Here is a 144,179-nt window from a genome sequence, read left to right on the forward strand (position 1 = left end):
ATCCTTGCAGTAGCTTCAAATCTGTGAGGGCATCTCTTTTATACTGTCCTTTTAGGCGTCAATTCACATATTTTCAATATGATTCAGGTCTAGGTTCTGGATGATCCATTCCAAAACTTTGATTTTATGGCAAAGCCATTCTTTTGTTGAATTGGAGGAATGCTAATATTCATTGTTATTGTGAAATTCCTCATTTTTTTAGCAGAGGCCTGAAGGTTTTGATTCAAAATAGATTTAAGGGTGCTTTACACGCTGCGATATCGCTAAGGAGATATCGTCGGGGGTCTTGGTGTTTGTGACGCACATCCGGCCTCATTAGCGAGATCAGAGTGTGACTCCTCTGAGCGACCGTAAATGATCGCAAAAAAAAGGAAAAATCGGTGGTCATGGAGAGGTCGTCCTAAAACAAAATATAGTTTTCTCCTCAGTAGCGATATGGTTCGTCGCTTCTGCGGCAGCACACATCGCTGTGTGTGACACCGCAGGAGCGACAACCATCACCTTACCTCCGTCCACCGGAAAAGGAGGAAGGAAGGAGGGGCGGCATGTTCCGGCCGCTCATCTCCTCCCCTCCTTTTCTATTGGGCGGCGGTTCAGTGACGCTGCTGTTACGCTGAACGAACCACCCCCTTAGAAAGGAGGGGGTTCGCCGGTCACAACGACGTCGCAGGGCAGGTATACGCGTGTGACACTGCCGTAGCGATAATGTTCGCTACGGCAGCAATCACCACATATCGGCCGTACAACGGGGGCGGGTGCTATCGCGCTCGACATCACATAAAAAAAGAATATCATTACTTACAGCAAACCCCCACTAAGTGGAGGCATCACAGGTGCAGGAGGAGCAAATCACACACACTTCCAAATATGGAGGAGCTGATTGCTGGATGGTAAAACTGCACACTAGTGGCTTGCATAAAGCACTGTTCACACTAGCAGACGCACAGTCACAAACCCGCAGCCTATTAGGTGACGCCCATACTATTAGATCAGGCGGGCTGCCAAGCCGTACCCTCACTGTGATGCCTCCACTTAGTGGGGGTTTAGCTGTATCCTGCTGGAGTAGTATTAGTAGTCTTTTTGGCCTGAGCAATATACAGCTGCAATTCCATCTTAATGTAAGTAATATTTTTTTGCTTTTTTATTATATATAGTGTAGGGACCTACAAGCATGAGGGTCCCGTGACGGGGGTTGTAGGCTTACGTCTTATGGCCATAACGCTAACAAAAAACCTCATATTTTTTTGTACAGGATACAGCCAGGCCCCTTTTTGTTAGGCCTTGCTATTAGAGTTTCTGTCCCTGTGTAGCGCACAGTGGGGGTACGGCTTGGCAGCCCACCTGATCCAATAGTATGGGCATCACCTAATAGGCTGCGGGTTTGAGACTGTGCGTCTGCTAGTGTAAACAGTGCTCTATGCAAGCCACTAGTGTGCAGTTTTACCATCCAGCAATCAGCTCCTGCATATTTGAAAGTGTGTGTGATTTGCTCCTCCTGCACCTGTGATGCCTCCACTTAGTGGGGGTTTAGCTGTATCTTGCTGGAGTAGTAGTCTTTTTGGCCTGAGCAATATACAGCTGCAATTCCATCTTGCTGTAAGTCGCGCTCGACATCACCAGCAACTGCTAGCTATGTCGCAGCGTGTAAAGCCCGCTTTACGTTGTACGAATTATGAGCAATTTCAAACATGACTACAGACCATGCCAGCTGCCGAAAAACGACCCCAAAAGCATAATTCTGCCACTACCATGCTCATCTGTCGGGTATGGTGTACTTTTGGCAATATGTTTGGTGCAAAGCCAAAACCACTCACCTTCTGGCTTTATGGTCAAAGTTCAACCACGGTGTCTTTCTCATCATATTTTCCCATATGCTTTTGGCAGATTTGATGCAGGCAAAAATCAAATAGGCTTGGATGTTATTCTTTGTAAGAAAAGGCTTAGAACTTCAACAATCATCCATATACTTCATAGGTCAGGCCTGTGGGGTAGCGTGGCCTACCCCACAGGCCTGACATATGAAGTATATGGATGATTATTGTAAAATGCAGTACACAACCAGAACTTAATGAGAAATTCCTGCAGCTCCTTTAATGTTGCTGTATGCCATTCGGAAGTCTTCTAGATCAATTGTTATGCCTTTTTTTTATTTTTTTTTTTTAGGAGATGTCCAGTTCTAGGTGAGGTCACTGTGGTAGCAAATTTAAATTACTTCTTAATGAGCATTCAGACAGTGTTCCATAGGATATTTAATGCCATAGTTTTTTTTTGTACCTTTCTCCTGAGTGATAACTTTCAAACAGTGACATCCCTTTGCTGTGTTGTAATCTCATGGGTTTTGTTGTAAAATGTAAATAAGAAAATGTCAGTAAAACCCTACTAGAACAGGTGAGCTTTACATGGGGGTTAATTATTCACTGTAAATGAAAAGAATTGTATATGGGCTACTCTATCGAGTGCAAATGTGCTTCGCTAATTCTGAACACAGCCATGTGCCTAATTATAGGAGGGTAGTCTCACTTGACAAAACTAAAATAATGTAGTTGCATATTTTTATTTCCCCTTCAAAATTATTTCAATTTCTCATTGGATTAATAAAGATTATAGGCAACATGAAAGGTGGAAAAAGTTCAGAACTGTTTCTTCTTGGTATTTCTTTATCATAAAAACTTGGCATTTTAATAGGTGTGTGTAGACTTTATCCATTGTACCTCTTTAATAGATTATTTTCCAGAATATTTACTAACAAGCCCCACTTGATGAATGGTACAGTAATGGAAATTGGTGCAACACTATTAAGTCTATAAAACAAAAAATATATATACATTCCCTATGGAAATGTACGAAAGTGCTGGCTGCTATTTTCCAAGACGCCTGACAGTTCAGTATATAATAGTACAAATCATCAAAACTGCTTTGTGGCAAAAAAAAAAAAAAAAGTATGTCTTCTTGCAACAAAACAAAAAAAAAAGAAGCATTTTATTTTTTCAATTCTCAGTGATGTTAGTGGAGTTTACGTTGTATGGAGTGTTTAAAAACAATGTAATAATTAACACTTCTAAAGGGGTTGAGAAAAAAAAAATTGACTACCGCACAGATGGAGTTTTTCAGAAATGCAGCTATGAAAAATTGAAGGACGCCAATTTATACTTTATAAAAAAAAAAACAAAAACACTCATGAAATTTCTTTTGTTGCTGGCCATGTTTATTTGTCTTAAATAGGGGACCCAATAGTACACAAATAGTATGCAAAATTCAGAGGCAAAACAAGTTTCCAAGGAATTTAGATACTACATGCTATTCTCATGCAGGTTTGAAAACAAAATAAGAGGGAATTTCAGTAAAAACATACAATAAGGAAAAAAAAAAAAATCTTACATAGACAAAATCTTAACTTACAGTAATGTTGTACCATAATTAACTCCATGCACGCCATTCTTAGCATTACAATAAAAAAAAAAAAAATGAAAAAAAGTTTCTAGGAGTATTTAATATTTAAGCAATTCCTATAGTCTTGTAGAGATTTGTTAAGCACTTTGAAAATACAAACTCCTACACACAGTGAGAACTTTCCTTGAAATGAAAACAATTTGGTAAAAAGAAAAGTGAAGACACAGCTTGTTAATATGCAGGTTAGATATACAAAAATGTAAACCGTAAATAAAAAAAAGAATTCAAGAATTGGACAACCTAAGGCTTTCTAGATGTCGACGCCGCAGGATAGCGTTTAATAGGGGGCCATGTCGAGTTGTTTCACAACCAGAGAGATGGAAGGTGCCCAGAGTGCTTCCAAACCATTCAAGACATTGATTCTCAAATAACCGTGTGATATAATAAATAAAATACTGCATATTAAACACTTCACTACATAGGATGCAATCCAGAACAATTTATAAATATCTCTGCAATTTCTCATTTAGGAATAGCTACTACAATAATGCTGGCTTAACAGAGGTGCCTGATGGATAGCACTACTGGAGGCCTAGGAGAGGCCACCTACTGTTACCTTGAGGTAGATAACACATGCGTACCAAAATCTGCATTCTTCAGTTGCTGCTGGTATCATGTGTTTCAAGAAATAGATATGAAAAAAATATATAATCTAAAAAACACAATGAACGAGCTCGAAAATAAAATCTGAAACTGACATTTCCATGAACATACCTCTCACTGTGTTACATCAAGGCAATATCATTTTATGCTGAGAACGTTAGCAACTGATTTGATTTAGACTTGATTTAGTGCATTTTTCCTGTCTCCACCTATGTTGCATTATTTTGTTGTTGTTTTTTTCCTTGTGTGCAAATGCCATGCCAGTTTAAAATTAAAATGTAGAAAGTAATTCTAGATCATAAAAACAATGGATAACAAAACTAAATGTTAAATACATACTAAAAAATACAATTCAAGTAAGAAAAAATGTTATGTAGAAAGAAAAAAAATAAAAAAAATAACACGGGACAATTGATAAAGAACATGTAAAGAAATTTGAGTGTTTTAGTTTAGATGTTTCAGAATGCTGCTGTAAGTTTTACGGGGAATTTGTGGGGACGATTTCATGACAGATGGGGTCAGGGTGGCTTGTATCGATTTAAGGGGTGAGCCGAGGGGATTCTGAAATTGTGGGATGCCAATACAATCCAGCTGCTTGCTAAAAAAGATGTCTCCACGAAAGCTCAGGAGGCCCTCATCATTCTCTTTACTTCCAAACTTGTCATCATCTGTTGGCTCAGGATCTAACACTTCTGCCTCTTCCTTCATACTAAATAAATTATCTAAGTAACCTGTATAGGCATTTTCCTTTTCAACATGATCATCTTTTCTTACTTCACAACAAAACTGGTCTATAAGGAAACAGTCTTCACCACTTTTAACGGGACTGTCCCAAGAATTTTGGTTTAGGGTACCCAATTGTGCCAAGTTGGCCATTCCTTTCTCCTGCTTTTCTAAACTTACAGACTTTGATATTAAGGATTTGTATTCAAGTTGTGTGACCGAGCTATTTAGATCGTTGAGTTTGTCAACGCTGGAAGAATCATGCTGCAAGCTGAGCTCAATGGTACCTGCAATAAAGGAATCAAAGTCAAACTCTTTACGTTTCTCCCTTTCCTTGTCAACTAGCTGCTGTGACGCTTCCTTAAGAGCTATCTGCGCTTTTACCAGACCATTCCTTTCACATTTTGATTTGCCTCTCTTATCAGACCTTTCCTTACTTTGCTCTTTCCAGTTAGACAGATCTATAATAAGTTTTGGCTCATAATAATGATTCACTTCAGTCTCCCTCCACACTAGATTATCTAGATAAGAGGTGGACCTCATTTTGAAGTTACATGAGTTGTTACACTCCAGGTCACAATATTTATTCTCGTGGTGATCTGAATATTGCCAAGAAGGCTCGGCAGAAAAGTACGGGTCAAAGGCTGGATCTTCCAAATACTTTTCTCGATCTCCATCAAGATATTTGCGAGGGTCGACCTGCACCTCTTCTTCATCACTTCCATCAGAGAGAGCCCTTGGATCTCGCTGGACTTCATCAACGTCAAAATTATAGTGTATAGGCCAATCATGGTCTGAATACTGACTATCCTGATATCTGGAGGAAAAAAACAAAACAAAACAGTTTACTGTGATTGCATTGAATGGAGAGGAAGAAGAAAAAAGTAAAGCTGCACGGTGCTGATTAAGTCAGCAGCAATAATGATATTAATAGCCTACATTAAATGACTGTATATAGACAAAGTATCAATAAAAAGTACCTTTCCCAGTTATAAACATGGCTGTGGTTGTCCTCCATCAGTAAGATATCATCCACCTCATCTTCAATATGGAAAGGATGGCTGGAAATTGGCTCATCCAGTGGAAATGAATAGATGCTCATGTATGGGTGAGACAAAGCTTCTTCTGCTGTTAGTCTATCCATAGGGCTGAATGTCAGAATTTGCTCCAAGAAATCCATTGCTGTTATGAAGGGGAAAAAAAAATAAATATCTTGTGCTTTCCATCAAACATAAAAACATTTACAAATTCATATGCAAAGCATTTTTTCCTGTTTCCAGTATTTCAGATGCTCACCTTCTGGGCTGATGCCTGGGAGCAGCTGTGTCAAAGGAGTATGTGGCATGCTCATATCCTTTTTTATATAGACTGGGATTACGTTGAGAAGTTCTTGTCTGTCTTCTTCATGTACAACAGGGATCGATTCTAAGATCAGCTGCATCTGCTCAAGTTCATGAGCACCTATAAAAAAGTAAAAAAACATTATCATGCACTAAATGACAAAAGAGACAAAAAAGGAGTTTGATAAACAATTTGAAAGCAAATCTACCAACCTGCAAACAGGGTCTTTCCAGTCAGCATCTCAGCAAAAATGCAACCAGCTGCCCACATGTCAATCGCTTTAGTGTAATTGTTGGGTGAAAGTAAAAGACGAGGAGATCTGTACCATTTTGTGACAAGACCTTCAGAAAGATGTCCCTAGGTAGAAAAGAGAAAAGTGATGAAATAACAGGACAATCCGTACTTTATTATCTGAGATAACCAATCTTTAGCTGCAATGAACTTGATAGAAATGTTTGTAGCAAGCTTGCAGAAAAATTAGGTTTCTTCTTAACAGTAGACGTTTCCCACTGGTTAATGCCAACTTGACACTAAAATCATGGCATCAATATATGACAAGTTATAGTCTTAGGGTACTTTCACACTTCCGTTTTTTTTGGCGCAATCCGCTGTCTTGGGAATCAGCGGAATCAGTTAACGGATTCCGCTGTTTCCCATAGACTTGCATTGATGACTGTGCGAAAAGTACCTGCGTTGCTTCTGTTGGCCGACGCTCCGTTGCTTCCGCCAAGCGGAAGCAATGTAGAATGTAACGTTATTTGCTTGCGTCAAAATGACGCCGACCAGCGGATTAAGTTGCTTCCGTTAAAATTTATAATGGCTCCGTATGGTAGCGGATTCCGTTGCAAAGTGCTTTACAACGGAATCCGCTGCTGGATTCCGCTAATTTTTACTGAGCATGCCCAGAATGAAAAAAATGAACAAAAAGAAGAGCCGACGCATTCCGTTAAACGGACGCCTAACGGATCCGTTATTTCACAGGAATCAGCTAAAGGATTCCTGTGAAATAACGGATCCGTTGCATCCGTTGACATCACACAAAAAAACGGATGCGTCAAAACGACGCAGCAACGGACCCAGCGGATTTCGCCCAACGCAAGTGTGAAACTAGCCTTAGTGAGGAGAAAAGAAAAAAGCTAGCTTATAAATAGATACTAAGGCCGCGATTCATGAAGAATGGTGATCTTCACACCAGTCTTGAAGGGACAGGGTGGCGTGCGAGGCTCTCTATTCATAAAGGGGCACAGGCCTCCAAACCTGTGTGCGCCTCGTCACAAGTCTTTTCCCAGTCCTTGGTGGAATAAGATTTGAGGCGTAGCGAATCACTAATGTGACAAGTGGCAGTCACCACGTCCCCAACCGAGCCCTGACTACTTTTGGTGGACAAAAATGATATTAGAAAGCAAAAGTTACAAAATTTTAGCATGGCTTCAATTCTACAATATAAGCCTTGATTTATCAAGCTTTTTGTTGCTCCGAACGTATCCGTCACCATTTTCTATGACAGTATATTTCAATAGATCTTATTAATATCCTGCAGCTTTTCCAGGTAAATTATAAAAAAAAATGTAGAAGAATGTAAAGAACCCCCCACTCCCGTTTTGATGGGATTGGTAGACATGTGTGGTCCAGATGATATTTGGCATGTTCAGTATAAGCAATCATAACAGATGTCTAGCAATGGCTTACATAACCATTGTTGAATAAATGTATTGTGAATTTTACAGAACGAGGTCAGTATCATTTATTCTTCAGATATTGGTCTTCATATGATATAATCAGGCTGGGAAGGTCCGAGGTTATTGGGCCCTTCCCAGCCTAAAAATACCAGCCCTGAGCGACGCAGAAGTGGCACATGACATGAGATGTGCCAATTCTAGTGCTTCACCTCAGCTCTTCCCAATCACCCTGGTGCATTAGCAGTCAGGGTTGATGTCAGCTGACGTCACCACTCATCATAGTTGCGGCGTCTCGTAGAGCGCAGCAACGTGAGCTGGGAGTGGCTACTGCTCAAAGTCTATGGAGTTTCGTTCTGAGGCTCCATAACCTTTGCTCTAGGTCATCGAGAAACATTGTGGGAACTGCTGGACGATTACTGACCTGGGAACTTTACTTTCTAAACCTGGTGAATGAATGACAGTATCTTGTTTTTGCTTCTCTCAACGTATTTCAGGTTTCCATTTGTGAACTACATTAGAATCAATGGACTAAATTGGACCTGCATGGAATTTTATTTATTTATTTTTTTAAATAAATTGATGAATCAGGGAAAAGGTCATGGAGTGTTTTATTTTTCAAGTAAACAATTTCTAGATGTTTGTTTCTGATAGACACCTCTCCATTATTAACACCAGGACTTGATGCCAGCTGACATCTACTCACAGCAAAAAAGGGCAACCAGTCCAGTTAGCCCAGGCCAACACATTTAATGCACAAACAGGATGCAGACAAGCCTCTCAACATGATGGACACTTCACAGGTGCAAGGTAAATTGCACACTAGTGGCGCGCATAGGGCACTGTTCACACTTGTATGCGCATGTGTCCAGCCAGCAACCTATTACCATGCCCTTACTATTAGATTAGGCGGGTTACTCTAACACTACCGGCCGTGCATAGTGGAATTTCTGTCCCTTACGTGCTGCAGTGAGTAGTGTCCGAGTAACCCGCCTAATCTAATAGTAAGGGCGTGGTAATAGGTTGCTGGCTGGATACCATGCGCATACAAGTGTGAACAGTGCGCTATGCGCGCCACTAGTGTGCAATTTACCTTGCACCTGTGAAGTGTCCATCATGTTGAGAGGCTTGTCTGCATCCTGTTTGTGCATTAGATGTGTTGGCCTGGGCTAACTGGACTGGTTGCCCTTTTTTGCTGTGAGTACATTTTATAATACATTTTTGGGGGAGTTTTTATCTCCTCTTTTTGTTGCTACAGCTGACATCTACCCCAACTATCATTACCCTGATTGCCACCGCACCAGGGCAATCGGGAAGAACAGAAACGAAGTGCCAGAACTGACACATCTAATGTAATGCGAGCTGCTATTTTTAGGCTAGGAAGGGCCTAATAACCATGGACCTTCCCAGCCAGATATCAGCTCACAGCTGTCTGCTTTACCTTTGCTGGTTCTCAAAAATAGGTGGGACCCCATGTAGGTTTTTTAAAATTATTTATTTAAACTTCCTTTCGCACCACATGAAAGGCACTACTGGGTGCAAATGTATAAATGTAGGGGATAGTAAAATTAGATATTTGCGGGATATCCATCTCTTGATCTATTCTATCCATTATCCAATACATTTCTAATATCTACATCTTTAGATTCTTTTTTGTGTCTATATTTGTGTTTTGGGACGCGGTGGCTATAGTGTTTATGACATTGGTGAAGGTATTATAATTATGCATGATTTTATATCACTATAAAATATACTAAAGTTGTTTTACTTTAAACAGTTGAACGCTTTGCTTTCGGCAATCTCCTGTTTGCTACCTGTGTTTCAACCAACTTGATTAATATGTTGAGAGATAAAAACACGTGTCAAAAGCGCATGTATCAAAATTAAAAAAACAAAGCACAAATCATCATGGGAACGTACCCTTATTGCCCCCCCCAAATTTTTCAGATTCAAAATGAAAAAAAAAAAAAAAAAAAAAAAAAGTCAACATTAGTGATGTAGCATGTAATTAAGTAGGAAATGTAGGGGGTTTTATGCTGCAGGAACAAGTAGCATTAGCCTTGTTTCTAAACAACAGTGTGTTACAGCACAAATCCCTATTGAGGTTATCCAGTAATTATGGTGCATAACAGGATGTACACGGCGCTCATAATAAATCTCAGAAGTCTCATTTGTTTGGAGCTTGTTCGTACTCTGTTTCATTCAATGAAACGTGCATAAGTTAGTTAGGCTTGGCGTGCGATTCCAGTCACTGGGGACAACCCTTTAGGAAAGTTACAGTCTTGAAGGAAGCAAAACTTTAAAAACTTTTCCTTTAGTGTTCATAACAAATGTAATGTAAACCTTTGTACTAACGCAGATATACTATAGCAGTACAGCATAGCAGTAACAAGTCTGAAGAAAGCGCAAACAAACTAGCCAAACAGTACTGTATCTTACGTCACGTGCCATGTGGGCACGGTGTGACAAATGCTGCAAGTGGCTTCCTGACTTTTTGCCCAGTGAGTAAAAATCATTAAACTTTGAAAATCACTTTAGTAGGGAATATTTCTTCATTCCAGTGAAAATAAAAATACATGAAAGTGATTTCCAAAAGGCCAGCTTTTCACTAGTCTATTTCAAGTACAGCTGATGAGTACATACTCATTTGGAGTACAACTGATGGCAGTAAAAGGATCAGTAGCTGGTTCCTGGAGTGTTGTGTTTATCAGATCAAGCTCCTGCAGCTGCTTATCCGCACAGTTAGTAAGCCATGTGCTGAGTTGACCCTTTCACCGCCTCCACCCATACTCCAAAGAAGTACATTTATCCTTGTAAAGACAGGCAAATACACAGGTAGAAAGCAGGGGGTTTGGAAGCCACTTACATGCATTTTACTCCTACTTTAGTTTTCCGCTGCTCTTTTGAGTACACCTTTTTTGGCTCCCTTTGCACTACATATTAAGACCCATATTCCTAGAACTGTATGGTGGATTATATCATAAATTGAACTACAGAGAGCAGTGGGAAAAAAAGAAATGCAGAAACTTGTCACCTCGCATCTGATGTCATCCTCTCTAAGCACTGAAAAGTGAGGCCTCCATATATTGGTCATTACACAGATGTTTGATTTGAATGAGATTTGGGGAATTTGGATTAAATGTCTAGGACAAGGCTACTTTCTTCCAAGACCTAGTTGGTTACTCATGTGGCCATTTTGGTGTATTCGGCAGAGTACAGGAATCCTGTTTGGTCACATACCCTTGTCATCTAGCTATAACAATCTCACCCATGTCAAATTTACCGGCCAACATTCCTGCTTGTAACACAACTTCAGACTGTTAATTTGCTGAATTACATATTCCACAGGTAAAGTAAGGTCGAAGTCACACTTGCGCATGACTCGGGTCACATCAACCGGCACAGCCTGCAATCTCCGGCCAGGAAAGTGTAGCTGCATGCATTTCTATGTATCTGCACGCTCCTGTCCGGAGAGCGGCAGGCCGTGCCGGGTGAGGTGACTCTATTCTCGCGCGAATGTGACGCTGGCTTAATCAATGTTATTCACTTTACCTGTCAGTGGTTTTAACGCTAAATTCTGTTCAGATGTAATATATTGCTTTTCATTAAAATGGGACTATCATGGTTCTCAGCAGCACATGTCCTGTTTATATAGGCCAATATGCTGTGGAGAATAAATGATATTTAGGCCTTTTGTTAATTTGTCGAATGATTAGCAGCCTGTTTACACTGGACAATTATTGAGAACACTCGCTCACAATAAACAGCCAGTGCAAAAGAACCCTTAGCAAAATCATCTATTTAGACTTCTGAACAATGATAATCCTTGAAATTTATTTTTTTTTTTACACTAAAAAGACCTCAGTATTACAGCTTCATATTGGGTCAAAGCTAGCTAATAATTCCATTTACTAGTTATTGGTTCCCTGAGAGAATTCAAACCAATGGACAGCACCAACATATTCTGTAGCACTGTACAGGGATTGTCATCACTCACCTTATGAGAGTAATGGGGATCCATGATACGTGCAAGACCAAAATCTCCAATCCTTACGACCAGGTCTTCGGTGTTTATGAACAGGTTTGCTGGCTTGAGATCTCTGTGTAGCACATTAGCAGAGTGGATGTACTTAAGCCCACGTAACAGCTGGTACATGAAAAGCCGGGCATGCTCTTCACGTAGAGGGCCTTGCTCAAGGAGCTTGGCTAGATCGGTCTCCATGTACTCCTGAACAATGTAAACAGAGTTCAGCTCGGTTAGGGAGCTCACATCATCGATTAATTGGTTTCCATTGGGGCCGAGAATTTCGTATACTTTAACAATGTTTTCATGATCGAGTCTCCGGATAATTTTGATCTCCCGCAGAGCATGTTTGACGCTCTGAGGGTCGGTCAGGACAATTTTCTTCACAGCCACTCGCTTATCACAGTCATTGTCGACAGCAGAAAAAACTAAGCCGTTGCCACCGTAGCCAAGCGGTTTTAAGTCCATATAACGAGAGCCCAAATCAAACCCATGAATGTTCATGAGGCTTTCAAACTTTTCAGCCATTTTGGCTCCTTAACCTTCTTTCTCCTGAAATTTTCACTTTTCCTAAATATTTGACAATAAACCGCTGCTAGCTTCTAAAGAAAAGGTTTCATACACTTTACAAAATACTCTTCTTTAGAATGGTTCTCTCCAATTTTCAAAGCACATCAGCCTGCCAGGCCTGGTGTATCCCGCAAGCAGTAATGCTAAAGCTCAGTTTTGACTGTATAAAAATGACAGTATTCATAGTTCACAAAAGATGCAGCATTCCAGCAAACATCGACCAAAACACTCGCTAGAAGTGAAACGGAATGAAATGACATACTATGCACACGCTTCTACTGTGCAAAACAAGGTAACATGAAACAAAAACGTGAATAAATATGCAAGAAATAGGCTTCAATGAACATCCTCCTCACAGTGCAGATACATTCAGTGTTGAACTGGTCCTGAGCAGCGTCATTCTACTGTGCTGGTAAGCACTAGAAATTTATTTGATATTTTCTATACAGTGCATCCGAAGAGGAAAACGTGGCAGACTTGATATTATACAAGAATTTTTCTGTTAATGATCAGGTGGCTCCAGCTCACCACAGTCACAATCGAAGCTGCCATCCATCTTATTCTCTCAAACCCTGAAAGAAAAGAGAAGCAGATTAGCAGGAATGCCTGGCACTGGAGACAAAGGACACATTTCCACTTTCCTGAAACAGACAGCGATAGAGACTGAAGACGCAAGGAAACAAATAGTTAAATCTACACGAATTTTACTACATCTAGGTAGCAAAAAACAAACACTGAAAGTGAGTTCATGAAAATGTTTTATTTCCTCTATGTAGAGAATCCCATTATTTCCAGATTATTATGAGCACATTACAGCTTTTAAACATAATATATCCTAGGACTTTTCCACAATCTATGGGAAATCTCCAATTCCTCCCTGACATTAAAGAGGTTGTACAGGACTATCCTTAGGGGCACTTTGCACACTACGATATCGCAGGTGCGATGTCGGTGGGGTCAAATCGAAAGTGACGCACATCCGGCGTCGCAGTCAATATCGTAGTGTGTAAAGCGTTTTTTGATACGATTAACGAGCGCAAAAGCGTCGCAATCGTATCATCGGTGTAGGGTCCACATTTTCATAATTGCGCGGCAGCGACGGTATGATGTTGTTCCTCGTTCCTGTGGCAGCACACATTGCTGTATGTGAAGCCGCAGGAGCGAGGAACATCAGCTTACCTGCGTCACCGCGGCTCACGCCGGCTATGCAGAAGGACAGAGGTGGGCGGGATGACGTCCCGCTCATCTCCGCCCCTCGGCTTCTATTGGCCGCCTGCCGTGTGAGGTCGCTGTGACGCCGCACGACCCGCTCCCTTAGGAAGGAGGCGGGTCGCCGGCCAGAGCGACGTCGCAGGACAGGTATGTGCATGTGAAGCTGCCGTAGCGATAATGTTCGCTACGGCAGCGATCACAAGATATCGCTGCTGCGACGGGGGCGGGGACTATCACGCTCGGCATCGCTGCCATTGGCTTGCGATGTCGTAGTGTGCAAAGTACCTCTTAGGGTAGGCCATCAATGTCTGTTCGGTGGGGGTGCTACACCCTACACCCCCACCGATCAACTGTTCCTGATTTCGCCGCCAGCCGGAACTACTGAGTTGCACTGTTCTGCCCACTATTTAGTATTGATGTAAATAGGGGTCTGATTATAAGTACGCAGCCGAGGCCACTATACGGTTGTCAGAGCCATGCAAAAACGGAGTTCCAGCTGGCGGTGGTGGCACCGGGAACAGCTGATTGGCGAGGAATAGGCCTTCAATGTTAAGGTCCCAGATAATACTTTAAAGGGAATCTGTCACCAGGTTTTTGCTCCCCCATCTGAAAACAGCATAATGTAGACAGAAACCCTGATTCCAGCGATGTCACTTACTGAGCTGTTTGATGTCATTGTGATAAAATTAAATGTTTTCTTTGCTGAACATCTAGCAGTTATGCAGAGCTCATGAATATGCTGGACTACCTGGCATCGGGCCAAGTAGTCCTATAATGATAATCTACTGCTGATTAATCAGTGATTTTATCAAAACTACACTAAGTAGCCAAGTAAGTGACATCGCTGGAATCAGGATCTCTGCCCCTATGTTATGCTGCCCTAAGATTAGGTGGCAAAAATCTGGTGACAGATTCCCTTTAAGGGTTTATATTAGTATAAAACCTTACCATAATCTTTGGGGGAAGGATGAAGACAGTGTAAGATTTGATTGACTCTGCACAGTAGATTCACACACAATGAGAATATCTGACTTAGGAATTTTGGCCAGCCTCTTAAGGGAAAAAAAATAGTTTCACTTTGCAGAATTTCACACTTTTTTTAATCATCCATGTTTGCTTTCAGTTCACTTGCTAGTCACGTCACCATCAGTGCCCTATATTACGTTCTATCACTAGTACTGAGGGTGATGCTGTACATCATTACTACTGTTTTAACATCAGGTACCGTCATTAGAGGATCACTAGGTAGTACCAAACATCACGTCTAGGCCCTATATTACATTACTACTAAAATAACATCGCCATCAGGCCCCCATATATTTGTTACATTACTAGTAATATTCCATGGAAAAGTTGGCTCTGTCTTCATACAATGGTTATTTTCCAGTAAGAACTTGAATCAGATCCCATGAGGTTTTATTATTTCACAAGTCCCATAAGACATAAAATGTCTCTAGTACCTAATGTGCTCTACGACTGGAGCAATTGTGAGAATTTTCACCAGTTCCATAATCACCTTAACTTTCCACAATATTAGGGAATTCTTCTATACAAAGGGATAACAAATTGCTGGGATAATCAACAGGGGTGGACCTCTGAGACAGTCACAGTTCACCATGTGGCTATGGCTCTGCATACCCTTTACCTACATAAAGAGCCTGCTGCAGGTCCCTGCACAGGGGGGGCTGGTGCTACAGTGCAGGTAAAAGGGGGGGTGCAGAAGTAAAGCAACCGCAGGAATTTTTAAGATGTGGATCCTGGTGGTCAAATCATCTTATCATAAAGCAAAACCTTATCCTGGCGACCACTGCAGGCAATCACTGCCCTTAGCCATCATGTTAGGATGTAAGGCATGTGACAGCTGCAGTGATCATATACATGATCACCGTGACGTCATCGCTGCCAATATGTGAGATCACTTTCTGCTTTTACTGGAGAACTACCATAATTATTTTGAGCCGCCAGCTTCTATTTATAAGGAGATGTGTTTGTGATATTTATGGCATACAGCCCGACTTATTGTTCCCCCCTAGTGCTTTGTGCCAGGGTTATCCAAATCCTTGTCCGTCTGCCCCGCTGCATCACGAGCACAGTCATTGCTATAAAGCTTAATGAGGACGTGTCACTCCAGACTCCGTACAAACACTAGGGTTTTGTTGGGACCGTTTCCTGTCTGGGCACAACAGGCAGACGTAAAGCAGTACAAAGCTGGCAGTGATAGCGTACTACAGGGTATAAGGCAATGTCACGGGTCTGTACAAAAGCCCAATTCATGTACCATCCTCCTAAACTCAGACTACAGATCAATGGCTAAGTATTCAAGACACCTGAGAAACCATCCTGCAATCCACAACGCTTCAGTATTTATAGTATGGATGATACAAGACATGATGGCAGTGGGCATGACATGCATACACATGAAAGCCGGCATAGCCTACCATTTCAGCAGGATCGGTGGGCCACCCACTGTGAATAAGGCCACTTGACTATCTTTAGGTAGTCAGGATTTACAAGTGGGGCTTGCTGATGTCAGATAAGTCATTTTAAACATTTATTTCCGGGTTAAGAGCTAGTTCAAAGAGAACCAGCCAGTACGGTTGTGTAATGTAAAGGTAAAGACATGGCTGTAATACTGGATTACATTGATACTTTTGATAGAAAAACAAAGCGGACTTCTTCACCCGTCACCTGACGTTTTCTTCTGATGACATTTGGGTGCTATGGTGTGGACTGTACAGCGGGTCTCCTCCTCCGTCTGCCCCTGATACCTGAACCACAGGTTAGGCTACTTTCACACTTGTGTTGGACGGCTTCTGTTGCTATCCGCAGCCTTGAGGAATTACGGTAACTGTTGCAGGAAACCGTTATATTCCTCATAGACTTCTATTAGCTACGGATAGCAACGGATGGTCTTGCGTTGCATCTGCTGCACGACGCAGCGTTGTTATTTTGACGCTGCGTCGGGCGGAGGGAACGCTGCATGTGGCGTTTTTTTGAGCAGCGCATGCTCTCTCTGGCTCACTGCATACGTAAGCAGGGTAAACATCGGGTTACTAAGCAATGCGCTTTGCCTAGTTATCCGATATTTACCTTGCTACGGGTGCAAGGAGCCAGCGCTAAGCGGTGTACGCTGGTAACCAAGGTAAATATTGGGTAACCTAGCAAAGTGCTTTGCCTAGTTACCTGATATTTACCCTGGCTACGTGTGCAGGGAGCCCGATACTTCCCCGCTCGGCTCCGCCCCCTCCCGCACTCCACTTCACATGTACACACGCACGCACACACTCACCTGTCCCCAGCCTTGCATTCCTCGCTGCACTGATGTCCTCAGCGCCATGATCCCACTCGGCTCCACCCACCCCGCACTTCGCCCCCCTCACACATTCTCGGCGGCCGAACGATCAACTGGCGACCCGCTGCTGTGAGCGATCAGCTGATCACCCGGCTGATCGTTCACAACAGTCTACCGCTGGTAAAACGAAAAAAAAAAAAAAGAAGATTCCGTTTTGTACGATAATTTATTCATTTATATAGCACTATTAATTCCACAGCGCTTTACATACATTGGCAACACTGTCCCCATTGGGGCTCACAATCTAGAGTCCCTATCTGTATGTCTTTGGCGTGTGGGAGGAAACCAGAGTACCCGGAGGAAACCCACGCAAACACGGGGAGAACATACAAACTCCTTGCAGATGGTGTCCTTGGTGGGAATTGAACCCAGGACCTCAGCGCTGCAAGACTGCAGTGCTAACCACTGAGCCACCGTGCCGCCCACTTGTGCCGTTGTGCCACTAAATGCAACACATCCGTTCCACAATGCAATGAAACGGATGCCGTCCAACGCAAGTGTTAAAGTAGCCTTACTGACGCTTCATTAATTTGTCTCCTGTTTGAAGTCTGAAGCCTTCGCCGTCATTGTCGTGGAGATTTATTTTCCGGCAGTCAACAATAAATGTTTGTGGCAGCACATGCGCAGTCGTCTCTAAAATGCCATTGAGACGGGATCTCAGTCCGCGCCACTTTGTAAACCGTTTCTTTCACAGAGAGCAATCAATCATTTTTCAACTGGTTAACAGGGTACTAAAACTTTTTTCTTTTAACTTCGTAAACCAGCACGCGCTGCCCACAGCAATAGCTTCCAAGCAGAAGGTAAAATCATCATGCGGAGGAATCGGCAGAGGAGGAGCAGACACTGCAGTCCGGCCCCTGGGCACCCAATATTATCACATTAGCAAAAAACTTCAACTGATGATTAAGGAACTACTAAGCAATTTTCTCCACCAAAGGTATCAATGTGACCAGTATTACTGCGCCATTACCACATGGTGCGGACAGGGGCGCTGATTGATTCAGACATGACACTGCCAGCAGACAGCCCACACACCATCCCTGATGAGACGGCCGCCGGCCACGACAGACGGCAGAAGCGCCGCACACGGCTGACGTCACTGATGACGCTCCCAGCTGTCTGCAGGGAATTCCCAGCGACTCATTACTCTCTATGGCAGGAGAGAGCGAGAAGCGCACTGCCTGCTGGGAGCTGTAGTCCCCGGGACAGCCCGGGCAAGAGATAGGAGCACACTGCCTGCTGGGAGCATCAGTCCACGAGACACGCCGGCCAGGACATAAGGGCACACTGCCTGCTGGGATTAGTGGTCCCCGGGGCACGCCGGCCAGGAGATAGGAGCACACTGCCTGCTGGGAGCAGTAGTCCCCGGGACACGCCGGGCTGTGTAGTCCCTGGGCTCCAGTAACCGACACGTTGCAGCCGGAGCATGAGTCACAGCAGGTCCTCTCCTCCCCCTGCCGGATGTGGCGGCCGGTACAGCAGACTACGGGCTCCGAGGGCTGCAGAGGGCGCTGCCATTGGCCACACAGCCGGAGCGCGGCCTCCTCCCCCCCACAGCTGCCAGCGGCCACACGTCAATCACCGCCGGCACGTACGGCGGCCAGTATTCACAACGGCTAGTACGCAGCCCCTCACACGGCCGGTCCGTGGTCCCCCCGGAGCCCCTCACACGGCCGGTCCGTACTCCCCCCGGAGCCCTTCACACGGCCGGTCCGTACTCCCCCCGGAGCCCCTCACACGGCCGGTCCGTACTCCCCCCGGAGCCCCTCACACGGCCGGTCCGTACTCCCCCCGGAGCCCCTCACACGGCCGGTCCGTACTCCCCCCGGAGCCCCTCACACGGCCGGTCCGTACTCCCCCCGGAGCCCCTCACACGGCCGGTCCGTACTCCCCCCGGAGCCCCTCACACGGCCGGTCCGTACTCCCCCCGGAGCCCCTCACACGGCCGGTCCGTACTCCCCCCGGAGCCCCTCACACGGCCGGTCCGTACTCCCCCCGGAGCCCCTCACACGGCCGGTCCGTACTCCCCCCGGAGCCCCTCACACGGCCGGTCCGTACTCCCCCCGGAGCCCCTCACACGGCCGGTCCGTACTCCCCCCGGAGCCCCTCACACGGCCGGTCCGTACTCCCCCCGGAGCCCCTCACACGGCCGGTCCGTACTCCCCCCGGAGCCCCTCACACGGCCGGTCCGTACTCCCCCCGGAGCCCCTCACACGGCCGGTCCGTACTCCCCCCGGAGCCCCTCACACGGCCGGTCCGTACTCCCCCCGGAGCCCCTCACACGGCCGGTCCGTACTCCCCCCGGAGCCCCTCACACGGCCGGTCCGTAGTCCGGTACATGGGGTGACTGGAGCACATATGTCCCATACACTGACATGTGGGGACGTCCATGGGAGCCGGAGGGTCCCGTATAATGTGGCGGCTGAGCTCCCATTGTTCCGTTCCGGAGACTCCTCACACAATGGAGGCGCCGGCTGCCGCAGTGAGGACCGGAGCCGCACTCACCGCTCTCGTATGTGTCATATGAAGGAAGCACCGGGGACGAGGCTGCTCCGCTCCGCTCAGCTGCTCCTCTTGCCCTGCGTCTTGTCTCTGCTTCTTTGCCGCAGTCGCCATGTACTCGCACTGACTGCTGAGGGCGGAGACTCCCAGACACCCGATCTGTGGCGTCACCCGGAACGCCCCCTGCAGGCGGCCGCGTCACCCGGCGGGAGGATTCAAAAGTGTCCGTGCTGGGAGGAGTGACTCCCCGGCCTCCTGCAGTGCAGTGCGCACACGAGCTGCGAGCGGAATGGCGGGGCTGCTGTGTATAGGAAAAAATAAAAATCATTCTCCAAGAACGCAGGGCAGAGGTCGGCTTTCACAGTGCCGTCATGCAGTCAGGGACTTACTGGTAGGAGAGGTTGTGACCTGGGTGGAGGAGGGTCGCCGAAGACCACCAAATCCCACCTCAGCAGGAAGGCTAAACGAGGACCCACGACCAGCTGAAAGAAATTGCAGCGCAGAGACCCTTTGGGTCCTGAACCGCAGTACAAGTCTGAAGCCGGCAGTTGGCATATGGGCCCCTCAGTCCCAGGCATTGGCATCACATGGCGGTGACGTCATGAGTCGCCACAGCAGGCTCTCCGATGACAGTTGCCAACCACTGCATTTACTACCTAGGAAATAAATTCCAGGATGGACCCTGGAAGGAAACATGTAAGGATGGGGACATATATACCAGGATGCACCTAGAATAGGTGTGTATAATATATATGTATGTATGTATGTATCTATATATATAATTGCCTTATTCTGTCTGTCTGTCTGTCATGCTCCAAAATTGTGTCCTTACGGTGACATTGTGTCCTTACGGTGACACAAAGCTGATTGGCCGCTGGGCTCGCCATGGCCCCGCCCCCCCACACGGATTGGCCGCTCGCCCAGGCTGCGCCCCCACACGGATTGGCCAGCCGCTCGCCCAGGCTCCCCCCCCCCACAGATTGGCCTCTCGCCCCGGCACCCTGCAGGCATTGGCAACTCGGCCACGCCCCCCTCACGCAATGCACGCTAGCTCTGGCCCCGCCCCGCCCCCCCGCGCATTCCCCGAACTGACACGGTCACGGAGCCACGAATCCCAGGTGAGTACTGTACTCCCCCCCCCCCCCCCCCTAACGGGAGCCCACATCAGCGTACGCCGCCGCCATATGCTGGTGTGGGCTCCCGTGCGAGCGGGGGACGGGATACGTTGGTAACCATGCTAGCATTGTTACCAGCACATCAAGGTCCTGCAGCGGCGGGAGATCCACACGCACACACATAACAGCACACATAACAACATGCTGGGAGGAGAGAGGCTGATGCTGGGAGGAGAGAGGCTGATGCTGGGGGAGGCTGATGCTGGGGGAGGCTGGGAGGAGAGAGGCTGATGCTGGGGGAGGCTGATGCTGGGAGGAGAGAGGCTGATGCTGGGGGAGGCTGATGCTGGGGGAGGCTGGGAGGAGAGAGGCTGATGCTGGGGGAGGCTGATGCTGGAAGGAGAGAGGCTGATGCTGGTGGAGGCTGATGCTTGGGGAGGCTGATGCTGGGGGAGACTGGGAGGGGAAGGCTGATGCTGAGGGAGGCTGGGAGAAGAGAGAGGCTGATCCTGGGGAAGGCTGGGAAGGGGAGGCTGATGCTGAGGGAGGCTGGAAGGAGAGAGGCTGATGCTGGGGGAGGCTGGAAGGAGAGAGGCTGAGGCTGGGAGGAGAGAGGCTGATGCTGGGGAAGGCTGATGCTGAGGGAGGCTGGGAGGGGAAAGCTGATGCTGGGGAAGGCTGGGAGGACGGAGGCTGGGAGGAGAGAGGCTGATCCTGGGGAAGGCTGGGAGAGGGAGGCTGATGCTGAGGGAGGCTGGAAGGAGAGAGGCTGATGATGGGGGAGGCTGGAAGGAGAGAGGCTGATGCTGGGGGAGTCTGATGCTGGGGGAGGCTGGGAGGAGATAGGCTGGGAGGAGAGAGGCTGATGCTGGGGAAGGCTGGGAGGAGAGAGGCTGATGTTGAAGACAGAGAGGAGAGGCTGATGCTGGGAGGAGAGAGGCTGATGCTGGGAGGAGAGAGGCTGATGCTGGGATGAGAGAGGCTGATGCTGGGAGGAGAGAGGCTGATGCTGGGGGAGGCTGGGAGGGGGAGGCTGATGCTGGGGGAGGCTGGGACGAAGGAGTCTGTCTGTCTTGCTCCAAAATTGTGTCCTTACGGTGACACAAAGCTGATTGGCCGCTGGGCTCGCCATGGCCCCGCCCCCCCGCACGGATTGGCTGCTCGCCTCACCTCGGCTCCGCCCCCCACGGATTGGTCGCTTGCCTCGGCCTGGCCCCGCCCTCCGCATGGATTGGCTGCTCGCCCCGGCCCTCCGCACGCCTCGCCAGACATAAACTTGCGATGCTGGGATCGTGACGGAGCCGGTGAACGCTGGTAACATTATACACATCGGGTAACTAAGGTCCCTTAGTTACCCGATGTGTATCATAGTTACCAGCGTACACCGGCTCCCGGTACACATGTGCAGGTAGCCGGCATTATACTCCTCTCCCCCCAGGACTACTCCTCCTATTACAGTCCTCCTATTATACTCCTCTCTGAGTATAATAGGAGAACTATTATAGCATGGGGGATGTAGCACGATGGGGGATGCGCAGCATGGGGGATGTAGCACGATGGGGAGTGCGCAGCATGGGGGATGTAGCACGATGGGGAGTGCGCAGCATGGGGCTTGTAGCACGATGGGGAGTGCGCAGCATGGGGGATGTAGCACGATGGGGAGTGCGCAGCATGGGGGATGTAGCACGATGGAGAGTGCGCAGCATGGGGGATGTAGCACGATGGGGAGTGCGCAGCATGGCGGATGGAGCACGATGGGGGGTGCACAGCATGGGGGATGTAGCACGATGGGGAGTGCGCAGCATGGGGGATGTAGCACGATGGGGAGTGCGCAGCATGGCGGATGGAGCACGATGGGGAGTGCGCAGCATGGGGGATGTAGCACGATGGGGGGATGTAGCACGATGGGGGGATGTAGCACGATGGGGGATGTAGCACGATGGGGGGTGTGCAGCATGGGGGATGTAGCACGATGGGGGGTGCGCAGCATGGGGGATGTAGCACGATGGGGAGTGCGCAGCATGGGGGATGTAGCATGATGGGGAGTGCGCAGCATGGGGGATGGGGCACAATGGGGGGTGCGCAGCATGGGGGATGGGGCATGATGGGGGGTGCGCAGCATGGGGGATGGAGCACGATGGGAGGTGCACACCTTCCCCCAACACACACACACTGGGAACCACAAACACCGCCATACACAGACACCCACACACACAGACAACGCTACACACACACAACACCCAACACACGAACACCGCGGCATACATAAATATACGCACATACCGCACAACACACACATTGCACAAAACATACCTCCCCCCAAAACACACCACACCCACACAAACCGCGCAACACACACACAACGCTCCACAAACACGCAACACACATACAACACCGCTCTCACCCCCCGTCACACCCAGACAACACCCAGAACATGTACAGCGCCCTACACAAACACTTGGTAACTACACACAACAACATCTATATATATATATATATATATATATATTTATATATATATATAATATATATATATATATATAAACAAAAATCATACATTAACTACACAATACGTAAATTCTAGAATACCCGATGCGTAGAATCGGGCCACCTTCTAGTGTGTGTATATATATATATATATATATATATATATATATATAAAATTATAATGTGTGTGTGTGTGCCGCCCCCACGCCTGTAGCAGCCGAGCTGCTCGGATCCGGACCTGCTGTGTGGCTCGAGGGAACCTCCAGACCCGGGGGTCACGCGGACACACCAAATGAATTAGGGAACGTAGTTGTACGGGCTTGGCCGTATTCAGTTCATGACGCCACCCACGATGTGTGGTGAAAGGTGGCACCACCGCTGCTGTTGTGGGACACCCCGGGGGAGATGTAATGGCAGCTGAATGTTACCCCTCTGTGGGTAGGGAAGGTTGCCCCGGGGCCCAGTGGCTTTGTGCAGGGAATGGCGATGGCAGGGGCCTGCGCGCCCGGACGTACCAGGGGATGTTTGGTTACTCACAGTTAAATAAATCATACGAGTCTTAAAACCAAGGTAAACCAAGGTGCTGGTGGCCGGCCACCGCGGCCGGTTGTACTCTGGTCCCTCACCCGGGCTGGTGGTCGCCGTCTTTTCCCTCTGCACTGTGTTTGCTTGTGTTGGACTTCCCGGTCTGGAACACGGGAGTCCGCTCCCGGCTTGTTGTGTACCTGATGAGCCGTGCTCGCTGACACTGACCCGTGGGATCTATCGGGCCCTGGCGGTTGCCCTATCCCTCTCTGTGGATGGTTGTCTGCTTTTGGGACTTTGGTTGGGACATGACCTAAAATCCTGCCCTCAATTGGTTAATTAGCTAGGCCGTTGGTTCCAGTCCTGGCTTCAGGGTCCAAGTACCCCCTCTGTGCACAGTTTCCGGGTCGGTGCTCTGGTGTCGGTACCGGCGGGCTCCAACTCTGTCCCGGTCCACCTCGGATCTCCGGCTGCCGTCTTCCCGTCGCCTGCTGATGGGGACCATCGTCTGCCACTTAGCCAAGGCACCAAGGCTCCAACCCTGGCGCCAGTCAACTCGAGCTTCACCTCCGCTGGAGCTACACCTAGCCCCAGCCTCCACTCCTCTCAACTTGAAATCTACACCCTTTCTCCACTGTTTTCCCGCCCTGGGCTGTCTAGACCCCTAGGTGGGCATTTCCTAACCGCCTGGTCCCGCCCACTGGTGTGCCTGTCTTGCCCTGAGGGGGGTGGCTAGCGTTTCAGGTCGGCTGTATGTAACCTAGGTGAGGGATGGTGTTATGCGGGGGCCTCTTGTGTGACTACCTGGTTTTGCCAGGGCATCACATACATATATATATATATATATATATATATATATATATAAAAACACCAGGGTGGAAGACATATATACCAGAATGGGCCCAGGATGAGGACATATATACCATGATGGGGGGCATATATACCAGGATGGGCACATGTATACCAGGATGGGGAGATTAATATCAAAATGGGAGACATATATACCAAGATGGGCCTAGGATGAGGACATACACATCAGGATGGGGACATATACAGTATACCAGAATGGACAGCATATATTCCAGGATAATTATACCAGGATGGGGGACATATATAGCAGGGTGGGGATGTATTTGCCAGCATAGGCAACATATGCACCTGGAAGGGCCAAGGATGGGAGACATTACTACAGAATGAAAGGGGGGGTGTGCAATACATGTCTTTATAGGATTTAGAATGCTACAAGGGCCCATGCATCTGACCAACATGAAGTCTAGTTATGCCACTGTTAGTAGCAAACATCTGGTTGTTATAGCAACCCACCAGCAACCATGTTACGTTAGTGCCAGGTGGTAGAACAGTGCGCCCCCTCTGCTGACTAACCTGAAATGCCGCTATAACAGATTGACAGCTTCATTTAACAGGTTGACAGCTGCAGGCAAAGCTCTGCTTCACACATGGCTATTAGACGAGAATGATGGCTGAATAACACAGCAATCTTCTGTTGGTAGAGATGCGGGCTCTGATTTTGAGTCAAAACCAGGGGACCAACATATGACCTACCAGTACATCATATGTAGGTAAGGGGTTAAATTTCTCAAGAACTCCTTCAAAAAAACAATTAGAAATTAAAGGAGTTGTCCGACATAAACTCAAAATTTTTTGTTAAGCTAATCTGTGCTGTATTGTCATATAGAACACCCCTACATTGTTATTTAAATAGTTATTTATTATTATTATTATATATACGGTAACTATATATAACTTAACTTATATATAATAACTATTATATAGTTATTATTGTTATTTAAATAGTTTTCTATGTGAAACCCACTCTGTTTATGTTCACACTGAGGCCTTAATTCACTAATGCCTTTTCTCATTGGTCTTGATGAGGAGCGCATTGGAGTCAAAGGTGCCTAATTCACTAAAAAGAGCCCCCCCCCCCAATAAATCAGGGGTGGACGACAATTGGTGTGTTCCTCTCCACAAATCTTACTCAAGTCAGTCTAGTTAAATTTGTGATATCGGAAACACCATCGCTTGTCATGAACGCTATCCTCTTGTCCCAGTTCTGCTCACTTTTTCGGGGCTGAGCGAAAATGACTTCAGAACACCAAAATTTTAGAGCAGCCTCGTATTGTGCCAAAATCTAGCGACTTTTCAAAGCTTTTTACTTCAGGGTCCTGCCGTAAAAACTTTGAAGAATCGAGCCCAGAGGTCCTACTTTACGTAATGCAATAACATGAACTATTTTATAATATACTTGCATTAAAAAATTCCTACTGATCCCTAACTACACTAACTGGTTTTCTATTTTTTTTTTCACTTCCTATTTGATGACACTTCATTTGAGAATACTAGTGCATGCTGGGATATTCAAACAACGCTTCATCAGGGGGTAGAGGGTGCGGTCACTGATGCAGCCTGTGCTCCCTCCCCATAGCGCAGCGTCATCAGTGACACTTATTTCAGGGGCTGGGCTAGTCCTTGAGCACGGTGCACTGTGTGATGTGCACCATGGCAGCACACTCTGTTTCCAGCTTAGATTAGCAGTAATGAGCCAGCAGGAGAGCATGTTGTCAGAATACCTGGTGTGCAGAGACCAGCGCCACCCCTGCAAGTGACGTTACTGGTCTCTGCATGCCGGGTATTTTGACAACGTGCTCTGGTGCCAGCTCTTGTTACTGATCTGAGCCAGCACAGAGTGCACTGTCATTGTGCACAGTGCCCAGGGACTATCCCATTGGGAACATTGCACAGAGCGCAGGAGCTTTCTCAGCCCCTGAAATGAGCATCACAGATGATACTTCATTTCAGGGAGGGGGGAGAGGCTTTGGTAGTGACCGCACCCTTTGCCCACTGATGATGCTTTGTTTGAGAATTGCAGCATGCATTGGGACTCTCAAATGAAGTGTTATCAAAAGGAAGTGAACAAAATAATACAAAAGCAGATAGTGTAGATAGGGAAGGATAGGGAACTTTCATGTATATATGTATATGTACATACTGTATGTATGTATATATTCATGTATATATGAGCAAATAGTTTAGATTATGGCACTAAATAGGGATTTAGGAGGAAAATCCCTGGACCACCCCCTTTAGACTGTGTACACACACTTTCCTGTTTATATGAGGGTTTTTTTCCCTTGTATTTGTTCCTAAATAGATTTTTGACAAGTATCTGTTGTAAACAGAAATCTAAGTCAAATGAAAAGTCTGCAGGAAAAAAAGCTCCACAAAAAAATGAACATTGAAAAGAAATTTCTTCATGGAAAAAATGTTTGCATTTGTTCCTTATAAACCTGTGTGAAAATATTCTTAAAGTCAGGAGGGAGAAAAGATAATTGACGCTTTCTCAGGGTCCACATCTTCCACAGTGGCACAGATCAGCAGTGTCTATGGTATTGTATGTATGGTTTGCTTTTACAATGGCCCAGGAAAGACTGTTGTGATTGTCTGCTAAAAATATTATACCTTGAGGAGTGCTGTAATGTGTGGGCTTCTGACAGACCATGTTAGCTGTCTATACACTGGAGCTCAAAATTAGAGAACAATGTATGATCACTTGCATTTTTTCAGAAATAATGTAATCTACATTTATCAACACTTAAAAGGTTTTTTTTTTTTGTAAGGGGTACACCATGCCACTAGAACAGTGTTTTACAAAAGATCCAAAGTTTATCAACATAAAGCCTTTATTTTGCCCAAAATGTGTTGATCATAATTGGAGAACAACAATGACTGTAGCACAAAGAAAGATTATAACTAAATTTTCTAAAGGTAACAACAGTCACCAATCAGTAGGAAGTGTACAGGCCTTGGCTTTGAATGACTTCAGCATATCTGCTGCCACAGTACATCACTAGTCTCTCACACTGCTCTGGTATGATTTTGGTCCACTCTTCCTCCAGTCTCTTCCTCAGTTCTTTGACTATTGTGGGTTTCTTGTGCATAACTTTGTCACCAAGGATTTTACAGAGGTTTTCTATTAGGTTTAGATCAGGACTCTGGGTGGCCATTTCAGTGTTTCAATGTTTTCTGTTTCAAGGAACTGGTTTACTCCTTTTGCTGCATGACAGGGGCATTGTCCTGCATGAAACTTTCTGGCTGATTGAGAGATGAATGCAAGCAAGGAACCACGTGTTGTTGAAGAAGGTTCTGATACACACTTGCATTCACTCTGCCTTGTAGCTGTATGAACTGTCCAACTCCTGCTGCAGAAAACATTCCCCAAACCATGACACTTCCCCCACCACCTTTCACTGACTTCTTAACACACTTTGGGTTCAGTCTTTCCCCAGGTTGTCAACGAACATAATCTTTCCCATCAGACCCAAATAAATTAAACTTGCTTTCATCACTAAAATGAACTGTGACCCACTTCTCCTCTGTCCACACATGTTCCTCACGAAAGGTGAGTCTAACCTTTTCATTCTTTCTGCTGAGAGGTTTGGTCACTGCAGAGTGGACTTTCAGTCCAAACACGTTTAAACATCGTTACATGAGACAGATCCTTACCCTGTTCAGTGCTGAACTGGTGAGCAATTCCATCTGCAATGTTAAAACTATTACCCATGGAGATTCTCCACATTATTCTGTCCCCTCTTGCATTTGTCTTTCGAGGGTGACCAGCCTTCTTTGGGGACTTGAAAGAGTTTGTGATGTTGTAAAAATGCAATATTCTCGAAATCACAGACTTGGAACTACCAACTTCTCTGGTCTCTATGGCTGATAGGGTCACCCCTTTGGCCTTCATCTGGCAACCTGCGGAGTGTTTCAGTCACTTTGGAATGACACACCATTTTTGCAAAGTCAGTATGTGCGCACAGTGCGTTTTTTGCGGCGTTTTTGCGTGTTTTTCGGGTGCGTTTTTAGTCTAAAAACGGCATGACTTTGCTTCCCCAGCAAAGTCTATGAGTTTTCATTTTTGCTGTCCACACAGTGCAGTTTTTTTTTAGGTGCGTTTTTGCGGTGACCACAAAGATGCAACATGTCATTTATTTGAGCGATTTGCCTGTGACGCACAAACGACTGAGGCGGGTGCTTTCACCAGCGATATCGCTAGCGATATCGCTGAGTGTAAAGCCCCCTTTAGGCTTTAGTTAAATAGGGTTTGTCAGGTAATTAAGGAAATTAGCACCATGTGCCAGATTAACACCAATAACTTGTAGGTACCTGAAAATTTTTATCCGTGTTCTTTTACATTTATCTTATTTACATTTTTCTTATGTGCTTAAGAATAATTTCAATTTATGAAATAAGCTTAAATTACTGCTAGATTACTCATGTTAGGATATAATCACATAGGACTACACAATGACCTTAACATTTAGGAAATTGTGTGTTGTTCTGTAATTTTGATCTCCACGGTATATGTCGGCAGAAAAGCACAGCCGTGTGTGGTGGCCATTCCCGGTACTGCACTTCAGTTCCTATTCACTTTAGTACGTGCTAAGGTGTAGTAACCGAGTACAGCCACTTCACTGTATGACGCTGTGCAGTTACAGCTTGGTATTAGGGCTGAGCGGATCCGAACTGTAAAAGTCCGGATCCGCGCGGTTTCAAAGATTTCCGGCTGCCGGACCCGGATCTGATATTCCGGGTGCACAATCCGGATCTGGCTCTGGGGAAACTAATTGAAAAATAAAGAAAAACAGGAATAAAACAGCCTTTCATACTTACCGAGACTTGGAACAGCAGAAAAAAAAGTCTTTAAATTTGCCTTATATTACATCATATCCCATGGCCCAAGAACCACCAACACCGAAAGTTGCACATAGAAAAACTTTAATTGGTTGGGTCAAGCATATAAATATTACATGGGATATAAAAAATTGTGACAAGTAGAAAGGTTAAATGACACATAAGAGCGAATAAAGAACCCCATGTGGGGCTGCATGGATTAACTTAGGTGCACACAAAGGGGTGTACTCCCAGCAGGGCCAGTGTAAGTGCCTTTTACAAAAAACATGTTCACCTAATCAAGAACTCTAAGCACATTCCAGATAAATGCACAGGAATATATTCCCAGCAGAGCCAGTGTTAGGGTATGTGCGCACGTTGCTTTTTACCTGCTTTTTTGCTGCTTTTTCTTCTGCGCTGTTTAATGCCAAAATGGATGTGTTCTTCTATTCAAGCAAAGTCTATGGGAATTTGGGTTTCTTGTTCACATTATGTTGTTCAAAATGCTGCCTTTTTGTGGCAGAACTTTGGTCAAAAACTCAGCTTTGCAGTGCAAAACCCAAATGGCAAAAACAATTGACATGTTGCTTCTTTGAAAAGCTGAGTTTTTGACCAAAGTTCTGCCACAAAAAGGCAGCATTTTGAACAACATAGTGTGAACAAGAAACCCAAATTCCCATAGACTTTGCTTGAATAGAAGAACACATCCATTTTGGCATTAAACAGCGCAGAAGAAAAAGCAGCAAAAAAGCAGGTAAAAAGCAGGTAAAAAGCAACGTGCGCACATACCCTAAGTGCCTATACAAAAGATAAATTCACAGTAAGTGACAGAATAACACTTAAGTAAATGACAATAGGCATGTTACCCACACACATCGTCCGGTGAACAGGGGTATGTTCCCAGCAAGGCCAGTGTAAATGCCATTGCAAAAAAAAAAAAAAAAGTCCCAATTTTTCCCCCTTGTGTGACTGCATGTGAGTGCTATAATTGGTGGAATATCCACCGGGCTATGTGCTTGGGTAATGTGCCTATGATCATTTACTAAGTGTTATCTTGTCATTACTGTGAACCTGGAAAGGCACTTATATTGATCTTGCTGGGAATATTTCCCTGTCCTTTGGACTATGTGTTTGTGGTATGTGCCTATTGTTATTTACTAAAGGGTTACCCTGTCATTTGCTGTGAACCTTTTTATGGTATAGGCACTTACACTGGCCCTGCTGGGAATATACCCCTGTCCATCGGACTAGATGTCTGGGTAATGTGCCTATGCTCATTTACTAAAGTGTTACATTGTCACTTACTGTGAACTTGTTTTTTTTTTTTTTTTTTGCAATGGCATTTACACTGGACTTGCTGGGAACATACCCCTGTTCACCGGATGATGTGTGTGGGTAACATGCCTATTGTCATTTACTTAAGTGTTATTCTGTCACTTACTGTGAATTTATCTTTTGTATAGGCACTTACACTGGCTCTGCTGGGAATATATTCCTGTGCATTTATCTGGAATGTGTTTAGAGTTCTTGATTAGGTGAACATGTTTTTTGTAAAAGGCACTTACACTGGCCCTGCTGGGAGTACACCCCTTTGTGTGCACCTAAGTTAATCCATGCAGCCCCACATGGGGTTCTTTATTCGCTCTTATGTGTCATTTAACCTTTCTACTTGTCACAATTTTTTATATCCCATGTAATATTTATATGCTTGACCCAACCAAATAAAGTTTTTCTATGTGCAACTTTCGGTGTTGGTTGTTCTTGGGCCATGGGATATGATGGAATATAAGGCAAATTTAAAGACTTTTTTTTCTGCTGTTTCAATATGTTCCTGAAGTTGTTGCCTTTTACCTTATATAAAGGGAACCTGTCATCAGAAATTTCGCCCAAAAGCTAAAAGATTCCCCCTCTGCAGCTCCTGGGCTGCATTCTAGGAAGGTCCCTGTTATTATTGTGCCCCATGTGAGACCAAAATAAAGCCTTTATAAAGTTCTACCTTTTTGTATGCAGCTTCTGTAAATCCGTCACGGGGGCGGGCTCTCTGCCGTCCGTTATTCTGCCCCCTGGTCCTGTATGCCGCCCCCATCGCTCCTTTCCATATCTGATGCACCGCCCACTGCTCCAGCCATCCCCGCGCATGCCCAGTGCCAGTCTCACAGGATTGAGCAGTGTGACCGCTGGTGACGTGTGCGCAGGCAAGTGATTATGGGCGGGACTGTGACTGTTATCAGCAAGTACCCGGCCATAATCTCTTGAGCGCGCAAACCTCTCCAGCGGTCACACTGAGCTCAGTGTAGATGCTAGACTGTATGGGCTGCTTCCAGGGATGACGTCCCTTTGTCATGTGATAGGGGCGTGTTCGAAATACTATCACGTGACAAAGGGACGTCATTCCTGGAAGCAGCCCATACAGTCTAGCATCTTCACTGAGCTCAGTGTGAATGCTGGAGAGATTTGCGCGCTCAAGAGATTATGGGCGGGTACTTGCTGATAACAGTCACAGTCCCGTCCATAATCACTTGCCTGCGCACACGTCACCAGCGGTCACACTGCTCAGTCCTGTGAGACTGGCACTGGGCATGCGCGGGGATGGCTGGAGCAGTGGGCGGTGCATCAGATATGGAAAGGAGCGATGGGGGCGGCATACAGGACCAGGGGGCAGAATAACGGACGGCAGAGAGCCCGCCCCCGTGACGGATTTACAGAAGCTGCATACAAAAAGGTAGAACTTTATAAAGGCTTTATTTTGGTCTCACATGGGGCACAATAATAACAGGGACCTTCCTAGAATGCAGCCCAGGAGCTGCAGAGGGGGAATCTTTTAGCTTTTGGGCGAAATTTCTGATGACAGGTTCCCTATAAGTCTGTTTTAACTGTCCTGGTTGTTGCTAATTACCGAGACTTGGAGTCATGGCGGCACACTGCTTCCAGGTCGCGCATTCACTTCCTCTACTGTGCATTGTAAACAAACAGCTTTTCATCACCCACTGGCCGTCGTCTCATCTGTGATTGGTTGCAGGCACATGCGCCCCCAGCCTGTGACAGTATCTGCCGTGCAGTCATCACGGCTATCATTGTCTGCACAGCCAGCGGTCGTGCTCTACGGCTGCTGGCTGTATGTAGCAGAGCTAAAGCGGCGTGGGAACTCGTATGGATTTCGCCGGATCTGCAGGGTGTTGGGGGTTAATAAAGAGGTGAATGAGGTTGTGTATTTTGTACTTTATTCCAAATAAAGGATTTTTCTCTGTGTTTGTTTTTATTTACATTCACTTATAGGTTAGTGTGATGCACTTATCTCATAAGCCTAAGCCATCACTAACCTAGGGATTAATAGCAGCTGTTTGCTGCTATTAACCCCATATTACCCCGATTGCCACCGCTCCAGGGCAATCGAGAAGAGCCGGTATTGCACCAGGAATGTCACATCTAATAAATGAAACAATACCAGGCGGCTGCGGGCTGAGACTACCAGCCCCCAGCCAGCATTATCATGGCTGGGGATGAAAATTAAAAAGGACCGCACGTCGTTGTTTTTTTTAATTATTTATTTAGATAATTAAAAAAAGCCGCATTACCGACACAGCCACGAACACTTCTGACAGGAACGTGCATGTGTTCTGTGCACATGCACGCTAATGCTCAGAGAGCGCAGGCTGTGCCGGATGATGTCATGTCAGACTTGTACAAGTCTGACAGCACATCACCGGCAGAGCCGCACACTTCTGACAGGAACGTGCATGTGTTTCTCTCTACATGCACGTTCACCATACTGACCCGCAGACACTTGCACTGATTTCCCCACCCACTGGCCGTCCTGCCGCCTGTGATTGGTTGCAGTCAGCTGACACGCTGCCTGTCAGGGTGGGGGCGCATCTACCTGCAACCAATTACACGCGCCGGTGGGCGGGCAAAACAATGAATATTGAATTTTTGGCTCCGGAAGGGAAAAGCGTGACCCAGAAGGAGTTTGCTGCTACTATGACACAGCCTCGGGTGAGTATACCGCGCATGCTCCTACGCTCCTACCACACACCCCCACCCCCCCGTATCCCTTCCACAAACACTTTTGTTCTCCGGATTCTTGTCCCCATAGACTTATATGGGTACCAGAATCTGGAACGGATGCAGATTTTTTTTTTTATCCGGCAGTGTTCCGCCGGTCTCGAATTTTGGCGGATTCGATCAACTCTACTTGGCATATGTTGTTTGCCTCTACCAGCGCTGCATGGGTGGGCTGTCAGTCACCCACAATCTCTCCTATAGATAAGTCATGAATATCAGTTCTGGACAGCTCCTGGAAATTCAGCTACTATGAGATAAGTGAGTGTTTGGGAATCTTGCACATGCTACTTTAAAAAGTTACTCTACTTGGTGTGGGGAAGCCTTAGTGCCAATGTGCAGCATCTACATCTTCCACCCAATGTAACATGGTGAGTGGGATAATAGTCAAATGCCCAGTAACTACGATATCAGGCACAATTCCTATGAATTAGTATAGAACAAGAGCACGATACTTGTCCGTCCTTCCAGAGTACTGCAGTGACTCCACAACAATGTTGTATCGGGTGTAAGGCCCCCTTCACACATACGTGCCTCCGGTACGTGTTTGGCAGTTTTCTCACGTACCGGAAACACGTACACACGTAGACCTATGTATTCCTTTGGTTTTGGACACACGTAAGTATTTTCGCTCGCACCGTGTGTCCGTTCCGTACTTGCGTGTGTTCATGTGTTTCTCACGCCGACATGTCCGTTTTATCTCCGGCATCACGGGTGTCACACGGAACGCAATCGGGTCACACGTAACACACACGGACCACACGGATGTGTTCCGTGTGACAGGCACCGGAGAAAAGACATGTCTGTGAGAAAAAAACCCCAAAACATTACTCACCTTCTCCAGCCCTGCAGTCTCTGCCGCTGCTGTCACTTGCTGCTGACCGCCGCTCATTATGCTCATTTAATATTCACTTCACTGAAGCCGGAAGCTGTAGCAGCGGGGAGTCGGCAGGACCGGAGACCGAAGATCAGCACCACGGACAGCAACGCCAGGGACAGGTGAGCAGAAAGTTCCCGTTCTCCGTGTGGTATCACGGAGAACACACGTGTGCCATACACACAGCACACCGAGTGCAAAACGCAACTCTGACACGTCAACCATGTCCCCATTAAAGTCCATGAGTTATAATAAATACTGGCTGAATGGATGTCATGCAGACACTATCAGTATGGCATCTATTTTTTCTAAAATCTATTGCACTTATTAACTTAGGAAAATATTTAGTTCTCTAATTTTTTTTAACAGTTGATTTATACATAATAATATAACAAAGTTCCGGCACACTCCGAGAAACATAGAAAAAATCGTGATGCTTCAATGTATTTTATTTAATTTGTGCATAGGCAAAAGTCCAACGTTTCAACCATAAATGTGGGCTTTGTCAAGGACAAGTTTTTCTATTATAACAAAAACATAACAAAAGATTCTTTTAGACAATATACAATGAGTATTATACATTACAGAAACGTTTTTTTAGTTACAATCACTTTTTCCGTGCACCTACGTTTACATAGTGAGCCAGGTCTACCTCATTAATTGTTGATTCATACAAACAGATATCAAACTGATGAAAAAAGCGGACATAAGGATGAACAATTGTTTATGCGCTAGTCTGAACACAGCCTAAGGGGGCTTTACACGCTGCGACATCGCTAATGCGGAGTCGTTGGGGTCACGGAATTTGTGACGCACATCCGGCCGCATTAGCGATGTTGCAGCGTGTGACACCGATGAGTGATTTTGCATCGTTGCAAAAACGTGCAAAATCGCTCATCGGTGACATGGGGGTCCATTCTCGATTATCGTTACTGCAGCAGTAACGATGTAGTTCGTCGCTCCTGCGGCAGCACACATCGCTATGTGTGACGCCGCAGGAACGAGGAACCTCTCCTTACCTGCCTCCCGGCCGCTATGAGGAAGGAAGGAGGTGGGCGGGATGTTCTGGCCACTCATCTCCGCCCCTCCGCTTCTATTGGGCGGCCGCTCAGTCACGTCGCTGTGACGCCGCACGGACCGCCCCCTTAGAAAGGAGGCGGTTCGCCGGTCACAGCGACGTCGCCGGGCAGGTAAGTATGTGTGACGGGTCTGCGCGATGTTGTGCGGCACGGGCAGCGATTTGCCCGTGTCGCATATCAGATGGGGGTGAGTACCCACACTAGCGATATCGGGACCGATATTGCAGCGTGTAAAGTAGCCTTAATACAGTAGAGCAGTACAATGAATGGATATATTGGGGGCAGCCTTTATATGTATGTGTAACATTGATTTACTTATGGGGCTTCATTTACATGCTGATATCATGAACCTCTTATATCTTTCCCACAGGTGCAGTTTGATGGTCCTAACACTTCATATTTTGTGTTTTCTATTACTAAACAAGGTCAAAAAAGCCATTTTTCAGGTGAGAACTGTGTAAGTATTAGGTTTAAAAATACTAACGATTCCTTCTCCAGCAAATGATCCCATTAGGCCAGGATAGAACAATTTCTTCCCGGCAGGCACATCGATCCTATATGAAAGCTTCTACTTCAGCTACAGATACTTTGTATGTTCTGTACAATTGTCTTCATGCAAATATAGATTGCTAATGTCAGACTCTTCTAACCTTCACCTCACCATTTCAGACACCTGAAGGTTGTCATTCATCCCTGAGACAGAGTCAATAAGCCTGGCAAAAGTCCAAAAGTCTGAGAGAGCTTGAATATGAGTAGCTGTGGTGTCACAGGAGCAGCCCTCGTATGAGTCAACAAGTCTACAAACCTGCCACTGTAGACGAGCACTCAGTGTATCAGATGTATCATGGCAACCTCTTATGGAGAGGTTAAATAAAGCAGGATGGCTCTACCTAGATAAATATATGTTTGTGCTAATGAATGTAATTAAAGAGAAACCCGCACTGTGTAAACTAATAAGCTATATTAAAAGCCTTCTACCTACCATTGTATACGTCTTCCTTGTGCCACCAAAAGAGCTGTGATTCAATGATGCTTCGACTCCTCAACACCTCTGAAGGTGTTGGTATCTGACACCAAGACACTGGCAAACAGGTCTTTAATGTACTTTAAATCCAACACTAGATGGTTGTCGGTTGAATGGTGATGCAGCTGGCCGCTACCTCACCTGACTCTCCCATATAAACAGGACAGTGTGGCACAGGAGTGGACAAAGACAGAAGAGGGTCCTTGTGTATGAACAATACCATACCTCCCAACTTTTCAAGAAAGGAAACAGGGACAAAGTATGCGGCGCGCGCATTTTGACCACGCCCCTAGCCACACCCCTAGCCACACCCATTTGGCAGTAAGGGTCATTCAGCAGATGCCCCGGACTGTTCATTCATATTTATAGCAGTCAGAATTTTTTTATATTTCTGTGTCACTATATGACATGTTGCTTATTTGTGCCTATCAATCCGTGTTCACACGTTGCAAAAATTCTGTTTCTTTTTGTTTCTGTCTGCACCAAACTACACAATAACAATCTTCTCTGTTTTTTCCATTTTTGCTGCATTTTTTCTGCCTTTTCTCCATTATTTAATGCGTTTTTGGTTCAGATGTGAATCCCCCCCGAAAACCGCAGAATTCAGCGGCGTCTTTTCATGGAATCACATCTACTTTACTTGGACAATTAAACACAGCAGAATAAATGTGCAAAAAAACAGCAGAAAAAAATGCAGCATTTACACTACATGGGAATATGGACTAATTGTCCAAGCAAAGTGGATGAGACGTCCTGAAATCTCCACTCCTGATGCGTGTAAAGACGCCGCTGAACTGTGCGGATTTGGTGTTTCTTTCTTTATAAGCTTCAGGATTCACATCAGCAACAAACATGTATCAAATAAGGGGGACAATGTATAAAAAATACCGCAAACACGCAATAATCAGAGAACATTGTTATTGCACTCGTGGCGCGGACACCTGCAGAAAAAATGCAGCATTTACGCTATGTGTGAACACGGCCTCAGTGATCCATTTTTATTACATTTTTTATGGGTTTTAATAAAGAAAAATAATAAATTGCGCCTTTTTTTCCCCGCCATTTACCGATCCCCATAAATAATCTGATCGCTGCGTTGTTCAGGTCATTACGATTACAGGGACACCAAATATGTCCATGTTATTTGCTGATTTGTGATGTTTATTATTTTATAAAAAAAGTGTAATAAAATTACATTATTCTATTTTTTTTTATTATTTTTAGTAACTTTATTAGAAGAAAAAAAAATCCTCTTTTCCTCTCCCTCTAGAATACAGGACATAGAGATGCTGCTCTGTACAATGTAGCGGTGTCTTGTGTAATCTGCTGTGTAAGAGGCTGCATTGTAGGTTCATTTATGTGACTCTTTCACCTACATTGAGATACAGTATTTGTCTATCTATCTACAGTTAGGTCCAGAAATATTTGGACAGTGACACAAGTTTTGTTATTTTAGCTGTTTACAAAAACATGTTCAGAAATACAATTATATATATAATATGGGCTGAAAGTGCACACTCCCAGCTGCAATATGAGAGTTTTCACATCCAAATCGGAAAAAGGGTTTAGGAATCATAGCTCTGTAATGCATAGCCTCCTCTTTTTCAAGGGACCAAAAGTAATTGGACAAGGGACTCTAAGGGCTGCAATTAACTCTGAAGGCGTCTCCCTCGTTAACCTGTAATCAATGAAGTAGTTAAAAGGTCTGGGGTTGATTACAGGTGTGTGGTTTTGCATTTGGAAGCTGTTGCTGTGACCAGACAACATGCGGTCTAAGGAACTCTCAATTGAGGTGACGCAGAACATGCTGAGGCTGGAAAAAAAAGAAAAAATCCATCAGAGAGATAGTAGACATGCTTGGAGTAGCAAAATCAACAGTCGGGTACATTCTGAGAAAAAAGGAATTGACTGGTGAGCTTGGGAACTCAAAAAGGCCTGGGCGTCCACGGATGACAACAGTGGTGGATGATCGCTGCATACTTTCTTTGGTGAAGAAGAACCCGTTCACAACATCAACTGAAGTCCAGAACACTGTCAGAGAAGTAGGTGTATCTGTCTCTAAGTCAACAGTAAAGAGAAGACTCCATGAAAGTAAATACAAAGGGTTCACATCTAGATGCAAACCATTCATCAATTCCAAAAATAGACAGGCCAGAGTTAAATTTGCTGAAAAACACCTCATGAAGCCAGCTCAGTTCTGGAAAAGTATTCTATGGACAGATGAGACAAAGATCAACCTGTACCAGAATGATGGGAAGAAAAAAGTTTGGAGAAGAAAGGGAACGGCACATGATCCAAGGCACACCACATCCTCTGTAAAACATGGTGGAGGCAACGTGATGGCATGGGCATGCATGGCTTTCAATGGCACTGGGTCACTTTTGTTTATTGATGACATAACAGCAGACAAGAGTAGCCGGATGAATTCTAAAGTGTACCGGGATATACATTCAGCCCAGATTCAGCCAAATGCCGCAAAGTTGATCGGACGGCGCTTCATAGTACAGATGGACAATGACCCCAAGCATACAGCCAAAGCTACCCAGGAGTTCATGAGTGCAAAAAAGTGGAACATTCTGCAATGGCCAAGTCAATCACCAGATCTTAACCCAATTGAGCATGCATTTCACTTGCTCAAATCCAGACTTAAGACGGAAAGACCCACAAACAAGGAAGACCTGAAGGCTGCGGCTGTAAAGGCCTGGCAAAGCATTAAGAAGGAGGAAACCCAGCGTTTGGTGATGTCCATGGGTTCCAGACTTAAGGCAGTGATTGCCTCCAAAGGATTCGCAACAAAATATTGAAAATAAAAATATTTTGTTTGGGTTTGGTTTATTTGTCCAATTACTTTTGACCTCCTAAAATGTGGAGTGTTTGTAAAGAAATGTGTACAATTCCTACAATTTCTATCAGATATTTTTGTTCAAACCTTCAAATTAAACGTTACAATCTGCACTTGAATTCTGTTGTAGAGGTTTCATTTCAAATCCAATGTGGTGGCATGCAGAGCCCAACTCGCGAAAATTGTGTCACTGTCCAAATATTTCTGGACCTAACTGTATCTATCTATCTCTATCCCTCTATCTATCTATGATTCTATCTATCTATCTATCTATCTATGATTCTATCTATCTATCTATCTAGCTATGATTCTATCTATGATTCTATCCATCTATGATTCTATTTATGATTCTATCCATCTATGATTCTATCTATCTATCTATGATTCTATCTCTATCTATTATCTGTCGTGTATCTATTTATCCCTCTATCATCCATCCCTCTATCATCCATCCGTCCCACTATCATCCATCCATCCCTCCCTCTATCCCTCCCTCTATCTCTCCATTCATCCCTCCATTCATCCCTCCATTCCTCCCTCTATCCCTCCCTCTATCCCTCCCTCTATCCCTCCATTCATCCCTCCATTCATCCATCCCTCCCTCTATCCCTCCATTCATCCCTCCATTCATCCCTCCATTCATCCCTCTATCATCCATCCATCCCTCCCTCTATCCCTCCATTCATCCCTCCATTCATCCCTCTATCCCTCCATTCATCCCTCTATCATCCATCCATCCATCCCTCTATCCCTCCATTCATCCCTCTATTATCCATCCATCCATCCCTGCCTCTATCCCTCCATTCATCCCTCTATCCCTCCATTCATACCTCCCTCTATCCCTCCATTCATCCCTCCATTCATCCCTCTATCATCCATCCATCCCTCTATCCCTCCATTCATCCCTCCATTCATCCCTCTATCATCCATCCATCCCTCCCTCTATCCCTCCATTCATCCCTCTATCATCCATGCATCCATCCCTCCATTCAACCCTCCATTCATCCCTCCATTCATCCCTCCATTCATCCCTCCATTCATCCATCCATTCATCCCTCCATTCATCCCTCCATTCATCCCTCTATCCCTCCATTCATCCCTCCATTCATCCCTCCATTCATCCCTCCATTCATCCCTCCATTCATCCATCCATTCATCCCTCTATCCCTCCATTCATCCCTCTATCATCCATCCATCCCTCCCTCTATCCCTCCATTCATCCCTCTATCATCCATCCATCCCTCCCTCTATCCCTCCATTCATCCCTCCATTCATCCCTCTATCATCCATCCATCCCTCCCTCTATCCCTCCATTCATCCCTCTATCCCTCCATTCATCCCTCCTTCTATCCCTCCATTCATCCCTCTATCATCCATCCATCCATCCCTCCCTCTATCCCTCCATTCATCCCTCTATTATCCATCCATCCATCCCTGCCTCTATCCCTCCATTCATCCCTCTATCCCTACATTCATCCCTCCCTCTATCCCTCCATTCATCCCTCCATTCATCCCTCCATTCATCCCTCTATCATCCATCCATCCCTCTATCCCTCCATTCATCCCTCCCTCTATCCCTCTATTCATCCCTCTATCATCCCTCCATCCCTCTATCCCTCCATTCATCCCTCTATCATCCATCCATCCCTCCCTCTATTCATCCCTCTATCATCCATCCATCCCTCCCTCTATCCCTCCATTCATCCCTCTATCATCCATGCATCCATCCCTCCATTCATCCCTCCATTCATCCCTCCATTCATCCCTCTATCATCCATCCATCCATTCCTCCCTCTATCCCTCCATTCATCCCTCCATTCATCCCTCTATTATCCATCCATCCCTCCCTCTATCCCTCCATTCATCCCTCTATCCCTCCATTCATCCCTCCTTCTATCCCTCCATTCATCCCTCTATCATCCATCCCTCCCTCTATCCCTCCATTCATCTTTCCATTCATCCCTCTATTATCCATCCATCCCTGCCTCTATCCCTCCATTCATCCCTCTATCCCTCCATTCATCTCTCCCTCTATCCCTCCATTCATCCCTCCCTCTATCCCTCCATTCATCCCTCTATCATCCATCCATCCCTGCCTCTATCCCTCCATTCATCCCTCCCTCTATCCCTCCATTCATCCCTCTATCATCCATCCATCCCTCCCTCTATCCCTCCATCCATCTTTGCAGCTGAATAACCTGCTTCTGGTGTCTCACCTGCAGTATAGAGGTCAAGATAACAAAATCTTCCTATTAGTTTCAATACAGGCAGTAGCTCAGTGGTAAAGCTGCTGCCTTTGAAACAATGAATTCACAGTTCCATGGGTTCGAGTCCCGGCTGTCCCGAAAATCCTGAGCCGATGATAATTTAATTTAATTTATTCACTGCACTAAGGGGAGGAGCCGGGACATCAGCTGTGAGCCGCGGGAGTGCGGGACAGCCCTCTAAAATCGTGGCAGTCCCGCAAAATCCGGGATGGTTGGGAGGTATGCAATACACCGTGTGCAGAATTATTAGGCAAGTTGTATTTTAGAGGATTTTTTTTATTATTGATCAACAACTATGTTCTCAATCAACCCAAAAGACTCATAAATAGCAAAGCTTAATATTTTTGGAAGTTGGAGTGGGTTTTTTTTTTAGATTTGGCTATCTTAGAAGGATATCTGTTTTTGCAGGTAACTATTACTGTGCAGAATTATTAGGCAACTTAATAAAAAACAAATATATTTCCATCTCACTTGTTTATTTTCACCAGGTAAACCAATATAACTGCACAAAATTTAGAAATAAACATTTCTGACATGCAAAAACAAAACCCAAAAAAATGAGTGACCAATATAGCCACCTTTCTTTATGATGACACTCAACAGCCTACCATCCATAGATTCTGTCAGTTGCTTGATCTGTTTACGATCAACATTGCGTGCAGGAGCCACCACAGCCACCCAGACACTGTTCCGAAAGGTGTACTGTTTTCCCTCCCTGTAGATCTGACATTTTATGAGGGACCACAGGTTCTCTATGGGGTTCAGATCAGGTGAACAAGGGGGCCATGTCATTATTTTTTCATCTTTTAGACCTTTACTGGACAGCCATGCTGTGGAGTAGTTGGATGCATGTGATGGAGCATTGTCCTGCATGATAATCATGTTTTTCTTGAACGATACCGACTTCTTCCTGTACCACTGCTTGAAGAAGTTGTCTTCCAGAAGCTGGCAGTAGGTCTGGGAGTTGAGCTTCACTCCATCCTCAACCCGAAAAGATCCCACAAGTTCATCTTTGATGATACCAGCCCATACCAGTACCCCACCTCCACCTTGCTGGCGTCTGAGTTGGAGTGGAGCTCTCTGCCCTTTACTGATCCAGCCTCTGGCCCATCCATCTGGCCCATCAAGAGTGACTCTCATTTCATCAGTCCATAAAACCTTTGAAAAATCAGTTTTAAGATATTTCTTGGCCCAGTCTTGACGTTTTATCTTATGTTTCTTGTTCAAAGATGATCGTTTTTCAGCCTTCCTTATCTTGGCCATGTCCCTGAGTATGGCACACCTTGTGCTTTTTGATACTCCATTAATGTTGCAGCTCCGAAACATGGCCAAACTGGTGGCAAATGGCATCTTGGCAGCTTTACGCTTGATTTTCCTCAATTCATGGGCAATTATTTTGCGCCTTTATTGCCCAACACTCTTCTTGCGACCCTGTTGGCTATTTGCCATGAAACGCTTGATTGTTTGGTGTTCACATTTCAAAAGTTTGGCAATTTCAAGACTGCTGCATCCCTCTGCAAGACATCTCCCAATTTTGGACTTTTCAGAGGCCGTCAAATCTCTCTTATGACCCATTTTGCCGAAAGAAAGGAAGTTGCCTAATAATTAAGCACACCTTTATATAGGGTGTTGATGTCATTACACCACAACCCTCCTCATTACAGAGATGCACATCACCTGATTTACTTAATTGGTAGTTGGCTCTCAAGCCTATAAAGCTTGGAGTAGGACAACATGTATAAAAAGTGTCCTGTGATCAAAATACTCATTTGCCTAATAATTCTGCACACAGTGTATATGAACCCTTTACAGTCCAATTGCTCATCACAAAGCACAATTCCAATAGCTTTAGAGGTTGAAATAGACCACTTTATCTCTTGGTCCAAGTGTACCCAGTGTATAGAGTCTTTAGCTTATGGTTAAACAACATGTGGTGCTATATAACAGTGGACCAAAATCACACCAGAGCAGTTTGAGAGACTAGTGAGATCCTGTGGCTGCAGATGTGCTGAAGTCATTCAAAGCAAAGGCTTGTATACTTCCTACTGATTGGTGATTGTTGTTACCTTCAGAAAATTTAGTTATAATATTTCTGTGTGCTGCAGTCATTGCTGTTCTTATGATCATCATGATTTGGGCAAAATAAAGGGTTTATGGTGATAAACTTTGGATCTTTGGTAAAACACCGTTCTAGTGGCATGGTGTACCCTTTACAAAAAAACTTCAAATGTTGATCAATGTAGATTACATTATTTCTAAAAAAAGCAAGTGATCATACATAGTTCTCTAAGTTTGATCTCCAGTGTATATTGAGAATCTAAATAAGTCTGTGTCTCTAAAAATAACGTGTCACTTAATTCATGCTGTCCAAACCACGTAGCATCGATCAGAGCTTGAATGCATGTGTGGCACCCCAGTGGTTCAGGGGGCAACAGTGGCGTTGTTCTCATCACTAGGGGCAATGCCATGCTTGGAAACAGTGGGGAAATCTCTGCCAGGTACACTAACATGCAACACCACTTCCTGCTGTGGGCCAATAGGGTGAGCTCATAACCTGTGTTGAAGGGAGCCTCTCTGGATATACTGACTTGGAGGAGGGATTAGGGAGCAACAGGAAGCCAGACCTCAGAACAGTAGTACAAAGCAAAGAGAACGGTCGCTCTCTGAGAGCTGGAGCTGCTGCCCAGCTCTCCAGGACCGAGCGCATATAGTGGGACACCGGCGTCCCAGAATACTGGGTGCTAACGGTCCAGTAGTAACGCTGGAGGGCAGAAGAGTTCACCTCCTGTGGCCTACCTAAAATCCAGAGGCGAAGTGGCAAGAAAGAGCTCGGGGTCACTGCTACAGAGTGGGCCCCAGTCCCGGCTCATGCTACCTGTCAGACGGAAGACTTAACACACTTAGAAAGAGGGACGCTGTGCAGCTTCAGGCCACAGCGACCTACAACTGCGCATAGAAGGAGGCTTATAATCACCGGACAGAGAGAAACTCCCCTGCTGCTTCTAGGCTGACTGGGCCACCAACTCCTGGACTTCACTGGATTCCAGTAAAAGGTAAAAGGAGATTCCAACCTGTGTCGTCCAGTTCTTGTCGTTGCCCTCAGCCCTGCACCCCCAACGTATTACTCCGTTCCATTGTCATCCTATCCCTGGAGCCTAGCTTCACCTGCGGGAAGCAAATCTACCCCAGCTGCAGAGACATCCGCCCCAGAAGACAGCGACAGCAGCGGCGGCTATTACCTGGCTGCATACCGCAGGTGGCATCACGATCACCTAAAGACTTTCCTTCCTACCACCCTCCACCATCCTTTCTGTACTCCTAAGGGTCACGAAACCGGGTCAGGCCACCCCGTGATGACGCAGAGGATCTGCACCACCGGCCCGGCGACGGGACGGGTTAACCCCCTTGACCCCGGGATGCTAAACATGATTGCAGTGAAGTATGTTTGATTCTGAATGGCTCTGGCCGACTTCTCACCGCATGACACTTCAGTTGACTGACAGGTCTTTCGCAATATAAACACGTGTGATAGACCTGTCAATCAACTAGAAAGGTGAGGGGAGAAGCCGGCCAGAAGCAGTGCTGAAGGAGTTTTGTCACAAAGCCAGGCTCTGATTCATGCTGCCTGTGGTGTGGGCAGCATGAATTGGATTCAAGTTCCCCTTAAAGGGAACCTGTCACCTACTCATGAGAGGGAATGGGCATCAGATGATGTCAGGGGCATGCTGGAGCTTATAGTCCTATCATGTCTGATGTTAAGGGCATGCTGGACCTCACTATAAGGGGACAGTGGTTGTGAAGCAGCTAGCAGGAGAAATAAAGCATCAGTCATCTGGCACCATGATTTAAAGGGTGTATTCGGAGTTTTTAAAAATGTGCCCAAGCACTAACAGGCAGGTCGTTGCTACATACCTGCCTGTTGTGTCCAGCGCCGTTCTTTGGTAGCACAGAGCAGTCACAGATGGCTTTGTCAGCAGAGCTGAGGCTTCTTTTCCACTCTGCTCTGTAGACTGGGTGGGATAGCTGACCTTATGCTGATTGACACCCAGCTCTCTGCTGCCTAACTGGAAAGCCGGCTGGCAATCAGCAGGACATCGGCTGTCCTACCCCATCTGCAGAGCGGACGAGAAGCCACCGCTCTGTTGTCGCGATGTCAGCAGAAGTAGATGAGTCAACGGCAGCAGTGGTCTGTAACTACTACCTGCCTGTTAATGCTTAGGCTGCTTTCACACATCCGGCTTGAGCTGTGCGGCTCAATCCGGCTGTGCAAGCTATGCAACGGATGCGGTGAATACACCGCATCCTTTGCATAAGTTTTTCCTTTGCGGCCAGTCCGGTTTTTGCCACTTGCGGCATGCTACTGAGCATGCGCAGTGGCAAAAACCGCATGCGGCGGCCGGATGCGGTTATTGCCGCATCCGGCCGCCATAGGCATGCATTGAAAAATGCGCCGCATCGGCCGAATGCGGCGCAATGCGATTTTTTTTGCCGCACGAAAAAACGTGCCAGGCAACGTTCCATCCGGCCGCCACATCGGCTAAATCTGCCGCATGCGGCAAAAACCGGTCGGAACGCAAGGCCATGTGGCACAATGCGGCACTAATAAAAGTCTATGCAGAAAAAACGCAACCGGCAGCAAAAAAAAACGGTTGCGATTTTCCTGCAAAGTGCCGGAGTGTGCCGCATTGCAGAAACCGGAGGTGTGAAAGCAGCCTTGGCCCTTTTTTTTATCCTTTCATGACCGAGGATGTATCGGTACGTCCTAAATCTTGAAAGGGTAATCACCGCCAGCTGCTGCGGTGAGCCGGTGGTGATCCCTGCACATGTCTGCCTATTTTGAACAGCAGACATTTGCGGCTAACAGCCGCAGGTAGATCCACTATACACCCACGCCTGTTAACCCCTTACATTACGCTGTCAAAATGTGACAGTATGATTTAAATGACCGCAGCGGGGAAATTGCCTTTCCCCGCTGCCATTGGAGGCTCCCTCACGTGATCATCGGGAGCCGATGGTAACGACAGGTCATGTGCTGACTCCTGTCACTATTATGACATAGTTATTATTATTAATATTTATTTATAAAGCACCATTTATTCCATGGTGTTGTACATGAGAAGGGGTTACATACAGAAAACAGTTACAAGTTACAATAGACAGACTGGAACAGAGGGAAGAGGACCCTGCCCTTTTGGGCTTACATTCTATAGGATATTGGGGAAGAGACAGTAGGTGGGGTGTTGGTCAGGCGGCAGTTCTGGCACAGTGGTGAGACTGCAGCTCGGGTGGTGGTGGTGAGGCAGCGAGGTCATTAGAGATTATAGACATTTCTGAACAGATGGGTTTTCAAGTTCCGTTTGAAGCTTCCAAGTGTAGCAGATAATCTAACATGTTGAGGCACTGAATTCCAGAGGACAGGGGATGCTCGGGAGAAGTCGTGGAGGCGGTTGCATGAGGAGCAAATGAGTGAGGAGGAGAGAAGGAGGTCTTGGGAGGACCGGAGATTACGTGTTGGAGTGTAGTGGGAAATTAGTTCGGAGATATATGGAGGAGACAGATTATGGATAGCTTTGTAGGTCAGTGTTAGTAGTTTGAATTGGATACGGTGGAGGATAGCGAGCCAATGGAGCGATTTGCAGAGGGGAGAAGTGGGGTGGTATTGAGGAGAGAGGTGGATCAGTCGGGCAGCAGAGTTAAGGATGGACTGGAGAGGTATGAGAGTGTTAGCAGGGAGGCCACAAAGGAGGATGTTGCAGTAATCAAGGTGGGAGATTATGAGGGCATACACTAGCATTTTTGTAGAATGAGAATTGAGGAAAGGACGGACTCTGGAAATATTTTTGAGTTGAAGGCGGCAGGAGGTGGTGAGGGATTGGATGTGTGGTATTAAGGACAAGGCAGAGTCAAAGGTCACTCCGAAGCACCGAACTTTGGGTACTGCGGAGAGCATGATGTTATTTATTGATAGATCGATATTAATAGATAGATCAGGTAGAGAGAGTAGGTGAGATGGAGTAAATATGATTAGTTTGTTTTTGGCCACATTGAGCTTTAGGAAGCGAGAGGAGAAGAAGGAAGATATAGCCGATAGACACTCTGGGATTCTGGACAGCAGAGATGTGACATCTGGACCAGAGAGGTAGATCTGAGTATCATCAGCATATAGGTGGTACTGAAAGCCATGGGACTTTATGAGTTGTCCCAGGCTAAATGTATAAATGGAAAAGAGTAAGGTTCCCAGTACAGAGCCTTGAGGGTTGCCAACAGAGAGAGGGCGAGATGAAGAGGTTGTGTGAGAGTAGGAGAGTGGGCAAGGTCTCTGACACCAAGTGAAGAGAGGATCTATAGTAGGAGGGAGTGGTCGACAGTGTCAAAGGATGAGGACAGGTCTAAAAGGAGGCATATAGAGAAGTGATTGTTATCTTTGGCAGTGAGTAAGTCATTTGTGTCAGGGCAGTGACATTTTAGTCAGGGCACTTTCAGTAGAATGATGTGGATGGAAGCCGGACTGTAGGTTGTCAAAGAGAGAGTTAGATGAGAGGTGGGAGGAAAGTTGAGCATGGACATGCTGTTCAAGGAGTTTTGAAACGAACTGTAGCAGTGATATGGGGCGATAGTTGGTAGTAGAGGTTGGATCGAGGGAAGGTTTCATTAGGATAGATGTGACTGTTGCGTGTTTGAAAGCAGAAGGGAAGGTACCAGAAGTTAAAGATAGGTTGAAAAGATGGGTTAAGGCTGGAATAAGTATAGGGGTTAGGTTGGGGAGGAAGTGGGATGGAATAAGGTCAAGTGTGCAGGTGGTGAGGTGTGATTTTGAGATAGGATGTGCAAGCTCTCCTTCGGTGATGGTGGGGAGGAAGTTTATGGGAGAGGGGCAGTGGTTTGTTATATGAAGGGGTTGTGGTGATTGAGCAGAAAAGACTTGCTTTGTGTGGTAGATCTTATCTTTGAAGTGTGTGGCAAAGTCTTCTGCAGAGATGAGAGAGGTTGGAGGGGGCAGTGGTGGGCGAAGGAGAGAGTTAAAAGTATTGCATAACTGTTTGGGATATGGGATAGAGAAGATACGAGGGTTCTGAAGTAATTCTGTTTAGCAGAGTTGAGGGCTGAGCGAAATGTGTGGATTACATTTTTGAATGTGGTGAAATCTTCCTGGGAATGCGTTTTCTTCCACCGCTGCTCAGCAACCCTGGACACTTGCCGAAGTTTTTTTAGTGAGGCTGTTGTGCCAGGGTTGCCTATTGATTTGTCTCACTCTACCATGCACGAGAGGGGCGACTGAATCAATAGTTGATGTGAGAGTGGCGTTGTAGAAAATGGTGGCACTTTCTGTGTCGTGGAGTGAAGATATGGAGGACAGTGGACGGATAGAGTCAGAGAGGGTGTGCATGTTGAGATGTGCAAGGTTTCTGCGGGGGTGTGCTAGATGTTGGACAGGGGGGATGGTGAGGAGGACAAGGCTGAAAAGGTCAGTAGATGGTGATCAAATAGGGGGAGAGGGGAGGTTGTGAGGTCAGATAGAGAGCATCGATGGGTGAAGATAAGGTCTAGTTCCAGCGGCTGTAACTGGAATGCAGCATTTCTGCTGATCAGAGCTGTGCAGCTCTGATCAACAGAAATGAATCAGCGATCAGACTGCTGATTCTTATAGTCCCCTAGAGCGACTAGTAAAATAAAAAAAGTTTTAAAAAATAAAAAAAAAATTAAAAAGCTAAAGTTCAAATCACCATTCGCCACATTAAAAATTAAACGGTTAAAAAAAAATAAAAAACATACACATATTTGGTATAGTTGAGTTCAGAAATGCCTGATGTATCAAAATATAAAATCAATTAATCTGATCAGTAAAAGGTGTAGTGGCAAACAAAATTCTGTTTTTTTTTTTTAACCTTTTAGATGAAAGTAAACCTATATATGTTTGGTATCTACGAACTTGCACTGACCTGAGGCATCACACCGGTATATCAGTCTTATCATATAGTGAACACGGTGAATAAAATACCCCCAAAACTATAGTGCAATTGCACTTTTCTTGCAATTATGCCACACTTGGAATTTTTTACCTGTTTTCCAGTATACCATATGGTAAAACGCATGGTTTCATTTAAAAGTACAGCTTGTCCTGCAAAAAACAAGCCGTCATATGGCAAGATTTATGGGAAAATTAAAAAACTTACAGCTCTCAGAAGAAGGGCAGCAAAAAGCAAAAACAAAAAAATCGCCCGGGGGTGAAGAGGTTAAGTCCCGTATATACCCTTTAATGCATTAATCTGTGTATTAAAAGATGTCCACCTACTCCTCCACCCTCTCCAGGGACAGGTGCTGTCCCAACCCTCCACACAACAGTAGCTTTAAACAGTGTGAGCGCAACTCCTGAGCTACATACACATCTGTCATTCTGCTGCAAGCAGGAGTTGACTGGAGGCCGCAAACCTTCTTCCTTCCTCAGCGCAGCTTTCACTGTGTACTCTGCTTTCTGATTGGTAGAAGCAGCAGACAGAAACTACTGTTGGACCAATCATCGTTGTGCTACCCTTTGTCATGTTCTCACTCTCTACTTTGCAGCCTATCAGACTTTAGGTCCCTCGGAGTTCCCACCCCCTGTAAGAACCATGCCGGATTTCATAGACAAAAAGAGATAATAATAAGTAAAATAAAAAGCATTGCACCCTTAACTGGAGTCTGCGATGGCATAGGAGGCACATAGCTAAGGCCGGCCAGGACCATATATCACAGTGCATTACCATTCACATATCAGAATATTTACAAAAGACGCAAGACATTATTCACATTACACTACACAAGACGATTGGTGTCTTCAGGGGCAGGAATGCATCAACTACAGTTCACTACTCTTGCACTGACACTTTGGCAGTTGACAGGGGTGAGCACTTTGAAGCAATGGCCAATGCATGATGTGTTCTGACTTCTTCTATCACAACAAACATAAACCTTTATGGGAATTTTTGTGTTACAGTAGCTCTTCTATAGGATCGGACCAGACGGCTTAGTCATCGTTGCCACATGTATAATGCGCTGCAGTGGGACACTATGGGGACTTTTCTGTAGGAACCCTTCTGGCAACAGGTATGTCACGTTCACTTTCATGAGAGTCGTGACGCCACTCTCGGTTTTGCGGTCAGGGTGATAGGGGACCGCCACTGCAGTTTAGCGAGCGTCTGGGGCTGATGGTACTTGCAGTTAGATGGGGTGGCCTCCCGAGAGTGAGGCTGGCCCCAGGGGCTCGGGTGTATGTGTGTGGAACAACAGGTCGTAGAAGAACTCAGTCTCAGTCATAAATGTCTTTCAACTGTTTACTCACTTTCTGCTGGTAGTGTGAGGCAATCCGGGCGATGCTGAGATGAACCAGAGAGAACCAGGTATCCTTCACGCTGATATAGGGGTGACTGCTGACTCGCCTTCCTAGCACTTCTTGTTTCAGACAACCCCTGACTTAAAGTACCGTGGGATTCACCAGGGAAGTCGCAGCTGCCTTTTCTCCCCTTTCTGACACGTGTGCTGACAGCGTGGACCAAGGAAAAGATGGCTCCAGGCTCGATCCTTTTTATGGGCCCCCTCGTTGCTGTTGATGCTTGGGCTCTGTGTTGGTTGGTGTGGAACCTCTAGTCCCACCACCTGCAGTATTTAGCAGACCACTAAATGGATGTCTGGCTCTAGGGACCTGTTCCCCGTGCGTCCTTTCATTACCAGGAGTCCTAGTACTCGACTCCTTACTGCTCTCTCTTCAGGTGTCTTTCAGACTGACTGGGTGGCAATGTACTGCCCCCATCAGCAGCCACTACACGTGCAGGGTCTGACTAGTGTTCTCGCTCTTCTGCATCTACACTTCAGACTCGGCTGCTCCACTCCTACTCCTTTGACTGCCACTACACACTCTAAAAAACTAAAGAAAAAACTCCTAAAAATACACAATTTATTTAATCAGTATTAAACCGGGAAAAGGAATCCCAACATCTATCAAATTTACAAAGGAATAAATATCCAAGGAGTACAGGGGAGGGGCCTATCCCTAATATCACCCTGAACTCACACCTTCCTTGCCACGGAGGTTGGCACCCTAAAGCCTACGCCTTTGGCGCCCCCGCTCAACGGAGACTGTCCATCCAGGCCCTAAAAAGACCCTAGCAGGTATGAAGGTGACAGAACTAGCAAGGAAAAATTCAAATGAACCAACACTCAAATCTATTATAGATGATATCAATGCACTATGGCCAATATAATTGAATTGGAAACACAGTAGGGTACAATGACCCAAATAAACCACTCAGTTATAGTGGCTCCTACCGGAAACCACCCGATGCGTTTCCCCTCATCTATCTGAGGTTCCTCAGGAGTGGACAAAAGTTAGTTCAAAAAACAATAGACAAACAGTGATAAATAGTAATAATCCCGTATGCCACTGAGAATCCAATAGTCCCTGAATCTATCAAATCCCAACAATTTGAGGCAAACTCCAACAGTTAGACGGCCTCAAAGTGAAATCATACCAGGTCTCTGGCACCCATCCAGATAATCAGGGGTAAGCCAGGGTATCTACACACTCTAGCCTCCAACCTCCCCACCGCACCACTAGCTGAGATGTGGAGGCCACGCCCCCTCTTGGGTCTGCCCAGGGGTCCCCTCTAAGATGTGTGTGTGAGACCTGGTTGCTATGTGTCTGTGTGTACACACCCTACTCAGCCTTTGGGATTACCTGTTTGTACTCACCCAGCATGGGTGCAGTACTCAGTGGTGCCTGACCAGGTCAGGGGTGCCACATGGACATCCATGACTGTTGCTGGTTCCCGGTTGCATGCCAGGAGCACCCCGTGTGTTGGGAACTGTTCTGACCCAGTTCTGTACCCATTGCAATTCAACCCTTGGCAAAGTCTCTCAGATCCTCACACCATTTTTCCTGCTTTTAATCAATTAATTCCAATAACTGTTATCTATCTGCCTAATATATCGCACATTATGACAGTACCATTGTAATAATGAGATAATCAATGGTACTTCAACCTTCATCACCCATCAGTTGTTTTAATGTTATGGCTGATTCATGTGAGTACTAAAGGAGTATACACAATGGAGTTTATATTTTACCAATGTAAAAAGTTGTCATGTGACCGGTGATCTATTATTACCAGCACCCATAAAGATAGCACACTGTTTTACCATTGTATCTGTGCTTGTCACCAAAGAATTGTATTTTGATGTTTTAGTAGAGGGTTTAGTCTTCATGTTGATTGCTGTTTACATTAACAATGAAAAGGTGAAATGTGATATACCTTGTGTTCTGTCTTTGTTTTCAGCTCTCTGTCACATTGATGCATGGTCATTGAAACTGCTCCTAAGTATCTGTAAATGTTTGTGTTTTTACTAGAAAATATATGAAATCAAAGAATTTAGGTCTCAAAGTGGTAAAGCAACTAAAAATCAATAATGTTGATTTTGTGTAAAGAATAAAGATGTATGAGATAAATAAAAGTGCAGAAGAAAGTTCAGTTTGCCCTCTGATGGTTTTCCTGGGTTTAGTCCCTGATTCATCATAGTTTTTGCACCAGAATTTTGGCATAAAACATCTTCAAATGTCGCTGAATTTTTGCACAAAACAATGGTACGAAAATTTTTGGCTGACTTTTGGTTTACATTATCAGTTTTGGGAAGCTCTGTCAAAATAGGCGAAGCTGGGGAGGAGCCATGTTGGGAAGGGCAATGCCCACTCAACTAACTGCTTAAAACTGGCAGCATTTCTAACTCCAGAAATGCTGCTAATTCATTAAGTGGCATGAACCGCTTAAAGGGCTTATCCAGGTCTATTTTCATTATTATTATTACTATGGGCCTAAAAACTAACAGACAGGTAGTTGATAACTAGCACCTGTGCCAACCCAGAGCGGTGACCGACTGCTCCTGCCGGTGATACAGCTGCTCCACATCAATAGAGCTGCTACGGAGATGTGCCGTCACTGTGGGTCTGGATCCTGACACCCTCAATCATACGTTGTGTATGTATATGTCATCCGAGTGTAGTCCGATGTTTTGCACAACTTATTGACTTGCATGGCTGAGTGTGATCCAACCGGATCCAACTCGGACATGCTGTGATTGCTATCTCGGAGCACCTCGGTCTGAGGAAAAAAATTAGGCATCTGCTCGGCCCCATAGAATAACATTGGTCCAACTGCAAACCGATGTTTTTTCAGATCGCACTAGGGCTGAAAATCCAGTGGTGTGAGAGAGCCCTAATAGTAGCAATCACCCAGTCCATGAAGTGGTAGGTTGTGAGTAGTTGTCTCATCAGTATTTTGCCCCACTTTTATCATGGGGGCCTTCTGCACCCTGTTAGTGCATTCGTTTCTGTGACCTGGGCAGGTGAATACTGTTGCGCTGTATTTTAGCTGTGTAAGTGGCAGTCTACTACGTTTGGGTGCCTGCCTACATAATGCTCAAAAATGGTGCAAGACAGGGCACACAGTGACTCCGTATGCACCATTACAATCAATAGCCCGTTGGTTCATGCGTCCAAAACCCGTTTTGTGGGTGGTTCGGACGGAAGCTCGAATGGGACCAGTGAACGTAGGTAATAATGCAGTGTGAAAGCGGCCTTAGGCTGTGTGCCCACAATGAGTTTTTGACATTGCATCAACACAGTGTCTTACAGTTCCAGCAAAGTGTATGGGATTTAGAGAAATTTCCTGTCTATTGTGCTTTTTTTTACTTAGCGTAAACTAACCTGCGGTGCGTGTTTCAAATCCGCAACATGTCAATTTTACTTGTGGGTACATTGAGTTTTATGTGCACATTTTCCCCATAGACTTGCATTAGAGCCAAAAAATAATACAGATAAAAAACGAACATGCATTTTTAGTGCATCTCCACTGCGGAAACACATCATAATACATGTAATCTGCACATGAGTATATCTATAAGGTTTCACAAAAGACAAATGCCAGTATCAATAACAAAGCAGCTTTGTGTACAATATTACAAAAAAAACACAGGGTGAAAAACAGCATAAAAATGTAAAAAAGAACAACACAGAGATGCATGTAGAAAGTGACCTAATTTAAATAATAGGTGCAGATATTCTGAAACATGAAAAACTCACAAACAGCTCATGGGGTAGCTTTAGTGCATGGTTTATATGGTACAAAACTGGTGACAGGTCCCCTTTAAGCGCTAACGACAGAACTGACTGTGGAAAACTCCAGCAACCTTTTGTTTGGGAAACAGACTTATATGTGACACATTTATCAAATCGGGGTCCTGCTGAGCTTGTTTATGTCTCCATTATGAAATAAGCTACATAAGAGGCTTTGTTTTATGTAATGTATGGTATGTTTGTGAAATCAAGGACATGACATCTAGAGAATGGAATATATACAACCAACAATCTCATTTACCATACATTTCTGTTGTATTTTTGGTTTTACTCAAATATTTTTCTGATTAAGCACAGATTAAAGATCCCTTTAGCTCAGGCTGTCTGTAACATTACTCTGCTAATTGTGCACTAGTGGATTGCATTTGGTGACTATTTTATGGAGCGGTAAAATTGGAACGATACATGCACCCTCCCTCCCTCTAAAATTAATTCAGCTATTCAAATTATAGCAGAATTATGTGTAAAAATTATTATATGTATCTGATATCTATCAAAGTTACTTATCATACATATATCACCATATATAATGCAAATAATGCAAGTTCAATCAGAGGAATTGTAAAAAATGAGGAAAGTCGGACTACAAAAATGTAAAACTGTAATGATTATTCATATATATGCTGGCGTCAAGCCTCATTAATCTATCTTTCTGCATTACCAACCTATCACCACACTGATTGATATTCTCAGTTCTCCCTTGCAAACCTTTCTCCAGAAACTGGTCCTTTCTATCATCCATTCTCACACCATCCATGCACACATACACACGTAGTTGTGCTTGTACAAATACTGGCTGGTGAACGATTTGTGTAGCTTTATTTGAATGCCCCCATTTATTATATTTATGGAGAGACCATATACCATCAGTGTAATATCTGTGCCCACTCCTGACCCTCTTGCCATTACTTCGACCTTTAGGTGGCACCACACCTTTGTTGCGGGTGATGTGCGACATATACCAGGATGGGTCCATATATACCAGGCTATATCCATGATTGGGGTCATACACCAGTATGGAGCCATGATAGGGCCATAGAAACCAGGATGCAGTTATGATGAGGTTCATACACCAGAATGGGGCCATGATGGGGACATATACCAGGATGGGGTCATAAATGAGATATACAGCTCTTGGAAAAATTAAGAGACCGCTGCAAAATTTTCAGTTTTTCTGATTTTTCTCTTTATAGGTATATTTTTGACTAAAATGTAAATTGTTCTTTTATTCTATAAACTATTGACAACGTCTCCGAATTTCCAAGCAATAAATTTTGTATTTATTTTCTGAAAATGAGAAATGGTCAAAATAACCAAAAAAGCATTTCTTCCAGACACCTTAAATAAAGCAAAGAAAATAAGTTCATAATCATTTAGAAACAACAATACTAATGTGTTAACTCAGGAAGAGTTCCGGATTCAATATTTTGTGGAATAACCATGATTTTTATTCCCAGCTTTCATGCCTCTTGGCATGCTTTCATGCATCTTTCACATTACTTTTTGGTGACCTTATGCCACTCCTGGTGCAAACATTTAAGCAGTTCTTCTTTGTTTGATGGCTTGTGACTAGGGCTGGGCAGATCCGAACTGTAAAAGTCTGGATCCGCGCGGTTTCAAAGATTGCCGGGTGCTGGACCAGGATCCAGAATTCCAGGTGCACGATCCAGATCCGACACTGGCGAAAATAATTGAAAGATAAAGAAAAACAGGAATAAAACAGCGTTTCATACTTACCGAGACTCGGTGTTATGTCGGCACACTGCTTCTGGGTCACGCATTCATTTCCTGTACTGTGCATCGTATACACACAGCTTTCTGTGTTTTCCCCGCCGACCGGCCGTCCTTTCGTCTGTGATTGGTTGCAGGCGGACGTGCCCCCAGCCTGTGACAGTATCTGCCTGCCGTGCAGTCATTGCAGCTCAGTCATTGTCTGCACAGCCAGCGGTCGTGCTCTATGGCCGCTGGCTGTGTTATGTAGCAGAGCTGAAGTGGCATGGGACCTCATGTGGATTACGCCGGACCTGCAGGATGTTGGGGGTTAATAAAGAGGTGAAGGAGGGTGCGTGTTTTGTATTTTATTCCAAATAAAGGATTTTTCTCTGTGTCTGTGTTAATTTACTTTCATTTACAGGTTAGTTTAATGCAGGTATCTCATAGACGACTGTGCCATCACTAACCTAGGATTTAGTAGCAGCTGTGTGCTGCTATTAACCCCTTATTACCCCGATTGCCACCACTTCAGGGCAATCGAGAAGAGCTGGTATTGCATCGGGATTGTCACATCTAATAGATGCAGCAATACCAGGCAGCTGCGGGCTAAGAATACCAGCCCGCAGCCGGCTTTATCTTGGCTGGGGATGAAAATTAAGGGGGACCGCACGTTGTTTTTTATTATTATTTATTTAGATTAAAAAAAAAAAAAAGCCACATCACCGGCACAGCCGCGCACACATCTGACAGGAGCGTGCATGTGTTTCTGTCTACATGCATGCTCATGTTCAGAGAGTGGCAGGCTGTGCCGTGTGATGTCATGTCAGACTTGTAGGAGTCAGACAGCGCATCACACACAGCCGCGCACACTTCTGACAGGAGCGTGCATGTGTTTCTGTGTGCATGCACACTCATGTTCAGAGAGCGCAGGCTGTGTCGAATACTGTCATGCCACACTCGCACGAATCTGACATCGCAGCACAGCAGCGCACAATTCTGACAGGAACATGCATGTGTTTCTGAAACACATGCACGTTCACCATACTGACTCGCAGACACTTGCGCTGCTTTCCCCGCCCAACGGCCATCCTGCCACCTGTGATTGGTTGCAGTCAGCTGACACGCTGACACTCAGGTTGGGGGTGCGTCTAACTGCAACCAATTACACGCGCCGGTGGGCAAAACAATGAATATTGAATTGTTGGCTCCGAATGCGAAAAGCGTGACCCGGAAGGAGTTTGCTGCCATGACACAGAATTGGGTGAGTATACCACGCCCACTCCTACCCCCCATCCATTCCTCCACCGTTTTTAATCTCCGGATTCTGGTTCCCATAGACTTATATGGGCACCGGAATCCGGAGCGGATCCAGGGTTTTTTTTCATTCTGGCATTGATCCGCTGGTCCCAGATTTTGGCAGATTCAATCAACTCTACTTATGACTATCTATCTTCCTCTTGATTACATTCCAGAGGTTTTCAATGGGGTTCAGATCTGGAGATTGGGCTGGCCATGACAGGGTTTTGATGTGGTGGTCCTTCATCCACACATTGATTGACCTAGCTGTATGGCATGGCGCATTGTTCAGCTGGAACAAACAGTCCTCATAGTTAGGGAACATTGCCTGAGCAGAAGGAAGCAACTGTTTTTCCAGGATAACCTTGTATGCGGCTTGATTCATACGTCCTTCGCAAAGTTTAATCTGCCCAATTCTATTATTGCTGAAGCATCCCCAGATCATCACTGATCCTCCACCAAATTTCACAGTGGGTGCAAGACACTGTGGCTTGTACGCCTCTCCAGGTCTCTGTCTAACCATTAAACGACCAGGTGTTGGGCAAAGCTGAAAATTATACTCATTAGAGAAGATTACCTTACTCCAGTCCTCTATGGTCAAATCCTTATGGTCTTTGGCAAACTTCAGCCTGACTCTCCTTTGCTTCTCATAGATGAAAGGCTTTTTTCTAGCTTTACATGACTTGAGTCCTGCCTCTAAGAGCCTGTTACGAACTGTTCTTGCCGTGCACTTCACCCCGACTGCCATTTGCCATTCCTTTTGTAGGTCACTAGATGTAATCCTATAGTTGCTGAGTGACATTCGAATAAGATGACGGTCATCCCGGTCAGTGGAGAGTCGCTTTCGCCCTCTGCCGGTCTGTACTCTGGTTGGAATTCAACTGACACTGGAATGGAATGGCTGTCAGACATGTAGAGAAGCTGATGTTTATAAAAATGCAGTGTCTCTTAATTTTGCCAGAACTGTATATACCAGGATGGGGCCATGATAAGGGACAGATATAGCCATGATGGGTTTATACACCAGGATGGGGCTATGATGTGGACATATATCAGAATAGGGGACATATTTACCAGGAAGTAGTCCAGGATGGGGGACATTAGTACAGGATGGGGAGATTTTGTAGACTGTGAGCCCTCACGTGCAGGGTCCTCTCTCCTCCTGTACCTGTCTGTGCCTTGTTTTATTTATAATTATTGTACTTGCCCATGCTATGTATACCCCTTTTCACATGTAAAGCGCCATGGTATAAATGACGCTATAATAATAAATAAATTAATTAATACACAATGAAGGGGGAGGGGGGAAACTTGTATATCTTTATAGGATTTAGAATTCTACAATGGCCCATACATCTAACGAATATGTAGGGGGCCAAGGCTCAAACTCTGCACCCCGGCCCATCAGACTCTAGTTACGCCACTGCTGGAGGCTACAACAAAATGGTGCCGGGCTCCCTTCCACCCCACAGGTGTGACCTGGACAGCCTAGGTGGCATGCCCACAGCTGGTGGCAGCCACAGTGTAGGAGATGTACAGGGGCTGTCGTATTTAAGGTGCGTAAGTGTTGTGTTCAGACACACACCAGCAAATAAAATGGCAGCCCCCAGTGGCTGCAGAAAAAAAATAATAAATTAAAAACTATTAAAACACCACATTTCATTTTACATGAAAAATTATTGATTATATTACCAATTATTAATTCAAAAATAAAAATTGTGACACTTTCCTGTTAAATCCCACTGGGTCTCTGACTTCAAGTGCCAGTTAAGTGGTTGTGCTACCTGGCTTGTGCTCTAGTGCTCTAATCTCGGCTTGAGTTTTGACCATCCATTTGCGTTATGATTTTGTCCCTGATGTAACCTCTTGGCATTGATTCGGCGTGGTGACCCTTCTTCGGTGCCGCGCGTACCTGTATTCGCTGTGATCGTGCTTCTGAATGCCAGTCACTTCCGGTCATACGCAGTATGAAGCCGGGTGTACGGGTCCCGGTTTCAAAGAGTGCCGGGCATTCAGAAGCGCGGTCACAGCGAATACAGGTATGCGTGGCACCGCTGGTGACGCTGCATTGAATAGCCCCTGTGGGTGTACTAATGCAGCACTCCTGTGCCTCAGGGCTCACCCGTCACTGGGCCAGTGTTATTTTGGGGTCGCTGTGACTGACCTGACCCGGCTCCGTGGCCCCGTCGGTGTTATTAAAGAAGGGTGCAGGGTGTCCTGGTACTGGGGGATTGGGGTTTGCTTTGCAACGCCACCCGTGGTGCATGGCCAGGGATTCAGTCACCGCTGCGAGATGTGGCCCTCCCCCGGGGCTGATGTTGACGCAGCTCAGGTAGTCCAGCTCCCCACAGGTGGAGTGAGCCCCAAGGGGAAACGGTGGGGATAAGAAGAAGAGAAGAAGGGCCGTTGGCACCAAAGCGCAGGGCGCTGGTAATAAGGGACTGAGGCAACGGTTGCGGGTCTAAGTCTTTTACTCACAGTTCTTATGATTCTGCCCTCAGGGTACCAGTCACTGCCGTTTTGGGCCCCAGCCAATCTCGGATGAATCAGAGGTCACCACTGGTGTTGTGGAGCATGTGAGACCTTCCTCCTCTGCGCTGACACGCGGTTCCCCAGGGCCTGAAGCAATTTGGGAACCCCATCATCGGTGTTAAGTGTCCCGTCTCGTATGCAGGTGACGTGGGTCCGATGTGGGGTCCAGCTGCGGCCCTGACCCCGGATCCTATATATGTCACTTTGCTCCAGGAAAATGGGTAGTGGGCGATGGGACTTGGAATCCCCATCCCCTGTAGATTTGTTAGAGTCCGTGAAGGTTTCCCTAACCGAGGGCTCTGCACCCCGACTGCACTGGCACTGTGGGAACAGTTAAGCTCAACCTTAGCTACCATGTCTCCTCTATCTCACCAACTCTACTCCGTCATCTCCTGCTTCTCTCTGTCCTTTCGGTCTCTTACAGTCTGCCCAGTCATAGGTACAGAAGTTCTTAAAGGGGTGGTTCACCCATTTTTTTTATTTTCTGTCGAAGTTCTACTTACAATTCTAGGTATTTTCTCCATTGGCTTGTATTTCCATTTCTGGCACTGAGCGGCGCTATGCTGCACGCTCAGTGCCTGTCACATGACCCCTTGGAGCTGTGGCCGCCAGCATCCTCTGACGTCCCGGCATTTCCGGGCTCTCAAACAAGACGGGTACGTCACAGGATGCCGGCACCACTCAGATTGAGTGACAGGGCTGTGGGCGGTGACTACCGCACGTCACAGCTCAGCATCGAGGGGAGGATCCGGAGGACGTCAGTGTGGAGCCGGCGTCCTGCAGATGATGAGGCACAGGGCGCCAGTGTGCAGTGCAGGGGGGGGGGGTCTTCAGCTGAATCCCCCCCTGCACGTAAGTATGTGATCACACTGTCCACCCGCCCGCTCTGCTGCGATGTCAGGAGAGCGGCCGGTGTCGGGCAGTGTGATCATCTGCTCCTCCCAGCAGCAAGACACTGACAGGCATGTCACCGCTGTGCTCTGCCATCTGTCCTGCTGCATGGGACCAACTGTCTGCACTCTGTCACCTGCACCACAAGTCACAGAGTGGAGACAGTTGGTGACAGAGCACCTCTGCCCCCCCCTCTTCTTTCCCCACTCTCTTCTCCCCCCCTCTCTCTCTTCTCCCCCCCTCCCTCTCTCTCCCCCCCTCCCTCTCTTCTCCCCCCCCCCTCTCTCCCCCCCTCCCTCTCTCCCCCCTCCCTCTCTCTCCCCCCTCCCTCTCTCTCCCCCCTCTTTCTCCCCCCCCTCCCTCTCTCTCCCCCCTCCCTCTCTTCTCCCCCCTCTCTCTCTTCTCCCCCCCTCTCTCTTCTCCCCCCTCTCTCTCTTCCCCCCCCCCTCTCTCTCTTCTCCCCCCCTCTCTCTCTTCTCCCCCCCTCTCTCTCTTCTCCCCCCTCTCTCTCTTCTCCCCCCTCTCTCTCTTCTCCCCCCCTCTCTCTCTTCTCCCCCCCTCTCTCTCTTCTCCCCGCCTCTCTCTCTCCCCCCCCTCGCTCTCTTCTCCCCCCCTCGCTCTCTTCTCCCCCCCTCGCTCTCTTATCCCCCCCTCGCTCTCTTCTCCCCCCCCCTCACTCTCTTATCCCCCCCTCGCTCTCTTCTCCCCCCCCCCCCCGCTCGCTCTCTTCTCCCCCCCGCTCGCTCTCTTCTCCCCCCCCCGCTCACTCTCTTCTCCCCCCCTCTCTCTCTCTTCTCCCCCCCTCTCTCTCGTCTCCCCCCCTCTCTCTCTTCTCCCCCCCTCTCTCTCTTCTCCCCCCCTCGCTCTCTTCTCTCCCCCCCTCGCTCTCTTCTCCCCCCCTCTCTCTCTTCTCCCCCCTCTCTCTCTTCTCCCCCCCCTCTCTCTCTCTCCCCCCCCCTCTCTCTCTTCTCTCCCCCCCTCTCTCTCTTCTCTCCCCCCCTCTCTCTCTTCTCTCCCCCGCTCGCTCTCCTCTCCATCGTGGAGGGGTGAGAGGGAGCAATAAACATGGAGTCCCTACTGTGTCTGTGTATTTATTTCTAATAAAGTATTTTTCTCTGTGTGATGTCTTTTTTTTTTTTTAAACCCTTTGTTGGAGATTCTTAATGGCCAGGTTAAACTTGGCCTGACATTAAGAATCTCGGGCTTTATACCAGCTGGTAAAACATAGCTGGTATTAACCCCTTATTACCCAGCGTGCCACCTGCCACCAGGGCCACTGGAAGAGTTGGATACAGCGCCTGAAGATGGCGCTTCTATGAAAGCGCCATTTTCTGGAGCAGCTGTGGACTGCAATTCGCAGTGGGGGGCCCAGAAAGTTTGGGCATCCTGCACTGTGGATTCCAATCCCCAGCTGCCTAGTTGTACCTGGCTGGACTCAAAAATTTGGTGAAGCCCACATCATTTTTTTTTTTTTAATTATTTCATGAAATTCATGAAAAAAAGGGCTTCTCTATATTTTTGGTTCCCAGCCGAGTACAACTAGGCAGCTGGGGGTTGGGGGCAGCCCGTAGCTGCCTGCTGTACCTGGCTAGCATACAAAAATATGGTGAAGCCCACGTCATTTTCTTAAAAACGTTTTCAGGGAAAAACCTTTATAAAAAAAAAAATGCTTCCCTGCATTTCTATTGCCAGTGAAAGTAACACCAAGCAGCGGGGGCTAGCAGCCAGTAGCTGCTTTGGTTACCCTTAGCAATAGAAAATGCAGCGGGAGCTTTGTTTTTTTATTTTAATGAATTTTTTTACAAAAAAATCGGCATGGGCTTCGCCCATCGAGCACCAGAGCATTTTACTGCTCAATTCATCCCAAGTAATCAGATGACTCCAGTGTCGGCCGATTACTTGTTCTGTGTCCCCCTGCATCCATCGCAGCGTGTACGGGCTGTGAGGTCAGCGGAGTGGAGACAGTGACATGCTCTGCTCTGACACATAGTGTGCTGCATGTCACTATCTTTCTCCACTCTGGCACTTGTTGTGCAGGTGACCGGATGCTACATGTCACTTAGGCTACTTTCACACATCCGGATTTTTGCTCTGCGGCACAATACGGCGTTCTGCAGAAAAACCGCAACCGGCTTTTGTAACGCCGGTTGCGGGTTTTTTTGCATAGACTTACATTAGTGCCGTATTGTGCTGCAGGGGCTTGCGTTCGGTCCGGTTTTGGCCGCATGCGGCAGATTTAGCCGATGCCGCGGCCGGATCGAACGTTCCCTGCAACGTTTTTTGCTCCGGCAAAAAACACCGCATCGCGCCGCATCCGGCCGCTGCGGCGCATTTTTCAATGCATACCTATGGAGGCCGGATGCGGTGCGATGCAGAAAAAACCGCAGCCGCTCGCCGCATGCGGTTTTTTCCACTGCGCATGCTCAGTAGCATGCCGCAACCGGAAAAAAAACGGACGGGCCGCATGTAAAAACTTATGCAAAGGATGCGGTGTTTTCGCCGCATCCGTTGCATAGTTTTCACAGCCGGATTGAGCCGCAGTGCTCAAACCGGATGTGTGAAAGTAGCCTAACTGTCTCCACTATGGGACTTGTTGTGCAGGTGAGAGTGTATACAGTTGGTACTATGCAGCAGAAATCACAGAGTGGGGCAGTTAGTGACATGTATCATCCGGTCACCTGCACAACAAGTCCCAGAGTGTAGACAGTGACATGCTCTGCTCTGACACATAGTGTGCTGCATGTCACTATCTTTCACCACTCTGGGACTTGTTGTGCAGGTGACCGGATGATACATGTCACTAACTGCCCCACTCTGAGACTTGTTCAGGTGAGAGTGTATACAGTTGGAACAATGCAGCAGAAGTCACAGAGTGGAGCAAGTTAGTGACATGTATCATCCGGTCACCTGCACAACAAGTCCCAGAGTGGATACAGTGACATGCAGCACACTATGTGTCAGAGCAGAACATGTCACCAACTTGCTCTGCTCTGTCACCTGCGGTGCTGCATGTCACGTTTTTGCCGCGATTTGGTGCCTTTTTTGCTGCGTTTTTGCTCACTGCGTTTTTAATCAGTGCACAATGCCATTAAAGATTGTTGATGAAAAAAAAAAAGGTCTGATGTCATTTCCTTATTCAAAATGTTCATTGTATGCAGGAGAGCAGACAGCAGCTGCAGAACTACAAGGCTCAGCATCCTCCATTCACTAGTGTATGCAGGAGAGCAGACAGCAGCTGCAGAACTACAAGGCTCAGCATCCTCCATCCAGGACTGTATGCAGTTTTTTACCCAAAAAGAAAAAAAAAAATGACATGGGCTTCGCCATATTTTTGTATGCTAGCCGGGTACTGCAGGCAGGTACGGGCTGCCCCCAAACCCCAGCTGCCTATTTGTACCCGACTGGGAACCAAAAATATAGAGAAGCCCTTTTTTTTTTTAATTATTTCATGAATTTCATGAAATAATTTAAAAAAAAAATGACGTAAGCTTCGCCTAATTTTAGTGTCCAGCCGGGTACAACTAGGCAGCTGGGGATTGGAATCCACAGTGAAGGGTGCCCAAGCTTTCTGGGCACCCCCACTGCGAATTGCAGTCCGCAGCCACCCCAGAAAATGGCGCTTTCATAGAAGCGCCATCTTCTGGCGCTGTATCCAACTCTTCTAGCTGCCCTGATGCCGGGTGGCTAGCTGGGTAATAATGGAGTTAGGGCTAGCTGTATATTATCAGCTAGCCCTAAGCCCAAAATTCATGGTGTCACGCCAATATTAGACATGGCCACCATGAATTTCTAGTAATGATAAAAAAAAAAACACAACACACAGAAAAATATTTTTATTAGAAATAAAACACAACACAATTAGTGACTCCATCTTTATTGAAATAAACCCCCCTCCGCAGTAATCCTGGGTTAGGGTCCCGCGCCATCCAATCAGGATCCAATATCATCTGATCGGTTTGCTGGAAGGCAAAGCGATCAGATGATGTGTCAGGTTAAACTACGTGAATCACATGACACATCAGCTGATTGTATAAAAGCCGATTATACAATCAGCTGAAGCATAAGTGCAAAAAAAAAAAATAAATAAATAAATACTCACGTCTGTGCTGATTACCGGTAGCTCCTGCAGCGGAGTCTGATCCTGGCCCATCACTGCAGGAGCTGCCGGTAATCAGCTGATGAAGTCCCCTGACGGCAGGATCAGCTGATAGCCGGCCGGGCGCGAAAAAGCCGGCGACACCACGAGAATCAATCAGCTGATGCGTCAGGTGACTGCATCAGGTGATCCACCGCCAGGTCCTACAAGCTTCGTACGTGCCCCGGGGAGACTGCACACAGCCAGAGTGGCGGTACCGAGACAGGGGCTGGAAGCAGGCATGGCACCGGGACCCTGCAGACAGGTGAGTATGACATACACACACACACATACACACTCACACACACACTGTATATACACACACACACTGTATATACGCGCACACACACACACACACTGTATATACGCGCACACACACTTTCTTCCCCTGGCTGTGTAGAGCTGCTGCTGTCTCTGTATGATTGATCTCAGTGCATCCACTGGGAAGAGGCAGGGAGGAGGGTTAGGGTGGGAGCAGAGTGGGTGTATTAAACACAATGGGTGTGTTAGATAAGCTAGACACCGCCCTAGAGCCACAAAGAATTCTGGGACTTGTAGGAACTGAACACAGGAAGTCAGAGGAGAGATTAACCCCATCAGAGCTGGAGCCAGCAATGACCGTGTGCTGCTAGTGCACAATAAAAGGTAATTTTGCTGAAAAAACATAATAGATGTGTTGAGGGGCACATATTAGCAAGATTTATCAGAAAAAAAAAATCAGTTTTGGTAACTGGACAACTTCTTTAAGCTATCTCTATAGCAGCCGTGGTACTACAAATCCCATGATGTTCTTGCACTTTCTCCTTTCCCGAGATAGCTCTGAAGCACTCATCCCGGGCGGTTTCCCTGAGCAAAGCTGGGTCGCACACCCCCTAGGGACCTGTTGTTGCTTCTCTGTCCCAGACTGATCTGACTAGAAACTGTTTGTGTGTGCTCACTTACCCAGGTTCCCCCACCCTTGGGATGACTCTTAGTGGATGTTGCCCTGGTAACCTGGAATTCCCCAAGCTGTCTAGCTTCCTGTGTTGTATAACTGGCTGACTCATGGGCTGGGTATTGTGCAAGTTATGAGCTCAGGATGTGTGTAAGCTCTGAACACCAGTGGCTAACCTCTTCTTACCTAAATCAGTACTGCACCTTAAGACAGATGCAATACCCTGTGGCGGCTGAGGCCTCAGGGGTACCACACTAACATGCTAAGAGGGTGGCTAGTCATGCAATATAACACCCTTGGGACTAGTCCCCACGCTCATTAGCATTCTAAAGATCTCTTTGTCTATTCTAGTGTCTAGAGGGACACTTAGGCAGGGATTAGCAATATGCACCCAGAAGTGCTCGTGGTTCTGAATTCATATGGCACCTGACAGGTTCCCTTTAAGTGTAATGTTGTGACATTAAGGTCTCACGAGCATAGCTTTGTATAACCCCCAGGATAAGGCACCCAAATATGTTTATAAGCTCTTGTACTTTTGCATGTTTACTATTTTATATGGAGAGGTTTTATATAAAAATTTGCTATTGGAGTGAATTGATCAATATGGTACCCAAAAGAGTATGGTTGGTGGGTCAAGGAGGCTGTATGGCTTTATATTCCTGCCTGTGATGATAATAAAAAATGAAAACTGATCACTACAGAACAAGAAGCATTAAAGGGAATCTGTCAGCAGGTTTTTTCTATGTAAGCTGAAGACTGCATGCTTCAATAGTTAAAACATAGAATTCAGGGATGCCTGAATTGTCACTGTTTAATCTGTTGTTTATTTGCAATGTTTGTTTAAATAGCAGGACTTCTTATTGCTCAGACTACAATGTCCCTAGCAGGGCAGTCTGGCACGTCCCCTCCTGTGATTGACATCTCACTATCAATGTACAATCTCTATAGAGAGCCTGGGGTGGGTGGAACAGCTTTCTCTTCTCTGCTACACTGCTAAAACTAAAATCTATGATTGTGTCAAAATCGCTTAACCCAGTAATCTATGTGAAACTTTACTGGATTCAGGATCTCTTTACCTATGTCATGCTGCTCTCAGATGAGGTAGAAAAAAACCTGCTGACAGATTCCCTTTAACCCCATAGCAAGATCAGTGGCCACAATTAAAATTGCAAGTTTTCAGATATTTTTTTTCTGTATTGGACATCCCTTTGTTACATGGTTTCCATGACAGAAAGGTTATGGCACAGTGTTCCTCTACTGGAACTGATTGATCCTGACATGACTACTCAACTACAACTCTTTCATTGTAACTGACAACCATTTAACAAGTTATTTTTTCTGCCTCATCTCCACCAAAGACACTAAGAAAATCAATTACTAGATAACCAACACATAGGAAAAGTATGACCTAGGGAAGGAGGATATAGCACCTAGATTCAAGTTTACTAACTTAAATCAGACATTGAAAAACATTGCTTTTCCTAATCTATCTTTTTTTTCATAAATGATTATGAGGGTAAGCCTTCATGCTTGAAATGTTCTTCTTCTTTGTAAACTGTATTTAGATGCTGTTAGCACTGAAACTTGTAGCTTAAGGCTGCTTTCACACTACGTTTCTTTAACATGCGTCATGAACGTTTTTTTGCTGTAAAAGTGGATCCTGTTTTTACAAAGAAAAACGCATGCAAACGCATGTGTTATTTTGCAGGATCCTGTCACTTGAAGTTTATGGGCGGGCATTGAAGTCATGTGATCGGGAGTGAAGGGAACTGAACGTGATAGACTGGGAGCCGGCATCTGACAGCTGCGGACGCTGGTAACCAAGGTAAACATCGGGTAACTAAGCAAAGTGCTTTGCTTGGATACCCGATATTTACCTTGGTTACGAGCGTCCGCAGCTGCTAGAAGCCGGGCTGCCTGCTCCCTGCACACGTAACCAAGGTAAACATCGGGTAACTAAGCGAAGCGCTTTTCTTGGTTACCCGATATTTACCTTGGTTACGAGCGTCCGCCGCTCTCAGGCGAGGGAGAGAGAGAGGAGAGGGAGGGGGGAAGAGAGAGGGAGGGGAAGAGAGAGACTGATCACGCCAGGCTGGTTTCTGGGCATAACTACCACAACTTGGCATCAGAGTACCTGGCCAAGAAAGAAGTGATTCAATACGAATTATTAATAATTCATAGAAAATATTTTATTCATAATAATTGCATAACAGAATGGTATAAGCAAAAGAGCCACCTGGGGGGCACATGGTTCAAAAAATATACTGAAATATCAATTACAATCCAACAATCTATATATGAAAAAAGGGGATTTCAATATTAAGCCATGACAAAATTGTACATCAGATGGGGACATAATATTACACTGTGATAATTAAGCCCAAGTCAACATATCCATTAATCGACCATGAAAATAGACTGTAACTTTTAGCCATCACAGTATATGTCACCTACCTAGTATATAAGTGATATAAGCAAATAATTTTTGCCACCAGGCATCACCATGCATATATATATATATCACCTGGCCATATGCCTTATTAGCTTGAATATCCAGAGACGTGACACAATACCGTGATGGTTCCAAATCCAAATTATCATCTCATATCGATCAACCATCAAGATTAATTCTAGATACAGACTGTAACACAGGCCATTATAGTGTATACAAAAAGGCCCCATAAACATGCATATAATGCAGGCATATAATTTGAATCTTCTCCCTGTGCATATATATCACTATAGACACCTGTCACTCGGGCTATGTGCGAGTTATAATGATATTATAAATGGGCACGGAGTAATGGATGTTTGATGCATACTGCATTGGTTAATATGCCGTTTTCCTATTACGATATGTCCACCATGCTGTATCGAGCTTAATGTTGGCTGGAAATCCTGGAATGCCATATATTGATGATAGTTGATACATAGGTGGACATATGGAATGGGAGGAGTGTGGGCCCTTTAACCCCTTCACGACCGCGGGCCGTAAAATTACGTCCTATTTTAACGTGACTTAACGACCAGGGACGTAATTTTACGGCCTAAACTTCATTTGATTGCCGTGGCCATAGCAACGGCTTTCAAATGATGTCCCCTGCTGTTTCTTACAGCAGGGGACCTTTGCTTGACCCCAGGGGGGGCGGCATCGCCACCCCCTATCGACGATCGATGTGATTGGCTGTTCAAATCTGAACCGCCAACCACATCGATCGCACTAATTTCGGCAAAAATAATGCCCGAATTAGTGCAATCCTGTGAGATCCAGCTATGAGATGCCGCAGCTGCAGCAGCATATCATAGGTGGACCTCAAACATGCCGCCCCCAGCCCCTGCAGCACTGATTGGAGCGATCGTGCTATGACGCGCAATCGCTCCAATCAGTGTGCAGTGGGGGCGGTCTGATCTGCCGGTGGCCGCCCTCCCCAGGCCTGTGCTGGCCTGTGAGCCCTCCCCCAACATGTCTGCAGCGTGGAGTGGCTGGTACTTTTGGTACCACGCCACCGCTGCTGCCGCCGCCGCCGCCTCTGATGTCTCCGCCGCTGCAGCTCTAATGGTAAGTATTCCGCTCCCTGCGCGCTCCCGTGAAGGCCCCTGCGCGCTCCCGTGAAGGCCCCTGCCCGTGCCCCCCCCGATCTGCCCCCCTACGCCCCGATCTGCCCCCCTACGCCCCGATCTGCCCCCCTACGCCCCGATCTGCCCCCCCGGCATCCCGATCTGCTACCACCGCTGCTGCTGAGGTCACCGCTGCTGCTGCAAAGTGAGTACTGTGCTCACTTTGCAGCCCGTGCGCGCTCCCGTGGTGCTGAAATGAAAATGCATTTGCACTGGATACGTTTTTGCGTTAAAAAAACGTTCATGACGCATGTTAGAAAAACGTAGTGTTGAAAGCAGCCTTAGAGATAACTTGTATTGGAGACTGTTCTGAGCATGCTCTGTGACCAGCATTATCAGCCTCCAGCACTGTGATATAGGTAGATCATGGTAATCCCGTCTGTGAAGATAATGACATGGCTCCTGAAGAAGTGATCTCTCCAGAACACAAAGAGCCAGTCCATTACTAATGCTAGCATCGATGAAAGGAAAAGATTATAATCCCACTAACTGACCCTGCAACTGGGACTGCGATATCTCTAATCTCTGGTGCCAGATCCTGAACCACCCAAGTCACCTGATCACAGAGTGTATGAATAGGATCCATACAGGTGGAGAGGAAAAAATGTTGGCTAGTCATAATGCAATGATAGTGACTAGGGCTGAGCGGACCTGGACTGTAACAGTCCGGATCCACGCGGTTTCAGCGCTATATCTGTGTCGTACCCCGGCGCTGGCTTCCGGGTGCACGGGATTCCGGAATCGGCAATTATTAAAAATACACAAAATCCGAAATAAATGAGCGTTTCATACTTACCGAGACTTGGTGTCATGGCGGCACACGGCTTCCGGGTTGCGCATTCACTTCCTGTACTGTGCACGCAATCACACAGCTTTCCGTGCTTTCCCTGCCCACCGGCCGTCCTCTCATCTGTGATTGGTTCCTAGCTGACGCGCCCCCAGCCTGTGACAGTCTCTGCCGCGGTCATCGCTTATCGCGGCTCAGTAATAGGCTGCACTCAGAGCGGGCAGCCGTGCTCTATGGCTGCTCGCTCTGACATGTAGCAGAGCTGGATGTGTCGCCGTGGGACATCGTGTGGATTACGCCGGAGCTGGAGGGCTGTGTTGGGGATAATAAAGAGGTAAAGGAGGGAGAGTTTTGTACTTTATTTCAAATAAAGGATTTTTCTCTGTGTCTGTTTTATTTACATTCATGTACAGGTTTGTGTGATGCTGGTATCTGACAAACGCCTGTGCCATCACAACCTAGGGTTTAGTAGCAGTTGTGTGCTGTCATTAACCCCTGCTATTACCTCGATTGCCAGCGCACCGGGGCAATCGAGATGAGCCGATATCGCATCGGAATTGTCACATCTAATAGATGCGGCAATACCGGGCGGCTGCGGGCTGAGAATATACCAGCCCCCAGCCGGCGTTATCTTGGCTGGGGATGAAAACTGGGGGGGACTGCATGTCGGATTTGTTTTTTTAATTATTTAAATTAAAAAAAAAGCCGCATGCGAGGGACTCCGGCGAGTCTGACATCGCAGCACAGCCGCACACTTCTGACAGGAGCGTGTTTGTGTTTCTAGGTACATGCACGCTCATACTCAGAGAATGGCAGGCTGTGGAGGTTGATGTCATGCTTGGCAGACCCGCACGAGTCTGACATCACCGGCACAGCAGTACTCTTCTGACAGGGGCATGCATGTGTTTCTAGGTACATGCACGCTCATGTTCAGAGAACGGCAGGCTGTAAAAACAAAAAAAAAATCCTGCCAGCAGTTGGAAATTTGGTGCTGAAATCTGGTGCAGATAACTTCAGCACCAAATGTGCACCTCCTAGCAAAAAAACACGGCAAAAATAGTGAAAAAATAACCGTGGCAAAAACTGCGGCAAAAACTGCGGCAAAGAAAATGCATCAAAACACCGCGTTTTTTGCCAGGATGTGTAGATTGGATGCAGGAATATGGTGTAAAAATTTCAGCACCAAATCTGCATCTCCTGGATAAAAAAAACTGCGATTTTTTTGCTAGGAGATGCAGGTCTGTGAAGTCAGTGACCTCCACCTGAGGTCAGGTTACCTGCGATCACAGATGAAGGACCGTGGGAACCTCCAGCTGTGACCGCAAATGACCTGAGTGACGTCACCGCTCAATGCGCAGCTCATTCATTCTCTGGAGATCACAGAGAGTGGTCGTTCTCTATGGCCTCTCTCTGTGATATTCAGATGTAGCAGAGCTGAAGCGGCGTGGGACCTCCTGTGGATTATATCGGAGCTGCAGGGTGTTGGGGGGTTAATAAAGAGGTGAAGGAGGGGGTGTTTGTATTTTATTCCAAATAAAGGATTTTTCTCTGTCTGTGTTTATTTACATTCATGTACAGGTTTGTGATGCAGGTATCTGATAGACGCCTGTGCCATCACAAACCTAGGGTTTAGTAGCAGCTGTATGCCGCTATTAACCCCTGGAATTACCCCGATTGGCACCGCATGATGCCACCGGGAAGAGCCGGTATTGCACCGGGATTGTCACATCTAATAGATGCGGCAATACCGGGCGGCTGCGGGCTGAGAATACCATCCCCCAGCCGGCGTTATCTTGGCTGGGGATGAAGATTAGGGGGAACCGCACAACGTTTTTTTTTCTTTAATTATTTATTTAAATAAAAAGAAAGCCGTATGCGGTTTCACCGCAGTCACACATGCAAGAGACTCGCGCGAGTCTGCCATGGCATCACCCGGCAAAGCCTCACACGTGTGACTGGATACACTGCACAGATACAGCCCGACAGCTGGCGCTGCAGCCGTGAGCTATATCTGTGCTGCCGATTGTTTATTTTTTACCACCATGCTGACCGGCAGACACTTGCACTGCTTTCCCCGCCCACCGGCCATCCTGGCGCCTGTGATTGGTTGCAGTTAGCTGACACACTGCCACTCAGTGTGGGGGCGCGTCTAGCTGCAACCAATTACATGCGCCGGTGGGCGGGGAAAACAATGAGTATTGAATGGTCGGCTTCGGAAGGTAACAGCATGACCCGGAAGGAGTGTGCCGCCATGACAGTGCCTCGGTGAGTATGCCACACTCGCTCCTACCCCCTATCCCCTCCACAAACATTTTTAACCTCCGGATTCCGGTCCCCATTGACTTATATGGGCACCGGATTCCGGAGCGGATCGGACTTTTCTGGCAGTGATCCGCCGGTACCGGATTATTGGCCATTCGATCAACTCTACTTGTGACTACTCACAGACTAGCCGGGAGGCTGGGTTGTCAAGAGGTCTGGGGTCAGAAACCAGGAGAGCTAGCAATATACAAAGGGTAGCGACACAGGCGTAGTCAGGTTCAAGGTCAAAATTCCAGGAAGGTAGTGGCTAAAGACAATTGGACTAGCCAAATGGATCATCAGAAGCAAGGTCCAAGGTACGGCAAACAATAGATCAGGCTGAGCACAGGAACAACCGGCATAGAGTCACCACCGAGCTAAAGCTACAACTGGCAGTAATTGAAGTCAGAGAAACAGCTAAATAGCAAGATAATCACTCCAAACAGGAGACACATGGAGGAAACCTAACACATGCCAGCCCTGATTGGATGGCTGAGCTATTTATCACCATACTGATAGCTGAACATGCCATAGCTTTCGAATGGACAGGTGAACTGCTCATCAACATGCTGACAGTGCAACATGCCCTTGCCTGAGATTGGGTGGCTGAACTGTCACTCACTTTTACAGATACAAAAGTAAGAGCAGTGAGGACACCAGCACCATTGAAAGTCAAAAATCCAATTGAAATAAAAAAAAAATCATATAAAATATGTCATATTAAAAAGGGGGATGAAAGAGAGTATATATATATACAATTAGGTCCAGAAATATTTGGACAGTGACACAATTTTCGCGAGTTGGGCTCTGCATGCCACCACATTGGATTTGAAATGAAACCTCTACAACAGAATTCAAGTGCAGATTGTAACGTTTAATTTGAAGGTTTGAACAAAAATATCTGATAGAAATTGTAGGAATTGTACACATTTCTTTACAAACACTCCACATTTTAGGAGGTCAAAAGTAATTGGACAAATAAACCAAACCCAAACAAAATATTTTTATTTTCAATATTTTGTTGCGAATCCTTTGGAGGCAATCACTGCCTTAAGTCTGGAACCCATGGACATCACCAAACGCTGGGTTTCCTCCTTCTTAATGCTTTGCCAGGCCTTTACAGCCGCAGCCTTCAGGTCTTGCTTGTTTGTGGGTCTTTCCGTCTTAAGTCTGGATTTGAGCAAGTGAAATGCATGCTCAATTGGGTTAAGATCTGGTGATTGACTTGGCCATTGCAGAATGTTCCACTTTTTTGCACTCATGAACTCCTGAGTAGCTTTGGCTGTATGCTTGGGGTCATTGTCCATCTGTACTATGAAGCGCCGTCCGATCAACTTTGCGGCATTTGGCTGAATCTGGGCTGAAAGTATATCCCGGTACACTTTAGAATTCATCCGGCTACTCTTGTCTGCTGTTATGTCATCAATAAACACAAGTGACCCAGTGCCATTGAAAGCCATGCATGCCCATGCCATCACGTTGCCTCCACCATGTTTTACAGAGGATGTGGTGTGCCTTGGATCATGTGCCGTTCCCTTTCTTCTCCAAACTTTTTTCTTCCCATCATTCTGGTACAGGTTGATCTTTGTCTCATCTGTCCATAGAATACTTTCCAGAACTGAGCTGGCTTCATGAGGTGTTTTTCAGCAAATTTAACTCTGGCCTGTCTATTTTTGGAATTGATGAATGGTTTGCATCTAGATGTGAACCCTTTGTATTTACTTTCATGGAGTCTTCTCTTTACTGTTGACTTAGAGACAGATACACCTACTTCACTGAGAGTGTTCTGGACTTCAGTTGATGTTGTGAACGGGTTCTTCTTCACCAAAGAAAGAATGCGGCGATCATCCACCACTGTTGTCATCCGTGGACGCCCAGGCCATTTTGAGTTCCCAAGCTCACCAGTCAATTCCTTTTTTCTCAGAATGTACCCGACTGTTGATTTTGCTACTCCAAACATGTCTGCTATCTTTCTGATAGATTTTTTCTTTTTTTTCATCCTCAGGATGTTCTGCTTCACCTCAATTGAGAGTTCCTTAGACCGCATGTTGTCTGGTCACAGCAACAGCTTCAAAATGCAAAACCACACACCTGTAATCAACCCCAGACCTTTTAACTACTTCATTGATTACAGGTTAACAAGGGAGACACCTTCAGAGTTAATTGCAGCCCTTAAAGTCCCTTGTCCAATTACTTTTGGTCCCTTGAAAAAGAGGAGGCTATGCATTACAGAGCTATGATTCCTAAACCCTTTCTCCGATTTGGATGTGAAAACTCTCATATTGCAGCTGGGAGTGTGCACTTTCAGCCCATATTATATATATATAATTGTATTTCTGAACATGTTTTTGTAAACAGCTAAAATAACAAAACTTGTGTCACTGTCCAAATATTTCTGGACCTAACTGTATACTAATACATTTCAGACTATACTAAGTCCTCATTCATAGCTATACTACCAATAAATATACTCTTTCATTTTCCGGAAATCAATGACTGTCATCAAAATCCGCACCTTAAAGGGATTGTAATGGACTCTAAGGGGCACTTTGCACGCTGCCACATCGCAGGCCGATGCTGCGATGCCGAGCGCTATAGTCCCCGCCCCCATCGCAGCTGCGATATCCTTGTGATGCCGGAGCTGGAGGGCTGTGTTGGGGATAATAGGTAAAGGAGGGAGAGTTTTGTACTTTATTTCAAATAAAGGATTTTTCTCTGTGTCTATTTTATTTACATTCATGTACAGGTTTGTGTGATGCTGGTATCTGACAAACGCCTGTGCCATCACAACCTAGGGTTTAGTAGCAGTTGTGTGCTGTCATTAACCCCTGCTATTACCTCGATTGCCAGCGCACCGGGGCAATCGAGATGAGCCGATATCGCACCGGAATTGTCACATCTAATAGATGCGGCAATACCGGGCGGCTGCGGGCTGAGAATACCATCCCCCAGCCGGCGTTATCTTGGCTGGGGATGAAAACTGGGGGGGACTGCATGTCGGATTTGTTTTTGTAATTATTTAAATGGACTCTAAGGGGCACTTTGCACGCTGTGACATCGCAGGCCGATGCTGCGATGCCGAGCGCGATAGTACCCGCCCCCGTCGCAGCTGCGATATCCTTGTGATAGCTGCCGTAGCGAACATTATCGCTACGGCAGCTTCACATGGACTCACCTGTCCTGCGACCGTCGCTCTGGCCGGCGACCTGCCTCCTTATTAAGGGGGCGGGTCGTATGGCGTCACTGCGACGTCACATGGCAGGCGGCCAATAAGAGCGGAGGGGCGGAGATGAGTGGGATGTAAACATCGCGCCCACCTCCTTCCTTCCGCATATCCTACAGAAGCCGCAGTGATGCCGGTAGGAGATGTTCCTCGCTCCTGCGGCTTCACACACAGCGATGTGTGCTGCTGCAGGAACGAGGAACAACATCGGACCGTCGCGTCAGCGTAATCATGGATTACGCTGACGCTGCACCGATGATACGATTACGACGCTTTTGCGCTCGTTAATCGTATCATCGAGCCTTTACACACTACGATGTCGCATGCGATGCCGGAAGTACGTAATTTTCAATTTGACCCCACCGACATCGCACCTGCGATGTCGTAGTGTGCAAAGCCCGCCTAACAATGATGAAATTTCCTTAGGATACGTTATCAATGTTTGATTGATGGGGATGCGATACCCGACACCTCTGCTGATCAGCTCTTCCCGATGCAATTGCCAGCTGGAACTGCTCAGTTGTGGAGTTGCACAGCTTCGTCATTGAATTGTGGCTGCAGCCAGGTATTACACATCTGTCCCCTATTGATCTGAATAGGGGTCGGATGTGCAGTACCCAGCTGCAGCCACTATACACTTGACGGTGCTGTGCAGCCCACAACTGAGCAGTTGCAGTTGGCAGCGGCGTTGCTGGGAACAGCTGATTAGCGGCGGTGCCCTGTGTTGCATCCCCAACAGTCAGAAATTGATAACCTATCCTAAGGAAAGTTCATCAATGTTAAAGTCCTGGACAAACCTTTGAATGAATAAAAACAATCAAGGAAAATAATATCACAGTGTAGTCTAAGGCTAATTTTAAAGGGAACCTGTCAGGTGCAATATGCAACCAGAACCATGAGAAGTTCTGGGTGCATATTGCTAATCCCTGCGTAACCGTCCCTGTATATACTAGCAAAGATAAAGAGGTTTTTAGAAAAGTATTGCTAAAGATCTTATATCGTATGCTAATGAGCGAGGGAACTAGTCCCAAGGGCATTATATCCTCTGACTAGTCCGCCCTCTTAGCATGTTAGTACGCCTACAGGGGCGTACTAACATGCTATTCAATTCAGCATCACCAGCGGTGTCGCGTGTACCTGTGTTCGCTGTGACCGCTCTTCTGAATGCCGTCACTTCTGATCATGCGCAGTATGAAGTCGAGTGTACGCATCCCGGCTTCAGAGAGGTCTACTGCGCATGACTGGGAGTGCGGTGCATTCAGCTCAGCGATAACTGCGGACACAAGTATGTGTGTCACCGCTGGTAATGCTGCATTGAATAGCATGTTAGTGCACCCACAAAAGCGTGTTAACATGTTAGGAGGGTGGACTAGTCAGGGGAAATAATGCCCTTGGGACCAGTCACTGTGCTCATTAGCATAAGATAAAAGACCTTTAGGCTATGTGCGCACTAGAAAAGTGATTTTTCTCCAGAAAATTTCTTGAGAAATCTGGGAGTTGAAGATTACCGCACCTGCGGTAAAAAAACGCACCAAAACCGTGGGAAAAACGCATGCATTTTTGCCGCGTTTTTGCCGGTTTTTCTGCAGGTTGGTTCCTGCGTTTTTTTATGCTGTAACTGCAATAAATAATATAGATAATAGATAATTGATAGACAGACAGATAATGAAGAGAGGAAAAGATAGATAGATGAATAGATAGATAGATAATGGACGAGAAAGACCTATATAATGTCCCACCTCCCTGCATATTCTAAGCTGGCACCCTTTGGTGACTTTCATGTGGCACTAAAGGGTGCTTAGCCTTGTAGTTAGCCAAAAAAAATAATAATAATTTAAAAAAAACGACGTGGGGTCCCCCCTATCTTTTGTAGCCAGCTAGGGTAAAGCAGACGGCTGCAGCCTGCAAACCACAGCTGGCAGCTTTACCTTGGCTGATAATCCAAAACAGAGGGCACCCCACGCTGTTATTTTACATTAAATAAATAATTTAAAACAAAAAACATGGGGTCCCCCCCAAATTGGATCACCAGTGGACAGCTGTTGTCTGGTATTCTCAGACTAGGGAGGTCCACCGTTATTGGACACTCCCCAGCCTGAAAATAGCAGGCCACAGCCGCCCCAGAAGTGGCGCATCCATTAGACGTACCAATCCTGGCGCTTTGCCCCAACTCGTCCCGTTACGCTGGTGCGGTGGCAAACGGGGTAATATATGGGGTTGATGCCAGATGTGTAATGTCACCTGGCATCGGGCTCTGGGGTTAGTGATGTCACGGCGTCTATCAGATACCCGACATCACCAACCCAGTCAGTAAGAAATAAAAAATAGACAACAAAAAAAATGTTATTTGAAAAAACACTGCCGAAAACATTCCCTCTTTCACCAATTTATTGAAAAGAACAATCAATTCCAGGTCCGGCGTAATCCAATAAGGGGATCCCACGACGATCCATACCATACTCACTGTCCCAGTCAATGAAGAACAAAATGTTCCCTATTGACTGGGAGAGTAGTGCAGTGACCTGAGCTTACATCAATGGGTCAGCCCAGGTCACTGCAGGGGATGATGAGCGCTGCCATCAGGAGGTTAGATGAGATCATTACCTGCAGTGACGATCTCCTGCTCTCCTGACGTCAGCGCTGTCACTGTCTTCTATGCCCGCCGCATTCTCAGCAGTATCACGAGAGCCCGTGATGTCACCGCTAGTGACACTCTCGGGCCGCCCGCGAGAGGGCATAGAAGGCAGTGACAGCGCTGACGTCAGGAGAGCAGGAGATCGTCACTGCATGTAATGATCTCATCTAACCTCCTGATGGCAGCGCTCGTCATCCCCGCGGCTGCCAGCACTGCAGTGTGAGAAGCTGCTGACACTGCAGTGCGGGCAGCCGCGGGGCTGGAGCGGGACACAGACTGCACGGGCAACCGACGGAGGTCACACGGAAGAGCTTCTGTGCGGCGTCCAGGGAGTGTGATGTGTGTGTGTGTTTACTCTGCTGCGCTTCCTCTTCCTGTCATAATGACATCACTTCCCTGCAAACCGCAGGCAGTGATGTACATTACCGCAGGTAAATCTCGGCTATACCGAGGGTATACCGCACATCATTTGCTACCTGCGGTATGCCCGCGGTATTTCGCGATTACATTACAGTGAATGGAGTGAAATACCGCAGGTGCCTGCGGAAAAGAAGTGACATGCACATTTTCTCAAGAAATTTTCTCAAGAAATTCTGCAGAAAGAATTTTCTTGAGAAAAAAACGCAGTGTGCGCAAAGCTATTTTTTTTCCCATAGGGTTTGCTGGGAAATGTCTGCATAAAGATTACAAACATTTCTCAAGAAATTTCTGCAGCAAACCGCGGGTAAAACTGCAGGTAAAAACGCAGTGTGCGCACAGGGCCTAAGGCTATGTCCGCACTTTGCGTCGTTCAACTTGCGTTTCAAAACGCATCCTCTGGCAGTAATTGATTTGGCCAAAGTTGCTTTTGGCAACAAAATAGCGCTAAAAACGCATGCGTATTTACCGCATTTTAGCCGCGTTTTTAGCACTTTTTACATGCTTTTCCATTGCGTTTTGAAAGATGCCTTTTTAACATAAAGACACTGCTAAATAAAGTTTAAACAGTCAAACACAATGAAAAAAAAGGAACACATAATTATTGAAAAATAAAGAAAATAGTTATATTTCATATAATTATAGCGGTTTTATACTATTTAGCGGTAAAATAGCAATAAATTTATATTTTTCATTAAATAAATTGTCAGACTATGTGTGTGTGTTAAGGGACATATTATGCCATTATTTTAATGTCAGAAAAGCATGCGTTTTGGAATTCCAAAACGCATTGTTTCTGCAGCTAAAAAGCAGGTGAAACGCTGGAATTTTGATGTTTCTTGCTTTTTCCTACTTCTCATTGACTTCAATGTTAGCAAAACGCAGCCCAAATGGGAAAAACAATTGACATGCTGCTTCTTTGAACGCATGTTTTTTGCCATGCAAATTATACGCTGCATTTGGAAACGCAAAGTGCGGACTAGAAATCCCCATTTTCCATAGACTTTGCTGGAAAATCAAAAAGCATGCATTTTAGCATGAAAACGCTGCAGCTCAAAACGGACCTAAAAAGTCTCTGAAACGCAGGTGGAAACGCAAAGTGCGGACATAGCCTTAAGCCTGCTTTACACGCTGCAATGTATCTTACAATGTATCGGCGGGGTCACGTCGTAAGTGACGCACATCCGGCATCGTAAGTTACATTGCAGTGTGTGACAGGTACGTGCGATTGCGATTGAACGTTAAAACGTTCATCGCATACACATCGTACCTTTCTCTACAATTGCACGTCAGATTGTTCATCGTACCCAGGGTAGTACACATCGCAGTGTGTGACACCCCGGGAACGATGAACAGATCTTACCTGCGTCCTGCGGCTCCCGGCCGGTAATGCGGAAGGAAGGAGGTGGGCGGGATGTTTACGTCCCGTTCAGCTCCGCCCCTCCGCTTCTATTGGCCGGCTGCCGCGTGACGTTGATGTGACGCCGAACGTCCCTCCCACTCCAGAAAGTGGACGTTCGCCGCCCACAGCGAGGTCATATGTACAGGTAAGTACGTGTGATGGGGGTTAATCGTTTGTGCGACACGGTCAACAAATTGAACGTGCCACACATACGATGGGGGCCTGGCAAATCACATACGATATCGTATGCGAAATTGCAACGTGTAAAGCAGGCTTTAGAAATACTTTTTCTAAAGATTTCTTTATCTATGCTAGTGTATACAGGGGCGGTTAGGCAGGGATTAGCAATATACACCCAGAACTGCTCGTGGTTCTGGGCGCATATTGGACCAGACAGGTTCCCTTTAAAGAACTGAAAAACCCTTTATTACCCCACTCTTCTAATTTGTGCTGTACGTTCTGTGTTTTTTTATGGCTTGATATTGGCTGTGGATGTTTACATCTATGATGATGGGTATGATGAATTTATAAAGAAGTTTTACATGTAGAATACCAGATATGGCACGTCTCTATATATAGTGATCAGTAAACAATAATTCAATGTGCAGTGTATTTGTTATCCCCTCCAGTGTTTTTCAGTTTAGGTCAGATCAGATCTCTGTTTTGGGCAAATGTCTCTGTTCTGAAAAAAAAACAGGAAATTCTGTAAACGCTTTTGTCTGTGCTTAAATGTGGGTCATATAGCAGGTGGCTGCCACTATTTAGAAAGGAAAGGGGGACGCATAAAAATCCTCCTCAGCTGGTAAGCTTGGTGAGTCAGTATATGAATATGTAGGAAACTGTTGTCACTGCTGAGTGTTTAGTAAGGATTGATGCTGATTATTTTTTCACATCTACGATATTCAGAAATAATTTTTCTATTCACCACTGATGTAGACATGACCAGGAACCATTTTTCAGGGGAAATACGCTATTATTCATATGTGGCTTGTTAATACAGACTGGCTAGTGAATGGTTGATTTAGATATGGGTTGTAAAGTCGGCAGCACCCCTTTAATTGTTTTCCTGATGACCTGTAATGCATGGGGGTTTTTTTTTGCTCTGTTTTACTGATTGACATAAGTCGACTGTGAATGTAGGAATGTTTTCAAAATTAAAATTTGTAACAAAATGCATTTTCATCAGTAAAGCTTGTCAAAGAAGAAACAATGTTATGTTCTTTTGCTGGAAATGTTCTAAGACAAATAGGACTTAGCATTTTAAATCGTCTAGAATATTCCCAGGTTTTCCCTAATCCTCTTATTTTAGAACATTTTGTGAGCACTGTAAATTTGGCTGTCTGAACTATTATTCTTTTTTTTTCTTTTAAGGACTGTAATACTCCAAAGACCAGCTTTTTGTTATTGCAACTGGATTAGTCTAGAGCGCCCAGCAGATAATTATCTTTTTTTTTTTGCTTGAGAGAGGTTTACCTCTATACACTAAATAAAGCATGAGTGCCAAGCTGATCAGAAAAGTAGAAAAAGATGCCTTTCGGTATGTAGAAGTGTGAGTGCTCACAAAACAGCCATGGCTGACACCACTCCTTGTTTGATTTCCCATGGCTATATGTGTTTGTATTTATGATATGAATAAAGAAGATTACTTTTTACTGGTGGTGATTGCATCCACTTTGTTCTTCCTATTTTCAGTTTGTGTCAGGTTGAGGCTTGACATAAAATGTGGATAGGTTTTTGAAAGGGGTAATTATATATACTGTATAATAAATACTAATTAAATAGGAATACAGAAACTGGGAGAGGAATGCCATGAGGTCTCTTCTTTTCCAAATAGCCTTTCCAATATTCTGAATATTCTGAAAGGATTGTCAAGTAGGAATAAGATCTATGGATATTCTTTTTTTATCTGATAAACATCTGCATTAATCTGCATCATGTCTTCTCTACTCCCTTAGGCCTCTTTCACACGCACGTGAAAATTACGCACGTGTTACACGGTCAAAGATGCGTATTGCCCTCGGTGAGCTGTGCGTATGGCACACGTGTGTTCTCCGTGTGTTATCCGTGATAACACACGGAGAACAGGAACTTTCTATTCACCTGTCCCTGGCGTCGCTGTCCGTGGTGCTGATCTTCGGTTTCCGGTCCTGCCGCCTCCCTGCTGCTGCTGCTTCCGGCCGCAGTGAAGTGAATATTAAATGAGCATAATGAGCGGCGGTCGGCAGCAAGTGACAGCAGCGGCAGAGACAGCAGGGCTGGAGAAGGTGAGTAAAGGTTTGTTTTTTTTTAATAGACACATGTCTTTTCTCCGGTGCGTGTCACACGGAACACATCCATGTGGTCCGTGTGTGTTAGGTGTGACATGTTTGCGTTCTGTGTTACACCCGTGATGCCGGAGAAAAACGGACATGTCGCCGTGTGGAGCACACAGGCACACGTAAGTACGGAACGGACACACATTCCGTGCAAAAATACTTACGTGTGCCCGAAACTATATGAAAACATATGTCAACGTGTGCCCGTGTCTCCGGTACGTGAGAAAACTGTCCATACACGTACCAGAGGCACGGACGTGTGAAAGAGGCCTTAAGGTGCACATAAACCTTAAATAGCCATTCAGATTAGTGGTATGTCTCCCAGGCAGGCCTTTATTTTCTCTGTGAATAGGGGAAAAAAGCCCCTGTCAGCTTCCTTTTGTGGTGGCTTATTTCCCTTTGGCCGGGTTCACATAAGCATATTTTACAAACCACAGCCCAGTCTTACATTAGATCTCCCAACCCAAACTTAAATGTATTTATGAGGCTGTAAGTTCAGTTGATAATGCAGACATTCAGTCCTGGTATTGTAGTCTGTATATGTACTGTGAAATATGCTTATGTGAACCCGACATTTGGAACAAAAGTAATAGACACTGCCCCTATAATAGATATTAGCTTATTTGCTCAACGTTCATTTAATGTGTATGGAGGCCTTAAAGTAAGGGGTACTTTACATGCTGCGACATCGCTGCCGATATATCATCGGGGTCACGCCGGTAGTGACGCACATCCGGCGCCGGTAGCGACATCGCAGCGTGTAACACAAATGAGCGACGATCAACGAGCGCAAAAACATGCAAAATCGTTGCTCATTGACACGTCGTTCATTTCCATGATATCGCTGCAGCCACCAGTGCGATGTTGTTTGTTGTTCCTGCGGCAGCAAACATCGCTATGTGTGACGCCGCTGGAACGACAAACATCTCCTTACCTCCGTCCACCGGAAAAGGAGGAAGGAAAGTGGTGGGCGGCATGTTCCGGCCGCTCATCTCCTCCCCTCCTTTTCTATTGGGCGGCGGTTCAGTGACGTCGCTGTGACGCTGAACGAACCATCCCCTTAGAAAGGAGACGGTTCGCCGGTCACAGCGACGTCACAGAGCAGGTATGTGCGTGTGACGCTGCCGTAGCGATAATGTTCACTATGGCAGCGATCACCACATATCGGCCGTGCGACAGGAGCGGGTGCTATCGCGCTTGACATCGCTAGCAATTGCTAGCGATGTTGCAGCGTGTAAAGCCCGCCTAAGTCTTACAGCAAAAATTTACACCTCAAACTAACCACATAGCCTTGTAGATGATGAGCAACAATTAAAATCTGTTCCTCCAAGTCACCCACTTATTTAGACTGGCACCACTCTTTTTAGGTTCATTAACAGCGCTGGCTTGCCCTGTGCCAGAGCTGAAGATAAACCTCTGTCATCTGCGCACTGTGCCTGTCCAGGAGAGAGCACACACATCACAATCTTTGAATTGCTGGATTTTGCTTACTTAAGTGGGCTTTACAAGCTGAGACATCGCTAGCATACGTGCGATATTGTGTGATTGCTGCCGTAGCGAACCTTATCGCTACCGCAGCGTCACACGCACATACCTGCTCCGCGACGTCGTTCTGGCCGCCGATCCGCCTCCTTTCTAAGGGGGCGAGTCGTGCGACGTCACAGCGACGTGACACGGCAGCCGTCCAATAGCAGAGGAGGGGCGGAGATGAGCGGCCGTAACATGCCACCCACCTCCTTCCTCATTGCCGGTGGACGGAGGTAAGGAGATGTTCGTTGCTCCTGCTCCTGCGGTGTCACACACAGCGATGTGTGATGCCGCAGGAACGAGGAACAACCTCTCCAAAACCAACGATTTTTTGCCTGTTTTGCAATCATTTAAGATCGCTCGTACGTGTCACACGCTGCGATGTCGCTAAGGACACCGGATGTGCGTCACTAATGACGTGACCCCGACGATAAATCATTAGCAATATCGCAGCGTGTAAAGCCCCCTTTAGCATCACAAAAATATTGCTCCAATGAAAACAATAGCTTGTCCTGGAAAAAAGACCTAATAAAGATCTATGTATATACAGTACAGACCAAAAGTTTGTACACACCTTCTCATTTCAAAGAGTTTTCTTTATTTTCATGACTCTAAAAATTGTAGATTCACATTGAAGACATCAAAACTATGAATGAAAACATGTGGAATGTGAAACAACTGAAAATATGTCTTATATTCTAGGTTCTTCAAAGTATCCACCTTTTTCTTTGATTACTGCTTTGCACACTCTTGGCATTCTCTTGATGAGCTTCAAGAGGTAGTCACCGGAAATGGTTTTCCAACAGTCTTGAAGGAGTTCCCTGAAATGCTTAGCACTTGTTGGCACTTTTGCCTTCACTCTGCGGGCCAGTTCACCCCAAACCATCTCGATTGGGTTCAGGTCTGGTGACTGTGGAGGCCAGGTCATCTGGTGTAGCATCCCATCACTCTCCTTCTTAGTCAAATAGCCCTTACACAGCCTGGAGGTGTGTTTGGGGTCATTATCCTGTTAAAAAATAAATGATGGTCCAACTAAACGCAAACCGGATGGAATAGCATGGCGCTGCAAGATGCTGTGGTAGCCATGCTGGTTTAGTATGCCTTCAATTTTGAATAAATCCCCAACAGTGTCACCAGCAAAGCACCCCCACACCATCACCCCTCCTCCTACATGCTTCACGGTGGGAACCAGCCATGTAGAGTCCATCCCTTCATCTTTTCTACAAAGACACGGTGGTTGGATCCAAAGATCTCAAATTTGGACTCATCAGACCAAAGCACAGAATTCCATTGATCTAATGTCCATTCCTTGTGTTCTTTAGCCCAAACAAGTCTCTTCTGCTTGTTGCCTGTCCTTAGCAATGGTTTCCTAGCAGCTATTTTACCATGAAATCCTGCTGCACAAAGGCTCCTCTTTATAGTTGTTCTAGAGATGAGAAGGTGTGTCCAAACTTTTGGTCTGTACTGCATATATATATATATATATATATGTATATATATATATATATATATATATATATATATACAGTCATATGAAAAAGTTTGGGCACCCCTATTAATGTTAACCTTTTTTCTTTATAACAATTTGGGTTTTTGCAACAGCTATTTCAGTTTCCTATATCTAATAACTGATGGACTGAGTAATATTTCTGGATTGAAATGAGGTTTATTGTACTAACAGAAAATGTGCAATCTGCATTTAAACTAAGTTTGACAGGTGCAAAAGTATGGGCACCTCAACATAAAAGTGACTAGTAATATTTTGTAGATCCTCCTTTTGCAAAAATCACAGCCTCTAGTCGCTTCCTGTAGCTTTTAATGAGTTCCTGGATGAAGGTATATTTGACCATTCCTGTTTACAAAACAATTCCAGTTCAGTTAAGTTTGATGGTCGCCGAGCATGGACAGCACGCTTCACATCATCCCACAGATGTTCAATGATATTCAGGTCTGGGGACTGGGATGGCCATTCCAGAACATTGTAATTGTTCCTCTGCATCAATGCCTGAGTAGATTTGGAGCGGTGTTTTGGATCATTGCCTTGCTGAAATATCCATCCCCTGTGTAACTTCAACTTCGTCACTGATTCTTGCACATTATTGTCAAGAATCTGCGGATAGTGAGTTGAATCCATGCGACCCTCAACTTTAACAAGATTCCCGGTGCCGGCATTGGCCACACAGCCCCAAAGCATGATGGAACCTCCACCAAATTTTACTGTGGGTAGCAAGTGCTTTTCTTGTAATGCCGTGTTTTTTTGCCTTCATGCATAACGCCTTTTTGTATGACCAAACAACTCAATCTTTGTTTCATCAGTCCACAGGACCTTCTTCCAAAATGTAACTGGCTTGTCCAAATGTGCTTTTGCATACCTCAGGCGACTCTGTTTGTGGCGTGCTTGCAGAAACGGCTTCTTTCGTATCACTCTCCCATACAGCTTCTCCTTGTGCAACGTGCGCTGTATTGTTGACCGATGCACATTGACACCATCTGCAGCAAAATGAAGCTGCAGGTCTTTGGAGGTGGTCTGTGGATTGTCCTTGACTGTTCTCACCATTCTTCTTCTCTGCCTTTGTAACGGGGTGCCAGGGGTGCCTCGGGGCTTGTAGTCGTGGCCCCTTTTTCTTTTACGGGTCACTCGGGATGATAAGCGCGCTGCCATTCGGCCCGCTGAGCCCTCACATAATCGGAAAGGGACTGACCTGGCAAGCGGCGCAGCCTCCGGAACGGTTCGTAGTTGACGGGTGGTTCTGGCGCCTCTGTTTCGGGTTTTGCCTCCTCAACCCCCGACGGGGGTGACGGGGTCGCTGAACGGGACGGCTGTGGACTGCCCACGACGATCACCGGGTGTGTGACCAGACTCTGGTGAATTGCCAACACCGCCGGTGTCCCCTTCTCTGGGTCAGCACTCAGTCCTGGCATGACTTCTGGCGATACCACCAGCGTGTTTCTCGGCCGGGAAATCTCAGCCAGCACCGGTCTCTGCTGTGTACGTCTCCGGTACTGACACTCTTCCCATCCGATCTCTTGCAGACCTTCCTGTAATGGCGCCGGGGACGGTGGAGATGCTGGGGAAGGTGGAGGCGGGCCTTCTTTTCCCGCTGTTGTATACGCTCCACCCCCAGTCTCACACATTAAATCGACCCAGCATAGGCGACTCTTCTTTTTCTCTGTACTGCCACCCTCTCCACATGTTTTCAGTAACATCTTAGGGCCAGCACCTCCCCTCTTTGGACGGCGTACTCTGTACTACTTTTTCTTCGCCGGCCAACTCAGGGTCTTTCGTTTGGCGCCAATTCTTCGCGCGCTCGCTGTACTCGTGAAGACGGCGGCCATCTTACCGCCGTCTTGTGCCTGGTCCAACGCCTTAGGCACCACTTGGTCTCCATCTTCTTGGATCGGGACCCCCTGCAGATAATCCGTATCCTGCCGACTACTCCACATGTAACGGGGTGCCAGGGGTGCCTCGGGGCTTGTAGTCGTGGCCCCTTTTTCTTTCAGGCCAACCCCCGGCTCCGCCGTCACTATTGGGACAGGGGATTGTTCTGTGGGGCAGAGTGTGGTGGAAAACAGCATACTTTCAGCCGCAGGAAGACTCTTCAGGCAGGGATCAGATAAACCAAACGACATCTTTATTGCACAGAGTTTCACAGACAGCTCAATGCACGGATTTTGTAGCGCACGGTCACAATTCCTGTCCGGGGAAATCTTTCCTTGTTGTCTCCTCTAGTGGGGATGTGCCCGGCTACTCCACTTCACCTAGGCTCCCACTCTGGCTAACACAGACTGGACCCACACCAATTCTGCTTCACCCTTGAGGACACTTCTTCTCTTCTTCCCTTCTTTCTTTCTTTCTTTCTGCCCACTCAGCTCCACACTCTGCCCCTGGCTGTTCCTTCTCCCCCGTCCCGGAATCAACTGCCTTTCACACACACACACTCTCTTCCCCCTAAGCTGCCGGCTCCTCCTCCCTCCTGCACAGTTTCTATGGGGACAGCCGTCCCACCCGGGCTCTAGGGGAAACCCACTAAAACAGTGCAATTGCAATAAAACATCAACATAAAACATCAACAGCGTTGTCTACCCCAGCGGGGGTATCTTCAGGGGGAAACACTGCACCTCTTTGTAAGGGGTCTGCCCACCCCTTACACCTTTCTGATATTTTTCTTGGCCTGCCACTTCTGGGCTTAACAAGAACTGTACCTGTGTTCTTCCATTTCCTTACTATGTTCCTCACAGTGGAAACTGACAGTTTAAATCTCTGAGACAACTTTTTGTATCCTTCCCCTGAACAACTATGTTGAATAATCTTTGTTTTCAGATCATTTGAGAGTTGTTTTGAGGAGCCCATGATGCCACTCTTCATAGGAGATTCAAATAGGAGAACTACTTGCAAGTGGCCACCTTAAATACCTTTTCTCATGCTTGGATTCACCTGCCTATGAAGTTCAAAGCTCAATGGGGTTACAAAACCAATTTAGTGCTTCAGGAAGTCAGTAAAAAGTAGTTAGGAGTGTTCAAAACAAGAAATTGATAAGGGTGCCCATACTTATGCACATGTCAAATTTTGTTTAAATGCGGATTGCACATGTTCTGTTAGTACAATAAACCTCATTTCAATTCAGAAATATTACTGAGTCCATCATTTATTAGATATATGAAACTGTAATAGCTGTTGCAAAAACCCAAATTGTTCTAAAGAACAAAGGTTAACATCTATAGGGGTGCCCAAACGTTTTCATATGACTGTATATATATATATATATATATATATATATATATATATATATATACTGTGTATGTATATAATTTTTTTCAGTTAAGCTAACATTAAACAGAAATACACTCTATACATTGTTAATGTGATAAATGACTATTCTAGCTTCAAACGTCTGTTTTTTAATGCAATATCTACATAGGTGTATAGAGGTTAAAGGTTAATTTCCAACAATCACCACTCCAGTGTTCTAATATTATATATTAGTATATTGTGTTTGCTAACTGTGTTAGAAGGCTAATGGATGCTTAGAAATACCTTGAAAACCCTTGTGCAAGTATGTTAGCACAGCTGAAAACAGTTTTGCTGATTAGGGAAGCTATAAAACTGACCTTCCTTTGAGCTAGTTGAGAATCTGGAGCATTACATTTGTTGGTTCCATTAAACTCTCAAAATGGCCAGAAAAATAGAACATTCATGTGGAACTCAACAGTCTAGTCTTCTTCTTGGAAATGAAGGAAATTCCATGTGAGAAATTGCCAAGAAACTGAAGATTTCCTACAACAGTGTGTACTACTCCCTTCAGAGGAGAGCACATACAGGCTCTAACCAGAGTAGAAAGAGAAGTGGGAGGCCCCACTGCACAACTAAGCAACAAGAAAAGTACATTAGAGTCTCTAGTTTCGACGCTTCACAGGTCCTCAACTCGCAGCTTCATTAAATTGTACCCGCAAAACACCAGTGTCAACGTCTACAGTGAAGAGGTGACTCCGGGATGCTGGCCTTCAGGGCAGAGTGGCAAAGAAAAAACCATACCTGAGACTGGCTAATAAAAGGAAAAGATTAATATGGGCAAAAGAACACAGACATTGGACAGAGGAAGATTGAAAAAAAACTGTTATGGACAGACGAATCGAGATTTGAGGTGTTTGGATCACACAGAAGAACATTTGTGAGAAGCAGAACAACTGAAAAGATGCTGTAAGAGTGCCTGACGCCATCTGTCAAGCATGGTGGAGGTACTGTGATGGTCTGGGGTTGCTTTGGTGCTGGTAAAATGGGAGATTTGTACAAGGCTATCACTCCATTTTGCAACGCCATGCCATAGCCTGTGGACAGCACTTCATTGGAGCCAATTTCATCCTACAACAGGACAATGACCCAAAGCACACATCCAAATTATTCATGAACTATTTAGGAAAGGAGCAGGCAGCTGGTATTCTATCTGTAATGGAGTGGCCAGCCCAGTCACCAGATCTCTACCCTATTGAGCTGTTGTGGACCGTATGGTACGCAAAGAGTGCCCATCAATCCAATCCAACTTGTGGGAGGGGGGAAGCATGGGGTGAAATATCTCCAGATTACCTCCGCAAATTAACAGCTAGAATGCCAAAGGTCTGCAAAGCTGTAATTGCTGCAAAGGGAGCATTCTTTGACGAAAGCAAAGTTTGAAGGAGAAAATTATTATTTCAAGTAAAAATCATTATTTCTAACCTAGTCAATGTCTGGACTATATTTTCTATTCATTATGCAACTCATTTGATAAATAAAAGTATGATTTTTCATGGAAAAGACAAAATTGTCTGGGTGACTCCAAACTTTTGAACTGTAGAATATATATATATATATATATATTCTATTATATTATATATATATTATATGATATATATCTATATAATGTATATATATATATATATACTGTATGAACGCCCCAAATTTTTTTTTTTGTAAAGTATAAAAAATGTATATAAATTGGGCATTGTCATTATCGTATGAAGCTGAAGAATAAAGTTAATAACAATAATTACACAGAGTAGTGAATGGTATTTAAAAATGACTTGTCTCTTGTTCAAAAAATAGAGAATTAAATAACTTGTAAAACTCCTTGATCTCCCCTGATTCTGACACTTTATTTCCATGTTGTGCTGCATCACTCCATTGTAGGTATATTCACATTATTTGCTTTTATAGTCCAGTATGTTAAAGGCCCAGTCACACTACACAACTTACCAGCAATCCCAACAACGATACAACCTGATAGGGATCGCTGGTAAGTTGCTAGGAGGTCGCTGGTGAGATGTCACACTAAGCGACGCTCCAGCGATCCCACCAGCAACCTGACCTGGCAGAGATCGCTGGAGCATCGCTACACGTGGAAGCATGCTGCGCTTGGTAACTAAGGTAAATATCGGGTAACCAACCCGATATTTATCTTGATTACCAGCGCACACCGCTTAGCGCTGGCTCCCTGCACACCTAGCCACAGTACACATGGGGTTAATTACCCAATGTGTACTGCAGCTACATGTGCAGAGAGCAGGGAGCCGCGCACACTGCTTAGCGCTGGCTCCCTCCACTCCTAGCTACAGTAAACATGGGGTTAATTACCCGATGTGTACTGCAGCTACATGTGCACAGAGCAGGAGCCGGCACTGACAGCTGAGAGCGGAGGATGCTGGTAACGAAGGTAAATATCGGGTAACCAAGGAAAGGGTTTCTTGGTTACCCGATATATACATTGGTTACCAGCGTCCCCAGAAGCCGGCTCCTGCTGCCTGCACATTTAGTTGTTGCTCTGTCGCTGTCACACACAGCGATCTGTGCTTCACAGCGCGAGAGCAACAACTAAAAAATGGCCCAGGACATTCAGCAACAACCAACGACCTCACAGCAGGGGCCAGGTTGTTGCTGGATGTCACACACAGCAACATCGCTAGCAAGTTGTGCATCAGCAGCGATGTTGCTAGCGATGTTGCTTAGTGTGACGGTACCTTAACTCTCTGCTTCCAGACCAACTAGGTGTTTCAGCAGAGTACTCTCTGAAGACGTGTACTTTCATCTCTCGGCAGTGGATCTAACCATATCAGTGTAATGCCTGATTGGAGCCACAGACTCAGACTGGCTGTAAGGGGAGTCTAGAGAAAAGCCGCTCACAAAGCAGGACCCCAAGAACTCTGCAACCCTTTAACCCCTATACAGGAATTTGGAATTACACAGAACCCCAGAGATCACTACCTGTGGTAGGCTGTAGTCTGTGGTCGTCAGTCAGGGTCAAAAACCAGGAGATGCAAAACAGGAACCGAATCGGCAGGCAAGGGCGTAGTGAGGAGACAAAGCAGAGGTCAAATCCGGAACTGGCAGCAAGGTACAAAACAACAGGCAGGAGGGTAGTCAAAAAACAAGCAAAGGTCAGCGCACAGGAATCAACATACAAACCGCACATGAGCCAGGAGTACAGAACTATCTCTGGCAGTGGTCATGTGACAGGAGGGGGAATAAGAAGGGTGTGGTGTCTTCCCATTGGCTGCAGGTGAATATTGGCAACTTCAGCTGGAAGACACACACGCCACCTACAGTCAGCCAGTGGTACTGCAGGTTCCAGGGAAACCCAGCCTAGTGGATGAGCGGAGCCTGTGCTCCGCAGAGCCAAGGGCACCGACTCCTCTCCCATCACCAGCACTATCCATGGTGGGAACATGGCATCTGGCGATCGGAGCAGAAGTTGCAGGAGCAGGCTCCGGTGGGGACGTGACAATCAGGCACTGCTGAGCTGTGAAAATAGCAGTGTCCATTGAGGCAGTGGTAAAAGCTCACACAGTCTCTGAAACTGCTGCACTGTCAAGTTGCATTTGTCAGTATATGGGAGGGACAGGTGGAAATGCTCACCCCCAGAGGGAACTCAGAATAAATGCCCAGTTGAATTACATGCAAAAATTTCACATACTGCGCTCCAAAAGCAAAATACTGTATGTGAAAATCTCTGCAGTGGAGCAACAGAGCACAAAATAGAAGTAATCAGGAGCGCACAGGGATTTTTACAAGATTTTTTAATGAAAGACACATAGTTGATACATCTTTTGTACATTCTACATCTAAAATAATGTAATTAAAATAATCAAAAGGTATCAAACAATGATAGCACTGAAAACTGTATCTTGTCATTCCAAAAACAAGTTGTCATACTGCTCCATTGATGGAAAATTGTAAAATGTACGTCTCTCAGAACATGGTGACACAAAATACAAAAGCTGTAAAATAGAAACTATGTAAATTTGGCATTGCCATAGTTGTGCTGACTGACAGAATAAACTTAGCCCTTTATTTGTCCAGAATGTGAATAGCAGTAAATTAAAAACTTAAAAAAAATAACAGTTTTTCTATTTCTCCCATTAAAAAAGTTAATGAAAGTTAAGTAAAAAGGAATATGTACCGTAAAAGGTTGCCACTAACACATACAACTCATTCTGTGCATGGTTGATAAGTTATTTTAACTGAACAACTAGAGTTGAGCGGATTGGCTATAATCCGGGTCCGACGGATCCGGATCAGGTTGCCGCCGAAGCCCGGAATCCACGCCTATGTAAATGAATGGGGAGTCGGATCCGGGACGAGAGAGAGAGCGAGAGAGAGAGAGCGAGAGAGAGAGAGCGAGAGAGAAAAAAAAAAAAAAAAAATCCGGGTCCGCTCAACACTATTAACAACCCCTTTTTAAGAGTTAATAGCTAAACAGTGAACTGTATTTAGAGGTTTCCCATCCATATAAGACAGATATGTAACCTATTCTGTAGGGATATGTAGCTTTATTTCATTCCTGAGATCAGTGTCTCCAAAGCAAATGTTTAAATAAGGCTATATTAATTGGTAGGTCTTTTATAATCTAAATATTCAATGAGTACCTCGTGCTTTCCCAAAAGGTAGGCCACCACACAAATATATCTCACCTCGGCCAAACGTTACTGCCCATTGATATAGAGATCTGAAAGACCTCTTGGTCAAAACTAACTATAATCCTTTGCAATCCAAGACACTGTTTGGTAGCAGGCGTACCAGATGGGGTACATTCTGTGTGGTAAATGTGTAGTGTTCCTCAGCATTGAGTGTGCTACTAACTTCACAGACTCAACTGGCACAAAAGAATATCTAACTACCCAACAATATCACTTGTACCAGTCGTGCTGTCTTATACTATGCTTTGCGCTCTTGCCCCAAAGTGTATGTTGGGCTCACAATCCTTGAATTGAAAACTAGAACATAGGCAGAACATTGAGAACAATCGAGAAGCAACTGGGCTAGACTCTCTCAAAACCATACCACCTCAATTTAAAACGTTTCAGAATTGTGACTTTTCACTTCATAGTCGAATCACTGATTGTGTTCACACCGGGAAGCAAGCGGATTTGGGCCTTATATACTACCATATGTATCTTTCTGGTCTAAAACAAACAAATAGCTTCTCTATATTTCTCTCATCGATTCTCAACAGTTGTCTCATTTTACCTTTTGTTCCTTAGTAGTTGTCCTCTCTTTTATATTGTTTTTAACATGCTGTTACCTTTACATATTAAGTTTTTTTATTTTTATTTTTGTGAATCTTGGTTACGACAAATGACGCCTATCTTTTTGGAAGACTCACACCTCCAGTTTTTATTTAGTGTTCCCCAACTCCTGGCCTCAAGTCAAGAGTCACCAACAGGGTATGTTTTCAGGATTTCCTTAGTATTGCTCAGGTGATAATCTAATTAACTTTCAAAACCTAGGGAATACTAAGGAAATCCTGAAAACATACCCTGTTAGTGAGTCTTGAGGACTGATTTGGGGAACGCTGGTATAATAGGTCATTGTTACTAATACTTTACCCTCTTTTTTTCCCACAGTTTTCATCTTTACTGTACGTGGCCATGTTTTGGTTTGTTGGTATGATATTCTTTACATTCATCACTACATATACTAATTTTTCATTCATCATATATATATATATACGCACAGTATATATATATATATATATATATATATATATATATATATATATATTATCCCTATCTCCATTCTCCATTTTCTTCATTAGGATACATTCCCACGATAATCATTCGGTGAGTCTTTGATGTTGCAGACTTTCTGCACCTGTTAGGTAAATCAGGTTGCTTACATTTCGCTGATTGCGCTTTCTTACATGTGTTTTTGTCTTATTTTTGATGTTGCAATTTTTGTCTCTTTTTAGTATGATAAGTTGTAATTGATTTGTTTTTCATAATCCATTGTATTTGGCTTTGATAAAACTTTATTGATAAAGTCGTGTGCGGATTATGTTTGTTTCTTACCTGTGAATTTTCTGCATGTAATGCAATTCTATGGAGAAAAGCCAAATTGACATGTTGTGGATTTCACACACACCACAGGTCAGTCAACGCTGCATAAAAAAGAATCACAGTGTGCATGAGATTCTATACATCTCCTCCAGTTGCTGGAACTGTACGACACTGCATCAAAATTTCACCAATATCTTATCATAGGAACTTAACTTTAAAGGGAATATGGCACCAGTAATTTGCTACACAAAAGCGACATGATGTAAGGGCAAACACCCTGAATCCAACGATGTGTCACTTACTTTCCTGGTTGCTGCAGTTTCGATTAAAAAAACTGTATCTGCTGCAGATCTAGCAGTTCTCAGAATGCTCAGCCCTATATAACCATGCCCACACCACTGACTGTTGTTTTTTTTGTCCACTGTGCATGAGCAGAAAGCCGCCAAGCAGTGGTGGGGGCTTTGTTGGACTACCTGATAGCGGGCCAAGTAGACATCTCTTCAACTGATAAAACAATGATTTATAAATACGACAGCAAGCAGACCAATAAGTGACACATTACTGGAATCAGAGACTCTGCCCCTATATTATGTGATTTTTAGATAAAGTAGAAAAAACCTGGTAGCAGATTCCCTTGAATTGCACATTTATTCTATTATTTTTTTTAATAACAATGCACGTATGAATTTATTCTCATTTGTGTTGTTACTTTATTTATTTATTATCTATGTACAGGTTGCACCATCACATTTCTTTTGATTAATTCATTTTGCATATCAAATCCATCAGTAGTACTTACCACTTGTTTTTCATGTTTACTACTATTCTTATATACCATTCCTGGTTACTTCCCATCAGTTTTAGATATCATACATTTTATTTCATTTTCTGTATATGGCACTATATCTGTGAATTAATTTATATCTTGCAATATTCAGATATGAATTTCCTGTGCAGTCACTGGTCTTTCATATAATGACTTTCTTCAGGTCGTGTGGTAATCATGTTCCTTTTTCTTTTCATATCCTGGTTCACATCTGCATTTTTTCAATGCTGTTTCCCCTCCTGAACTGACATTGTGGTAATGGTTGTCAGACACAATTCGTAGCCTATTGACCGTGCAGTGACATCACAGTGCGGTCTTTGCATGGCGTTGTGCGGTTCAATGCTACCTTATTTTTCAGCGCACTCCATTATACATGTAAAGGCACGCACCCTCTACACCAGGGGTGGGCAATTAATTTTCCCATGGGGCCGCATGAGAAATTGGGATGGTTTTAGAGGGTCGGACTAATATAATTAGCTCAGTTCTACCCAATACTGTATACAGTATATATACTATCCCTTCATAAACAAACAGTAAGTTAAACAATACAAAGATATAATGAAAATGTGGGGGGCATACACATTACTGGGGTTAATGGGGGGGCATACACATTACTGAGATCAGTGGGGGGGCATACACATTACTGGGATAAGCCAGGGGGCATAGACATTACTGGGGTCAGCGAGGGGGCATAAACATTAATGGGGTCAGTGGGGGGGCATAGACATTACTGGGGTTAGTGGGGGGCATAAACATTACTGGGGTCAGCGGGGGGGCATAGACATTAATGGGGTCAGTGGGGGGGCATAGACATTAATAAGGTCAGTGGTGGGGAGGCATAGACATTACTGGGGTCAGTGGGGGGCATAAGGGTCAGTGGGGGGAATAGACATTATTGGGGTCAGTGGGGGGCATACACATTACTGGGGTCAGTGGGGGGCATACACATTACTGGGGTCAGTAAGTGGCAGACATTACTTGGGTCAGTGGGCGACATACACATTACTGGGGTCAGTAAGTGGCATAGAAATTACTGGGGTCAGTAGGGGGCATATACATTACTGGGGCCTGTGGAGCATACATACTGGCCCTGGTGGCCTGTGGAGCATACGTACTGGCCACCAGCATACATACTGGCCCTGGTGGCCAGTGGAGCATACATACTGACAGTGGTAGCCAGTGGGGCATACATACTGACAGTGGTGGCCAGTGGAGCATATATACTGACAGTGGTGGCCAGTGGGGCATACATACTGACAGTGGTGGCCAGTGGAGCATACATACTAACAGTGGTGGCCAGTGGAGCATACATACTGACAGTGGTGGCCAGTGGGGCATGCATACTGACAGTGGTGACCAGTGGGGCATGCATACTGACAGTGGTGGCCAGTGGGGCATTACATGCTGACAGTGGTGGCCAGTGAGGCATTACATACTGACAGTGGTGGCTAGTGGGCATGCATACTGACAGTGGTGGCCAGTGGGGCATACATACTGACAGTGGTGGCTAGTGGGCATGCATACTGACAGTGGTGGTTAGTGGGGTATGCATACTGACAGTGGTGGCCAGTGGGGCATACATACTGACAGTGGTGGCCAGTGGAGCATACATACTGGCCCTGGGGATGCTGAGGGCACAGGCAGGTAGCACTGAGGGCTCCTCTGGCTGCCTTCTCTGAGTCCCCTGTGTGTCTGCTTCCTCTACTGCAGGCACAGGGGGACCTGAGAAGACACAAGGGCTGCTCCCCCCTCCTGCAGGCACTTTGCACTCTCCTCTTGCACTCACACTGCACTCTCCCTGCTGCTACTGGTGCACATTACCTCAGTTTGTAGAACAAACGTTTTTGAAGTGGCCGCTGTGGAGATGAGCCTGTCACGTGAGGATCCCTGGGTAGAAGGGGCAGGCAAAGGGGCGTGGCCGGCATCGACAGAGCAAAAGGAGGGGACAAGGGAGGCATCCGAGGAGTATGTGTGTCAAGCATTGAGGGGGCGTGAACGACAGCAAAAGGGGGCATGGATAACAGCATAGATGCCATAGAAGGCATCTAGAGTGTGTGATCAGCATCCAGAGGGGGCATGACTGGCAGCAAGAGGGAGCGTAACCGGCAGAGTGGGGGCGTGGCAGCTGCGTAACACTGCACTGTGCGGGATACATAGGCCCCGGCAGTGAGAGCGGAGCTGTGGCATAAAATCGTAGTTCAGGCCACGCCTCCAACTCTCAGCAAGACTGGTGGGCCGGTCACAGACAGTAGGCGGGCCGGATCCGGCCCGCGGGCCACCCCTTGACCAGGTCTGCTCTACACCATACACAATATGGGCAACATCCATGTAATTATGATTTTACAAATCTTGTTTTCACATTGAATATATGGTACTATTTCAGGTGTCTGCAGGCAAAGCCTGTGCCAAAACACAGTGGCGACATCCAAGATGGAGGGGTATATAGCAGGTCAGTCTGTTGTAGTCCTCATATTTTTTTGGAAATAAGTGCGCTCTTGCTAATATTACCTACTTTTCTTTCTTGTATATTGTATGGCTTAATGATTTGACTGTAAATATCTTATTTGATTGTATGTACAATTAAACTAGTACAAGTCTATCTGTATTTTTGATATTCTATATTTTGCATACCTTAAGGTTGTTCATCGTTCCCGAGGCAGCAAACGTCGCTCCGTGTGACACCCCGGGAACGATGAACTGCAGCTTACCTGCGGCAACATGCAATGCGGAAGGAAGGAGGTGGGTGGGATGTTTACGTCCCGCTCATCTCCGCCCCTCGGCTTCTATTGGACGCCTGCCGTGTGACATCGCTGTGACGCCGCACGAACCTCCCCCTTAGAAAGGAGGCGTTTCGCCGGCCAGATCGACGCCGCAGGGCAGGTAAGTGCGTGTGACGGGGTTAAGCAAGGTTGTGCGGCGCGGACAGCGATTTGCCCGTGCCGCACAACCGACGGGTGAGGGTACGATCGCTTGTAATCTCTCTAGCGAGATCGCAGCGTGTAGCCCACTTTACTCTTGTACTCTTCCTTCAATTGATGGTATTCAGACTTATACCTATGTCTGCCCTCAATTGCTAGCTATTCTTTGTAATACATCTGTCCTTAACATGCCATGATGGCGCCCCACACTCTGTGACGCATTTTTAATTGTTTTTAATTCTATATACTGATTGTCACGATTTGACTGCAGGTGTAAGCCTTGTCATGGGAGGACTCACCGCGAGCGGTGTGACAGAGCGGGAACATCAGGGTAGTGTCACTCCAGGGGAGGTGAAGATCCCTGGAGAGCGATGCAACACACAAGGTATAGCTCTTGTGCTAGAGACAGGTGAACATGGTCACCTCCTAGCACTCACCTTGGGCTGAATCCTCCACTCCCTAGCATTCCTTGATGGGTCCTTCCCTTGGTGCGCCGATCATGTGCCTAGGCCCTCGCCGACCCTAAACTTACCCTGGCTAGGGAAAGCCAGCAGCTACTACTATAAAACAACATGTGATAGGTAAGACATATGGGTCTGGAAAGACACAACTAAGAACTCTTTAAGGTTTCTTCAGTAACAAACTTTGCAGCTGCAATAGAAACAACACCAAAGCTTTGTAGCGATATGCTCTTTCTCAACATGGTCAGCATAAGTATGAGCTATAACCAGCATAGGAAGAAGGGAGGAGTGGATAGTTATAGTAAAAGGGAGTAGCTGCAGCTACACCTACCTGTTAAATCACTGCAAGATAGTAATAAATCTTAACACCTTCAGTACCATATGTAATTAAATATGCCCAAACTTAATGTAAATGATGAAGGGTCACGAAAATGGATCTGCGATCAACAATGTGCTGCCATCTTCTATTCCAAGATCGCATCCAGATCACATCAGACTGTGACACTGATAAAGATATTATGAATACTTCTATAACTAATTGTGTCTTTGCTGTTAGTACTATTATATTCCTTATAAGTCCATTACTTCCAAATTTTGTAATTTCCCTAACATAAGAGTAATAGTGGCGGCCAGATAATTATATTTACTATTACCTATTGTATTTTGACCAGCTCTACCCTCACCTACTGTATCCTCACCCATCCCTCGTAGACTGTGAGCCCTCGCGGGCAGGGACCTCTCTCCTCCTGTACCAGTCTGTGCCTTGTAATGTTTATGATTATGTGACGCCCTGACATCGCAAGTAGTCACACAATAGGCCCCCGCATAACACCTTCCCTCACCTAGGTTACATACAGCCGACCTGAAAACCTAGCCACCCCCCTCAGGGCAAGACGGGCACACCAGTGGGCGGGGCCAGGCGGTTAGGAAACGCCCACCTAGGGGTCTATACAGCCTGGGGTGGGAAAACAGGCAGATCAGATTAGATTAAGTCTGGAGTTCAAGTTGAGAGGAGTGGAGGCTGGGGCTAGGTGTAACTCTAGCGGAGGTGAAGCTCAAGTTGACAGGCGTCAGGGTCGGAGCCCTGGTACCTTGGCTAGGTGGCAGACAGTGGTCTCCGTTAGCAGGCGACGGGAAGACGGCAGCCGGAGATCCGAGGTGGACCGGGACAGAGCTGGAGCCCGCCGGTACCGACACCGGAGAACCGACATGGAAACCATGCACAGAGGGGGTACTTGGACCCTGAAGCCAGGACCGGAACCAACGGCCTAGCTAATTAACCAATTGAGGGCAGGATTTTAGGTCCTGTCCCAACCAAAGTCCCAAAAGCAGACAACCACCCACAGAGAGGGATAGGGCAACTGCCAGGGCCCGATAGATCCCACGGGTCAGCGTCAGTGGGCACGGCTCCTCAGATACGCAACAAGCCGGGAGCGGACTCCCGTGTTCCATACCGGGAAGTCCAACACAAGCAAACACAGTGCAGAGGGAAAAGACGGCGACCACCAGCCCGGGTGGGGGACCAGAGTACAACCGGCCGTGGCGGCCGGCCACCAGCACCTTGGTTTACCAAAAGACTTGTGTGATTTATTCAACTGTGAGTAACCAAACATCCCCTGGTACGTCTGGCCGCGCAGGCCCCTGCCATCACCATTCCCTGCACAGAGCCACTGGGCCCCGGGGCAACCATCCCTACCCACGAAGGGGTTAACATCCAGCTGCCATTACATCTCCCCCGGGGTGTCCCACAACAGCAGCGGTGGTGCCACCTTTCACCACACACCGTGGGTGGCGTCACGAACTGAATACGGCCAAGTCCATTCAACTACATCCCTCTTTTCATTTGGCGTGTCTGCGTGACCCCCGGGTCCGGAGGATCCCTCGAGCAACACAGCGGGTCCAGATCCGAGCAGCCCGGATGCTACAGGCATGGGGGCGGCACAATTATTGTACCTGTCCCTATTTTGTATACCCCTTTCACATGTAAAGCGTCATGGAATAAATGGCGCTATAATAATTATTAATAATAATAATTAATAATAATAATATTTACTACTACAATATTTCTTTGGCTTTCTATACATCTGTTGCTTTTGACTTCAAGAATAATCTAATCACAAGGTATGCTTATTTTTTTACATTGAAGCCAATAGAGGAGGTTCGTCACTACAAGTCTCTACAATAGCATATGTCATTTAGTAGCATATACAAAAAAAGAGGTTTTACATACTTGTTCATTCGGCATAGTTGGTTGCAGATATGAATTACAGCACTTCTTAATACCAGAAAGAGTTAATAAAATGATTATCACAGGTGGACAGTTACAAAGTATGACAGGATTTACATGTTCCAGTCTGAAAATGTAAACAAAAAAAAATTGTATAATAGTATGAGAATGTGTAATGTCGGAGTTCCCCATACTTGTTAGTAATATGTGTTCTGCAGTTATCTTATAAGCTTATCATCTAGACATTATTGCACCACTTGCCTGATCTATGCACTCTCTAAGGCCTCTGACACACTCACGTGAAAATCACGCACGTGCTGCGAGACACGTATTTACCCTGCGTGTAGCGTGTAGGTAAGTACGTGTCTCTGGTACGTGCGGGCCACGTGTGTTCTCCGTGTGCTATCCGCGATAACACATGGAGAACCGGTAATTTGCATACTCACGTGGACCTTCCTGCTGTCCGTGGTGCTGATCTTCGGTCTCCCGCCCTGCCGTCTCCCCGCTGCTGCCGGCCGCAGTGAAGTGAATATTAAATGAGCATAATGAGCGGCGGTCGGCAGCAAGTTACAGCAGCGGCAGAGACAGGAGGGCTGGAGAAGGTGAGTAACGATTTTTTTTTTTTTACTCTGACATGTGTGTTTTCTCCGGCGCGTGTCACACGGGACTGCATCCACACTACATCCGTGTGGTACGGGTGCGGGCCGTGTGTTACCCGTGATGCCGGAGCAACACGGACATGTCAGCGTTTTTAACACACGGAGACACGTAAGTACGGAACGGACACACGTTCCGTTCCAAAATACTTACGTGTCTCCTAACCATAGGGATTACCTAGGTCCCCGTGTGCACGTCTCTCTGGTCCGTGTAAAAAATGGCACATATGGACCGGCGGCACGTGAGTGTGTCGGAGGCCTAAAGCTGCAATATGAGGCTCCTATGGCCCTGCAGCATTAGAGGAGCACAGTGGAACTGAAGCTGGTCAGGATCAGGATCCAACATTTTATTCTTGTATTCTGGCCAGTTTCAGTGCATACAACCTTAATAGAAAAGAGCTTGTAAGCTCTGAGCACATTCCCCTAGGCAAGGAGCTGCCAGCAGTAAAATTCTAAGGGCAAGATATATTGGCGTCTTTCTCAAATTTGAATATGCTGTAAATTAGTTCCTTTTTTTACAAGCAGTTTTCTTTCATAGTTATCCTTTAGAGTTCGCTCACGCTTGTGCATATAAATAAAAAAATCGGATTGCATTCAGACTAATGTTTTTCAACGAGACATTGCTGATCTGGGACTTTTTTCCTCAGCTGTGTTCGGCCTGAAGAAAATATCGCAGCATAACGTGCTGCGTATAGTCATGTAAACCAGCAGAGACTCGCCAATGAAAGTCAAAAAAGGACATCATATGAACATCATATGCCGCTCTATTGTAATGGATGTTACCATTCTGTCGCATAGAACACTGTACATGGTCCTGTAAATGATTGTTGAATAATAGCTGCTGAGAAAAAAACGCATGGCATACGGATTCTAGGCAAAAAAAATAAAATTGTACACTCGTATAGCACTCGCATGATATGTACTTTTCCAGATGAGAATGGAATCAATTTTTTATATGCAAATGTGAGCGAACCCTTGAGATAAGAAAAGTTCTTTTACCCCTTCACACCAGGGCGATTTTCTTTTGTTAGTTTTTTCCTCCCCTTCTTCCAAGAGCCATAACTTTTTTATTTTTCCGTCAATATAGCTTGTTTTTTTGTGGGATGAGTTGTACTTTTGAACAACATCATTCATTTTTGCCCTATACTGTACTGGAAAACGGGGAAAACAATCCAAGTTTGGTGAAATTGCAAAAAAAAGTGCAATTGCACGAAGGTTTTTGTTTTTTTAATTTATCATGTTCACTATTTTGAAAAACTGACCTGGCATTTTGATTCCCCACATCAGTACAAGTTCGTAGATCCCAAACATGTATACTTTTACTTTTATCTAAGTGGTGAAAAAAAAATCTGGAGTTTGTAAAAAAAAACCAAAAAACGCTTTTGTCGCCATTTTCCAAAACACATAGTGTTCTAATTTTTCGGGATCTGGGGCTCAGTGACAGCTTATTTTTTGAGTCTGAAGCTCGTGTTTTTAATTATACCATTTTTGGATAGATGCGATGTTTTGAACGCCTGTTATTGCATTTTAATGCAAAGTTGCAGAGACCCAAAAAACGTAATTTTGGCGTTTGGAAATTTTTTCTCACTGCGCCATGTTCCGATCAGATTAATTGAGATTAAATTTTGATATCTCGGACATTTCTCAACATTGCTATATGAAATGTGTGTATTTTTTGTTATTATTATTAATATTGTTTTATTTTCAATGGGGTAAAACGGGGTAATTTTGAACTTTTAGGCTTTTTTATGTTTTAATATTTTTTTAAATCTTTTTTTGCTGTATTTGTCGTTTTATCTAGTCCCCCTACGGTGCCATATGCCTGCACTGTCCGATCGCTTCTCCTGTCATCAGGTGAAATGCTGTGTTACTGTGAGTGTCATCACTCTGCCAGCTTTCACAGGAAGTGAGTCATGACAGCAACAGGGGTCATCATCTGACCCCGTGCTGCCATGCCAACACATTGGTGCTCCATAATCTCATCACAGGGCCGCCGATGTCTGCGAGGGACTGCGCAAACCCCTCCGGAGTGTATTAGATTGCGCTGTCAGAAATTGACAGCACAATCTAAGGGGTTAAAAGGTATGGGTGGATCTGCAGACATGTGAGGGAATTACCACGGGCTTGGTAACGAGACAAACACGGCCAAGAATGTACATCCTTTGTCGTGAAGGGGTTAAAAGGGTCTTTCCCAAGAACAAAGTTAATTGTAAATTTTATTTTAATCAATAGATTTTGGAATAATAATAATTTCAACAACTTGATGTGTTTAAAAAAAATGTTCCTGTTCTGAGATAATCTTATACTGTATATGTGCCACTGCTGTGTACTTTGTAATGGAATATGCTTTGGTCATACCACATCTTCTGGGATGGGGAGAATGCAAAAGTGTATAAAGATATTACAACACAGGATAATAGATGATTCTTTTTGTGAGGTAATACATTTCTCTGCCTGTTTTTAAAAAATGGTTTACCTCAAAAAAATAATTATTTGCCATCTCGTGCTGTATTCTCTATATACTCTTTTTTTACTTTCTCCCCACGACCCAGGAGATGTGGTATGATCAGACCATGTTCCTGTGTGGTCAAACATGGCCATTACACAGTACTTAGCAGCAGGGCTGCCATCAGGGCATGACAACCATGACTGGTTTATGGGGCCCGGTGAAAAGGGGGACCCGGCCAGGCCCAGGGTAATTACTTGGCTTTATTAAGCCCAAGGCTGGGCCTCCCTCTTCACTGGGCTCCAGTCACAGCTGCAACAGAGGGGCCCGGCTGTGTCGCTTCAGCCACTGCACACAGCTAATTTACATGTGAAGCCCTTCTAGGGCATTGCATGCAAATTAGCCATGTGGCAGAAGCAAGTTAGTGGAGCAGTGTAGGCGCCAACGCGTCATCCTATTGCCCAGCGTGCAGCAGCATGATGAGGTCATCATTCTGCGACCTCACCACACTGCTGCTAGCAACACAGAGCCGCGGAGGACGAGGTGTCCAGCGGTTAAATGTAAGCGGTTTGTGAGCTGAAGATCGCTGGATGTTGTGGGGGAGCCTGTGGACCCTAGTCCCTAGCTGTATGTGTGTCGGAGGGCACACATACAGCTGAAATGCATCGTGGCTCAGAGAGGACGCCGCACAATGTGAGAGCCAGGGAGGGTGAGCAAAATGCTTTGTTTTGTTTTTTTTTTCTTTTAGCTGTAGACAAATATACCAGGAGAGGCCCAAGAAGGGGACATATATACAAGAAGGAGGACATATATACCAAGAAGGGGACAAAAACCATCATAGGGATATATATATATATATATATATATATATTCACCAGCAGGGATCCAAGATGGGGACATATATACTAGAAAGGGCACAAATAACCCACGATGGGAGACATATATACCAGGAGGATATTATACAGGGGGGCAGTGTGTGTGGGGATGTTATACAGAGAAGCAGTGTGTGGGGGGATATTGTACAGAGAGGCAGTGCATGTGGAAGAGATATACAGGGGACATTGTGGAAGGCTTGAGGGGTGGAGGCAGAGCTGGGGTGGAGCCTCGAGGGGGCTCGAAATTTTTATGGGGCCCCAAAATTCCTAGTAGCAGCCCTGAATATCAGAGACACATGTATAAGATTATCACAGAACATTTTTTTTAAACACATCAAATTGTGGAAATTATTATTATTCCAAAGATCTGTTGCTTAAAATCAACTTTGGCTGTGCGAAAATCTCTTTATTACATATAGTGGTTAATGAATATACAAATGAAAATTCACATTTTTCTTAATGATCACTGCATTTATTACATTTATTGTTACTGTATACATAGGGTGTCCCGTGTTATATATAAGCACATTTATACATCATCATTTCACTATATTCGTGCAGACTCTTGTGTTACATACATACATATAAATATACAACATAGTCAGTTCGGCCACATTTGTTGTCCCAGTTCACTATGTGCAGCCATATTGTACAGGGCTGACCCAGCACTATGTTATACAGGCAGTTTTCATTCAATATGGACCTCTGGGTGTGAATTCTCCACTTAATCTACAATAGAGTTGAAGGACATCTAAATGTTTCCATCCCCTACAGTATATGTATGGATGCATTCATGTGCAAAGGATGCTTTCATAAAAGTGGTGTACAGCACTAGATAATAGAACTTTAAAGGGGCCTCCAGAGATCTCCAAATTTATAGACATTTGCCAGTCAAGATATTAGAAATTTCATGTGTCTTATAATAATATATTATCTACTAAACAACACACAAAACACTAACAACTCACTAACACAATGATAAATGTGCGCAGCACATGATACACATAGAAATATTTTACCTTTTCAGTAGATTCTAATATAATAAATATCCTGGGAAGTGAGGTGAAAAGTTAAACCATCTGCTTGTCAGAAATAGAAGTGAACTAATGGCAGGGAAAGGTGGTGAAGCTATGATATGGGCAGTCTGTACAGCTGTCACCGAGGTAGTAATTCAACCTATGAATAATTAATTAAAAGAAAGAAACAGGCTATAATCTATATTAGTTATTCCCAGCCTCAGGGCCAGGAGAAGGTATTTTGTTGGTGCCCCAGGCAGATGAAGCCAATGGAGCCGTCCCACCCTTCAGCCCCCAAACAAAGGAATGGGTCAGAGACTAACGAATCCCCTTTACCTCCAATGCATCAGGTAACAATCTTCAACGACCACTTCCATTAGAGTCGTTACCTTTTTCACCAAAAAATACCAACAAAAGTAAAAAAACAAAAAAAGTGGTGTACTCAAGGGAGAGGCTCAACAGAGAGTGCAATTTCAAAGTTAAATATAGAATCATTCATTGTTTGCAGTCTATTTATACAATACAAAGGACAAATAGCAATGTTCACCCCTAACATCCTATATTTTAAATATCAGACCTAAGGATAGTCATGAAAACTAATACAACTTAAATTTAAAGGGAGCCTTTGGGTTTCAATTAAGGTGTCCAGTATTTAGCGGATACCTGTCACGGTGATGCGAGAGAGCAGGGGATCCTAGACTAGCCCTCAGACTAGGAGGGCCCTAGCTATCTCTAATCTCAGAGTTACCTCTGAAGGTGAGGATGTCTGATCCGCCAGCCTGACCCTGCTTCTGACCAGCCCTTATCTTATACCCCCCTTTCTCCCTACCCCAGGGGAGGGCCGGGACAGGAGTATAATAAAGAGCAACAGAGATAGACAAACAGGAGAAACCAAAACTCTATCTCACAGCACACTCACTCCTATCATATCACATGAGCAGGAAGGAAGCAACAAGACTATCAGATAATTCCACAACAGCTCCTAGCACTATGCAATATAATCACCAGCAGTTTTGAGCAAAACTCCATGTGACAATGCCCTAATGGAAACTAAACAGACCCCACTGTGGATAGAGGGATAAGTTTGATGTTTTTTGCATCTGCCATGTGACAAATACAGTTAACTGATGGTTGGTTTTGTGCCATATTTCTGTATAGATAGTGGTTCTAATACCATATTCTTGTACTGATATTGGCTTTGGTGATGTATTCCTTTTAAGATAAGGCCACTTTACACACAGAGATAAATCTTTGGCAGATCTGTAATTGCAGTGAAATCATGGACATATTGTTCCATTTGTACACAGCCACAAACCTGGCACTGATTGTCCACAATTTCACTGCAACCACAGATCTGCCGCAGATTTATCTCTGTGTGTGACAGGGCCTATAGTGGTTTTGGTAATGTGTTCATGTGGTCTTGGTTGTTCTAGTGCTGTATTCATGTACTACTAATGGCACTGGTGATGTATTTATGTAGTGATGATAGTTCTGGTGATTTCTGGTGATGTAGCCCTCTTTACAGTATTAGGTCTCCACTAGATATGAGCAAACCTTTCAAAGTTAGGTTCGCCAATCTTTGGTGAACTTCCCAATGTTCGCCAAACAATTCGCTGAACCTTTCGTTGAACGATTTGGAACCCCATTAGATTCAATGCCAAACCTAAGGCAATGAAAACACCTTCCAGGGGTCGAAAGGCTTCCAAAACAGCAAAAATAAATTTTACAGTGGAGCCCCACTGTTTTGGCCTAGCCATTAGCTTCCTAGACTATTGATCTAAAAAATATTAAGGTCAATGAGAGACAGGTGCAGGGCTGGTGCTCTCATACCCCTGCCAGTACAGACAACAAACAACTTGGAGACCCATCTTGGAGTCTTGATATTTAAAAACATTTCAGGCAGACAACAGAACAATGGCATGAATTGCCTCCCCCCAATTCCCCATAGTGTCTTTGCACAGCAGTGAGGTATGGTCCGTGCAACACACAGGATGTTGGCTGGCATTTCCATTTTAAAATTCAAGAGGTGATGAGTCACAGGACTAGGCCTCTTGCTCCCACACCTCTGCCAGTACAGACAAGAGACAACTTGAAGATAGGATGAGCTGGTGTTTGCTCAGTAGAGCTTTGTCTAATATTAGAACGTCCCCCATGTACACCCTGCCTATTCCCCCTTCCACCATGACCTCATGATTTACCACTCATGTTTGATGTACCCTTCCCCTTTGAAACAGATGTTTCGCAACCCTAGGTCCACACCTGTCAGACACCTGACACAAAAGTAAAATTCTGTATTTCTTGGCTGAGATGGCAATATTGGGATGGCCCACAGAAGTACTAATACCAAGTTAAATGGTTAACTGGCAAATTTTTAGCAGGCACTAAAAAGTACCAATAGCTGTTGAGATGGTTCCTTGTGAAATTTTTTGCAGGCAATAAAAAGTACCAATACCTATTGGGATGGTTCACTGGTAATTTTTAGCAGCCACTAAAAAGTAGCAATACCTATTGAGATGGTTCAATGGTAAATGTTTAGCAGGTACTAAAAGTACCGATACCTATTGAGATGGTTCACTGGCAAATTTTTAGCAGCCACTAAAAAGTAGTAATATCTGTTTAGATCGTTCACTAGCAACTCTTTAGCAGGTGCTCAAAAGTAGCAACATCTATTTTTATCATTAAATGCCTATTTGTGGCACACACTTTTCCCTAAACTGCACTTCCCTATTCTACACTATTGCTCTCCTATATATCTCAACTACCTATGATTAAACCCTAGCTAAGGTAACTGTCTAGCAGCAGCAGCGGTAGCACCTTCCCCAAGCTTTAACAATCACAAAATGGTGCCAACACCGCATGTCCTCATTTTATATACAGAGGGACATGTGACTTAGACAGCCAATGACACAAGGCCTTGTGTCTGAACCTTGTGGATGTTTCCTGCACCGTGATTCACTGCAGGAAGATCCACAAATGAAGTTAAGAAAAATAAAAAGTGTGCTGCTCCTATGGCCTCTCCCCACCCTCTCCCATCATAAAACACATTCCCCATTCATCGTACAGCAACACAATCCTACCCAAATCATCATAAGTTATTAGAAAAGCATTTTGGAAAATGAACATAGCGTATCATTACTGGGTTTTCCCAAAAATGCTCAGATATACAACCTAGAACCGGATAGGGAAATGCTCATACCGAATTTGAAATTGGCGAATGCAAACTGAACAAGTTCGCTCGTCTCTAGTCTACACAGCCTCTGGTATAATATATCTCTGTCATAGCTTGATTTGGGGATTTGATCAGGTAACCTCTTGCTCTGTGGTCGGTTCTTGTGTCTGCTGAGCTATGGTCCTTTTCCTCTCAGTCCTAATGCTAATAGTTACTATTACCTTTGTTTTTCCTATCTGTGTTTTATCCTCTTCAGGTGTTTTTCATTATCCTGTTTTCTTTTGTTTTTTTTTGGCCTATCACAGCCTGGCTGATGATATATATGTATTCCCTTCACTGCATATACTTGCTGGATTTAGCGTTTGCAGTTTATCTATGTGTTTTCTTTCCAGCCTCTTATCCTCATCATATTTTTTCGTTTCAGTTTAGATCACATGGGGTTTCTGTTTGTTACTGCACTCCTTCCTCTCCCTTTGTAGGAAGTGTATGGCGGCCTTCCCTCTTAATGACCTTTTAGGCAGCCAGGTCTACAGCGGTGCTGTTACAGTAGTTGTGTGGCTAGAAACTTTAGTCTGTACAGGGACCGGTTGAGTGCGGCCGCACATTTCCCTTTTCCGTTTCCCATTTGTGTGAGTGATTTATGTTCTTATTATTATAGCCAGCTTGTACTATGTGTTCTGGGGCATCAGTAGGGAGCCAATTACAGCTGCAGATATTGTCCTCGGAGGTTGCAGATGTCAACTGGCAACAACAACCCGCATGTTCAGATGTTTCTAAAGTTTTTGGCCTACAAGGTATTGCACTTGCACTAAAGGTAATGTTGGGTTCAATTGCTTCGACAAGGACAGAAGTAGGTTTTATATCTTTTCTGCCTCTTGTAAATTATATTTTCGCCTAACTCTTGACTCTTCTGGATCCGAGAGCCAGCAAGTAAGTATTGTATTGTCTTTGCTTTGTGGGGATCAACATGCTTAGGCGTTATCCTTACTTGTGCAATCCCTGGTGTTGTCTTCTGTTGATACTTTTTTCTTGTCTCTTGGCCTCAGGTATGAAGTCTCTGACAAAGCCACTGTGGCTGAATCCAATATCTGTAGCTTGATTCAGGGAGGTGGTAAAGCTGAGGGCTACTGTTCCGAGTTCAGAATCTGGGCAGTAGTGACCTCCTGGAATAACCTTGCTCTTCGGAGTCAGTTCTGTTAGGGACTCTCGGATCAGAATAACCCCTTCCTGACCTTGGACGTACTAGTTAATATTGATCACAACATTTAGTAGGCTGGGAGAGGGAGGGAGCTACCTCTCCCATCCGATTGGTGCCGCAAAAGTCAAAAAGCACTCCTTCCCTCTTGAGCCTTGCAGTGTGGCCAAACAGTACTATACAGCCATAGGCCTCTTTCACACGTACGTGCTTCCAGTACGTGTTTGGTCAATTTCCTCACATACCGGAGACACGTACACACGTAGACCTTGGTTTTCCAATGGAGTTGGATACACGTATGCATTTGCGCACGGAACGTGTGTCCGTGCTGTACATACGTGTGCCCGTGTGCTCCACATGGCAACATGTGTGTTTTCTCTCCGGCACCACGGGTGTCACACGGAACGCAAACGGGTCACACAGAATGCAAACGGACCACACGGATGTGTTCCGTGTGACAAGTGCCGGAGAAAACACATGTTTCTGCGAGAAAAAAAAACAAACTTTACTTACCTTCTCCAGCCCTGCAGTCTCTGCCGCTGCTGTCACTTGCTTCCGACTGCCGCTCATTATGCTCATTACATATTCACTTCACTGCGGCCGGAAACAGCAGCAGCGGGGAGTCGGCAGGACCGGAGACCGAAAATCAGCACCACGGACAGCAGCGCCAGGGACAGGTGAGTAGAAAGTTCCCGTTCTCTGTGTGTTATCACAGATAACACACGGAGAACACACGTGTGCCATACACACGGCTCACCGAGGGCAATATGCACTTTTGACAGGTCTGTGAAAAACGTGCGTGGGTTTTCAAGGACGTGTGAAAGAGGCATTATATGAGGTATTGCCACATTCATCATAAATTGTTTCACAATTTTTCAGGCTTTTTTTAGCCATTTCCAGTTGTAAAAATAAAAAAATCTGGGGTTAAAAAAGTATTTTAAAGATAAAAATGCAACTATCAGGTCTTCACCACAGAGTGATGTAAAATTAATTGACACACGTGTGGTATCAATATTCTCACTGCATCACTAGATGTATTTACTGAGAGAAGCAGTTTGTAAAATGTGGTCATTTTTAGAGGGTTCTGATGTTCTGGCACCTCAGGTTCTCTGCCAATGTGACATGACCATTGCAGCAAAATTTGCATTTAAATATAGCGCTCCTTCCCTTCTGAGTTTTGCAATGTGCCTGAAAAGTAACTTCTAACTACATAAAGGATTTTGGCGAAGTTGGGATTATATGTTTAACAAATTATGCGGTCTATTTCCACCTAATAAAGTTAAACTCTGGCACACATTGGAAAAAAAGAAAAATTGGAGTAATAATCTTTTTTGTAATGCTTTTTATTTGTTGAATGAAGAAAGTTTTAATGGACGGACATGCGTGTTCCAACGTATCGGCTGATACAACAGCCTTTTTCAGGGAACATGTCTACACATAATGTAAGAAATAGCAAAGAATACACACTGTTTTAGTATATAAATGTTACCACATCTACACATAATGCTCCCAACGAGCAGCATCACCAATACAGATTCTTCCCACCGACGTCACTGACCTCCCACAATCCTGCACTTTCATATTGGTGGGCTGGTGCATGTGCGGACGCTACAGTTTGATCTCGCATGCGCCGGCGTGCGCTTCACCCGCGGTCCACTACTCGGAAATCACATTGCGATAAGCTCCTCCATAGCACTCCCGTCCTATTTAAGGAAGCCTTGGTCCTCCAGCACACACCGCTGCCATCACCATATTTGCTCTTGCTTCTGGATTGACTCTCTATTATTGTTCACAGAGCTATTTATTACAGAGGCTTCCCCCTACCCAAAGTGTTTTCTATTATCCCTAACCAGACGCCATTGCATTTATATTGTACAGTCATGGCCAAAAGTTTTGAGAATGACACCAAAATTATATTTTCACATGATCTGTTGCCCTCTGGTTTTTAATTGTGTTTGTCTGATGTTTACATCACATACAGAAATGTAATTGCAATCATTTTATGAGCACCAAAAGGTTATATTGACAGTTAGAATGAGTTAATGCAGCAGGTCAATATTTGCAGTGTTGACCCTTCTTCTTCAGGACCTCTGCAATTCTCCCAGGCATGCTCTCAATCAACTTCTGGACCAAATCCTGACTGATAGCTGTCCATTCTTGCATAAGCAATGCTTGCATTTTGCCAGAATTTGTTGGTTTTTGTTTGTCCACCCGTCTCTTGATGATTGCCCACAAGTTCTCAATGGGATTAAGATCTGGGGAGTTTCCAGGCCATGGACCCAAAATCTTTGTTTTGTTCCATGAGCCATTTAGTGATCACCTTTGCTTTATGGCAAGGTGCTCCATCATTCTGGAAAAGGCATTGTTGGGCGCCAAACTGCTCTTGGACAGTTGGGAGAAGTTGCTCTTGGAGGACATTCTGGTACCATTCTTTATTCATGGCTCTGTTTTTAGGCAAGACTGTGAGTGAGCCAATTCCCTTGGCTGAGAAGCAACCCCACACATGAATCGTTTCAGGATGCTTAACAGTTGGCATGAGACAAGACTGGTGGTAGCGCTCACCTCTTCTTCTCCTAATAAGCTGTTTTCCAGATGTCCCAAACAATCGAAAAGGGGATTCATCTGAGAAAATGACTTTACCCCAGTCCTCAGCAGTCCACTCCCTATACCTTTTGCAGAATATCAGTCGGTCCCTGATGTTTTTTCTGGAGAGAAGTGGCTTCTTTGCTGCCCTCCTTGAAACCAGGCCTTCCTCAAGCAGTCTCCGCCTCACAGTGCAGAAGCACTCACACCAGCCTGCTGCCATTGCTGAGCTAGCTCGGCACTGCTGGTAGTCCAATCCCGCAGCTGAAACTGTTTTAAGATACGGTCCTTGCGTTTGCTGGTCCTTCTTGGGGGCCTTGGAGCCTTTTTGGCAACAATGGAAGATCTCTCCTTGAAGTTCTTGATGATGCGATAGATTGTTGACTGAGGTGCAATCTTTGTAGCTGCGATACTCTTCCCTATTAGGCCATTTTTGTGCAGAGCAATGATGGCTGCACGTGTTTCTTTAGAGATAACCATGGTTAACTGAAGAGAAACAATGATACCAAGCACCAGCCTCCTTTTAAAGTGTCCAGTGGTGTCTTTCTTACTTAATCATGACTGATTGATCGCCAGCCCTGTCCTCATCAACACCCACACCTGTGTTAATGGAACAATCACTAAAACAATGTTAGCTGCTCCTTTTAAGGCAGGAATGCAATGATGTTGAAATGTGTTTTGGGGGTTAAAGTTCATTTTCTTAGCCAATATTGACTTTGCAAGTAATTGCTGTTAAGCTGATCACTCTTTATGACATTCTGGAGTATATGCAAATTGCCATTAGAAAACTTAAGCAGTAGACTTTGTAAAAATTAATATTTGTAGCATTCTCAAAACTTTTGGCAATGACTGTATTATAACAAGAGTAAGACCAGACAATTGGTGTAGCCCTACATGTCTTTCTCCTGGGTATGGAACATTATATGTGCGACCAATAAGGCATCCATAATGTCTAGGATAATGTGTTATTATTGACGCAAGATTACGTGTATTTATTTTGTTTCTCTCCCTACTTTATGATCTCTAGTACATACTAAGGACCACAGTCTTATTCTTTGTACAGTTGTACTCATAGTCGCCATTACTCCAGAGGAGGTACTGAATGATCTGGTTATGTTCTTATTATTATTTTTAGCTTTCTATATTATTAGGTCCGAATTGGTGATACTATATATATCCCATATAAAAAGTCCTCCTATATTTTATCATATAGACTCCAGTTTACTCTATCTTGTACTGACGTTTTTGGTCCGTGGACTTCTTTAGATCCCAATACCGTTAGATCACCTTCACACAGATTCTGATTGTAACACCATACCAATCGATTATAGACTTCAGCGGCCTTTTTTCAGATATCTATAGTATACCTGTTTCATCGTGACTTATTTGTTTTTTCATTTTTCTTAGAAAGACGATAGTCAATTTAATATCCTTTGTGCACAATTATTCATTGTCAACTCACAGATACATTACTTGGTACATTTATGATTGCTGATGACTCCTATTCTTGTTATAGCATCACATCTTCAATGTACTTTATTTTTTGAGTTTAGATTGTTCATGAGTTGTCATATAACAACTATATAGTGCAATGTGTATATATTTATCCCTATATACACTTCTGTGTCCTTACATGATTGATTGTATCATGCTCCATATTACTGTGAATATTGCATATCAATGTGGTAACGTTTATATACTAAAACAGTGTGAATTGTTTGTTATTTCTTCCATTATGTGTAGACATGTTCCCTGAAAAAGGCTGTTGTATCAGCCGATATGTTGGAACACGCATGTCCATCCATTAAAATCTTCTTCATTCAACAAATAAAAAGCATTGCGAAAAAGATTATTACTACGGATGATCGAATACCTCAAAGATTCGGCTTCGCGAATATCCGACGAATAGGTTGCCGCTATGCGAATATTCAATGCGCAATGTAAGTCTAATGGAAGTCCGAATAGTTCCAAATAGTTGTTATTCGGGTTTCCCATAGACTTTCATTGCGCATCAAATATTTACGAATAGTCGAATAGCGGCGACCTATTCGGCAAATATTCGCGAAGCCAAATATTTGAGGTATTTGATCATCCCTAAATATTACTCCAATTTTTTTTCTTTTTTTCCAATGTGTGCCAGAGTTAAACTTTATTATACTTGTGACTTTTTACCTCCGAGCACCTATTTTACATACCTAGTGAGCCAGACATATTCCATATCTATTTCCACCTAATAACTTTTGAAAATTAAAAACTTGGGGCTAAAACAACACTCATATTAGTGGAAAAAAAATATTTTTTCTCCTGCAGCACACTTTGACACAATTCTGTGAATCATCTTAGGGTTTGCTAACTATACCCCTAGACCTATTCCTCAAGAGGTGTACTTTCTAAAATGTGGTCACATGTGGGTAGTTTTTGCTGTTTTGGTTGTTTAAATGCAATATGGCACCTGCAGTAGTCTATTCCAGCCAAATCTGCCCCCGAATAGCTCTCCTTCCCTTTTGAGCCCTGCCGTAGACCCAAACAGCAGTTTTCTCTCAGATGTGGGCTAATAGTGTACTTAGGAGAAATTACACAAAAAATTGTATGGTTCATTTTTTTCTTTTACCCTTCTGAAAATGAACAATGGCTAAAGCAACGTTTTTGTGGGAAAAATGTGATTGCTTATTTTCACAGCTCACCGTTATAAGGGGGTTTAAGGCACTCACTACACCTCTAGATAAATTCCTTGAGGGGTGTAATTTCCGAAATGAAGTCACTTGTGGGAGTTTCCACTGTTTAGGCACATCGGGGGCTCTGAAAAACACAACATGGCATCCGCTATCGATTCCAGACAATTTTGAGTTCCAAAAGTAAAATGGCGCTCCTTCCCTTCTGAGCCCTGCTGTGTGACCAAACAGTACATTTCCACCACACATGGGTTATCGGTGTACTCAGGAGAAATTGCAAAACAATTATATAGTGTATTTTCTCCTGTTACCCTTATGAAAATAAAAAATTTGAGCTAAAGCAATATTTATGTGGGTAAAATGTGTTTTTTGTTTTTAGTTTCATGATTCAAAATATAAAATTCTGTGAAGCACTTGAGGGTTCAAGGTGATTACTACACATCTAGTTAAATTCCTTGAGGGGTGTCGTTTCCAAAATGGGGTCTTTTGTGTGTGTGGAGGGGTGTTTACTGTTTAGGCACATCAGAGGCTCTGCAAATGTGACATGTCATCCGCTATTGATTCCAGATGATTTTGTGTTTCACAAGTCAAATGGTGCTTCTTCTCTTCCAAGCGCCCAAACAGTAGATTTCCACCACATATGGGGTATCAGCATACTCAGGAGAAATTGCACAACAAATTGTATGGTGTATCAGTCATTCTTGTGAAAATGCTAAATTTGAGGCAAAGAGAATATTTTTGTGGGAAAAAGTAAAATTTTATTATTTCCTTCGACATTGCTTTCATTTTTGTGAAGGACTTAAAGGGTTAATCAAGTTATTGAATGTTCTGTTGAGCACTATGAGGGGAGCAGTTTTTAAAATGGTGTCACTTGGGTAATTTCTATAATATAGGCCCCTCTTCACTGCAAATATGATGTGGTCCCTAAAAAAATTGAATTTAAACTTTTGTTTGCAAAATGAGAAATTGCTGCTAAACTTTTAAGTCTTCTAACTTCCTAAAAAACAATTATATTTCAAAAACTATGGTGATGTAAAGTAGACATGTGGTACATGTTTTATACCTTCGCAAATAAACACAAAAATATTGTCCTAAATTTACCACTATCATAAAGTACAAATGTATAATGAAAAAACAGTCTCAGAATCACTTGGATCAGTTGAATCGTTCCAGAGTTATTACCTCTTGAGAGGTTTTCTTCCAGGATATCTGTGTACTTGGCCGCATTCATCTTTCCTTCAAATGCAACAAGTCGTCCTGTCCCTGCAGTTGAAAAACACCTCCATAGCATGATGCTGCCACCACCATGTTTCATTGTTTCATTGTTGGGATTGTATTAGGCAGATGATGAGCAATGCCTGGTTTTCTCCACACATACCGCTTAGAATTATCACTACTATCTTCGTCTCATCAGACTAGAGAATCTTATTTCTCATAGTCTGGGAGTCCTTCATGTGTTTTTTTTACAAACTCTATGCGGGCTTTCATATGTCTTGCACTGAGGAGAGGCTTCCGTTGGGCCACTATGCCATAAAGGCCCGACTGGTGGAGGGCTGCAGTTATAGTTGACTTTGTGGAACTTTCGCCCATCTCCCTAATGCATCTCTGGAGCTCAGCCACCATGATCTTGGGGGTCTTTTTTACCTCTCTCACCAAGGCTCTTCTCCCTCGATTGCTCAGTTTGGCTGGATGGCAAGGTCTAGCAAGAGTTCTGGTGGTCCCAAACTTCTTCATTTAAGGATTATGGAGGCTACTATGCTCTTAGGAACCTTGAGTACTGCAGAAGTTTATTGTAACCTTGCCCAGATCTGTGCCTTACCACAATTCTGTCTGAGCTCCTTGGGCAGTTCCTTTGACCTCATGATTCTCATTTGGTCTGACATGCACTGTGAGCTGTGAGTTCTTATATAGACAGGTGTGTGCCTTTCCAAATCAAGTCCTATCAGTTTAATTAAACACAGATCGACTCCAATGAAGGAGCAAAACCATCTCAAGGAGGATCACAACAAAATAGACAGCACGTGACTTAAATATGAGTGTCTGAGCAAAGGGTCTGAATACTTATGACTGTGATTTTTCAGTTTTTCCTGTTTAATAAATTTTTAAAAATTTCTGCATTTCTGTTTTTTTGTCAAGATGGGGTGCAGAGCGCACATTAATGAGAAAAAATGAACTTTTTTGATCTTACCTAATGGCTGCAATGAAACATAGAGTGAAAAATGTAAAGGGGTCTAAATACTTTCTGTAGCCACTGTAGCCTTCTATATACATGAGCCACACATAGCTTGCTTTACATTTTATGACCCCACACAGCCTCCTATATACATGAGTCCCACATGGCCTCCTTTATACTCTATGACTCCCACATAGCCTCCTGTATACATGACCCCTACATTATTATTATTATTATTATTATTTATTTATTTATAGAGCACCATTAATTCCATGGTGCTGTACATGAGAAGGGGGTTACATACAAAATACATATACAAGTTACAGTAGACAGACTAGTACAGAGGGAAGAGGACCCTACCCTTGCGGGCTTACATTCTATAGGATTATGGGGAGGAGACAGTAGGTGGGGTGTAGATTGGGCAGCAGCTCCGCACGGTGGTGGGGCGGCAGCTCCGCGCGGTGGTGAAGCAGTGAGGTCATAGCATCCTTCATCCTCCTAGCATAGCATCATAGCATACATAGCCTCCTATATACTATATGAGCGTCACATTGCCCTCCGCATAACTGTCTCACACACTGATTGGTGGAAGAAGAAGCCAGCGGCCCCTCCTCCGGCAATGTATTCACAATTAGGGCGGTGGGCAGCAGCATCGGCGAAGGGCATGGTGCGGCTCGTGGTCCACTATTTTGAACTCTTCAGCTGTCTCAGTCCACAGGTGGACAGACACAGCCAAAGAGTTGGATGGGGCCTGTGGGCCGCACTTTGCCCTGCCCTGCATTAGACTATCAGCCGACCCCAACGATATTGGCAGATTTGGCCAACTTTAATGTGCACGGTGGCCTTTGCATGTACTGTCTAACTGAATCATAGGAGAAATTGTAATGTGTTGAAGGTTTCTCCTATAGAGCAAGTGAAGCTATTAAAATAAATGTCAATAGAAATTTTCTTATATTAATGTATTAATAGTATTTGTTCTATCACATTCAGGTTTCAAAACCTGCCATTTATAAAGAGAAGAGTGACAAAACAGGCACTTTTCCCTTGTTGCACAAGTCTGTCATAAATTGCTCTTTCAGGAAGTTCCTTATTCTTTGTTAAATGCTGATTGACTGACAAGGTATGCTGTCGCTGAGGGTTTTTTTTTTAAACATCTTAAGCAGTATTGTGTCCCAGCAGAACATCATCATAATATATGCCACATGTTCACCACACCATCTTGATGAATAAAGGGCTACTTACACGCTTCAACATCGCTAACGATATATCATCGGGGTCACGGCGTCGTTAGCGACATCGGAGCGTGTGACACGTACGAGTAACCTTCAATGATCACAAAAGAGGTAAAAATCGTTGGTTTTGGAGAGGTCGTTTATTTACCAAAAATCGTTGTATGTGCAGTAACGAGGTTGTTCCTCGTTCCTGCGGCAGCACACATCGCTATGTGTGACACCGCAGGAACGAGGAACATCTCCTTACCTGCGTCCACCGGCAATGAGCAAGGAAGGATGTGGGCGGGTTGTTACGTCTCACTCGTCTCCGCCCCTCCGCTTCAATTGGGCGGCTGCTTAGTGACGTCGTAATGATGCCGAACGAACCGCCCCCTTAGAAAGGAGGTGGTTCGCCGGTCACAGCGACGTCGCTAGGCAGGTAAGTATGTGTGACTGTTCCTAGCGATGTTGTGCACCACGGGCAGCGATGTGCCTGTGACGCAGAACCGACAGGGGCGGGTACGCTCGCTAGTGAGATCGCAGCGTGTAAAGTACCCTTAAGATGAGGGCTTTTCCTTTCAATAAATGGTGGATGGGAATATTCCCTTTCTCTTCTTCAAAAGGGGTTCTGCAGCAGTTGTGTATTATAAGGAATAATATACCCCTTACTACAGACATCTCAGAGTTCTGTGATGTGTAAAAATCTTTCCTTGTACTGTTATTGGATCATAGAGATTCCTGATAACTAACTATTCTTATGTTTCTGATTTACATACTATTATGAACAGTGCAGATGTTCATTAGGGACTAGTATTCTAGAAATAATTCTAGTCTCAGAGAATAGTCTCATATCACTGACACAATATATACAGTATTACATATTAACAGAATTCAGAGTGAAACCTCTGACAGATGAAGTGAATAACATTTATTATTTATCTCATTTCCTTAGTACCTGTCAGTTGGTAGGCGATGCAAAGCTGGACAACTCTTCAAGTTGATGTGTTCGAAGCAGGAAAAACTGCAAAGCAGCGACTATGACAAGGGCCAGATTGTGATGCCTAGACGACTAGGTCAGCTAGGTCAGAGCATCTACAACATGGTCTGTCTGCTGGGCAGTTCCTAGTATGCAGTGGATAGTACTAGCCAAAAAAGAAACATTTGGTCATAGCTTCCAAGATTCATTGTTGCATGTGAGCAGGGCCGTATTTGCCACTAGGCACCCGTGGTCCCGTGCCTAGGGCGGCACGTTGCGAGGGGCGGCACTTTCTGGCAGCAAAAAAAAAAAAAAATATAATTTTTTTTTTTTTTTTTTTACATCCTCGCCCCCCGTCCCTCCCTCCGTTACACTCGGCTGTGATCCGGGGGGGGGGGGGGCGGGGGGGTGGGATGGAGGAGAGGCGCACTTCTGCTGTCTATTTAAATACATGGCGGGCGCCAGGCATAGTGAGCTGACTAACCCCGGAAGTTCCATGGCCTGCACTTCCGGGGTCAGAGGCGCGCGGGCGCGACAATCAGCTCACTGCCCCGTGCTGCAGCGTCCAATGCTGCAGATGACACACGCCGTGGAGGAGGACGCGTCTGCAGCTGGAGCAAGCCAGAAGAGGAGCCAGCCAGAGCAGGGCGGCGGGCACCGGAGCAGGTAAGGCAGAGCCTAGAATGTATGGGCACCTTACAGGTTAGTTGATGATCGTTGTGAATTGCGATGCCTCTTTTTGTCCACTGTAATCATGCAAGGGGAGGCTGGGGGGAGAGAGGCTGAGGCTGGGGGAGGCTGGGAAGAGAGGGAGGCTGGGAAGAGATAGAGGCTGGGAAGAGAGAGAGGCTGGGAGGAGGCTGGGAAGAGAGAGAGGCTGGGGAGAGGCTGGGAAGAGAGAGAGGCTGGGAGGAGGCTGGGAAGAGAGAGAGGCTGGGGAGAGGCTGGGAAGAGAGAGAGGCTGGGAGGAGGCTGGGAAGAGAGAGAGGCTGGGGGGAGGCTGGGAAGAGAGAGAGAGGCTGAGGCTGGGAAGAGAGAGAGGCTGGGAAGAGAGAGGCTGAGGGGAGGCTGGGAAGAGAGAGAGAGGCTGAGGCTGGGAAAAGAGAGAGACTGAGACTGGGGGGAGGCTGGGAAGAGAGAGGCTGAGGCTGGGGGGAGGCTGGGAAGAGAGAGGCTGAGGCTGGGGGGAGGCTGGGAAGAGAGAGAGGCTGAGGCTGGGGGGAGGCTGGGAAGAGAGAGGCTGGGAAGAGAAAGAGGCTGAGGCTGGGGGGAGGCTGGGAAGAGAGAGAGGCTGAGGCTGGGAAGAGAGAGAGGCTTAGGCTGGGGGAGGCTGGGAGGGGGAAGGTGAGGCTTGGAGGAGGGAGGCTGATGCTGAGGGAGGCTGGGAGGAGGGAGGCTGATGCTGGGGGAAGCTGGGAGGGTGAGGCTTGGAGGAGGCAAGCTGATGCTGAGGGAGACTTGGAGGAGGGAGGCTGATGCTGAGGGAGGAGGGAGGCTAATGCTGGGGGAGGCTGGGAGGAGGAAGGCTGATGCTGGGGGAGGCTGGGAGGAGGGAGGCTGATGCTGGGGGAGGCTGGGAGGAGGGAGGCTGATGCTGGGGGAGGCTGGGAGGAGGGAGGCTGATGCTGGGGGAGGTTGGGAGGAGGGAGGCTGATGCTTGGGGAGGTTGGGAGGAGGGAGGCTGAGGCTGGGGGAGGCTGGGAGGAGGGAGGCTGAGGCTGGGGGAGGCTGGGAGGAGGGAGGCTGAGGCTGGGGGAGGCTGGGAGGAGAGAGGCTGAGGCTGGGGGAGGCTGGGAGGAGGGAGGCTGAGGCTGGGGGAGGCTGGGAGGAGGGAGGCTGAGGATGGGGGAGGCTGGGAGGAGGGAGGCTGAGGCTGGGGGAGGCTGGGAGGAGGGAGGCTGAGGCTGGGGGAGGCTGGGAGGGGGAAGGTGAGGCTTGGAGGAGGGAGGCTGATGCTGAGGGAGGCTGGGAGGAGGGAGGCTGATGCTGGGGGAGGCTGGGAGGCTTGGAGGAGGGAGGCTGATGAGGAGGGAGGCTGATGCTGAGGGAGGCTGATGCTGAGGGAGGCTGATGCTGGGGGAGGCTGGGAGAAGGGAGGCTGATGCTGGGGGAGGCTGGGAGGAGGGAGGCTGATGCTGGGGGAGGCTGGGAGGAGGGAGGCTGATGCTGTGGGAGGCTGGGAGGAGAGAGGCTGATGCTGTGGGAGGCTGGGAGGAGAGAGACTGAGGCTGGGGGAGGCTGGGAGGAGGGAGGCTGAGGTGGGGGAGGCTGGGAGGAGGGAGGCTGAGGCTGGGGGAGGAGGGAGGCTGAGAGGAGGGAGGCTGAGGCTGGGGGAGGCTGGGAGGAGGGAGGCTGAGGCTGGGGGAGGCTGGGAGGAGGGAGGCTGAGGCTCGTGGAGGCTGGGAGGAGAGAGGCTGAGGCTGGGGGAGGCTGGGAGGAGGGAGGCTGAGGTGGGGAGGCTGGGAGGAGGGAGGCAGATGCTGTGGGAGGCTGGGAGGAGAGAGGCTGATGCTGTGGGAGGCTGGGAGGAGAGAGGCTGATGCTGTGGGAGGCTGGGAGGAGAGAGGCTGATGCTGTGGGAGGCTGGGAGGAGAGAGGCTGATGCTGGGGGAGGCTGGGAGGAGAGAGGCTGATGCTGGGGGAGGCGGGAGGCTGATGCTGGGGGAGGCTGGGAGGCGGGAGGCTGATGCTGGGAGGCTGATGCTGGGGGAGGCTGGGAGGAGGAAGGCTGATGCTGGGAGGAGGGAGGCTGATGCTGGGGGAGGCTGGGAGGAGAGAGGCTGATGCTGGAGGAGGCTCATGCTGGGGGAGGCTGGGAGGAGAGAGGCTGATGCTGGAGGAGGCTCATGCTGGGGGAGGCTGGGAGGAGAGAGGCTGATGCTGGGGTAAGCTGGGAGCGGGGAGGCTGATGCTGAGGGAGGCTGGGGGGAGAGAGGCTGATGCTGGGGGGAGAGAGGCTGATGCTGGGGGAGAGGCTGCTGCTGGAGGCGGGGGGAGAGAGGCTGCTGCTGCTGGGGGAATGGGAGAGAGGGGCCAATGCTAGAGACAGAGGACAAGGGTTGAGGGATAGAGCAATGACAATATCGATGGGGGGGAGTGTAAGGACTCAGAATAAGAGGGGGGCAGCATTGGGAGCTCATTATGGAGAAGGGGCAGCATGTGTGGGCTCAGTTTGGAGTGGAGCAATGTAGGGGAGTCAATATCAAGAGTGGGGTAGTGTGTGTGTGTGTGTGTGTGTGTGTGGGTCTCAGCATAAGCGCTAGTGTGGTGGTCTTAGTATGATGAGTGGGGCAGCATGGAGGTGTCATTATGGAAAAGAGGAAGGCAGCATTAGGAGCTCATGGAGAGGGGCAGCATGCATGGGACACTGTGAGGAGGGGGCAGCATGCATGGGACATTGTGAGGAGGGGGCAGCATGCATGGGACATTGTGAGGAGGGGGCAGCATGCATGGGACATTGTGAGGAGTGGGCAGCATGCATGGGACATTGTGAGGAGGGGGCAGCATGCATGGGACACTGTGAGGAGGAGGCAGCATGCATGGGACACTGTCAGGAGGGGGCAGCATGCATGGGACACTGTGAGGAGGGGGCAGCATGCATGGGACACTGTAAGGAGGGGGCAGAATGCATGGGACACTGTGAGGAGGGGGCAGCATGCATGGGACATTGTGAGGAGGGGGCAGCATGCATGGGACATTATGAGGAGGGGGCAGCATGCATGGGACATTGTGAGGAGGGGGCAGCATGCATGGGACATTGTGAGGAGGGGGCAGCATGCATGGGACACTGTGAGGAGGGGGCAGCATGCATGGGACACTGAGGAGGGGGCAGCATGCATAGGACACTGTGAGGAGGGGGCAGCATGCATGGGACACTGTGAGGAGGGGCAGCATGCATGGGACACTGTGAGGAGGGTGCAGCATGCATGGGACACTGTGAGGAGGGGGCAGCATGCATGGGACACTGTGAGGAGGGGGCAGCATGCATGGGACACTGTGAGGAGGGGGCAGCATGCATGGGACACTGTGAGGAGGGGGCAGCATGCATGGGACACTGTGAGGAGGGGGCAGCATGCATGGGACATTGTGAGGAGGGGGCAGCATGATGTGAGGTCAATGTGCAGATCATATTTCATAATTGAGGAAGGTGTGGTGGGTATAATTTATAAGGGAGGGCAGTGTGTAGTTTATTAGGGGCAGTGTGACAGTCACAGTATATAAGTGGGGATGGTGTGGTGGTAATATTTTATACTCATGCTATGTTTTGCTGTGCCTGTGGTGATCCCCATTGGGGGGGGGGGTTAGTGCCCTTCGTTTCTCATTGATACTTTTTAAAGTGTTTTACAGAGTAGATCTGCCTTAAACAGATGTCGTGTGCGAAAACTCAGTGTTACGTTGTCAATAAGGGGCGCGACCACTTAAAGTGCCTAGGGCAGTATGAAGGCAAAATACAGCCCTGCATGGGAGTAAATAATGGCTAGCCAGTAAGGACTGACCCTACAGAATAGATACTGTAGCTCACAATGCTCAAAAATCGTCACTATGGGCGATTATAGAATAGTGTAAGAACCCACAGCTAATGGCAGCTTTTTGTGTGTGCACCTGCACAGCTGCAGATAAGTCACAGTGTCCATACTTATTCCTGACCGCTGCTGAGAGAACCTACAACATGCACCTGAGCATCAGAACTGCACCTTGGAGTAATGGATGAAGGTCACCTGGTCTAATGAATGGTGCTGTCAGGATGTGTGGCGCCCCTGAGGCTTCAGTCGCCACAGAGGTACTGCACCTCAGCCAGAGGTGTGGTATTTCATTCCCGGGTAAGAAGGAGATCACAAACCGGTATATACAAAACACAGACACTCTCATTCAGCAACACTCCACTGGACCGTGGTTAGGGCAAGTTGAACCTTTGATGTCACCATAGGAACGCAAAGTCCAAGCCAGGTTGGAGGGTGGAGTCTAGTTAGTGAGAATAGTTTGTAGAACGTTTGCCAGTAGAGTAGGAGCAGTGAAGGAGTCAAGACCTGTGGTCTGGAGGTGCAGCAGCTCGGCACAGGAACACAACAGAAAGGGTCCTAGAGCCCACGGGAAGTCTACCATACTCCCGTGGCCTCTTTCCACAGACAACAAACCGGAGTGGAGGGACTTGGCCGCAGAAGGGGACCGGCCACTCAACTAGTGGAGAAAATTAAAGGCTCAGCTAGCAAACCGAAGGCTGAGGTTACTTCAAGTGCCGAAACCACATCCACACACAACCAGTGAAAAGGTGACCACATAGGGCTGAAGGGATAGAGCTTCAAGCCACTCGATAGGGTCTGCAGACACTGGTTTGTGGCTTTGTGTGGGCAGGCACAGGACAAGCGGGAGAGGTCAGTGCAGAAAGACGACCAGGAAAGGAACACAGAAGTGTGTAATGGGTTGTGCCTCCGAACTATCCGGGATCAGCTGGAGCCCATCACAGCAGGACTCTGCACCCCGAGGGCAGCATTTGTCTAGACGTGCTAACCTGGAACTCTGAACTGTGAGTAAAAACCTTGTGACTGCATCCCTGTGTCGTCCGGTTATTCCCTGCGGCTCCGGCCCTGCCCCCCGCCATTACGGACTACGACTCCCAACAGCCCTGGGGCTCAACTCTACCTGTGGAGAGCCATTCCAACTCTGCTGCATCACCACCGACCCCAGGGGAAACTGAACGGCAGCGGCGGCACCTACCTTGCCTCCCAGACAGCACAGTCGTGGCCCAGTAAAGAGTAACCCCCTGACCCCAGTGCGGGTGTGTCAGATGCCTATGAGAAGAAGTCAAGCTGGTGGAGGGCAGTGTGATGTTCTGAGCAATGTTCTGCTTGGGAACATTGGGTTCATGTGTTTATTACTTTTACAAGCACAACCTAATGAAAGGAGTTGTCCATTACTAGTACAACCCCTTGTCATTCCCAATGTTTGCCCCCCGTTAAAATAAAAACACATACCCACTTCGGCTGTGGTGCCTTTTCAGTGATGCCGGCACTCGCTCTTCTAGGGCTTACGTGGGGTTGTTACATCACGTGAGCCTCGTGCCCAATCACTTCCGGCTTCACTGTCCCCTTCTTCAGACGTATAAGTAACTAACAAGAGGTGAGAGCTACATGTGGTCACCAACTTCCTCCTGCTTACTTGTACATCTGAAGGCAGGGACAGTGAAGAGTGCTTTGATTGGGTGCGAGGCTCTCATGACGTAACTATCCCATGTGAGCACCAGGAGAGTGAACCTTTGTCTGTGATTCCCTGGCCCCTCCGCCTGCCTCAAGTATGAGAATGACAGGTCATTGCTGACATTTGAAACAGAGGAGGCAGGTAATTTATAGACCGGAGGCAGAGACGCAGGGAATCACAAGCAGGAAGGAGAAGACCCGGTATACATTCCAGCCTATGTACACCAAAATCTAGTTGGCAGAAAACTTGAGATTGTGATAAAAGAAGAACAAAGAGGATTTATTCACCAAAGGTAGCAATTTAATTAGCATTACAGCCACATCTTTACAACGTAAAATCATGTTGACTGCTTCTCTTTCAAATAGTGCTTAACTTAAGAATCAATGTGTAAAATAATGAATAATCCGCCACCAGACTCATCTGACAACAGCAATTTCCCCGGTAAGCAAAAGGATCGATTGTTTAAATTGAGACCACCCAATGTTAGTCAGGAGATCTCCATAAACAGTAGATGGCCTGCTGATCCTGCTGAAATGGCAGGTTATACTGGCTTTAATGTGTATAGATGTCATGCCAACCCTATCACATCTTGTATCACCCATTCTATAACTACTGAAGCTCTGTGTATTGCTGGATATTTTCTCAAGTATCTTGAACATTTAGTTATTAGGCTGAAGTGCGGTTTTAAGTGGATAGTGCATAACGCACAGGGACAAGACTGTAGACTAGGTCTTCTCCTCCCTGTCTGTGATTCCCGACCCCTCCACCTGCCTCTATGAACAGTGGCATTACCTTAAACTGGACTTTGAAGAAAGGACAAAAACTAAAATTTAGTCCAGGAGGCTGCCAACATTAAATGAGTTGCAGAAATTTCTGGAATTTCTTTTTAAAAGGGGTATATTTACAGGGGAGGTTAAATGAAAGCCACTTGTGGGTTGCGGCTATATAGATGGAGCCGCCGCTGCACAGTTCTCACTACTGGGGCTAGTGTTGGTGGCAGCCTGGATGTTAGACCCTCCGCAAGCAGGGCCAGGCCCCAGAGGATAGGTGATGTGGATGTGTGCAGAAAGAAGGTAGGCCACACAAGGGGTTGCAGTGTAACTGGTTCCTTTACTCACAGTGAGATGGAAACTGATCACCCGAGGAAGGCTGGTCTTGATTGCTGGTCCCCTTAGTCCCAGGGCCAGTTTAGTGACCTAGTGGCTTCTTTCCCATGCACCTGTCTTTGGATGGTGGGTCACCATGGCTTGGAGCATCTCTGGGTCCCCTCCTGGTAGTCTCTCAACGGTAGTCCGTATGACGGTAGCGTGAACCCTGTGGGGTCGGAGCCTCTGGTCCTGTTCCCCGATTCTCCCGTTGCTACTGAGTCCCGAACGTCAAGGTCAGTGAGGTCCTTGATGGTTCCCTCACTGTGCAGATTTTATCAAGTCTGCCTGGAGCGTTTGCCTGACCTAGGATTCTGTACCCCGTTGGTGCTATGGTTCTGGGAGAACTCCACCGTACTCCACCGGCAACCAAATGCCTGAGCCCTCAGGTCACCGTCACACTCCTGTCAGTGCTTCCGCTCACTTCCTCTGTCACCGACTAACTGACTCACTGTCCAAAGTCTGCCCCTCCCACCTGGTCGTTTAGTGGACTGGATCAGGTAGTCATCCATTAGGTCCAACCCTAGTCTAGTGTGACGCCCTGGACTAGCCGGGTGGTCACAGGTAGGCCCTTACACAAACACCTCCCCCCCTTAATAAGGTGACAGCAGCCAACCTACAAAACCTTGTCACCTCCCTCCGGGTTTGATGTTCACACCAGGGGGGCGGAGCCAGGCGGTTGACCCCGCCCACTGAGGAGTTCACAGGCCCTGAGGCGGGAAAAATGTGTAGATTAGTTTTGACAGTGAAGTGGAGTGGAGTTCAAGATCAGACCTGTGTCCAGGTCTGCCACAATCTAACACCAGGTGTCTGGGTCGGAGCCCAGTCACCTCTGGCAAGGAGGCAGATGGTGGTGGCCGCCTGCAGGAGCTGGGATTACAGCCGGTGGAACCGTAAGGAACCGGGGACGGGTGGTGGCCCGCCGGTACCGAACCGGGGAACCGATTGGAAACTGGAGGACCAGGAGGGGTACTCAGACCCAGTACGAGGCCCAGAAACAACTGGACTGAGTCAAATCAACTGATTGAGGACTGGACTTTAGGCCCTTTCTCACCTAAGACCCGACTGAAGACAACAGCCCAACGATAGGGGTAGAAAGCCACCGCCTAGGCATCGAGACCCCACGGGCCAGCGTCTGCGGGCAATGGGTTCTACTGGCATACATCAGGCTGGGGAGCGGACTACCGTTGCTAAGGCAAAGGAGTCATAATTTTCTACAAAAGTGAGGTGCAGGAGAAAGCGGAAACCACCAACCTGAAAAGGGGAAAAGCGCAGCCGGCTGCGGGCACCGTCCACCATCTTGTTTGGTTTACCAGAGACTCCATCGTGTTTGTAATAGTGAGTACAACAGTGCTTTTGGGCCGCGCACCGCGCCGCACCGCACCGACACGCCAGCAGCATCATCCATTCCCCCGCCTCAGCACCTCCCTTGGGCCCCCGGGACCATCATCTCCCTACCCACGGAGGGGTCAACACCAAGCTGCGCAACACCATCCCCGGGAGCCTAGTCAACGGCAGCGGTGGTGTCCATCCATGCACCACAACACATGGGTGGCGTCATGAACTTAATCCCCAAACAACTGCGGCCCCGGCCGTGGACCTCTCCATTGAACACCACCCCTCACGTAGCGCCAGCAACTCCCTTCAGGGGTGCTACATATGTACTGCGTAAGGCAATCATATATGCTTTTCTTCATTTGTCTGGCCTGTGGGGTAGGGTAGTAAGACAGAAAACTTTTTTCTGAAGAAAAATATCCAGGCCTAGGTATATTTTTCCCAAAACCTACATAAACTCTGTAAAAGCATGTGGAAAAACGTATTATGGTCTGATGAGACCAAGGATGAACATTTGGGCAATAATCACAAAAGGTGTTTTTGGTGCAAAGCCTACACTGTGCACTACTAAAAGAATACCATACCTATAATGGAGGAAACATTATGCTTTGGGTCTGAAATTGGGTTTTATTTGACGTGGAGGGAATAATGGACCATTCCAAAAATCAAACTATGTTGCATTAAAATATTTAGCCCACTGCAAAAAAATTGAAGATGAGGTGGAATTTCCCCTTTCAGCATTCCAACTACCCTAAGGCTATGTGCGCACTAGGCGTTTTTTTCACGCTGCGTTTTTATGTGCGTTTTTGTCTAAAAAACGCACCCGCGGCTAAAAAAATGCGGCAAAAACGCATGCGTTTTTGCCGCGATTTGGTGCGTTTTTTGCTGCGTTTTTGCTCACTGCGTTTTTAATCAGTGCACAATGCCATTAAAGATTGTTGATGAAAAAAAAAAAAAAAGGTCTGATGTCATTTCCTTCTTCAAAATGTTCATTGTATGCAGGAGAGCAGACAGCAGCTGCAGAACTACAAGTCTCAGCATCCTCCATTCACTAGTGTATGCAGGAGAGCAGACAGCAGCTGTAGAACTACAAGTCTCAGCATCCTCCATTCACTAGTGTATGCAGGAGAGCAGACAGCAGCTGTAGAACTACAAGTCTCAGCATCCTCCATTCACTAGTGTATGCAGGAGAGCAGACAGCAGCTGCAGAACTACAAGGCTCAGCATCCTCCATTCACTAGTGTATGCAGGAGAGCAGACAGCAGCTGCAGAACTACAAGTCTCAGCATCCTCCATTCACTAGTGTATGCAGGAGAGCAGACAGCAGCTGTAGAACTACAAGTCTCAGCATCCTCCATTCACTAGTGTATGCAGGAGAGCAGACAGCAGCTGCAGAACTACAAGTCTCAGCATCCTCCATTCACTAGTGTATGCAGGAGAGCAGGCAGCAGCTGCAGAACTACAAGGCTCAGCAGCCTCCATCCAGGACTGTATGCAGTTTTTTGCCCAAAAAGAAAAAAAAATGACATGGGCTTCGCCATATTTTTGTATGCTAGCCGGGTACAGCAGGCAGATACGGGCTGCCCCCAACCCCCAGCTGCCTATTTGTACCCGGCTGGGAACCAAAAATATAGAGAAGCCCTTTTTTTTTTAATTATTTCATGAAATAATTAAAAAAAAAAATGACGTGGGCTTCGCCTAATTTTTGAGTCCAGCCGGGTACAACTAGGCAGCTGGGGATTGGAATCCACAGTGCAGGGTGCCCATGCACCCCCACTGCGAATTGCAGTCCGCAGCCACCCCAGAAAATGGCGCTTTCATAGAAGCGCCATCTTCTGGCGCTGTATCCAACTCTTCTAGCTGCCCTGATGCCGGGTGGCTAGCTAGGTAATAATGGAGTTAGGGCTAGCTGTATATTATCAGCTAGCCCTAAGCCCGAAATTCATGGTGTCACGCCAATATTAGGCATGGCCACCATGAATTTCTAGTAATGATAAAAAAAAAACACAACACACAGAAAAATATTTTTATTAGAAATAAAACACAACACAATTAGTGACTCCATCTTTATTGAAATAAACCCCCCCTCCGCAGTAATCCTGGGTCAGGGTCCCGCGCCGTCCAATCAGGATCCAATATCATCTGATCGGTTTGCTGGAAGGCAAAGCGATCAGATGATGTGTCAGGATCAAGTGCCTGAATCCCATCACACATCAGCTGATTGTATAAAAGACGATTATACAATCAGCTGATGCATCAGTAGAAAAAAAAAAAAAAAATAATACTCACTTATGTGCTGTGGTGATTACCGGCAGCTCCTGGAGCGATCGATTGGACAGGAGTCTGATCCTATACGATCGCTGCCGGAGCTGCCGGTAATCAGCTGATGAAGTCCCCTGACGGCAGGATCAGCTGATAGCCGGCCGGGCGCGAAAAAGCCGGCGACACCGCGATCAGCTGATGCGTCAGGTGACTGCATCAGGTGATCAGCGCCAGGTCCTTCAAGCAAGGTCCTGCCCCGGGGAGACTGCACACAGCCAGAGCGGCGGTACCGGGACAGGAGCTGGGAGCGGGCATGGCATCGGGACCCTGCAGACAGGTGAGTATATATGACATTTTTTTTTTTCTACTGTTCACTTTGATTTTCGCCGCTGCCTCCACCTCCCGCCCAGACATGACGCCGCACGGAGCTGACATGGCACCGGACGGGAGGTGGACGCAGCGGTGACGGTACCGGGAGGATTCCTGCTTCTGTGTTTACCAACAGAAGGAATCCTCTTCCTGTACACGTCACTGTAGTACCCACCCCTTGCGTTTATAGCTGCGTTTTTAGTCATAGAAACGCGGCTATATGCGTTATTCATTGCGTTTTTAACATCTCATTGAATTCAATGAGTGAAAAACGCAGTGGAAAACGCAGAAATAATTGACATGCTGCGTTTTTGTGGTCACCACAAAAACGCAGCTAAAAAAAAACGCTGTGTGAGGACAGCACTTCTGAAAACCCATTGACATTGCTGGGGAAGCAATGTCACTGCGTTTTCAGCACAAAAACGCGGTAAAAAACGCCGCTAAAAACGCGGCAAAAACGCCTAGTGCGCACATAGCCTAACCATACCTCCAAATCAACAAAAGTAGGGCTTTGCCAGAAGAAGATCTACGTTTTGTAATGGCCCAGTCAGAGCCCAAACCTGAACCTAATAGAAACTGAATGCTGTGGCCATAGTGACTGTCACTGGATACCATGTAATGCTCCACTTGAACTCTGTCAGGTTCCCTTATCAGCTCATGTTTATATAAAGATTTGTTTTCTTTCCACTTTTCAGCTTTATTACTCATTGTTGGTATCACATACATTGGATACATTTTCTTTATAAATGCTATATTTAGCAAGACTCTGCTTGTAAACTGACTCCATAATGCTACAGATTATGATTTTCAATTAGTTATTTTTGTTGCATTTTTAATTACATTTTCCAGCATATCTACTGAATATTGGAAGGTACTAGGCATGCCTTTATTTTCTGTACTTTGTACTGTAAGCTGTCTAGCCTATATTTATTTTTTTTCCGTCTGCAAACAATGTTACATCCCAAGTGTCTGCTTTTACTGACAGGGAATTTACAGATCTATTTGGAAGATGACACAACTACACATGTGACATTAATTCCATGTATACGAAATAGCAGCACTCCATAATTGCCAAGGTGACGTAAGGCTAGTGTATATAAAGAAAGGCTGGATGTCATAGACTAAAGCCTGCTTTACACGAGACGATAGATTGTGCGATAGCACAATCGATCGTACCCGCCCCCGTCGTTTTTGCGTCACGGGCAATTAGTTGCCCATGGCGCACAAACTCGTTTACCCCCCGTCACACATACTTACCTTCCGGACGACCTCGCTTCCTGGAGTGGGCGGGACGTTCGGCGTCACAGCGACGTCACACGGCAGGCGGCCAATAGAAGTGGAGCCCATGTTGCAGCGATGAGCCCTGGTACAGTATATCATTACAGCTAGCCTGGACCAACACAACCCAGACGTGGGGCAAATCACACTTACATCGGGGGCACAGATTAAGGAACTCTACACCCTTCTGCAGAGTTTTGAAATGCTACTAGGATGGTTAGTGCTGATGATGTCATTATCATCATCACTATTCAGGTCATCTACATGATGGAGAACATTTTGAATACTTTGTGGGAGGAGGTAGGGGTCACATAGGACAAGGAGGAAGCAGAGGAGGATGTGAAAGGAATATCAATATCTCTAGGGTCCAGACTGCCATCATACATACAGGCGTGTGGCATAGGAGGGTGGAGTACAGTGATCGAGGGGAGATCTTGGTACCAGACAAACTGTTATGGAAGTGCATGGACTGAGAAACAAATGGAGGAGGACAAAGAGGATGATGGTGATGGGCGCTCAACAGTCAGGGGATGAAGAAGATATTGATAACCTCTTTGTTGTCCGTGGTTGGTGGGAGGGGACAGAGTAAGCAAGTTTGAGTTTTACTCCACCACCAACACACCATCGACTTGGACCTCATAGAAGCCCCTGACACATGAGTGCCTTCTTGCTGCATTATCTCCAACATGATTCCCGAAATTTTATGACTAGAAATAGTGCTGACTACTGGGTTGCCACTCTTTTAGATCCACAGTACAAGAGTAAATTTTGCCAGTAGCTTCCTTCCCTTGAAAGGGACTCGCACATGCTGGTGTATTGAAACAAGCAAGCTTGTATACAATTTTAAGAGTGGTTTTCCTTAATACAATAGTGAGGCATCCAGTATGCATTGCAGTTCTACACTTCCAACCCTGGGACTGTTGAGTCATCATCACAGAAACATTAGCAGCAGCAGCAGGTTAAGTGGCAGAAGCAATTTCTGGGAGTTGTGGCACACATTTTTAGACCATCTCGTGCACCAACAGAACAAAGTACATGTCTGACACATAATAAACAACTGAAGAGGATGGTGCTGGAGTATCTAGAGCTTAATATTGATACCATAGGGGAGCTGGACCCTTTTAGCCTTTTAGTCTTCAAAAATGTAATAGTGGCCTGAACTCGCCAGTCACGTCTTGGAGGTTTTGTCATGCCTAGTAGCCAGCGTTCTCTTAGAATGTGTCATCAGTGCTGCTGGTGGTGTCCTGACGGATAGGCACATCTGCTGGAGCATCGCTCTGATCAGGAGAAGCAATTGCACACTGCAGTCATAAAGTGCCCTAGGGTGACTAGAAAAGTCAATAAAAAAAAAATTAAATAAAAGAGTTTCAAAAAAATTACAAAATTAAAAAAAACGAAAAGTTCAAATGACCCCCATTGAGAATAAAACAATACCCCCCCCACATATTTGGTATCGCCGTACTCATAAATGCCCGATATATCAAAATATAAGATCAATTAATCTGATTGGTACACGGCCATCATGGCCATGTGCCAGTCAGGTTTGAATGTTGTATGTTGTTAACTGATTGTTAAAAACATTTAGAGACGCCATCTTTATTATTAAAAAATCCTTAGTCCAACATAATGCACAGAGACAGCAAAATCAGCTTCATCACTCAGTGAGAAGCAGAGAGAGCCATTTCATCTCTGCTACATCAAGTAGCCCACGTCTGGGCTGTGTTGGTCCAGGATATCTGTAATGATATACTGTACCAGGGCTCATCGCTGCAACATGGGCTGAGTGGAATTCCACCGTGTCTGCACATCGTATATCAACCGGTTAACTGATAGGCTGAAAGAATTCTGCAGCGATGCAAGTAGAATCGATGTAGGTTGCCAATGGGGAAGTGAGCACACAATGACCAAGCTTTATGCAGCAGTGCATCCAGGCCGGGATAGTGGCCTAGAAATTGTTGTACAACCAGGTTGATGACGTGATCGATGCAAGGCACATTTGGGAGGTTGCCCAAGCATAGGGCAGAAACCAGGTTTGCACCATTATCACACGGCCTTCCCTGGCTTCGAGTTCAGTGGCGACAACCATTGCTAAAACTCGACCTGGATAGCTGTCCACAATTCTGCAACAGTGTGACTGCATTCTCAAATGGATTTTAATATCAACACTACTTGATTGTGTTGAGCCCTGGCAGTGTTGTATGGAGGTACAGGGATTCTCTCTGCACTGTTGGAACATGTGTTACATTAAGAGAGTGGTTGAGGGCGCAGGTGGACGTCCTAGAGGAGGTGGAGGAGGCAGAAGCAGTGGAGGAAGCAGTAGATACAGAGGTTTTTCCCGCAAGCCTTGGGGATTTCAAGACTTTTGGAGCAGCCCTTTGCCCGCCTGCCCCCACAGCAACCAGAGTCACCCAAGGCCTAGTCAGTCAGATGTAACGCCTCTGGCCATGCTTGCTCATCCAGGTGTCAGTGGTGAAATGCACCCTGCCTCACACAGAGTTTTTCAAGAAAAGGGTGATGTTGTCTGCAACATGCTGGTGTAGCACAGGCACAGCTTTATTAGAGATGTAATGGTGACTGGGCAACTGGTACTAGTGGACTACCATGGCCATCAAGTTTCAGAAACTGTCTGTATCCACCAGGCAGAAAGGCAGCATTTCCATGACCAACAGTTTAGATATGGTGACATTCAAGCTTTTAGTTTTGGCATGTGTTGGAGGAAATAATCTTTTACATGACCTCACCTGCGAGATCAATGGCTGGCTGCTGTGCTGAGAGAGGGTGGAGTAGAGTGTACTTGACAAAGTGATGGACTGTGAGGGAGGTGCAGGTGGAGATGTTTTAGTGGATTGAGAAAGATGTGGTATGTTGGGTGTCTGAGATCATTCAAAAACACCAGGCATCCACTTCCGTAACAGCTGACATGCTCTCACTCACCCCTACTGTAGCAGGAAAGCAAGTGGAGAATCTGTGGCTGGAGATCTGTGTGAGAACACTTGGCATGGTCACAGGGCAGGAAGAAGCAGCAGATGTGGGTGATGTGGTGGCCGGTGGTTGGGGAGGCCCACTAGGCGGGGTTTTAGAGCAGTAAGATTCCGATAACACATGTTGGTTGGGCATTTGCCGATTCAGCATGTAATTGTCAAATTATTGCAATTTTTGCCTCTACTGAATTGTTTTTTTTTACAAAGTTGCCAGATAACGTAAGTTGGGTCATCCTTTGCGGTCTCAAAAAAGGCCCAGGCTAAGCAACCCTTGCTGTCCATGCGAACTGCAGACCCACGACCGTTGCTGGCAACAGCCAGAGTTGTGGCTGAGCATGCAGTGCTTGTCGTGGTTGCATCACTATATGTTTGTGCGGGAACGTAACCTCGTCATCTTCCTCCTCCACTGCTGAGCTACTCAGCTGCATGCCTCTGGGTTCACACCAAGTGGGATTTACAACCTAATCATCATCCTTTCTGTTGTCCCACTCATTGCCCTGGGAGTCACCCTCCTCTTCTTCCTGCTCTGAGTAAACAGTACAGTACTCATGCGCCTCAGGCATCAGAATCTCATCATCATCACCTCCACCCCTAGGGGTTAACATCTGGTGATGAGGGTCTGAATTCTGCTTGGACCCTACTTCGTCCGGCCCCAGATCCAACTCACAAAGATTTTGGGCATCGGTGCAGATGCTTTCCTCCTCTTGAGCCTGTGAGTCCTTAGAACAGACCTCTGATGCCCACAGAATAGAATGTGGCAGACTGTTTTTGGTAGATGCCGAAAAAGCTTTTGATCGTGTTGTGTACACTGGGGTTTCATAACTGTGACCCTTAAGCATACTGTATAGGGATTGGACAAGGTTCCCTTGATAAGATTATGGCCTTATACTCATGCCCAACAGCTAAGATTAAAACTAATGGCACCTTCTCTGGCTCAATTATAATTCATAATGGGACTAGACAAGAAGACCCTCTTTCTCCATTGCTATATGTAATTGTTATGGAACATCTTTTGTTATGGAACATCTTGCTAATGCTCTGAGAAATAATCCTAGTGTACACAGTCTATTTGCAGGTTGACAGCAATATAAAATTGCCCTTTATGCGGACGATCTTCTTTTATATATCCCAACCTTATACTACTTAACCGTCATTAATGAAGGAGTTTGATCGCTTTGGGGATTTAAGTAAGTTTTAAGTCAATTATTCTAAGATGGAAGCATTGAATATTAGTCTGGCTCTGGAAGATGTTGATTTAGCTTGGAACAATTTACCATTTAAATAACAATTAAATGCAATCAAATATTTAGTTATCCTGATCCATTCACAGTTGAATAAACTTTATTCCCTAAATTATCATCATTCACTCTTGGACAAAATGTTAAAAGATCTTGCAAAACAAGATAAAAAGCCTATTTCCTGATGTGGGTGCATAAACACATTCAAAATGGATATCCTTCCTAGGTTTTTATGTATCTTCTAACTGTTCCAAATATTTTACCTTTTGAGGTTCGTTTGTTTGTTTTTACAATAAGTCTGTCTTAACTAAATTTGTGTGGAAACAAGCTAGAGCTAGACTTAATTATAAGATTCTTATTTGGCCTAAAGCCATTGGAGGTACAGGTCTCCCAGATTTACAATTAAACCATCAAGCCGCTCTACTAGTATGACCTATTGATTGGCACTTTCATTCTGGGTCTAAACAGTGGGTCGCAATGGAACAAGAATTCTCTCATACACCTCTAAAATATTTGCCCTGGATTAATTCTAGGGACAAAATAGCAATATCCACAGGGTTTTCTAATCAAAAGAATCTTAAGGATATGGGAGAAAATAAAACAGAAGAAAAGTTCTCATAAACTCTTATAATCCCCCAACTCCTCTATTCTATAACCCTGACTTTCTACCTGGTCTCACAAGAGATAAGTTCCTTCAATGGAATTCCGATTCAGCTACGCGGTTGTGCCATATATTGAATGTTCCTTCTTTCAAGGAGTTACAAAATCAAGATCCCCCACAAATATTGTCTTGGTTGGAATACGAACAATTGAGATCCTTTGTTCATAGGCAATTGGCGAGGGAATGGCATCCTTTACCTTCTTAGTTAACTCCGTTTCAAAGATTATTTTTACAAGGATCACCTCCATCCCATTTGATCTTTTATTTTTGGCCTTTTAAATTAGACAACACCCATATCATCCCTTGACTTTATTCAAGCTTGGGAAATGGAATTAGATTCAACCTTCTCAGAAGTATAAAGGTGTATCTGTTCTCTCATAAAATGTCCCCAGCAGGTTTTTTACAAGAGAAAAATAATCAAATCTTAACATGGTGGTACCAATACCCTGTAAAATTGCATGCGATCTTCCCTTCAGTACTGGATCTGTGTTGGCACTGAAGGCTTGAAAAGGGTTCGATGCTACCTACCTGGTGGGAATGTTATAAGAGAAAACCTTTGTGGCAAAGTGTTTTATCAGCATATAATAAGATCACTGGTGAGTCAATTTATCCAACCCCCGGGATAGCTCTCCTCTCCATCCTGCTGGGCTCAGTTGGAGCCCAAATACATAATCGTCTGTGTTTTTGTCTTACAGCTGCACGCTCATTGATTCCTAGATATTGGCATACAGCAAAAGTTGCATTATTGACAGATTGTCTGAAGGAATTTGTTTACATCCATTAGGCACCATGCGCACGCTGCGTTTTTTTGCTTTTGCTACATTTTTTACGCGTTTTTGGGTGCAGTTTGTGGCACAAAACGCCATGCATTTCTTTCCCCAGGAAAGTCTATGAGATTTCAGTTTTGCTGTTGCTTTTTTTATGGCTGCAGTTTTGTGGTGACCACAAAACTGCAGCATGTCAATTCTTTTTGTATTTTCCTTGCGTTTTTCACCTATTGAATTCAATGAGGTGATAAAAGATTCAAAAAAACCACATTATCAAAAACGCATCAAAAACACAGGCTGCGTTTTTGTGGCAACAGGGTGCAGTTTTGTGGTGAACACAAAACTGCCGCATGCGGAAACATGGGGAAGTTATCATCCAAATCATTAATTATTTGAGGAGCCTAGATTCCAATGGGGGCACTTGTGGGGGTTTCTGACGTTTTGGGAAATCAGGGGCTCTGCAAATGCAACATGGTGTCCACAATTTATTCCAATTAAATTTGCATTTCAAAATCAAATAGCCTTTCTTCCTTTCCAAGCCGTGCTATGTGCCTAAAGACCAGTTTGGCATATGGGATCTTGCCACGTTTGGAAAAATGTGTTTACTACCTTTTCTGTACAGTTTTTCCTACTAAACCTTGTGAAAATTAAGAATTTGCTGCAAAATCAACATTATAGTGGAAAATGTTAATTTTCCTCTCCAGTTTGCTATATTTACTGTGTAGCACCTGAACCGTTAACTGCTGAATGCAGTGTGAAATAATTTGAGGAGTGCAGTTTTCAAAATGGTATCACTTCTGAGGGAGTTTGTCCCCTCAAATTCACTTCAAAACTGAATTGATGCATAAAAAAACAGGATTTGTACATTTAAATTAACAAAAATGAAAAATTGCAGCATCCCGTTTCACACATCAGTGAAAAACACTGACATTTTTCACTGGCGTGTAAAACACGCACATGTCCTTCCGTGTGCCGTGAATTACGGCACACGTGGGTTGTCTAAGTGCAATCCGGGCTCCGTTCTCCGTGGCCCGTGATTGCACTTAGTAAATCAACTCACCTGTGCGCGCTCCCGCTCTCCATGGTGCTGATCGCTCCCGCGGTGCAGCATCCGGCCGGCGCTGACCCCCGCAGCAGCTGCTTCCGGGTCGGCTGTGTCGTGCATCATGAACATGCGCGACAGTAATGAGCCGGCTCTGAAGCAGCAAGCTGCACGGGCTGCAGAGAGCGCAGCTGAAGCCGGGTGAGTAAAAATGTTTTTTATTTTAAAAGCACGTTTTTTTCTGGCACGTGTTTCACGGACCACACCACTGCATGGTCCGTGGGACATCAGTGATGCCAGAAAAAAATGGACATGTCTCCGTGCGGCAATCACGGACACACGTGAATACTGCACTGAGACATGGTCAGTGAAACATCACTGACGTGTGAGCAGACCCATTGATTATAATGGGTCTGCGTATGTCAGTGATTCTGGTACGTTTAAAAAAAAGCACAAACGTACCAGAATCACTGACGTGTGAAACAGGCCTAAAATTAAACCCTTCTAACACCCTAAAAACATTAAAGGACATTTGTTAACCCCTTTCATGACCAGCCAATCAGATTAATTGATTTTATATTTTGATAGATCGAGCATTTCTGAACGTGGCAATACCTAATGTGTGTGTGACGCCCCCGTGTCAGCAGCCGGGCTGCTCGGATCCGGATCCGCGGTGGTTCGAGGGGCGTCCGGACCCGGGGGTCGTGCGGCCACTCAAATGAAGGGGTTATTTACAGGGAATTATATTTAGAGTTCGTGACGCCACCCATGGTATGTGGTAATATGGAGTACCACTGCTGCAGTTGGGCATGATGGAGTGGGGCAGCAAGGTGTTAGAACCCTCCACGGGTAGGGGGAATGCCCCGGGACTCGGTGATGGTGTTGGGGAGTGCCGTTGGGAGTGAAGGGGTCACTTGCATACTCACTCAGTCCATAAAGCTGACACTGACAACTGGATAAACCAAAGTTTTGGACACCGCTGCCGCTGAGGGGAGCGAGTTCGGGTCCCATTCCCAATGGTGCTGCCTGGTGATCCGTGACCTTCCTCCTGGCACTAAGTTCACTTGTCTGTTGGTCCCGGTAGTATAGAACTAGTCTGGTCCCGCTCCACAGTGTGGCTAACTGTGGGAGCTTGCTTTCAGGGTTCACACATGGGAGTTTCTGGACTGTTTTAGTGGAAACTCCTATCCCCCTCGTTGCGCTATTACCCCGATTTTGGAGCGGGTGGAGAGCAGATCTTGAAGACTCCGTTCTCGTCAGGTAAACTGTCAGGTTGCCTGAAGCTACTCCCTGACCTAGGGTCCACGTACCCCGTCGTGCCCTGGTCCCAGCCCAGTGATGGTACAAGGGAGCTGGCTGTCCTCCTCGACAGTTCCGTGCCCCTTTTCACGATCCGGTGCGACCGGGGGTCCAGCTCCTACTAGGCCCAGACCACCGTCTGCTACCTAGTTGCTTCCAAGAAGACCGGCTCCTAACCTCCTCTCTCCTTCACTTCCTACACTTCACTGACCTACTCCTGACACTCCTGACCTCCCCTTAACCAACCCCCCAAGTGGGCGACCCTATTCCACTCAGGCCGTCCACTGGTGTGTCTGGTGGGTGTGGTGCGGTGCAGAGTGTACCTAGGATTTTATTAGCTGTTGTAGGCAACACCATGTAGTTGGGGACCCATAACCAAGGAGGACGTGGATATTGCACAGAGAGGCAGATTGCACAATACCCTGTGACGACTTTATAGTCCAGGGGTGTCAAATGTGTATATTTTTTATTTTTTTTAACACTTTAGTTTTCAATGGAGCGAAAGGGGTGATTTTAACTTTTAGGTTTTTTTTATTTTTTTTAAACTTTTCAAAACTTCTTTTTTAAACTTTTTTTTTATTTTACTAGTCCCTTTAGGGGGCTATAAGGATCAGCAATCGGATTACTCATTCATTTCTCCCAATCAGAGCAGCATCGCTCAGACCAGGAGAAATGATCATCTCTTATAACCGGCAGTGCTTGGCTACTAGTTAAAGAACCTGAGTCATGTAAGCTACAGGAGTCATCACATGACCCTGTGCTACCATAACAACCACCGGATCCATGTCTATTGCCGTTAATATGGCGCTGTCACATCTTGACAGCACCATTTAAGGGGTTAACAGGTATGGGTAGATAGCGATTCCACTCGTACCTGTCAGGCACATATGTCAGCTGTACAAATCAGCTGACATGTGCGCAGATCGCCGCCTGCAGCAGCAGGTGTGGATTAACACTATGAACGTATAGCTGTAATATTACTGCCTGCGGTCGTTAAGGGGTTAAATGATGCTGACATAAAGAAGACATAGGCAAAATTGTATTTATTAAAGGGGTGGTTCACTACTTAGTTTTCCAAGCTACATCGATATAACATTGAGAAATAAGGCTTCTCTCAAATACCTTCGGTTGGCATTTCTGCCTGTGAGCGGCGCTATTGCGGTCAACTCACCCCCTTCTTGTTACCCCTGGGTTCCGTGACCTCTGATGTCCGGTCAACTGCCAGTTGACCTGACAACACTGAGGCTGGCCCCAGTCTCTGTGAGTGACTGGGCTGTGGGCGGCGTTTCACCACTGGTCATAGCCCAGCATCGCTCCTGCTTGCGGGGCTTTGCAGTGAAGGAGAGAGCAGGAAGATGCTAGGTTGTGACGCTGGGCTGTGATGAGCGGGGAAACGCCGCCCACAGCCCACTCACTCACGGAGACTGGGGCCGGCCTCAGTGGTGTCAGGTCAACTGGAAGTTGACATAATATCACCGGACAGCAGAGGTCACGAAACCCAGGGGTCACGGGATGGGGATGAGCGGACCATAATAGCGCCGCTCATAGACACTAATGCCAACACAAGGTATTTGAGAGAAGCCTTGTTCCTCAAAGTTATATCAATGTGGCCATTAATGCTAACTAGTGAACCACTCCTTTAACTATTTTGTGTGCTGTGACTACCTGGCTTTGGCCGGGGCCACACGGGGCACTAGTGCGATACTCGCATGACACTTGGCTCACGCTGGCAGCACAGCAGGAGCCGAGTGTCATGCGAGTGTCCCTGCAACTGAGGTCCGACTGTGCGAGCGGACTTCAGCTGCGGGGGGGAGGTCCGATGCTGCGGAGGGGATGGAGGGATTTCTCTCTCTCTCCTCCGTAGCCGGCTATTGCGATTCTCGCTCTGCACGCGCGGTACACCGGTGTACCGCAAGTGCAGTGCGATTTTTCCCTTGCCCCATACACTTGAATGGGTGAGAGAGAATCTAGGATCGCATTACAGTCGCAGCATGCTGCGATTGTTTTCTCAGTCCGATTAGGGCTGAGAAAATAATGCGCTCATGGGTGCTGACACACAGGCTAATATTGGTCCCAGTGGAATACGATGTTTTATCGCACTCCACTCGCACCGATTTTCTCGCCATGTGGCTTAGGCCTTAAGGTAATAAACATTCAATGTTTGAAAATTGCAAATTTTTTGCAAAGTTCAGATATTTAATTTAAAAAATATCAAAACATATCAACCTAAATTGACCACTAGCATAAAGTAGAATTTGTCACGAAAAAAAAATCTTAGAATTATAGAGATATGGTGACGCATTTGAGAGTTATTACTACATAAAGTGTCAAGTATCAGATTGAAAATTGGCTCAGTCACTAAGGAGTTAAAGATACATATGCAACAATGGGCAGCACGTGGCTCAGTGGTTAGCAATTATTCTTGTGAGAAGGAATTATGGCTCAAATTACTCATCAGAGAGCTGCGTCATCATCATTACTTATCATCTTAACTAATTTTTCTCTAGAAAATTGATCGTCCGCTGAAGAAAAAATCCTTACATCTCTCTTAAGCTGAGACTTAGGGGTACTTTGCACGTTGCGACATCGCTACTGCGATATCGTCGTGGTCAAATCGAAAGTGACACACATCCGGCGCCGGTAACGACGTCGCAACGTGTAAAGCCTAGATGCGCCGATAAACGATTGCAAAAGCGATGTAAATCGGTGATCTGTGTAGTGTCGGACATTTTCATAATGTCGCACCAATAGGAGATACGATGTTGTTCCTCATTCCTGCGGCAGCACACATCGCTGTGTGTGAAGCCGCAGGAGCGAGGAACATTTCCTTACCTGCCTCCACCGCCAATGCGGAAGGAAGGAGGTGGGCGGGATGTTTATGTCCCGCTCATCTCCGCCCCATCCGCTTCTATTGGCCAACTGCCGTGTGACGTCACTGTGATGCCGCACGACCCGCCCCCTTAGAAAGGAGGCGGGTCGCCGGCCAGAGCGACGTTGCAGGGCAGGTAAGTACGTGTGAAGCTGCCGTAGCGATAATGTTCGCTACGGCAGCTATCACAAGATATCACTAAAGAACAGTGTATACCTTAAAAGGGA

At 45.9% G+C, this 144,179-nt stretch overlaps 1 protein-coding gene across 2 annotated transcripts; it reads right to left on the minus strand.

Annotated features, from left to right (window-relative positions):
* Positions 1-3,183: 3,183 nt before the first annotated feature.
* On the minus strand, positions 3,184-106,597 carry MAPK6 (mitogen-activated protein kinase 6). Of its 2 annotated transcripts, XM_075345784.1 has the most exons (7): positions 106,536-106,597; positions 101,543-101,666; positions 11,791-12,959; positions 6,330-6,474; positions 6,073-6,237; positions 5,757-5,958; positions 3,184-5,593 (listed from the first exon to the last, which is right to left on the minus strand). In XM_075345784.1, the coding sequence occupies exons 3-7, from the start codon at positions 12,343-12,345 to the stop codon at positions 4,498-4,500; spliced, it is 2,163 nt and encodes a 720-aa protein (XP_075201899.1). In that variant the 5' UTR covers positions 12,346-12,959; positions 101,543-101,666; positions 106,536-106,597; the 3' UTR covers positions 3,184-4,497. The 2 variants fall into 2 exon arrangements, with proteins under 2 accessions (XP_075201899.1, XP_075201898.1); XM_075345783.1 differs by lacking the exons at positions 101,543-101,666; positions 106,536-106,597 and adding an exon at positions 19,457-19,599.
* Between the last annotated feature and the right edge of the window lie 37,582 nt (positions 106,598-144,179).

The sequence above is a fragment of the Anomaloglossus baeobatrachus genome, chromosome 4 (assembly GCF_048569485.1).
Source record: "Anomaloglossus baeobatrachus isolate aAnoBae1 chromosome 4, aAnoBae1.hap1, whole genome shotgun sequence".
Taxonomy (NCBI): Eukaryota; Metazoa; Chordata; class Amphibia; order Anura; family Aromobatidae; genus Anomaloglossus; species Anomaloglossus baeobatrachus.

Bases quoted from the DNA above. Each gene is read 5' to 3' on its own strand.
- MAPK6 (XM_075345784.1), bottom strand. From the start codon at position 12,345: ATGGCTGAAAAGTTTGAAAGCCTCATGAACATTCATGGGTTTGATTTG. The intron at 5,959-6,072 runs GTGAGCATCTGA...CCTTCATAACAG, and splicing joins CCCAGGCATCAGCCCAGAAG to CAATGGATTTCTTGGAGCAA. The intron at 5,594-5,756 runs GTACTTTTTATT...TTTTTCCTCCAG, and splicing joins CATGTTTATAACTGGGAAAG to ATATCAGGATAGTCAGTATT.